The sequence below is a fragment of the Nelumbo nucifera genome, chromosome 1 (assembly GCF_055504915.1).
Source record: "Nelumbo nucifera cultivar China Antique chromosome 1, China Antique-T2T, whole genome shotgun sequence".
Taxonomy (NCBI): Eukaryota; Viridiplantae; Streptophyta; class Magnoliopsida; order Proteales; family Nelumbonaceae; genus Nelumbo; species Nelumbo nucifera.
The window spans coordinates 116,398,190-116,542,368 of NC_142649.1; the positions used below are offsets into that span (position 1 = coordinate 116,398,190).

At 40.8% G+C, this 144,179-nt stretch overlaps 4 protein-coding genes, 1 long non-coding RNA gene and 1 pseudogene across 11 annotated transcripts; 3 read left to right on the plus strand and 3 right to left on the minus strand.

Annotated features, from left to right (window-relative positions):
* Positions 1 to 8,168: 8,168 nt before the first annotated feature.
* Positions 8,169 to 18,675, plus strand: LOC104601825 (GTP-binding protein Era-like protein). Of its 2 annotated transcripts, XM_010265307.3 has the most exons (9): positions 8,169 to 8,547; positions 9,002 to 9,147; positions 11,155 to 11,295; positions 11,372 to 11,485; positions 12,322 to 12,447; positions 13,664 to 13,762; positions 13,898 to 13,999; positions 15,797 to 15,877; positions 18,153 to 18,675. In XM_010265307.3, exons 1-9 carry the CDS (start codon positions 8,172 to 8,174, stop codon positions 18,237 to 18,239), a joined length of 1,272 nt encoding a protein of 423 aa, XP_010263609.2. In that variant the 5' UTR covers positions 8,169 to 8,171; the 3' UTR covers positions 18,240 to 18,675. The 2 variants fall into 2 exon arrangements, with proteins under 2 accessions (XP_010263609.2, XP_088749690.1); XM_088893564.1 differs by lacking the exon at positions 15,797 to 15,877.
* A 1,897-nt stretch (positions 18,676 to 20,572) lies between these two features.
* LOC104601824 (mannan endo-1,4-beta-mannosidase 7-like) lies at positions 20,573 to 24,906 on the plus strand. Its single transcript, XM_010265306.3, has 5 exons — positions 20,573 to 21,772; positions 21,872 to 22,066; positions 22,461 to 22,583; positions 23,268 to 23,470; positions 24,173 to 24,906. The coding sequence occupies exons 1-5, from the start codon at positions 21,395 to 21,397 to the stop codon at positions 24,627 to 24,629; spliced, it is 1,356 nt and encodes a 451-aa protein (XP_010263608.1). The 5' UTR covers positions 20,573 to 21,394; the 3' UTR covers positions 24,630 to 24,906.
* Positions 24,907 to 25,028: 122 nt separating this feature from the next.
* Positions 25,029 to 56,591, minus strand: LOC104601823 (glucose-1-phosphate adenylyltransferase large subunit 1-like). Of its 2 annotated transcripts, XM_010265304.3 has the most exons (14): positions 55,929 to 56,591; positions 55,481 to 55,609; positions 55,052 to 55,225; positions 54,653 to 54,742; positions 54,447 to 54,530; positions 54,299 to 54,354; positions 28,529 to 28,622; positions 27,372 to 27,557; positions 26,658 to 26,738; positions 26,426 to 26,512; positions 26,237 to 26,341; positions 25,852 to 25,958; positions 25,662 to 25,722; positions 25,029 to 25,509 (listed from the first exon to the last, which is right to left on the minus strand). In XM_010265304.3, the coding sequence occupies exons 1-14, from the start codon at positions 56,157 to 56,159 to the stop codon at positions 25,408 to 25,410; spliced, it is 1,587 nt and encodes a 528-aa protein (XP_010263606.1). In that variant the 5' UTR covers positions 56,160 to 56,591; the 3' UTR covers positions 25,029 to 25,407. The 2 variants fall into 2 exon arrangements, with proteins under 2 accessions (XP_010263606.1, XP_088749676.1); XM_088893550.1 differs by lacking the exons at positions 26,237 to 26,341; positions 26,426 to 26,512 and having other exon boundaries at positions 25,187 to 25,509; positions 55,929 to 56,586.
* A 29,250-nt stretch (positions 56,592 to 85,841) lies between these two features.
* Positions 85,842 to 89,289, minus strand: LOC104601822 (small ribosomal subunit protein eS25y). 3 transcript variants are annotated; one of them, XR_016079615.1, is made up of 5 exons: positions 89,133 to 89,289; positions 88,947 to 89,021; positions 88,511 to 88,645; positions 86,775 to 86,944; positions 85,842 to 86,179 (listed from the first exon to the last, which is right to left on the minus strand). XR_016079615.1 is itself a non-coding variant. In XM_010265303.3 (5 exons), the coding sequence occupies exons 1-4, from the start codon at positions 89,133 to 89,135 to the stop codon at positions 86,831 to 86,833; spliced, it is 327 nt and encodes a 108-aa protein (XP_010263605.1). In that variant the 5' UTR covers positions 89,136 to 89,289; the 3' UTR covers positions 85,842 to 86,512. The 3 variants fall into 3 exon arrangements, 2 of the variants coding, with proteins under 2 accessions (XP_010263605.1, XP_010263604.1); XM_010265303.3 differs by having other exon boundaries at positions 85,842 to 86,512; positions 86,831 to 86,944; XM_010265302.3 differs by having other exon boundaries at positions 85,842 to 86,523; positions 86,831 to 86,944.
* A 17,121-nt stretch (positions 89,290 to 106,410) lies between these two features.
* Positions 106,411 to 125,962, minus strand: LOC104601913 (lipid phosphate phosphatase epsilon 2, chloroplastic-like; annotated as a pseudogene). Its single transcript, XR_016079617.1, has 4 exons — positions 125,561 to 125,962; positions 117,039 to 117,264; positions 108,985 to 109,058; positions 106,411 to 107,806 (listed from the first exon to the last, which is right to left on the minus strand). The product of XR_016079617.1 is annotated as a lipid phosphate phosphatase epsilon 2, chloroplastic-like (transcript).
* Positions 125,963 to 136,017: 10,055 nt separating this feature from the next.
* LOC104601820 (uncharacterized) lies at positions 136,018 to 137,976 on the plus strand. Of its 2 annotated transcripts, none has more exons than XR_016081443.1 (3): positions 136,018 to 136,724; positions 136,820 to 137,412; positions 137,631 to 137,976. It is a non-coding gene; the product is annotated as an uncharacterized LOC104601820 (long non-coding RNA). The 2 variants fall into 2 exon arrangements; XR_016081444.1 differs by having other exon boundaries at positions 136,820 to 137,180; positions 137,317 to 137,976.
* Positions 137,977 to 144,179: the final 6,203 nt, after the last annotated feature.

A 144,179-nucleotide genomic window follows, 5' to 3' on the forward strand; every position in this document is an offset into this window, starting at 1 on the left:
CAGGCGGAGGAGGAGCCTGACTCCCTGGAGGATGATGATGAGGTGGAGGAGGTGGACCCTTGAGGCTGGCGGCTCTTCTATTTTTTTTTCTTCTGACTGAATTCTAGTGGTTCCCGGGTGTCAGAACCCAGTTTTCAAAATCTCTTTCTTGGGCGGTTGTGCCCTATTTACTTTTGTTGAACTCTCTCCAGGCTGTTAAGCCTGGTTTTTATTTATGAATTAGTAATGAAAATTTTCTTTTTCTGCTAAGTATGGTGTGCTCTTTATTTTCTGCCGAAGCGGTTTCATCACTCGGGCTGTTAGAGCTACATACCCGAAGTAGGATTTTTCGGTAGTTGTTACCCCGAGCTATCCCTTAATGCTTGAGGTATTTTTATAGTATACCCCGAAGTAATTACCATGTATGCCCGAACTGTATGTTCGTAGGTTGTTCCTTGTCAGGTTCAGCCAATATACTAAGGCGAGCTATGCTTCATAGGGTTCAGACCCAAGCTGCTTGCGCCTCTGATACTTAATACTTTGCCTTTACCGGTGAAGCGGCTAAGTCTTCCATCATGCCAAGGTCTTAGTTAGCTCGGTGTTTTAGCCCTTAGGTTGAGGGAGTGACTTATAGTCCACTCTTGGAGTTCGCCCATGCCATGGAGGCGACTGGGTTTCATTGCACCGAGGTCGTGTTAGCTCGGCATTTTGGCCCTTAGGCTCTGAGAGTGACTCGTGGTCTACTCAGTAGTTTGCCCATGCCATAGAGGCGACTAGGTCTTGTCGCACCGAGGTCTTTGTTAGCTCGACATTTTTGGCCCTTAGGCTCTGAGAGTGACTCATGGTCTACTCAGTAGTTACAGGTAATACTGCCTTAAGTTGACAATATTTCATGCCCGAGGTATTTGTTTCCCTTCAAGGGTTTTGAGCTCGTATGTTCCTTCCCCGAGCACCCGTTTCACTCAGTAGGGTCCTTCCCAATTCGGTCCGAGCTTGCCAACGCCGGGCTCAGGTACCATAACTTTACGAAGGACTAGGTCGCCGACGCGAAGGTTCTGCTTCTTGACCCTAGCGTTATAGTACTGAGCTACTCTTTGCTGGTAAGTTGCGGTCTTGATATATGCGAGGTCCCTTACTTCGTTGAGTAGGTCGAGGTTGGTACGTAGCTCGTCTTCATTTGCCTTCTCATCATACGCTTCTGGTCGTAGCGAGGGAACCTCGATCTCAGCTGGGATGACCGCTTCGGTGCTGTAGGTGAGGTTGAAGGGGGTCTCTTCTATGGCGGTCTTCTCTATGGTTCGGTAAGTCCATAGGACATTGGGTAGCTCGTCTTCCCATAGTCCTTTAGCTCGGTCTAACCGTGCCTTCAGTCGACATAGGATAGATCTATTCGTGACTTCTGCTTGACCGTTTGCTTGAGGGTGTGCAACTGAAGTGAAGTTCTGTCGGATCCCCATGTCTTGGCACCAGTTCTGGAATTTAATGTCCTTGAACTGCTTACCGTTATCAGAAATCAGTACCCGAGGTAATCCGAAGCGGCACACTATGTTCTTCCAAAAGAAGTTCTGGACGTTTCGAGTTGTGATCGTCACGAGAGGTTCAACTTCTACTCACTTGGTGAAATAATCCACTGCTACCACTAGGAACTTCCTCTGGCCTATCGCTGGTGGAAACGGTCTGAGTATATCGATGCCCCATTGTGCGAAAGGCCATGGGCTGGTGAGGTACTTGAGGTCAGCAGCGGGCTAATGATGGATATTGGCGTGCTTCTAGCACTTGTCACACTTTCTGACGAGCTTAATAACATTTGCTTACATTGTTGGCCAGTAGTACCCCTGTCGTAGCGCTTTTTGGGCGAGGGCTCTACCCCGCAAGTGTCCGCCGCACAGGCCCTCATGAGTGTCGCGGAGCACAAGCTCAGCTTCAGAAGGTCGCAAGCAACGCAGGTAGGGGAGCGTGTAGGATCTTTGGTACAGCCGTTCATCTATCATGACGTATTTGGCCATCTGACACTCTACCTTTTTGGCGGCATTGCGGTTTGTAGGGAGGGTCCCGTGTAGTAGGAAGCTCGCAAGCGGATCGATCCAGCTTGGCTCTGCTTGCACGACAGGAGCGACCTCCTCTGCCCCCCGAGAATGCTAGGCCGAGGCAGGTTCTCTATGTACACGGTTCTCATGGTATTATCACTGGTGCTGGCTAACCGGGACAGGGCGTCGGCCTCAGCGTTCTCTGACCTCGGGATTTGCCTGATGAAGTGTGATTGAAGTTAAGCAGAGCCTCTCTTACTTTAGCTAAGTAGGCAATCATAGTTGGTTCGTGAGCTTCGTATTCGCCTGTGACTTGATTGACCACGAGCTGGGATTCGCTGCAGATGACGATATGCTTGGATTTCACTTCTTTGGCTAGAGCCAGCCCGGCTATCAATGCTTCGTACTCCGCTTCATTGTTGGATGCCACGAACTCGAAGCGTAGTGCATACTCCAAGTTTGTGCCACTTGGGCCGTACAGAACGATTCCGACTCCGCTGCCCTACTGGTTCAAGGAGCCATCTACGTGAAGGATCCAGGGCTCCTCATCCCAGTTCGCGCTTGGCCTCACTAGGAGAGATGCTGCACTGGCTGCTACCTCACGGTGCTCAGACTCAACCGGCCTGGGAGCTTCGAGCTCGCCCGAACTGGGGGCCTCGTGCTCAACCGACCTGGGAACTTCGGAGCTGAAAGTGCATTTCGCGACAAAGTCTGCTAAGGCTTGGGCCTTGATAGCAGTTCGCGGCTTGTATTGGAGGTTGTACTCGCTGAGCTCAACGGCCCACTTCGTCAGTCGACCAGAGACCTCGGGTTTGAGCAGAACTTGCCTCAGAGGTTTGTTGGTGAGGACGACAACAGTATGAGCTTGGAAGTACGGACGGAGCTTTCAGGCTGCAATAACCAGTGCGTAGGCCAACTTCTCTATCTCTGGATATCTCGTCTCTACTCCCTGCAACACTTTACTAACATAGTAGATAGGTCATTGGACCCGATCTACCTCTTTTATTAGTACCGAGCTGACCACTTCATCACTTGCTGAGAGGTACAGCTCTAAAACGTCGCCCTGCTCGAGCCGGGTTAAAACCGGTATGCTAGCGAGGTACTTTTTGAGTTCGTCGAACGCGAGCTGGCAATCTTGGGTCCATTCAAACCCTTTACTTTTAATTGCCTTAAAGAAAGGTAGGCAACGGTCTGCCGACTTGGACACGAAGCGGCTCAGAGCGGCTATTCGACCATTCAGCCTCTAAACCTCCTTCATTTTTTGGGGTGGTCTCATGTCTAGGATGGCCTTTATTTTGTCCGGGTTGGCTTCAATGCCGCATCGGTTAACAATGTATCCCAGGAATTTGCCCGAGGTGACACCAAAGACACTTATTCGGATTCAACTTCATATTAAATCTACGCAGAATTTCAAAAACTAAATGCAAGTCTTGTATTAAGTCGCATGAAAACTAGGTTTTGACGACCATGTCGTCTACATAACACTCTATTTTTTGGCCAATCAATGGCTCAAACAACTTATTTACAAGTCTTTGAAAGGTTGCCCCGGCATTTTTTAGCCCAAAGGGCATGACCTTGTAGCAGTACAGGCCAAGCTCGGTTATGAAGGCAGTCTTTTCTTCATCTGTCAGGTCCATCCTGATCTGGTTGTAGCCCGAGTAGGCATCTAGAAAGCTCAGCAACTCATGCCTGGAGGTCGTGTCCACCAGACGGTCAATCCTGGGAAGTGGGAAGCAGTTTTTTGGGCAAGCTCGGTTCAGGTCGGTGTAGCCGACGCACATGCGCCATTTACCGTTAGCCTTTTTCACCAGAACGGGGTTGGCCACCCAGCTCGGGTAATGGACTTCCCTGATAAAATCGGCTGCAAGGAGCTTCCCGACCTCCTCATTGACTGCCCTCCATCACTCTGGGGCTAGGTTGCATTTCTTTTGTCTAACGGGCCTAACTACAGGATCAGTATTAAGCTTATGAGTTATAATACTAGGGTTTATGCCGGGCATTTCTGCTGCGGGCCATGCAAAAACATATAAATTTTCAAGTAAAAAGTGTACCAATTTAGATCGCAGAGGCTCCTCAATGGAAACACCGATCTGGAGTGTTCGGACTGGGTTCTCCGTCGAGGCTGGGATGGAGACGGTCTCTTCTGTGGGCGCAGCTCGCTCCTCGCTTTGCTCTGTAGGTTGGTCCAGCTCGAGGTCGTCGACCACCTTGGCTTTCCCTTTAAGGGCAGCGACGTAGCATTTGCGAGACTCAAGCTGGTCACCTTGCGCTATCCCGATTCCGAAGTCCGTGGGGAACTTCATGGCCAAGTAGTAAGTGGACACCACAGCCCGTAAGGCATGGGTAATCGGCTGACCTACTATTGCGTTATACGGGGAGGGGGTTGCGACCACTAAGAAATCGTGGCTGAGCCTCACTATGCTAGGCCAAGTGCCGACATCCACAGGTACTGTGATACTTCCCAGGGGCCTGACTTCCTCTCCACTGAAGCCTACCAGGGGAGTGTTCGCGGGCTTCAAGTCGCTCTCTTGGAGTTGAAGTTGATCGAAGGTTGCTTTGAAGAGGATGTCTGCTGAGCTGTCTGAGTCGACGAGGACGCGCCTGACTTCAAAGTCATTGATCTTCATCTTTATGACGAGCGCGCCATCATGGGGGTAGTGGACCCCGCATGCGTCATCTTCTGTGAAGAAGATTGGGTCTTCCGTCCTTGGCCACTTCGGGGGGTTCTATTCCTCCCTGGCAGCCTCACGAGCTGATGTCCGAGCTGCGGCTGAGGTGCAACTCGCTACAATCGATCCTCCGACTATCACGTGGATGGTCCCCCGAACTGGTCTCTCTTCAGGGGGCTGCTTCTGCGACTGCTCTGCCTGCCTGCTGGACTCGGGAGCATCTCTACTCTGCTCCCCCTGCCGACCTGCTTTATTATTACTATTATTATTTGGTACAAAATTTCTCAGATACCTGCAACGGATGAGCTCCTCTATCTCATCGCGGAGGTTTTTACTGTTCTCGGTGCTGTGACCGTGGTCTTTATGAAATCTACAATACAAATTTTTATTTCTAACATTAGGGTCCGCCTTCAGCCGAGGTGGCCACTTCACATACGGGGCGCCCTTGATCGCCATGACAATCTCGGCCCGTTTTGCGTTGAGGGGCGTGTAGTCCCTTTCTGCTGCTGGAGCTTGGAAAGGCTGATTTGGCTTTGCCCCCCGAGCTTGGTCATTCTTCTTCTTGTTGTTGCCCTGAGTTGGGGGCTCTGGTTCCCTCTTTCTTTTCTCAAGGGCTTGCTCGCCCTTCTGGTTGATCTCTTCCTCCATCCCTATGAACCAATCTGCGAGCTTGAGGAACTCGGTCACGGTCTTGGGCTGATTGACGACCACTTTACACTTGAACTCTTTGTGGGTAATACCTCGCTTGGCTACGGTGAGGCGAACTGCGGGTCCAGATCGGGTATCTGTAGACAAGCGTCATTAAACCGCTTGACGTAACTCCGAATTGACTCCCCTTCCTTTTGAACTATGCAGAGGAGGCTTTCTTGAGTCCTTGGGCACCTCTTGCTGGTGACAAAGTGGGAGGTGAAAAATTGCACGAACTGTGCCCAACTTCTTATCGAACCGAGCGCGAAGTTTCGGTACCATGTGCGGGCTACCCCTTTGAAGGTGGTAGAGAAGGCCACACACATGCAGGATTCACTGGCCCTTGCCAGGTGCATCTGGGACTGAAAGGCATCCACATGATCATTCAGATCGAATGATCCATCATACTTGTTTAGTGGAGGGAGCTTGAAGTCTCTTGGCATGGGGATAGCAAGAAGTTCTGGAGACAGTGGGGAAGGAACTGAGAGGAGAGGAGTAGCTTTTACTTCACCTGAGCTCACCTCCTCTTTACCTTTGAGCTCGGACGAGACATGGGTAGCAGTTCGACGAGCTCATTGGCGTCTTTGCTGCTGCTTTGCCGGCTCAGCGTTGGTGCTGCTTGCTTCTGTGTTACCGAGCTCAATGGGCTCGGACTACTGGTGGTAGCTCTGGACCGAAGAGCCCTACCTGGTGTCTGCAGCTAGGACCTCAAACGGATTTTCTGCGAGTGGGAGCTCGAACTGCGAGTGCTGGGGCGATATGGGCTTGGCTGGCTGGAAGGCTCCCGACCTGCCCATAGGTTGCGAGGCGGGGGTGACTGGCCTTTCCTTTCTACCATGGGAAGAGGCTTGGCTCTTGGAGAGATCCTGGGCCTGAGAGGCTTCTCCCCGGCGAGGTCGTTCGCTCCGGTGGGAGGGGTTGGTCTGCTTCGAGGCCGGGTGCCTAGGAGGGAGTGGCTGCTGGGCCTGAGGCAAGGAAGGGAACTGCTGCTGATACTGGTACTGAGAGACCTGATGCAACACTGTTGCTGGTAGAGTTGGAACTGCTGAAATTGCTGCATTTGATCTTGCATGGCTCGCATTCACTACACTAAGTCTTCCAACTGATTCTGGTTGGTTATTGGGGGCACAACCGAAGGTTCAGCAAAGGTCGCTCCAACTGTGGAAGGGAGTGGAGCGTTCACGGGTGCCACTGTGAGAGGCAAGTTCAGGCTGGGGATCCCGTCCACAGAGAGGGGAATGGTGAACTGTCCGATACAGACAATGGAAAGCTGGGGTTGCTCTCCAGAAGCGTTCTAGTTGGCACCACGCTCGGCGTTGCTGGACGAGGCCATGAATGCTAAGTTCTCGAAAGGAAAATGTAGAAACTTAGAGGAAGGCTTTTTTTGAAGCGTTTCCCACAGACGGCGCCAAATGATACTGCGCAATCCGGGCACTCCTAGCTGGCAGCTGACTGGCTCCTCTCTGGCGGCGGACAGTACCTGAGAAGAAGACGATGAAGGATTCCCAGGGGACTTGCCTGGTGGGAATACTCCGATGCTTCAGTTAGAACGTTGGAGAAAATAGTAAAGAGTGCAAAGAAGGCTAAGAGTGTGGGTTGTACTAGATCACTGAGTTAGCTCGAGAGAAAGTTCGAGTAAGTTCAAGATGAGATATCAGATATTCGATAGTGCCCTTCCCTTCAACTAGGGGGCTCTTATATATGAGCGTTCTTGTCAAATCGGATGTAACTGCCACTGGACCTCTGTCGCAGCCGTTATCTGCCAGGGCTGCGCAGGTAACCGTTGCAGTGTACTACCCAATCGGATGAGTGACACGTCCCGGAAGGACAGACACACCACCACCTGTCAAGAGACGTGGGCACAGACTTGTCGGGCTGGCAAGGACTGCGCCGTCGATCAGGAGACGCGGCGCAGTCTGACGGGTACGGTCTTGTCAGATAGAAGCTTCCTGAAAACATCGCGTCGCTTAGTAGCGAGCTGCCCTGTAGCGAGCTATCCTGTCGCGAGCTACCTTGTAGCGAGCTCCTGAGGGTATTGCGAGGTGATTCCTCTTGAAGTGGCCCTTGAGGCAGTTTTTCTGCCTAAGTATTGGGGCGAGCTAGTTATCCTAGCTCACGAACTGGGGTAGACTTTTCTTGGAGTATTCCCTTTTAGTACATCGGGGGTCCTCGAGCTCGCGCCATAGCGAGCTCACCCTATGGCGAGCTGTTCTGTGGGCTCGTTACTTAGTCGCGGTGAGGCTGTTGTGCTGAGTCATTACTTGTGTTGAGTCATGTCCATGTGTCATTGTCTCAAGGGGTCGGGTCAAATCACCCTCCATCAACTACAATTCAGTTACTTCACCTCAGCAATTGGCCACAGATATGTGCATTGGGGAAGCCATTTTCCATCGGCAATAAAGATTGTCTCTCTCTCTAGCGGGACTCGATTGCTTCTTGGGTTGTCATAAACGCAGGGCATGGGGTTGGAATTTGGAGATAAAGAGAGAAGGGGGAGGGTGGCATTTTTTTTAAATGTGATTTAAATAGTTGTTTTTGAAACTGGTTACTTGGGATAATCCATATTCATCGAAACAAAAAGTTGAATGTTGATTGGTCCATCTCATTTGATATGATATGAAATCATAGATTTTCCCTTTCAAGACATAACTATTATCCGCTTAATGACAGAAACCAATTTTAAAGTTATGGTGCATGCTACCCAAACTTTATTAAAATTGAGAGAAAGTTTAAGGTAATAAAGTGAATTTTCCCTTATTTTTTTTTCTAATAAAATTGAGAGAAAGTTTATTAAAATTCGACCAGATAAATGATAAGAAACGATATGAGCTATCTTTCGCGCTCTCCAATGGAACTCGCTCTCAACTTCTCTGCATCTCTTCATGGAGAGAGAATTCCTCTCTTCTCTTCTCATTTTACCCCCAACAAGACACCTTTCCCGCGATATACGAGATTTCCATTTCGAGAATCCCTGTTTCAGGTCCGGAGTCGAGAGTTTGTGTTGGAGAAACAGCTCCTAAGTGGCGGAAATGAAAGAGAAGAAGAGGAGAGCCGAGCAAGAATGAGTTCTTTTGACGATCTTTCTTTCCTTTCTTTAAGTGAAAAGCCAGACAGGAACTCGGCCTTGCTTGACGAGTACGAGATGGAAGAGCTCGACTTCGAGGCCAATCCAAACCATCGAAGTGGTTAGCCTTTCTTTCTTTTAATGTTCTTCTATGTAGTTTCTCCTTTAATTTTGTCCTTTTAAAAGAATAAGAAATATGCATTTTTGCATATATCAGTTTGATGTTTAATGAATCTTAAGAAAATTAAAAGGGCCATGCTTTCTTTGGCTTTTCCCTTTCTCCTTAGAGTCTTTTACTTGCACCAATTCACTGTTTTTCTTATACGGTTATACCTAGTGTCTTGTGTATTAATTTCTTTGGATGTAAGCTTTGTTAAGTAAAAAATTCAACATAGAAGGAAGAATTAAAAGGAATAGAGGATGGAGGGATGATCTTTAAACCAAATGAACGTAGTTTGTTATAGAGCATTTGTTGCATCTCTCTGACACATAACACATTATGGAATTTAATGCTTTTACAATATTGTGGTGAAACCTCCTCGATGGTTATCTTAATTTGGATGATATAAATGCAGGATATGTTGCTGTACTAGGCAAGCCAAATGTTGGGAAGAGTACACTCTCAAACCAAATGATAGGTCAAAAGCTCTCAATTGTTACCCACAAACCTCAAACTACAAGGCATCGGATCCTTGGTATTTGTTCTGGCCCTGAGTATCAGGTACAATGCATACTTCCAGAACCTTTCTTGTTTGCTTACCTTGCTAGAGTGTTTAACTACTTTAAAACATAACAATTGGGATAAAGCTTGGATGATGATGATGATGGATTGGGAAAAGGAATCTAGGATTTGGCTTGTAATTGGCATATATTAATATCTTCAAATTGAGTGTAACTTTTTCACAAGTTCCAAGTCAAACTAGCGCATTTATAGGACAAATAGGTCTCTTATGTTGTTCCTTTTTAGTATTGTTAATGGCTACTCTACCTCAAGAAGAGGCTGCTATGGGGTTCAAATGCTCCATCCAAGGAGAGTGCACTTCATATGATCCTCAGAGTTAACGATTTCATTAACAGAAGAATGCATTTTCTCCGAGTGCTTGTTGTGCCTTGCAAGCTGAAAATGATTAACCGTTTTCCAGTGCATTGTGCCTGTGCTTGGGGGTTTGGAGCTACTTTTTCTTCTCATGCGGGGTTCTTTGATCATGCCCAAGCCATGGAGCTCCTTATTGGTTGGTGCCAGGGCCTGTCTAATAATAGGTTGGATCCTTTTGGGAATGGTCCCATTATCATAGTGAGCATCTGGAATTAAAGGAACCGAAAAGCCTTTGGGATCCATTCTAGGCTATCTGACGTGCTGAGTTCAAATTTGTGGGGAAATTTAACTTTGTTCTGTATAGCTGTTTAACCATTGGATTTGTATTTGTTCTATTTATGAGGTTTTAACTTGTCAAAAAATTAAGAAAACAAAAGATCCTGAAAATACCTCACTCTGAGAGAAAGATTTCCTTCCCTTTTTTGATATTGCCTATGATATAGATGCTGTGGTGGAAGATTATTTCAATCAGGTTAATGAGGAATTTATTTGGGGCCCAACTTTTAGCGGGAATCTAAATGACTGGGAAGTGGACCCTATGGATGAATTGTTGAACCATCTTAAAAACTTCAATCCTAACCCTCATTTGGAGGATGAAAGAGTCTGGTCCTTTGAATATTCTAGTGAGTTCTCAATCGGATCTTTCTACGGCTCTCTCTCCTTACAGCAAGATAGTCAGATTCTTGGTTTCCCATGGGACAAAATTTGGTGCTCCCATATTCCCTCAAAAGTGGTTTTTTTGGTTTGGACAGCGGCCCATGGAAGATCCCTAACAATAGACAGGTTATTAAGAAGAGGTTTGCCTCTGCCGAGATCTCTTTTGCTCTCTATGCAATGCTGCTCCAGAATCCATAAACCACCTTTTCAGCCATTGCAACTTCTCTCAGACTCAGCAGCTGTGGACAATGGCACCATCCTGCTTCGGTATTCTTTTTTGCTTCCGAGAATCTGTTATTCAGCTTTTGCAAGGCTGGGCAGCTAGGGGTCTGAACAGGAGAGGTAAACTTTTGTGGAATACCCTCCTAGCTGCTATCTTTTGGCTAATTTGGAAGGAAAGAAATCGTTGAATCTTTGACCATAAAGTTTCAAGCATAGAGGAAATTAAAAACAATCTTATAGGTTTACTATGTTCTTGGTTGGGTGTACATGGTTTATTTAAGGATGTCCAACTAATCTCTTTTTTGCAATTTGGCATACCACTACATGCTTGGCATGCCTGTGTTGACATAATATGATATCAGTACTGACACTAAATACTGCATTGACACTAGCAATGCATTCTTTACTGCATGTTTACTTATAAAAGATGGTGATTTTAGCAAACCATATATATATATATATATAAGGTATTGAGAATAAATACTTGGCTTAATGCAGCTAAGAATTTGAGCATCGTTTTAGCATTATCAAAAAAGGAAAAAAAGAGTTATAGTCCTGTTCCTCATGCCTGTAAGCATGAGTATCACTCACTAGGGTTTGTGTTCATATATGCATATGTATATGCATGTGGCTGAGCTAGGATTTAAAATCTATGGTGGTGGGTGTCACAGGGTTATTTGTTTTACTAGCACCACATGATGGCACCAAGCCCATCATGTAAAATTATTCATTGAGTTATGTCTTAGTTTGCAGATGATACTCTATGATACACCTGGTGTTATTGAGAAGAAAATGCACAAATTGGATTCTATGATGATGAGAAATGTCCGCAATGCAGCTATTAACGCAGACTGTGTCCTGGTTGTTGTTGATGCATGTAAGGTGCCTCAAAAGGTATGCTTTTTTTGAGAAGTTCTTTTCAGAGTTCTGATTTTCCTTTTCTAAATTGATTTTCTTTTTCTGCTTCTAGATTGATGAAGTGTTGGAAGAAGGAGTGGGGAGTCTTAAAGATAAGTTACCTACTTTGCTTGTGCTGAATAAGAAAGACCTTATTAAGCCTGGAGAAATTGCAAAAAGACTTGAGGTTACTATCTGGTTGTTTCTCTGTTTTTTATTTTTTGTTCTTTTTGTTTTGTTTTTTTTTTTTTTTTTTTTGACAAGGAAGGTGATTGTATTAGTGATTGAAAGAGAAATAGAGGATGAGATGAGCCCTGTATGCAAGGTCTGCAATGATCAGAATTTAAGATGCATATACAAAAAATACACATGTTATTTGTTATACACACCACAAATTTGAAGATGACTGACTCTGAATGACCACTACAATGGTCAAAGTTGAAACTTCTAAACTCCAGCAAGGTGGATGGCCCAAAAACAATCCATTCCTCATGTGAACGGTTAAGTTTCATTATTCAAATGACCTTGCTTCACTCTGTTAGTTGTTTTTTGGGTCTCAGTTGTTTTGTTCCATTTGGGTGATGCCTTATCACTGGTTGTATTCTTTTCTTTCTTCTTAGTTAATATTTTTTTTTTCCTTTATAATTCCTATCCTGTTGTGGACTGGTTTACTATTTTCAACTTCTGACTACTGACTTCTGAAATGGCCAAAGTCGAACCTGAAAACTCTGGTAAGTGGATGACCAAAAAAACTGACATGAACAGTGAAGTTTCATCTTTGAAAGCATCCATTCTGTCATGAACCTTTGTTGAGATGAAATCCTGGAGTATATTAATGATTGTTGGTCTAACTATGTAAGCTTGATGCTTGTTCAGACAATCAGATAAAAGTATGATCCCATTCCCATACACTGCTGGCATAATGCCTTTAGTCTCCTTGGTCAATGTGTAAACTTCCTTTTCCTCTATTTTTCTTCAAGTACTTTTGGTGGTTATTAATAGCTAATTGCATCTTCATTACAGTGGTATGAGAAATTTACTGATGTTGATGAAGTCATTCCTGTGAGTGCCAAATATGGTCATGGAGTTGATGATGTCAAGGAATGGATACTATCAAAACTTCCCCTTGGACCTGCTTACTATCCGAAGGTATGTAAACACCCATTCTTCTCTAGAGCATCTAACTTTACATTCTTCCAGCTTAGTTATTTGACTCATTTCTTAAATGAAATGACTTTTTTTTCTTCTGATGACATATCCAAACATGAAGGACATTGTCTATAATCTCAAAATTCAAATAAAACTCAGTTGGCTTTAAGCAGTAATTTTCTACTTTTAAATCCACAAGACCTCAAAGGACTCCTAGCAGGGAAGTCAATCTCAACCTGGATAGCAACAGAACTTTTGGATTGATTTTGGGATTCCAAAAATATTGCAAAAAAGTTCTAAATTCCAACAAGAAGAAGAAATCTTTCTATATCTTTCTTTTTTTTCTGCTCCTAACTATTATGTAGCTTTTCTTTATCTTTCTTATTCATTCTCTATTTAAACAGGTAGTATACATTTTATTATTTATAGATCTGAAATATCAGAATCTTTTTGAAATTTAAATAGTGTTAACAAGAGAATTTTATAGACATTTGACGTTCAGCTCTTCATTTTTTTAATTGATCACTTGAAATTCAGACCACAGCAAAGGCCTTTTGAGTCTTGTTTAGGGGAGGAGGGGTTCAGTTTTCATGGTGTCAACTTAAAGTTCTCAGATATAATTATTAATTTCATGGTTATAAGTTTTTTTTCGATAATGCTATAAATTTGTAGTTTTATATATATATATATATATATTTATTTATATCTTTGACTAATGCTCAACATGAGAAAGGAGAAATATCCCTATCTTATGTGCAAACAAATGAAAAAAAAAAATTATACAAGTAAAAAAGAGCTAAGCTTCTTTATAATTAAAGGAAACAGTCCTTGGCTTATCAAACAAAAAAAAATAATTGTTATAGGCTTTGAGAATCCAAAACAGATCTTCTAACTACAGCTGTGTCATGTTGTCCTGGGCATTGGTAGAATCATGTCAAATGATTAGCCATGCATCTTTTCTCATTTCTCAAAATTTTCCAAGGTAAGGCTTTCTGAATACTAACACCACATTCTTGTTGGGAGTAAAAAATGCCCAGCACATGTCTTAGAGTTTGATTATTAGGCCAAGTCGATTTTATCAGACTTCCACACTTTTTATCATATTATAACATTATGAATTGTAATTTGGGATTTTTTTCCCTTGCATGTAGAATTTATACTTTATTTTGGGGATTGCCTCAGGAATCGTTATTCCTTTGTTACCATGTATTTTCAGGACATTGCCAGTGAGCACCCGGAAAGATTCTTTGTAGCTGAAATTGTTAGAGAGAAAATATTTATGCAATATCAAAATGAGGTTCCTTATGCATGTCAGGTATATCCATATTTTCCCATAAACTCAAAATACCTGTGAAGCACAGGTCTCTTCCATGGAGTGCCCCTTAGAACAAGATGATATGAAAATTAGAAGTAATACTGAAGGTGAGTCTCTTTCTCTTCATTTATTCAGGTTAATGTGGTTAATTATAAAGCTAGGCCAACCTCAAAGGACTTTATTCAAGTTGAAATTGTTGTCGAGAAGAATTCACAAAAGATCATCCTCATTGGGAAGGTATATAGATCCTAGTATAGTTTTTTTATAGCTCTTTCTTTTGGCAAATGGCTATTCTGCTACTTATCCGAATTTTCTGTGGTAAGTCAGATTTTCTTATGCATATACTTTTAGAAATATCAACTTTGGCAAACTAGGATCTTTTATTAGCTTTAACTATTTCTACTTGATTGGTATCACCAAACAATTCAGACTACCAGCTAACCAACAAATTACATTATAATGATATATTGTTCACTAAGATATTGGATAGTTTCTTTTCCAGCATTTCTGTTCTGATATGTATGAGATGCACTAATAAAAGAAAATGGCCTAAATGAATTAATTGTTGTCTTGAAGTCTTTTAGCGCACTTCACCCAGTCTGTCATCTTGAGGAGATTCTTTCACCCAAGTATGCTTTTTTTTTTTTTTTTTGATAAGTTCTTTCACCTAAGTATGTTTTGGGCTCCACATTCTATAAGAGGGAATGAAAAGAGATTCTAGAGTTTAAAGTTGATAGTAAAACCAGATGGTGCACTGGGGATATTTCTCACTATTTATTGCATAATTTTATGATTTCTATCAGCTTTATTCTTCACTCCTTTGTTCAGATAAAAATTTCATTATTTTATTGTTTTTTATCAATAACAGAGATTTCGTTAGATGATTAAGAAAAGGAATACATAGAAGGGGAGCTAAAATATCTTGACTCCCCACAACTGTCACCCAAAATACAACAGCAATTACAATTGAGCCCAAAAAATAGAATTCCTATTCACCCCTTATCTAGCTAATCCATCTGCAAAAGAATTAGCACTTCTCTTTATCCATGTGCATCAAACTTCTGTCCTTGGTCAGCCATTTATATTTCCTCTTTTCATTGCTGTAGCTCCAGAGTCTTGAGTTGTCTTCTTTTAACCACATATATCAAGAAAGAATGGGTTCCTGCTCCCATCCCCACATGTAGTTATGAATATAATACATAGCTTTTCTCAAAAAAAAAAAAAGGAAGGAAAGAAAGAAAAAAAAGTAACATGAATCTGTAGCCTTTGAAAGTGGATAATTCTTTTATTTGCACAAAGCTCAACTCTACTGATGTGCTTTAGAGAAGGAGATTGTTTTTCATCTGATCTGTACCAAAGGGACAGGAAGAACCATGGGGAGTATGCTCTTATATCTGAGATGATGTATGGAAAGGATGACAACTGGTTGCTCATCTTATTCTTTTATTTTGAAGTGGTAAATCTTAGTTGATCTCATGGAGAATTTGAACAGAGGAGGATCTTTCAATTCTGGAGTTGTCTCAACAAAGCCTTGTCCTGTCTATGACAAATCCTAATTTTTCAATCCAAAAAATTAGGTGATAATTCCTATAATGAGTTTGAAATGTCAATTTAGCGTTCGTGGATGAAGCCATCATTTATCTGGGAAATTAATGAAAGGCACTAGATGCTGGTTGGGTTAATTGGATCTTTCTCCCCGCACCAAGTAATGAAGTAGTACCTATTTATAAACTTAAAAAAGAATAGTTAGAGGAATAGCTGACATGATTTTAGGAAGGCCACTAGAATTTCCATGACAGTTATACTAGCCTGATAGAGATAGAAACTGTTAATTTTCATTGTTTCTCCTATATACTCGTTAGATTGTTTAGAGTATTGGTTGTCTTGTTATCCTTATACTTTGTGTAAACCACGATATGTTGAGCTATGATCACCAGTCCAAAGATTTTGTGTTTGATAAACAATAGTGCATTGTGGCATTGGAACTCATTTACGTCTTATTCCATCTTACATTGCTTCTCTTGCTAAGTGCAGGAAGGGAAAGCATTAAAGTTATTGGCAACTTCTGCAAGACTAGATATTGAGGACTTCTTGCAAAAAAAAGTCTACCTTGAGGTGAAACTCTTTGTCTATAGTCATGATATCTACATAATAAGTAGTCAAGTACCTGTACAAAAAACTACCTTGGTCAATTTTACTTGAATGTGTTTATATCTTTGGCCCCTATTTTTTTCCCCTTATTGTCTTGGTTTTTGAGTTACATTTCAGAGATCTTAGGGAGGGGGGAATTACTAATATGTATGATATTGTTTTCCAAAACAAGTACTGTACAGCTGCAACATCAGCAAAGTCATATTGTTTTTATTTTGAGAAACAATATCATATGGTAAATACCTCCTAAGTGTGCATTTCTTTATCTGGATTTTTTTCTTTTTTGTTTTTCAGTTTTGCTTTTTTGAAATTTATTTTATGCTACAATTATATTCTGACTGGACATAGAACTGTTTTGGTTGGATCAAATGGTCTGACCGCTGGGTTGACAGGTGACGACACACTTGAATATAAATAAAATTTTGTGATTTTGACATGTGCTTAACTTGTAGTCCAATGGTTAAGGTCTTTGTTGTCATGTGTGTGGGCTGTGTTCAAGTCACCTCATTGCATTTTAATAACAAAAAAAAAAAAGTTATCATCATCATCTAAGCCTTGTCCCAACTATATGGGGTCAGCTACATGAATCCTGTTTTGCCATTCTGTTCTGTTCAGTGCCATATCCATCATTAAATTATGGGTGCTTAAATAATTTCTTATTACTTCCACCCAAGTCCTTTTCAGTTTGCCCCTTCAACTTGTAACAGATCACTTTTTCTATACTTTTACAACAGAAAAAAGCATAGATGACCTAGTACAATGTGCAGTTAGTAAACTGATTTCCTGGATCTCTGTAAAATCTGAGTTCAAAAACCTGAATGTGCCTGAGTTGTTAAGATCCCAATCTCTTTGGAGTCTGTAACCTGATCTGCTGTCCTAGCTAATCTCAGTGTGGCTAGGGAGCTGTGGTACTATTTTGAAAATTTTATCTTATCTTTCAAAAAACAAGCATAGATGATTTTTTGGTAGAATGGAGAAAGGCTACACAGCATCCCGGGGGGGGTAGCACATCCCTAGAAATCACATAAAGTTGTATAACTTATTGACCACTTCATAATTTTGACTAATAATTTTATGCAATCTACCAACGTTAGCTAACCAATTAGCCGCTCAGTTCACTTCCCTGAAAGTATGGGCACAAATAACCCTTAAACATTCATTTCTAACAACATTTGCAGTCCTCGATCAATCAACAAACTTTCCAAGGCACTTCTATCTTCTCCTTGAGGCATTGCATCACGACCTTCGAATCTCCCTCGACCTCAATCCTGTGGTGTTTGAACTTTGTAGCCATCATGGCCTTCTATTATTTCAAAATCAAACAAGAACCAACCTGAAGAGATAGTATGTCTAAAACTTCACCCATACAATTTCTTGCTATGCAACCAGATGCACAGAACCCATTCTCTTTTCTGGATGCATCAAAATATATTTTATAGATGTTTAACATACATAATTTGTGGAAGCATTTTTACACACAAACAGGTTTGTGGCATAGTGTTCTGTGCCTTGACTAACAAAGAGAACACTCGGGTCTTTATGATAACATTTTTGAACTAATTCGCGATGTTGACCTGGGGAGTTCTTTGAAAACTGAACAATAAAATCGTCCAGTTTTCAGAGAACCATTCAATTCCCTAGTGATTCAAATGGTTATTTAGAATATTGAAAATCCAGGCTTTATAAAACCTGGAATTATTACTGAGCCTCAGTCTAAAGAGGGCAACCATCTATTCTACTCCAAGTCTGGCAACATCGGTTTAGTGTTCAGAAGGATGTTGCTCTAGTTAGTTTTTTCCTTTTCAATTTCTTTTTCATATTTTATTCTTTTGTCAAATTATACTTGTATAGATTTATTGTTGCAGCTAATGTTAATGTTACCTTGGAGTTTATTTTACAACTAAACCATAGTTTTCTTCTTCCTTTTCTTTTGGCCTAGTCCATGATCTCCGACTTCTTGTCTTTCATTTTAATATAGATGGGTGTTAAAATCATTTATATTTATTTATTTACTCAATTTTTATGGGGATAAGGTCTGTGGAGCATATTATGTCCCTCCCTATTAGAACGTGCAGATGAGGATGTTCTGTTACAGAACATTGAAACCATCCTCTTTCTTAGTTGCTCTGTAAGATGTTGAAAGTGATTTAGGGATGCTATGGTTTTTGAGTAGCAAAAAGCCTGTGTAAATTAGTTTTTGCATTGTAACTCCATGGTAATCTGTTGGCTGATCAAGCAGATTGAAGTTAAGGTGAAAGAGAATTGGCGGCAAGACGAAGATCTTCTGAAGCATTATGGATATGGTGGCCAAATTCGAGCTTTATAATGCAAAAAACATGAACCATATACTATATATTGACCCCAAGTCTATGCATGGATGGAACTTCACTAGAAAATCGTTGCCTCAGTAATGATCAGGTGCTGTCTGCTGATAGTATAAAATGTTTTCCCACTGGTAAGTTTTGGGAATTAGGAAGTCTTGCACCGATCACTCAGTAACTAGAGATGGATGGATGATCTTCCGATGTTATTGCATTGGATGTCTCTGAAGAGACGATGTTGTGATGCTGCTGCTCCTAATATTCAAGTTACTTTCTCGAGGTTAAATTAAAGGAAAGTGATAGCTGAATTGATTCGTTGAACATAAAGAGATCTTAGCAGTGACTATTTGATTGGGACCTGCCTAGTACATGTACATGTAACTTGAATCTTTCTCTGAATGTATCCGGAAGCATTTCCAGAAATGAATCATTTTTTATCAACATTGTAGGGTTTAAAATGACAGGTTAGAGATGATATTAGTAATCCTAGATTGCAATTACTCCTAACCTCAGGAGTTAGGAGAGTTCTCACTGTCACAGGCTATCGTCGGCAAACTGGGCACATGTGACATGAGTGGGCCAGTGGGCCTCAACTCTTTTTCTTTCTTATATTTTTTAGTTTTTTCATTAGGTCCACATACTTTTTTTTTTTTTTGCGGGTCTTGTTGAACTTGTATTCCTCTTTGCTTCTGGTTCTGGGGAATCTTATGTCGTATCCTCCTTCGGCAGTCGGCTGCCGGCACCGGTGAGCGGTGACCGGACTGGGTGTGTGTAGATCACGCCATTCATAATTAGGACCCCCTTCATATGAGTGGCGAATAGCTAGCTAGTGAATGGATATGGATGTGATGTGAACGAGCCCCATCCCGTGGGATGTAGTAGTGTACGCATCATTGTCCGGGAATTTTCGATGGGTCCCGTAGCATTAGAGATCAGCGATAGATGATGTGAAATCTGCGTGTATCTATCTGCCTGTTGGCGCGATGTAACATTAGCCGATTAGCGTTGCGGTGCGGACCAACACCAGTGGGCCGATAATAGTAATATAATTATAAGCCTATCATAATTCATACCTTATCTTCTCTAAGTTTCTTTCCCGTAAACAAAAAAAAAAAAAAAAAAAGAAAAAGTAGAAAAGAAAATGCTATCCTTCCTCGACCTCCCATAAGTGAAGGGATGGAAAACAACAGGTGCACGTGAGTGGGGACAGTGCGCATGGGGGGGTTGGATATCTAACACATGCACCATGCAGGCATGCACCCTCTCAACAGTACAGGACCATAAATACGTGGCCCACAATTAAACACAAAAAAACGAGAGAAGAGGGGCGAGGCTTCCTACAACATGCGTAATCTCCCAAAGATTCACGGCGACAGTTACGGATCACATGAATACATAATGGGGCTGTATCAAAACGTCAGTTCCGTGCCACGTGGGATGGATTGGATTTATTTATTATTAGTCATGTTACTTCACTTGTGCCGGTGAGGGAGGGACTGAGGAAAGGGGGCACCGCCCCGCCGCACCGGCCCTCCAGTCTCGTCTCTCCACTACGACGACAATAATATTAATATCCCTTGTAGTTGTCTGATCGGTCTCGGCTACGTTTTGTAACTAAATTGTAAAATGTAGGGAGGGCCTCTTCTAGTTTTATTACGTTTAGTTGATTTGCTCATTTGTCAGTTGTGTGATATGGTATATGTGGTAAAGGTTACTAGTAATCTTATAATTAGGTTCCCATTCCAATTCCCCAATGAGGCAAAGCTCTAGCCTCTACGCATGTCAAGTTGGATTATATCCTTGATTTGGTATCTTCTATTCCTAGCCTATGCCCTGGAGAATAGGGTAACACCGACTTAATAATCAAACGAGAGTCATCACGTTATTGGTTTAGGGTGGCGAAGTACAACAAGTACTCCCTCCCCTCTAAAGGAAAGGGGAGGTGGGGCCACAATCCTAACTCCTATAATAATAATATTTTTGGATGGTCCACAAATATACTTGAGAAGCTATATGAATGCGATAACTGTAATGCTTGTTTCTTTCTTTTCCTTCTTCATGATCATTGGCCAATGGCCATTCCCCATCATCCTCATCACTCTCTTCCTTCTTCTTTTTATTTATAATTTAAATATTAAATAAACAAGTGAAAACAAAAACTAGTCGGTGGTGTGGGGAAGCGGAATATATTCCAGATTTCCTGTACGACATGGGATTTGAGAAATGGAAGCAAAGCATCTCAGATCTTAGATCTCACTGTAGCTTCTTTCATCATTCACCGATTTTTTATGTCTTCTGCAAGTTTTAAAAGTGGGGCAATTACTTGGGAGTTGGGACTAAGGAAGCTTTTGTCCTTATCCATCAATTCGGTGTTGATATATAATAATATTGCTGGGGCCTGGGCCGTCTCATTAGCCGCGCGTCAGATTAAATAGACAGAGAGAAGCGTGGGAAAGCAGTAGAGAATGGAGATGGCCAGATGGGGAAAGGAAAACGGGGCGGAGGTGTCTTCAACAATTCAACTGTCGATCTTCATCTGCTCTCCCCATGACTGACTCCTTGAACTTGTTCTCATTCCTCACGTGGAAGGTTCCTCCAAAATCTTGACATGATTTGATTCCATGACAATGATGATGTTAACCACTCTTTAATTATTATTTCTACTTCTTTCTTTAGCAAAAAAACAGTGCCCTCTCTCCACTGTTTACGGTTTGTTATCAACCACGAACCACCCCGTAAGGAAGCTTAAATTAAAAAAAAACAGGATCCATATATGATGACGACGGGCTTCGGAGAACTGCTCGATGGGTCCCGGAATCGTCAATCACTCAATCGTCGATAACCACCTCCCACGTTGCTGTCGGTGGTTAAATGAGTTACGAGCAGTTGGTGGACGTGGACCCACCCTCTTTTGTGTCCTTGGGTCTTGGGTCTATAGTCTGTCTATACGAGAGACACCCAATATTTTCCTCGTACATGATTAGTTTTAAGTTTTACATTAAACCGGCGGGTAAATGAAACGAAATCTATTATGATTTATGATACCCAAAAAGAGCTTTGACTAAAACGGAAAACAACCTATAGCTGTTTTATGTTTTAAAGACTACCCTGTTTTGCATAAATTCAGCCTCAGAGTCCCATACGAAGCAACCATCCATTTATGCCCTCCTCCTCTCCTGCATTTCTTATTACCGAACTAGCAGGAGGAAGAGAGATGAAGAACTGGTGTCTGGTTTTGTTTGTTGTGCTGTGCATTCTACAGCAGAGTTTCCTTATCCAAGTTGAAGCACAGAGTGGTTTCGTAAGAACCAGTGGACCGCATTTTGTGCTGAATGGCAGCCCTTACTATGCAAATGGGTTCAATGCCTACTGGTTGATGTATATGGCATCAGACCCATCTCAGAGAAGCAAAGTCTCTTCCGCCTTCCAGGAGGCTTCAACCCATGGCCTTACAGTCGCAAGAACTTGGGCTTTCAGTGATGGTGGCTACAAACCTCTGCAATACTCTCCTGGCTCTTACAATGAGCAGATGTTCAGAGTATGTATGACGATATCATCCATCCGTTGCTTATATTGTGGCCTCTTTTAACATGTATCTTATGCATATTGTGGCTTTGATTTCCGATTTGTTTAAAAGGGATTGGATTTTGTAATTGCTGAGGCGAGAAGGTATGGTATTAAGCTTATATTGAGCTTGGCAAATAACTATGAAAACTTCGGAGGGAAGAAGCAGTATGTGGAATGGGCTAGAAATCAAGGGCAGTACCTGACAAGTGACGATGATTTCTTCAGAAACCCGGTTGTGAAGGGATACTACAAGAATCATATTAAGGTAATTCAAAAATAATGTTTGGTTTATATTCTTGCAACTAGTTTCACCTGCGCCTTACATATGAATACAAGAACAGGGGAAAGATAAAGAAGAATCATGACCTCAGTTTTAATAACAGATCTATTGATCTGGATTTATTTCTTGAATCTTGAAATGAGTTTCCTTTAAATTTAGTATCCATTGAACTTGTCTTCTTTTCTTCTTTTCTTTTTTTCTCCTTTATCCAGTTTGGATAATTCTTTCAAGGAATGATTTTTTGTGGCTCATCAAATGGGGATTGTTGTGGTTTTCTTTTCTCTTTTTATTTTTTTCAAGAATTGCTAAGCCATTTTGTTTTTAAATTTGTACCTATTGAATCTCGCTCGTCCCTTACATTTATACCTTATTGTTGTAGACTGTTCTTACAAGACATAACAGCATTACTGGAGTTGCCTACAAAGATGATCCTACAATCATGGCATGGGAGCTCATGAATGAACCAAGATGCACATCGGATCTATCAGGAAGGACCATTCAGGTTAAAATACCTTCTTTATTATTATTATTATTATTATTATTATTATTATTATCATGATGATGATGATGATGATAATGATGATGACATGATCCTGATCATCATCATCATACAAGCTTCACTGTTGGAAGTTTATTTAGTCACTTTTCAGGCGTTTGAAAGTCCAATGGAGGGAAACCATTTCATTCTGGTCGTTGGTAGCATTTGAAGACATACCATTTTATTACCTCCACAGAGTCATCACTCAATAATACTCATTTTAGAAGTTTAAAGAAGTTATTTTTTCTTTTTACTTTTTCGGTAATATTCTGCAGAAGGATGATGACACAATGTCTTACAAATGTTATATAAGAAAAAGGAAGGAATATATAAGCATGATAGACGACCTTAAATGATTGTGTTTAACTTAAAAGTAGGACCTCAATCTCTATATCATGTACCCTAGTCCCTCAATGATCTCTGCACTCAAGGTTACTCATGTGCCACCTGTACTCCCGAATTGAGATTATCTTGTGTTACTTGTACAACACATAGATCCTCATCAAGAGGAATGCATTAAGTGGTTGAAGCATGTAAATACCTATATACACATACTGGCACAGGACAACACACTCCTGTAATCCTGTCTAAAAGGCTCTAGTTTAGCGTGCTTTAATCTGATTATTGTGGTTTATGCTTCTCTGACAGGCTTGGATTACAGAGATGGCATCTTATGTTAAATCCATAGACAGAAATCACTTGCTAGAAGCTGGTTTGGAAGGATTTTATGGGGAATCATCAGCTCAGAGGAAGCAATTCAACCCAGGTTTTCAAGTTGGAACGGACTTTATTGCGAATAATCAGATCCCTGGCATTGACTTTGCTACAGTTCACTCGTATCCAGATCAATGGTAATGATAAACAAATACATAGGAAGATAAACACAACAGGTCTCACATAAAGTCATAAACAATTCAATTTCTGTTTCCTTCTGCCTAAAATAAAACAATCAAAGCATTACCTAAGATCACTACTGTGGTGTGACACTGCCCATACAGGCTTTATTGATGGCAGGAGCCTGTTTAATAACCATTTCCTTGAGGTTGATTCTAGGGGTCATTACTTGGTGCAATGTTAATATCTCAGCCTTCTATATACAATGCAGGCTTTGTTGATGACAGGGACCTGTTTAATAACCATTTCCGGAGGAGGGGCCATTGCTTGGTGCAATGGTAATATCTCGGGCTGACAAGCATGACAATGCAGTTCAAGTCTGAGAGCAGAGCAGCTAGTTCGTGCAAAATGCTGTAATTAAGCCCCTAATCCAATCAAACCCCACCCAAGACCCTGGATGGACAAGGACCAACACTGCCATTTTTTCATGAGGTTGAATTTCATGGTAGTCAATCTTCTGATTTAATCAGATAGATTTGCTCGTCTTATAATGGCATGCATTGCGTGGGTTTTCATGGCTCACAAGGTGTTCTTGGTTGCATGTTAACTGCACACGAGTCATCTATCTATCTGGAAAGATTAAACTAGCTGTGGTGTCTAGTGTTGTGCGGTTTCTTTTTCTCTTTATTGACTTTATTTTAACTGTGTTCTATAAACAGGTTCTCAAGCTCAAATGATCAGGCACAGCTTTCTTTCTTGAGCAACTGGCTCGACATTCACATCCAAGATGCACAGAACATCCTTCGGAAGCCATTACTCCTTGCTGAGTTTGGAAAATCATCAAAAGACCCTGGTTTCAACACCTATGAGAGGGACATGCTGTTCAATACCGTCTACTCGAAGATTTATTCATCAGCTAGAAGTGGAGGGGCAGCGGCTGCTGGACTCTTCTGGCAACTTTTAACAGAAGGAATGGACTCTTTCCGAGATGGGTATGAAATAGTATTAAGTGAGAGCCCCTCGACAGCAAATGTGATTGCTCAACAATCTCGCAAACTTTATCAAATTCGGAAGATGTATGCCAGACTCAGAAATATCGAGAAGTGGAAGAGGGCAAGGGCCATTAGGAGGGCTCAGTGGTTGGCTAGAAACAAGGGGCGGAATATAGGAAACTAAAGAAATGCCAGACCTAACATGAAAAGTTGGAGACATCAGGTTCAGATGTGCATAGTTAAATACTTGAATGTAATTTCATGTCGTTGGGGCTTTTGCCAAGGTTTTGGTAAGTGCATTTCTCCTAGAGATGGGTGTTAGCTCATCCAGGAGATTAAGCAATTATAACTTTGTGAGTTTATATATATCTAAGTAAATTGTAAACCAAGACTCTCATATTGCTTGATCCTAGTCAGCAGAAAGAATACAAAAAAAGAAAGCTTCAGCTTACTTTTTTTCATTCATGGTGCTTAGCTTTTGATAGAACGTGTTTCCATATCTTGAAAAATGAAAGCTAGCCATATTGTGAGATCATTACAGGTCTCCTCATTGGTAATTAGATTGTAAGTCGATGGCTGAATCTTGCCTAACTAATTATTCATTTGCTGTGAATTAATACAGATGTCATACATTGCCAATGGCCGCATTATTACTTGTAACTAATCCAAAACTCAGTGATTCAGCTCTGTACCCACTGAATGGACTCCCATACAAACCAGACAACCTTATAGCCTGTTCACTTATTTAGGAGCATTTCTCAACTAGCAAACTCTATTGGCTCTAGCAGAAGAAAAAGGAGCTAATTTACATACACGAGCAAAGGCAGTACATACTTGTTATTATGAACAAGGAAACGCCTACAGCCCCGCCAGCCCCCACGATCTCAGCTTCTCCAGTAACCACAGAATCAGTATTTCTTGCAATCCATCCAAAGCTCTTTGTCCCACGGATGTATTTAATACTATATGATGGTTCCGTCTTTAATTGTTGCATTCTTCAGTATAACTACGATTCCAGACCTAATGTAAAATCCTTCATCTGGTCGGTCTGCTTCTTGAACATTCTAAGAAATCAGAGATTCAGAGTATTTAGATGGTGCGCCAACCACAGATAAAACAAGCATAACTTAAATGATTTGGATTGACAATTCATTCTACAAAAAGTTTTTAAACAGGAAATAAAATACTTGAGCATGGAAAGCAGCTATATACTTACATCTTTATTTTCTATTACCACATCTCTTCCTATCTTCGCATTCTTGTCAATTATGCAGTTCCTTAAATAATAGGAAATATCGTTAGAAAGTTGTAGAAAATTGGCAATTATTCTCTCACACACACAATCAATGAAACATGCGTATCTACATGTGCATTTCTCTGAGTGTTCAGTAAAGGCTGAATCACACCTGATTTTGGTATTTTGTCCGACACCAATTGGAACTTTCCCCTCAGCCAGCAGGGATGCGATTTCAGATTCAGTTTGATAATAGTCTGCACCCATCATCATAGTATCCTGAAAAGACAATAACAAATTCTGAATACAACCTATGGTTGTTGTCATCAAGAATAAAACCTGCTAAGCACACAAAAGCAATCAATGTGGAATTGGTTATTTTAAAGTCTTGTTATGCTTAGATTCAACTAACAGTCATTATCCCTGTGCACGTCTAAGGAAGCCTTCTTTTCTTGTTGGATTCAAACTTTCATCAAAGAGAAAGAAGTAGCTTAGTCTTGTTTAGGCACCTTTTTCTTTTACTAGAAGAAATTTGCACATTAACTGTGGTTACTCACCATAAGCTCGACACCATACTCCAAACGTGATCGCACACCCACTACGGAGTGTTGAACACTACATTCCCGCAAGAAGCACCCATGTGAAATTATTGCATTAACAATCTGCACGAATTGGTTGAATTATGATTCCGGAGATGCAAGAAGCAAAAGATGAAGCAACAGACTTATCTAGTTTATCGAGCATACCCGGCATTTGTCAACTTTGGTAGGTGGTAAGAATCTAGGAGACGTAAAGAATAGTGTTTTGGGGTCATAGAACTCAAACTTGGGTGGCTGAATTACAGATAAATTAGTAGTTAGTTTGCAGAATACAGTAAATGTGTACCACCAGTATAACTTGCAAATGTTTTGAACACTTCAATGGCTTAAATTTGCAAATAGACAATAATCAATAGTGCATTATCTAATAATACTTCACCTGTTCGGTCAAGGCTAAATTAGCATCAAAGAAAGACTTGATTGTTCCAATGTCCTCCCAGTAGTCATTAAACAGATACGCCTATCAAAATATGAAAAAATAAAGACATTTAAAACACAATAATGCAGAATAAGCATTAAAGACAACAATGCAGTTTCATGCCTAGCCTAAGCTTGGTCTCCTATTTGAAGAGAGGATGTGGATGTGATGTAGGACTGCCTACGCTAATACAAAATTAATGTAGGATTGGATGCTTTAATATCAAATAGATGTAAGATGGCTATGACCCAAGGGTGAGTGTAGGAAGGAATTGATTGAAATCTAAGGTTGGACACCACAAACATGTAAAATGACTAAAATACCATTTGCCATCATATGATCGCATTTCCCTTTTATCTCCTATTGCCTTATTTAACATAAATGAACAGATAATGTACAAGATGAATGCTATTTTTCATATCAAATGTTACATAGTAAAAAGACAAATATTTTAGACCTTTATTTGTATTAATATGGTTAGAATTCATAAAGAAAAACATAAAATATTTTGATAGTATGTACTTTTCTGTAGATTGTGTCCACAAGTCCATGCTTTCTCCTCTTGCCAAGTCAGACTCTTAGAAACATGTTAGAGTTCTACTTCAATGCCCATGTCCAATACAAACTCGCTTATGCATTAGAATGAGGAACTCAAGTTTAGGGTTTATTTCTTACCTGGACATTGTGCTCCTTCACAGCAGCTGGAATGATTTCAGATCCAAAGTCATTGCATGTGGGATACCTCCACCTTAGAAGCTTTAGCAAAACCTCTGTTCTGAATACATAAACTCCCATTGATGCAATGTAAGGATATTTGATGGATTCTTCTTGAGACAACCCAAGAAAAGCGGTATCGACTTGCTGTAGAGACCAAGAACAGTTCTTAGATTAGGTAAAATCTTGTGTATGAATCATGGTAATGCTATGTGTCTGAAAATATGACTTTAGCACAAAAATGAATGAAGCACAGAGAGTAATGAACCCAAAAGGTTAATGGTCTTAAATTTAGTAGTAAAAATAGTATATGATGGAGTAGATTTCCCATTAAATAGAACAACCAGGAAACATACAAGGAAATTAGGAAATACAGAAGGAGACATATAGAAATAGTTGGAAAAAACTTGGTTATTAATTCAGTTTATCTTTTTTCTATTGAAGCTTGGCAGAAAGAGGAGATGAAAGTCTGGACCTAAACCACCAATCCTCATAGTTTTTTCAGGTTTATGGCTTGCTAGTTAATTCTCAGTTTATATGTAGAAAATTTTTGGGAATTGAGAAATTCCAAACCTACTGTGAGATGATATTTCTTTTTTTTTTTTTTGTTTAATACAAAAGAACTAAGATAGTATCCAGCCAATTAGTATTTGAACATACTGGTATAACTTGATGAAATCAAATCCAAGCCATCCTTTTGCAGCCTTACCCATTTCCATTGGGATTTCTCATATGTCCCCATTCTTTTATCTTTCAAAAATTTTACAGCCATTTGTGTTTCAAGAAGAATTTCTCAATTCACTTGGTATCAAATGCAATAACAAAGATGATCTTAGTCTGTTGCAAGAGGTTTTTGTATTCAACATAAAAGATTGGCAACCCGTAAGAAAAAAGGGTAACACTCTTGACATCTTTAAATGGACATAGGTTTCTTCTTTCTTTATTTTTGATAGAAGCGAATGGTATTGAAATTCCTCGACTTGAAAGGATACTTGTATATTAATTTGCTTATGGGACTCTACAATAAAACAGTAATCTCCTCACTTTCTTTTCATCAACAAAATATGTTAACTATCAGGAAAAGATGATGAAACGCAGAGGGGATAAGATAGGCCTACCATTGCTTTAAGGTCAATACCCTTTGGTTTCTCAGAAAAATGGATGATGTGGCCTGTCTTGTCGATCTTCATCAATCCATAATCCGATGCACGGCTTCCAAATAATAGATCAAATTAAGATGAAGTTCAACAGCCATAAGATAAAGGAGTAATTCTACACAATTGACATAACAAAACATGTGCAAATGGTTTTGTGTAAGATAAATAGACTAATGAGTTCTAAGCATGCCTTCCATTCTATATTTTCCAGGTAATTACAATTCTAGACTCCAGAAACTATAAAATAGGGCACAGCTTCTATCTATCCTGTTGAGCTATCTTCCTAATTTAGGATAACATCAGCTTACATGGACTCATTTAAACTGGACAAGCTGACTATATTGGTTCTTAACATTACATGTTAATGACAGTTGTGAGTTTCAAAGCAGCACAGTGGTATGGAATCCTTGCTTCAGAAGATGTCTTAGATGAATAAAAACATATTGAAATGATATTCTAAGGTGCTGTTATCAGTAGAAGGAAGAAGAATGGTGTACACGAATGAATGAAAAGGGTGTGACAGCCCTAGAGGTCGGCCCACCCATTTGAATGAATTCTGACTTCAACCTTCTTTAGTAACATAAGACAGCAGCATATATCTATGTATTTTTACTAGAAGAAATTCTAATGATTAGGAAGTAGAACCCATGGAAAATATATTGCAGAAATTTCAAAAAGTAACACAATGTCTAGACCAACAATATGTAAGGGTTTGGAAATAGGATTGCTCAGGTTCTTCTCAGTTAGATCCTTTTACAAGATGTAAAGTTCTCAACCCTGTTACAATTTCCCAAGCTCCAAAATAGGGCTTTCTATTGTACCATCAAAAGTGGTCCTTCTGGTATGGATAACAACGTCAGAGAAATGATTAACAGCTGACAAAGTTACAAGAAGGGGATGTAATGGAAAGTAATGACTGTGCCCTGTGCAGCCGAGGCTGAGACTGCAAACTGTCGATTTTTACATATTATAGTAAGACAAAATTTTATTAACATAAATAAAAAAAAGAAGTAGAACTGAACTAAGGTACCAAGGTAAAACTTTGTTACATCTTAGCTATAAATACTCAAAAGATACAAAATTTGCATTTTCAATAGTTTCCCAAAACCTATCCGCAACACATGATCTGCTTGTTTGAGCAAAATCTGGTAGAACCATCACCCAATACATAACCATTTTGCCTATATCAGCCACAGTTCCTTCAATCCATCTAGATTTATTTTCCAGCAATCTCCTATTTCTTTCCTTCCATATTCCCAACATAATGCAAAAAGGATACAACTTCAGAAGATTTTGGTTTGTTTTTGCTTCCTTGAATTCTTAGCCACTTGGGGAAAAAAATCTCTTCTTGATCATTGGGCTGGAAACACCACATTGAAAAAATAAAAACACAAATAGAAATACCATATGAAGCCAGCCAGGCAGCCACCTTACAAGAAATGAATGTCTCCCATTCTCTTCTTTAAGACACATGACATCTACCAGCGATGCTACTCATTAAATGATCTTCTGTCAGTATAGCATCCATTGTCACTAGCAATGCAAATGCCCCAACTCCTTTAATAGATCAAGTCTCCATCTGGTTCCTGTAATTGCATGTAACAAGGCTTGACTGGGAACCTGCCATTCTTACACTCTGTCTTCCACAATTCATCTCTCTATGCAGTAGAGACCCTCACCTCCTAAAGAACATGAAACATTCTTTCATGTCTCTATTAAGGGTCTCCTAAACTTCAGGCACCACACCAACTGTTCTCCTCTCAACTCATAACATTGATTGATCTCAATATATCCAAACTCAGCCTATATAAAATTGGACATAGATCACAAAACTTCCCCACTTCAATAAATGTTGTAAATGCTTGAAACTTTGATGAAACGCATAAGGCTTTTCCATACACATCAATGTTGTAATACTCAGACTGGACACAAAACTGGAATCCTTGTCAGGTTGTGGGCCAAACAGTTCGACCGCACGTCAAATTTGAATGTGGTGGTTAGATGGTTGGTTCCTTAACTTTTATGCAAATGACTAGGGTTCAAGTGTTACAACTCACATTTTCAACAGAATAGGTTTATTGGTGCGTGGGTGTGTGTATGTGTGTGTGTAAAAATTCCCGATTAGTACCCTGTACTTTGGGCCTAGTGCCACTTTGGTCCCCAAACTTTAAAACACGACAATTCAGTACCCGAACTTTCAAAACGTGCCAACCCAATACCTGCCGTTAACTATCCATTAACCAGCCGTTAAGTGGCATTTGAAAAGACACAAATACCCTTCGAGTGTCATCTAATTTTCTTTATTAACCATCCATACGCTGACAAAAAATGAACAGTCCCAAATCCTTTTCTCTTCTATTCAAGAAAGTTGGGGTCACATCTCAGTGGGCATTCTGGTGAACCCAACTTTCTTGAATAGAAGAGAAGGATTTGGGACTGTTCATTTTTTGTCAACGTTTGGATGGTTAATAAAGAAAATTAGATGACACTTGAAGGGCATTTGTGTCTTTACAAATGCCACTTAATGGCTGGTTAACAGCTAGTTAATGGCAGGTACTGGATTGGCATGTTTTGAAATTTCGGATACTGAATTGTCACGTTTTAAAGGACGGGGACCAAAGTGGCACTAGGCCCAAAGTACAGGGTACTAATCGGGAATTTTCCCTATATATAATTGTTTTGTGCCTAGTCTGAGTCTTACAACATTGATGTGTATGGAAGGGCATCATGTTGTTTCATCAAAGTTTCAAGAATTTTACAATGTTTATTGTGGCATATAGTTCTTATGGAGGAAAATTATGGACACTCTTCCAAGTTTCAGCAAAGGGCTAAGTCCTAAATTGGGAAACGGTGATAGGTTGGCATCTTGGAAAGACCCTTGGTGTGGCAGCAGCCCTCTCTCAGAACTATTTCCACAATTATTCCAGTTAGCTGAGAAACAGGATGCAGCTATGGCAGATTGTTTTGAGCTAATGGCAGCTCTGTTTTTTGGTGTCCATTTTGAAGAAACTTTCAGGATTGGGAGATTGCAAAATTTGCTGAGTTGCTTGAGCTGATCTCTCTCCAGTCTCTGGACTTGAACAAAGAAGATAGTTGGAGCTGGAATTGGAGTGCTGATGGACAGTTTTCAGTCAAAAGACAAAACCTTTGCCCTCAAACTTTCAGACCGGTTTTAACGACCCACCAGCCTCAAGATTTGAACTCATAATCTGTCATTTAGTTAAGTTAGCTTATTACCATTAACCCTGATGAATTTTGGGCTGATATAACTTGTTTTTTATTTACATAGCATAGTTAGGGAGTTATTGGGCCTTAGGCCCATTAGTTTATGTTTTAAGTCAAGAGTGTTTTTTAAGTTCTCACAAGTAGCCAACTTACTAAGGGCATACTTGTCTTTGTACTCTCTTTTATTTATGAGTATATAATCCAATGAAAGGGGCAGCCAGACCTAATTCTGTGCTTCTCCCATTCTCTTATCTCTCTTCTCTCTCTTTCTCAGCTGAAACCTTTTTCTTCTCTTTCTTTTCTTCTTTCTTTTTCAGTTTTTATATCAAAACAGGTTGTCCAAGCTTTTCTACTTGGTATTAGAGCAAATTTAAAGATTTCTTTAGCTGCTCCATCATGCAGCCCTAGATCGGCCGACTGCATGATAAGGCAAAGGGCTGATCGAAGACTTTAGGTAAGCCCCATTTTTGGATATTTTGGTGGAATTGCAATCCCTTGTAGCTAGCTAGGGCTTTACACCAAAATCAGGAAGAACCGAAGAAAGGGGGAGAGTCCTAATTTAGGACTCTTCAATTTTGACCTAGAAAGTGGTGCTCTAGTTTTCTAGGTAGGGGTGGCCATGAGCCGAGCTTCTCGCGAGCTATTCGAGCTCGGCTCGGCTCAGTTTAAACCGAGTTTCGAGCCGAGCTCGAGCCCAATGAAGCTTGACTCGTGAGCCTAGTATAATAAATAAATAATTTTTTATTATATACATATATACATATACATATACATAAATATATATATAATAAATAATTTTTATTATATATAATAATATTTTATATATAGTATTCTTATTTTTTATGTATAATAGTAAATAGTTTTTATAATTCTTATTTTTTTGTATGTAAAATAAAAACGTTTTTATATGTATATTTTTTTATTTTTATATGTATAATAATAAATAATATTTATAATTCTTAATTTTTTGTATGTAAAATAAAAAAATATTTTTATATGTTAATTTTTTATTTTTTAGAAAAAAAATATGGCTTGCAGTCGAGCTCGAACTTGTGAGCTTTGAACCGAGTCGAGCTCGAGCTCAAGTCTCTAGCTCGAATCGAGCTCAAGCTCGAATAGCCAAGTATCCGGCTCGGCTCGGCTCAAATCCACCCCTATTTCTAGGGTTCCTTGAGATTTTCTAAAGGGGGCAGTTCATGTCCCAACCTTATTGGAGGTCTCTAGAGGGAGTGGCAGTCTCCTCTCTCTTCTCCCGCTCACACGGAAAAGGGGATCTTTGGAGGGAGGGGCTTTTAGGGCTCCAAGAGGGTGTTTGAGGTTTCTAAAGGAGCTAAATACCTTTCTTTTCATCTCAAATTGACTTCCTAATCTATTGTGGGAGTTATGGAGGGTTGTGGAGTTGAAAACAAATTTAAAGGAGAAATGGGATCAGGGGGAGGAGGTGCTGGAGACCTCTTCGGAAGTTAAAGTATTTCTTGGGTATAGAAGTTGTCAGGTTGAAATAAGGTGTGAATTTGTGCCAAAGAAAATATGTTCTTGATCTGTTGGATGAAACATGACTGTTAGGTGCAAAACTACCTAAAACACCCATGGAACCGAATGTTAAGTTGAGCAATGATGCAGGTGAAATATTTGATGACCCTGGAAGATATAGACGGTTAGTGGGAAAGTTGAACTACTTGACCATCACAAGACCAGACATCTCCTTTATTGTTAGTGTGGTGAGTCAATTTATGCAAAATCCCCGAGTACCTCACTAGGATGTAGTCCTTAGAATTGTAAGGTACCTAAAGAGAGGTTCAGGCCATGGATTATTGTACAAACCAGGAGGAAAACTTGAGATAGTTGGGTATACATATGCAGATTGGGCAGGCTTAGTGTCTATAAGAGATCTACTATAGGTTATTGCACATTTCTTGGAGGAAATCTGGTGACCTAGAAGAGTAAGAGCAAACTGTTGTGGTAGGGAGTAGTGTTGAGGCCGAATACAGAGCCATGGCACACACTACATGTGAGTTAGTGTACTATGACAACCAAGCTACAATCCACATCTCATCTAATCCAATCTTCCATGAGAGAACAAAACACATAGAGGTTGATTGCCATTTTGTGAGGGAGAAAGTTCTTACTGGAGAGATAATCACAGAACACGTGAGTTCAAGTGATCAATGGGCATATTTGTTTACAAAAGGTTTGAGTTCAGGGAGAGTGAACTATATATGTAACAAGTTGGGATTATATGACATTCTCCCGCTTGAGGGGGAGTGTTAGAGTTGGTTGAGTAAGGGTACATTAGTCATTTCATTATGGTTTAAGTTATATGATGATGTGGCAATTCTGTTTTGACTTTTGTTTCACTTGTCCCATACTTAAGTAGGGGCAGTTTTGACATTGTACTCTAATTACATTATAATACAGATTATGGTTGACTAATAGGGTTTAATCTCTCTAGTTCAACAGCTTCCTCTCCTTCTTTCTTGTAGAGAAGATGGGCCGAATGGCCCATAGGCTGTTTATCCTTTTTTATCTTTTACGTTCTTTGCTGTAATGGGCCTTAATCTAGGCCTATTCTTTCTTATGTTATGTCTTTTTAATTTTCTGCCCAACTAAGGGCTTCTCTGTAAATTACCAAGTTTAACTTAATAAAATAGAATTAAGGGTGTAAGAGAAGAGATTATGTTCGAAAATCTCTCTCTGAACCTAAGTTGCCACCACCTTCTTCTTCATCTTCTCCGCTCTTGAACTCTGATTTCTGCTACTTTTTTTTGATTTTTTGCATCTTTTTAAACAGTCCTTTCTTCTCAAAAGGCTGTTTTTCTTCTTTTCTTTCTTTCTCTCATAACAGGACTGGTTCGGACCCCTAAAACACTTCTGTATGTAGGAAATCAGAAGGGGTACCATTGTTATGATCCAATCTCTGGGAGTTAGTATGTTACCATGGATGTCACCTTTTATAAGTCCATACCTTTTTTTCTCGGGGGGGGGGGGGGGGTTCTTCTAATGGGGAGTGTTTTGGAGGAAGTGAGAAATCTATAACATTTCTTGTTCCAACTCCTTTTTTTGATGAATAATAATAAGTTTATTGATTCAGAAGCAACTTTAGAGTGAGTTCATACATCATCCCAACGAGAGGCACGAGCTGCAGCCCCTCCTTGAATCTTACAAGTAAACTAGGAAAGAAAAACAAGAATCACAACCGAGCCCAAAATAATTCTTCCCTATTTACCCCTTGCTTAGCTAACACATCTGACAAAGTATTTGCTGATCTCCCCACCCACTATACAGTGACCAACATATTCCTTGTCAACCAACTAAATTTCTTCATTTCATTCTTGTATCGCCACAGTCTCTTCAGAATTTTTCAACCAACCCACCACCACTTTGGAATCCCCCTCGATTATTAGGTGTTGTACCCCCAGCTGGTTTGCAAATTGCACCCCTTGTACAACAGCTAAAAGTTCTGCCCTGATGAAGTTCCCAATTCCCAAGGGACTTGAGTAGAGCAACAAAATCTCTCCCTTCTCATTTCTCAAAGCACCCCCCACTCCGGATAATCCTGGATTACCCATGCTGCTTCCATCAAAGTTCAACTTTATTGAGCCTTCGGGTGGAGGAGACCAGCTTGTAATTGATTTGTCCTTTAAAGATGAGCACCTTGCTACTGCTAACCAATTTCTCCAAAGGTCATTAAAGGAGAATTGATGGAAGATTTCCAAGGTCTTCAGCCAATGTATTGCCCTGTTTAACACACACAGTCTTTCAAATCTTGGCTGTTCCTTTCCTTGTCTTGAAAAATTCTGAGATTCCTTTCTTCCCAAAGAGTCCAAGTCAAAGCAGCACGAGCACATCTCCACATAATTCTCCCTATTTTTGTAGGCCAATAAAAGGTAGAATGGTTGAAGAGCATGTGAACTTCTGCTGGTAGACTCCAACTACCCCCAAACAACGAAAGTAGCCAAGCCCAAAGGTCTGCAGAAAAGGGACAAGATACTAGTAGATGGTAACAATCCTCACTGTGAGCTCTACAGAGGATACACCAATTAGGAGAAATACAGAGAAAAGGTCTTCTCTTTTGTAGATTGTCTAAAGTGTTTACTTTCCCATGGAATACTTCCTAACAAAAAGCCAAAATTTTTAGGGGGATTGGCCTACACCAAATTTCTTTTGACGGAAAGGGTTGGTGAGTAGAAAGTTGAGAGATGGACTTGAAGAAAGAAGCACAAGAGAAGGTTCCATTGGGTCTAGGAGTCCAAACTCTCTTATCTAGATTGGAGGGATCCAAACAAACCTGATTAAGACAACCAAGCAAAATAGAAAGAGACTCAATTTCAGCATCCCTAAGTCCTCTACGAAACCCAAAATCCCAAGTAGGATCTAAGGGTGTCCCCAAAGGTGAAACAAATTTTGAGACCACCTCTTTTCTGTACAAAGAAATAGAAAAAAGCGAAGGGAACAAGTCCTTTAACGGTGAGTCTCCTACCCAAATATCCTCCCAAAAAAGAACAGAGTTGCCAGAACAAACTTCATACCTGATAAAATTGAGGAATTGAGGAAGGGTGTTGTGAATAGCCTTCCACGGTGTTGCTAGGTTAGCTTGCCTCGATACACCAGCATCCCATCCGTTCTCTGACCTCCCATGAATGCTTCCCACCACCTCATGCCACAATCTCTCTCTTTCCAAAGGCCATCTCCACAACCATTTCCCTAACAGAGCTTGATTCTTTCTAATTACCCTCCCAATTCCCAAGCCCCCCTCTTCTTTACTTCTGCACACAATTTCCCAATTAACCAAGTGATCCTTTTTTTCTTGTCCCGGCTCCCATAAGAAGTCTCTCATCAACTTCTCCAGTTTCCTAGCTTCCCTAACTGGTATCCTAAAGAAAAACAAATAATAGGTAGGTAAGTTAGCCAAGGTAGCTCTTATTAGGGTAATTCTCCCTCCTAAAGAGATATAGTTCCTCTTCCATGAGGCTAATCTCTTCTCAAACTTTTCTATCACTGGGGTCCAAAATCTACTCTCCCTAGGATTTACCCCTAAAGAAAGCCCTAAATATGACATAGGCCAAGCAGAGGTGGAACACTCCGCAATAGCCTCGACCTCCTCTACCTCCAAATTTATACCCGCTATGCAGCTCTTTTCCAGATTTATTCTCAAATTAGAGACACTTTCAAATCCTTTTATTATCTCCGTTAGGTTTGCTACCTTTTCACTAAAACCTCCTTCACAAAAATTCATTAGGTCATCTGCAAACTGAAGGTGGGTGACGGGGACTTGGTGTCTCCCTATTCTCCAACCCCTAATGGCATCTTCGCTGTCAGCCTTAGTAATGATCCTACTAATCACATCAGCTACTAAGGTAAAAAGGAAGGGTGAAAGTGGATCCCCTTGCCTGACACCCCTGCAAGCTGGAAAAAAGTCTCTCACCGTACCATTTACCAGAATAGAGTAGTGACAAGTACTGATACACCCAAAGATCCAACTACACCACTTGTCCCCAAGTCCACAGTTTTGCATAACCTCCAATAGAAACTTCCAGTCCACCAAATCATAGGCCTTTTCAAGATCCAATTTACAAATGAATCCTCTCTTACTAGACCTTTTCATTTCCTCCACACACACAATCGCAATTAAGATCTGATCTGTTATTTGTCGCCCTTGAATGAAAGCCCCCTGGGTTTCACTAATGATGGTAGGGAGGACTGTTTTGATCCTCAATGAGAGCACTTTAGCCAGAATTTTATAGATGCTTGTCACCAGACTAATAGGCCTATAATCTTTTGGGTGGTTGGCATCATTCTTCTTAGGTATCAAGGCCAAAAAGGTGGCATTAGTTCCAGGGCTTATAGTGTAATTGTCTGCAAATTCCTTAAAGACTTCAACTAGATCCTCTTTCAACACCTCCCAACAGTCTTGATAAAAACCCATTGTAAAGCCATCTGGACCCGGAGCCTTGGATCTATCCATTAGAAAGACAGCTTTCTTAATCTCTTCTTCCTTGAAATCCCTTTCCAGCCACCTTGCCACTCCTTCATCAATTCTTGGCCAATCCACCCTTTCCATGACTGTCCTCTCTCTCAAAGGCCTTCTATAAATCGATTTGAAGTGGTCCACAAATTTTCTGGCTATGTCATCCTGGTTGGTAAACACCTCCTCTCCTATCTCTAGCTTGGTCACAAAATTCTTTCTTCGTCTCCCATTTGCCAAATCATGGAAGAATCTAGTGTTCCCATCACCTTCCTTAATCCACTTGTGTCTAGATTTTTGTCTCCAACTGATTTTTTCCCTCAATAACACCTCTTCCAAATCCTTTTTTAATTGTCTCCTTAACACTCTGTCCTCCTCGGTCAACCCATTGTGAGATTCCTTTACACCCAAGTTCTCTATTCGAGAGATTAGGCCAAATTTTTGCTCCTCAATTCTACCAAACTGATCTCTATTCCACTCTTTTATTTTGGCTCTCAACCTTTTTAATTTCTTGTGAAACTTGATCCCCTTCCATCTTACCCCCCTCTCCTCCTCACCCCACCACTCGTTCACTTTTTTCACAAAATCTGGATGGGTAAGCCACATATTTTCAAATCTAAAAGGTTTGGGTCCTATAGGAAAAGACTCAGTACCTATTTGGATAGGACAGTGATCGGAGGTGACCCTAGGTAACGCCCTAGCAACCAAGTTTTCCAAACTATTCTCCCAGGCAAGGTTAAATAAGAATCTATCCAACTTCGAGCACAAAGGGGTTTCCTGAAGGTTGGACCAAGTGTAACTGGCTTGCAGCAGAGGTATTTCCTTCATATCACAATCTTCAATAAAACCATTAAATTTCCTCATGCTTGTTGAGATTACCTGTTGGGGATTACTGGTTTCATCAGAGACTCTAATGACATTAAAATCCCCACCCAGGCACCAAGGACCATCCCATAGCCCCTTGATTGCATATAGTTCCTCCCACATCTCATTCCTCTGTCTATAGGAATTAGGGCCATAAACATTGGTTAAAACCCATACACACCCATTCTCTACATTCTTGCACTTAATGGAAACTGAGAATCTGCCCATCAATTCTTCCACTACTTCCACCACATCCTCCCTCCACAGTGTTACAATCCCCCCCGAGGCTCCCCAGGAAGGAGACGAGCTCCAACCTAAACCTCTAGACCTCCAAAAACTCCTCACCCATCTAATTCCATCAACTTGGATTCTTGTAACAGCACAATATCAGGTTTTACCCTTCGGAGTAGGTCTTTGATCACCCTTCTCTTCCTTGCACTCCCTAACCCTCTTACATTCCAGCTAATAATTTTCATCGAGACAAAGTAGCAAAAGAACCCAAGAAGAGGCCATATTCTCCTTATTTTAGGCCCTTCCTCCTATCCCCTCTACCACTGAATTCTAAATCCCCCTCAATGTCTGAAATTAGCCTTTCCACTTCAGATCTTTTTTTCTTATTTGTTCCTCCCCCCCCCCTTCCTAATACAGCAATCATCCTCTTTCTTTTCTCCATCCTTTCCAGCCAATGTCTGAGGAAAAATTTTACCCTGCTCACACTTATTTTGGCTACAACTTTCTCCGAGTCCTTCCTTTTTATTTTGTTCCTCCATCATTGTACAGATCAACTCCCAAATTCTGTCCGCCTCCCACTTACTACTTCCTTCCAACACCCTCTCTCCTCCTTCCACTATCACCCTCTCTCTTGCATCAGAACCTCTAGGATGGGAAGCTGGGATATCTGTTACAGGCAGAGCAAACAAGTCAGTACCTAAAACAGAATTGACACCCATACCTAATAGAACGGGGGTAGGACTAGAATCACTGGAAATGACTTGCTGATAGGTGGCAATTGGTTTTAAAGCCTTTCCCCTTTTTGGACAAGGTTGTGAAGTAAACATGGTGAAAGAATCACTTCCTGACGACCTACCCACTTGGAAGACCTTTCTCTGTGTTTCCGACACTGGAATACCCGCATCCATCCTCACAGCTGATTCTTGTCCCTCTCCACCAACATCCTGTAGTTCATTAGACTCAGGGTCAGCTCCCTCAACGAAGGGAGGAGAAGTTTTCACAGCTTTAGAACCATTTTCTTCACCATTTCTAGTCTTCTCGCCACCTGCCTCTTCAGTCTCTTCCTCTAAAAACAATAGCTCCTTTGCCTACGACAGCACAAGGAGGTTGATTCCACAACAGAGGAACCCACATCACTCCCTATCGGCTCATCACAGATTCTAGGTTCTACTGACATAGACCCAGGTATCCCTCTTGTTTCCCCTGATGGTTTAGTTCCTAGTGATACTACCATACCTAGTCCTAACACCATTGCAGATGACCTTGAATTCCCTATTGCCCTCAAAAAAGGGAAGAGTAAGTGTACTGCTCATTGCATCTCACACTATCTTTCCTATAGTGGATTATCCCCTTCCTACTGAGCCTTCCTTTACTCCCTTGACACTGTGTCTATACCCAAGAGTGTTAATGAGGCTCTCTCCAAACCTGAGTGGGAGACAGCTATGTAGGAGGAAACTAAAGCAGTGATTAAAAATAAAAAATGGGAGATTGTGGATTTGTTTGATGGCAAGGAGACAGTTGGATGCAGATAGGTTTATATAGTGAAGTACAAGGTTGATGGAAGCATAGAAAGATACAAGGTGAGGTTGGTTGCAAAAGGGTATACTCAGACTTATGGCATAGATTACTTGGAAACTTTTGCATCAGTAGCAAAGATGAGTTCAGTTTGGATTCTTCTAATCACTAGCAGCTACATACTCTTGGTCACTCTTCCAACTTGATGTAAAGAATGTCTTTCTCAATGGGGACTTGCAAAAGGAGGTGTATATGGATCTTCCAGCTAGCTTCTACAATAATGTGGAAAAAGGAAAGGTATGCAGGTTGAATAAGTCTCTATATGGTTTAAAGCAATCACCCAGAGCTTGGTTTGACAGGTTTAGAAGTGCATTGGTTGAATTTGGCTATACTCAAATTCAATCTAATCATACTCTTTTTGTGAAGAGGAGGGGGTCATTGGTGTCGGTTTTGATAGTGTATGCAGATGACATTGTAGTCATAGGAAATGATCTGAGTGAGATTGATACCCTGAAGAAGAATCTGCACAAAGAATTTGAGATTAAGGATCTTGGGGAGCTAAAGTACTTTATGGGCATTGAAGTGGCAAGGTCCAAGTATGGGATCTTCATCTCATAGAGGAAGTATGCTCTAGATCTACTACAGGAGACAGGAAAACTTGGGGCAAAGGCAGTTAATACACCTATTTATCAGAACCACAAGATAAATGCTTCAGAGGGTGAACTAGTGAAGGATGTCGGAAGATATCTGAGGTTAGTGGGGCGGTTGCTGTATGACACGACTAAACATCTCTTATGTAGTGAGTGTGGTGAGTCAATACATGCATGCCTCACGAGTTCAGCATTGGGAGGGGATACTTTCCTATTTGAAGGAACACCTAGGTAGAGGCTTATATAGATGCTGATTGGGCAGGTGTCTAGATGATAGGAGATCTACATCAGGAATTTGCACTCTTGTTGGAGGTAATTTAGTTTCATGGAAGAGTAAGAAACAGACAGTTTGGGCTGATATAACTTGTTTTTTATTTACATAGCATAGTTAGAGAGTTATTGGGCCTTAGGCCCATTACTTTATGTTTTAAGTTCTCACAAGTAACCGACTTACTAAGGGCATACTTGTCTTTGTACTCTCTTTTATTTATGAGTATATAATCTAATGAAAGGGGTGGCTAGAACTAATTTTGTGCTTCTCCCATTCTCTTTTGTCTCTCTTCTCTCTCTTTCTCAGTTGAAACCTTTTTCTTCTCTTTCTTTTCTTCTTTCTTTTTAAGTTTTTATACCAAAACAGGTTGTCCAAGCTTTTCTACTAACCCATCCTGTTAGTTGTGCTTGAATGTGTGTTCCTAATATATATTTTATTAAATATATGTATATTCACATAGAATGTAAACGGCAAGACTTGAACCCTAGATAATTGACCATTACGCCCATGCATAAGATGTGTTATATTTTACAAAAAAGTTTTAAATGTATTAAATATGCAGATCATGGTCACATATATTTTATTAATATATGTATATTCACATGAATGTAAACGGCAAGACTTGAACCCTAGATAATTGACCATCACGCCCATGCATAAGATGTGTTATATTAAATATGCAGATCATGGTCAAACCATTTGACCAGTGACCCAGAAAGCATTCCAGTTTTGTGCCCGGTCCAAGTCTAAAAACATTGGTGTGGATTTCTATCCCGGCTACAGTGATAAGCACCATTTGTACAGAAAGGAATAGAAGGTTGTTCCAGAATGCTTCCAAAGAACTGGATGACCTTATTTCTCTTTCATTTGGAAAGCTGGTTTCATGAGTTTCAGCTGCAAAGGGGCTTAGACTTCAGGCCTAGGGACTCTGTTGAGGTCTACGAGTTTATGGCAGTTGTATGTTGTTTAGTGGTGGTTGATCCCTGTCCAAGGTGTTTACCTTAGGGGGTCTGTTGTACTCTTTTTGTGTTAATAAAATTACTTTACCTTTTCTCAAAAAAAAAATGTGGGGGATGGTTCTAGAATCAAATTTTGAGAAGATGAATGGTGTGGACTGGGCAGGTTTCATGATCTATATATGTATGTTTGTGTGTATAATAATGATAAGATGGATTAATGGTAACAAGACAACATACATAAATTTGAAAATCACCTGGGTTGTTGAAACCTGGATGGTTTTCAACAGTCTTCCAGATTTTGACCAATTCTACTGGTCTTTCAAAAAATTGAAAACCGGGACTTTAAAAAAATAGAATGCCTTCCGGTTTTGGGTTGACTGGTTGAACCATCTGATCCAATCCAAGTCATACAACACTTATACACATACCCCATATGAAGATGAGACCTCCCTAGGGTCCCACTCAAATCTAACTGCTCCATTTTTTTTTTTGAGAAAAAGAGTAACTTTATATAAATAAGAAGAGAAAAAAGAGAGTATATGAAATGATGAACAAAAGGCTAGTTGCACATAGGTTACAACAGCATTATGCTATTACTATTGTAGAGAACACTGACGTGGGCCCCACGGCTGTGGTCCCCACTGTGTTCGTATGACAGCACATGTAATCTTTGATTAGTTTGTCAGTGTTAGTTGGTAGTTATCTTAGACAGCTTGTTATCTCAGTTATTTATTTGTTTTATTTGCCATGTAAGCATTAAGGGCAATTATGTCCTTTCCTACATTTAGTGAACATAAACTATAAATATTGAGAGAGTGGCGGCGGCAGATTCATTCGATCTGTCCCTCCTTTCAAAACCCTTGTGTACTTCTGCTTCTTCTCCTTTCTTCTCCCTCTTTCTTCTACTTTTCTCTACTTTTCTCAATCCGAAATCTGTTGGAATTCAAGACTGACTGTAGTCTTGATCGACTACTTGGTATCAGAGCCTATCTAGGGTTTCTCATGCGAGTCTAGTCCAGCCGACCACATGAGAACTGTCTAGGGCTGGAAGCTTGCAAAGGACTGTTCGTTGGCTGATTCTTGGAGGTTACCAGAAAAGTTTAGCAGCTGTTCGAAGACTTGTCGAGGCTTGCAGAGTGTTTTGGTAATCAGGAAGAATCAAAGAAGGTTAGGGTTCAGGCCACGATTGAAGGTAGCGATCAGAGTTCTCTGGGTAAGTCTTTATTTTTCCCTTGAGATTGTTGTCAGTCAAGATAGGTTGGACCTATCTAGGAGGAGCGGCCGAACTCTCCTATTTTCTCTCAGAGGTGATCAGTTTTTTTTAGGGTTTGTCATTAACCCTACGGCTAGACTTGACTGTGAATTATTTTGGAAAGTGCGGCTGAGCACTGCTTATGTTCTCACAAAGGTCTTCCTAACCCTACGAATAAAACCCTAATTCTACTTCAGCATTACAGATTGCTTTCTAAGAGGGTCTCAGACCTGTTTCTGGCTTCCGAGCCTGTTTTGGGGGTGAGAACTGTTATCGGACTGCATATATTCTGATTGCCAATTGGTTTCAGATAAGATCTGAACTGATTTCATACAGATTTCTGATTGTGATCGATTGTTTAAGTGCTGTTTTCAATTGTAGTAACCCTGATAGTTCTTAACTACTGATTCTTGACCAAGAATGGAGTTCAAAAATCAGGGAGAAGGTGTTTTTGGGAACAGCAGTTCTGGTAGTATGTCTGAGACTGCGTTTCAGATTACAACTGTGAGATTTGACGGATCCAATTATTTGGAATGGGCCCAATCAGCCATGATAGCTATTGGGGGAAGGGGAAAACTTAGCTACCTATTGGGAGATGTGAAAGAACCTTCCAAGGAGGACCCAATGTATACCAAGTGGGTTCAGGAGAACTACTTGGTTATGACATGGCTGTGCAACTCTATGCAGCCACATATCAGCCGAAATTACTTGTGGGCAAAAACAGCCAAGGAGATATGGGATGTCATGAAAGAGACCTACTCCCAACCCCTTAATGTTGCTAGAGCCTATGAACTGAAGTGTGAGGTGAATAATCTTAAACAAGGAGAGAAACCAGTCTCTGTTTATTTCTCTACCTTGAAATCCCTGTGGCATGAAATTGACCATCTGGAGACTCTTGAGTGGAAAAGTCCAAAAGATGCACAGACCCATAGAAAGCAAGTCGAGACCAATAGCGTGTTTGAATTTCTGGTTGGCCTGAATTCAGATTATGACATTGTGAGACAGCAGATACTGACAAGAGACAGTGTGACCCTCTCTCAAGCATACTCCCTGGTGCATAGTGAAGAGACCAGGAGGAAGGTTATGATGCAACATCAGCCCTTTCCCCCAGCCCTGGCAGCAGTTAAACCAAAGTCTGGGGGTGATACAGAAAGGGACATGAAGAAGGAAGATAAACGGGATCTGGTATGTGAACATTGCAAGAAACCCAAGCATACAAAAGATACATGTTGGAAGCTCCACCCTCATTTAGTCCCAGCAAAACTGAGGAATAAAAGGGGTAATGCTCATATGGCTATGAATACTGATTCTGCATCCTCGTCAGGCACAAAAAGCACGCCCCTAGATACCTTAGCTGCTGTTTGGGCTGCCCTAATACAGTTGGAAAAGAAGGTTGGGAATTCAGCTCAGTCATCTCAGTCACCACCAGCCCCTGCCACATCTGCATTTGCTCATTCAGGTACTCGGGCCTCAGCCTACCATGCTTCAGCTCTAGGTAACACTGAACACTGTTGGGTAATAGACTCAGGTGCATCTGACCATATGACTAGCTTGCCATCATTATTCACTACTTATCACTTATCTTCTGGTAGAGATAAAGTATCCATTGCTAATGGCTCTCTTGTTCCCATTTCTGGCAAGGGTGACATCAAGTTATCTGATACTATCTCTTTATCCTTAGTCTTGCATGTTCCTAAACTTGATACTAATTTGCTTTCAGTCAGTAGTATTACCAAACATCAGAACTGTTCAATAACCTTTTTCCCTGACCGATGTGTTTTTCAGGACTTGGAGACGAGGAAGGTGATTGGGACTGCCGTGAGACGAATGGGATCTATCTGCTTGGAGAGAGTTCTCATTGGAAAGAGCCAATGGATAAGAAGTCTTTGGTTTCTCAATTTGTGAGTCCGGTTATGCTTTGGCATAATCGATTAGGTCATTTATCTTTTTGGTCTTTGAAAAGTCTGTTTCCTACTTTATTTGAGTCTATTGAGATGTCAAATTTGAGATGTGAGAGTTGTGAGCTTGCCAAACATTGTAGAACATCTTATTCCTTGAGTAATAAAAGAAGTAATAATTCTTTTGGTATTGTGCATACCGATGTTTGGGGGCCATATCACATCCCTTCTATGGGTGGGTACAGATATTTTCTATTGTTTGTTGATGACCATACCCGTTTTTCTTAGGTCTACCTTATGCGTTCTCGAGATGAGGTTCCCGCTTTGACCCAGAACTTTCATCAGATGATTTTAACGGTCAAAATCAAAGTCTTCGGATCTGATAATACAAAAGAATACTTTGCTAAGCCGCTGGTCTCTTATCTACTTGATCATGGGGTTATTCACCAGAGCACTTGTCCTCATACACCACAGTAGAATGGGGTTGCCGAGAGGAAGAATAGGCACATTTTGGAGGTGGCTAGACGCATCATGTTTACCTCCAATGTGCTTATCTGTTTCTGGGGTGATGCTATCCTCACGGCAGTGTATCTCATTAATCGGGTTCCTTCCCGGGTTCTTGATATGAAGCCTCCGTTTACCCTTCTATACCCAGACGAGGAGTTGTTTACTGTCCCTCTTAAAACCTTTGGTTGTACCTGTTTTGTTCAGCTTCTTGGACCTCATCATTCCAAATTTGACCCTAAGGCCTCCAAATGCATTTTTCTCGGTTATGCTCAAACTCAAAAGGGTTATTGCTGCTATGATCCTGTTTCAGGGAGGAGATTTGTCTCGATGGATGTCACCTTCTTTGAGGAGGCACCCTATTATCCTAGGGTTTCTCCTCAGGGGGAGAGTAGTGAGAATTTGGGTCTTTTTCCTCAGGGGGAGCATAGTGAGAGTGGGGTTAACTCATCTGAGGTTGTTCTTCCTTTACCCATTCCATTGAGTGATGAAGGCTGTAATGGTGAGGATTGTCAGAGGGATCAGGAGTTGAAAGTCTATCACAGGCGATGCAGGCAGGTTGATCTCGATCATCGGCAGTCCAGGCTAGCTCCAGTTCCTTCTGTAGATCCAGATCCAGGTACTACAGTCCCAGGGCCCACTGAGATACCTTTCACTGTTGCTACTTCCCCCCCCCCCTTCTTCAGATGACCTTGACCTCCCTATTGCGGTCCATAAAGGGAAACGGCGTTGCACCACATCCACAACTCACTGCATTTCCCAGTTTCTATCCTATGATCGCCTGTCTCCCTCTTACAAGTCCTATCTCACTTCCATTGCTAATATCCCTATCCCCAGAACAGTGCAAGAAGCCTTATCAGTTCCAGAGTGGAAAGATGCAATGAAAGTTGAGATGGATGCCCTTTTGAAAAATAATACTTGGGAGCTAGTTGACCTACCCAGAGGAAAGAAACCGGTTGGATGTAGATGGGTATTTACTGTAAAACATAATGATGATGGCTCCATTGAAAGGTACAAAGCCCGGTTGGTTGCAAAAGGGTTTACTCAAACTTATGGTATAGACTACTTGGAGACTTTTGCTCCAGTAGCAAAGATGACCACTATTTGAGTTCTATTAGCCCTTGCAGCAAGTTACTCGTGGCCCTTGTTCCAGATGGACGTTAAAAATGCCTTTCTGAATGGAGACTTACAGGAAGAGGTCTACATGCAGTTGCCCCCTGGATTCTATGATACAGAGACAGGTAAGAAGGTTTGCCGACTGAATAAGGCATTGTATGGATTAAAGCAATCCCCTAGAGCTTGGTTTGATAGATTCAGACTAGCCCTTGGAAAATTCGGCTATGTACAGGCCCAGTTAGATCATACACTGTTCGTTAAAAGAGTGAACTCTTCTTTGACCTTGCTTGCTGTATATGTGGATGATATTGTAGTGAGAGGGAATAATAATAGTGAGATTGAGCCCCTCAAATAGCTCCTTCATCAAGAGTTTGAGGTGAAAGATCTTGGTGCACTGCGATATTTTTTGGGTATTGAGGTTGCTAGATCTAAACAGAGGATCTTTATTTCTTAAAGGAAGTATGTTCTAGATCTGTTGGAGGAAACTGGAAAGTTAGGTGTCAAGCCTGCCAATACACCCATTGAACAGAATCACAAGATCAGTGCAGAGGGTGGAGAGCCTCTCGAAGACGAAGTTATGTTCCAACGGTTGGTTGAAAAGCTCCTATATCTTTGCCTCACACGGCCAGACATCAGTTATGCAGTCAATGTTGTCAGCCAGTACATGCATTCCCCTAGGACTACACATCTTCTTGCAGCTGAGAGAATATTAGCATACTTGAAGAGATGCCCATGTAGAGGTATACTGTTCAAGAACAATAATCACATGAAGGTGGAGGTCTATACAGATGTTGATTGGGCTGGGAGTGCTGATGACAGGAGGTCTACCTCTGGATATTGTGCCCTTGTAGGAGGTAACCTTGTCTCTTGGAGGAGTAAGAAACAAAGTGTTGTTTCCCGCTCTAGTGCCGAAGCTGAATACAGGTCAATGGCTAACGAAGTGGCTGAAATCCTATGGCTGAAGTCACTACTTGAAGAGTTGGGTATTGATTATGAGAAGCCCTTGATGTTGTATTGTGATAATCAGGCGGCTATTAATATAGCTCACAATCCGGTGCAGCATGACAGAACTAAATATATCGAAGTTGATCGACACTTTGTCAGAGAAAGGGTTTCATCACAAGAAGTGTGTCTCCCGTATATTACCTCCAACATGCAGCTCGCAGATCTTCTCACCAAGGCCGTTCCAAGGAAGAAGTTGGAGGCAGACCTATTCAAGTTGGGAATGATAAATATCTATTCCCAACTTGAGGGGGAGTGTAGAGAACACTGATGTGGGCCCCACGGCTGTGGTCCCCACTGTGTTCGTATGACAGCACATGTAATCTTTGATTAGTTTGTCAGTGTTAGTTGGTAGTTATCTTAGACAGCTTGTCATCTCAGTTATTTATTTGTTTTGTTTGCCATGTAAGCATTAAGGGCAATTCTGTCATTTCCTACATTTAGTGAACATAAACTATAAATATTGAGAGAGTGGCGGTGGCAGATTCATTCGATCTGTCCCTCCTTTCAAAACCCTTGTGTACTTCTGCTTCTTCTCCTTTCTTCTCCCTCTTTCTTCTACTTTTCTCAATCCGAAATCTGTTGGAATTCAAAACTGACTGTAGTCTTGATCGACTACTAATAAAAGTTTTCCCTCTGAGCACCTGACTTGGCTAAATTATCTGATACAGAGTTTAAATTCCTGGGAATCCAGATTAAAGATGCATTCAAGTGATGTAGTCAAGGTAGTGAGCCAGTCTCCAAGGTCCTCCTTCCATCTCCCCCAGCCACTTTATTGTGTTGCTAGAATCACCTTTGACCACCAGATTGGTCAGGCATAGTCTTCTTATGATACGGAGGCCATTTAGCACTGCTACGACTTCAACCGTTGTAGAGTCTACAGTCCCTAATGGTCCACTAGAGAACCACAGAGGACTACCATCCCTCCTCAGAAACACACCCCCACAACCAGCTGGACCTGGGTTCCCTAGAGCACTTCCATTAAAGTACAAGGTCACCTCCTCCTCTTTGGATCTTCCCTTGATTTAGGAAGGTCAGTGGCTATTTTAGCAAGAGGCCAATAGCTGAAGAGAACAACAGCTCCACCAGGTTTTGCTGAAGCGTGTTTAGAGAGAAGTATTTGTACATCTCTGAATTCAACACCCACAAATTGAAAAGGTGAGAGGTATGAGAGTTTAGGTCTTCCAAAGTTCTAGCTTTTTTGTTAAAAATGTGGTTGTTTCGTACTTCCCAAACACCCCACATGACTGCTTGTGCTACTGTGTTCCAGTAGAGTTTACCCCTTTGAACTAGCCCTCTCCTTGCCATTGCCACAAAAAGTCTTCGATATTTTCAGGAAAAAACCCAGTTGTAACCGATCAGATTTAGGACCCGGTTCCAAACTTTCCTAGTTTCTGAACAGTGAAGAAAGAGGTGCTCGGTTGACTCTCCATTGTTAAGACAAAGAACATAGACATGGGGGGAAATGCACAATCTACCAGAGTGCTTTCTTTTGTAAAAGATCACAAGTATTTATCCTCTCCAAACAGACTTCCCAAACAAAGAAGGAAACTTTGGGAGGGACGTGACCAATCAAAAATTTCTGAAACGGGAACCCAGAATTTGAATCTTCTGACACCAAGGCCCTAAAAAAGGAATTGGTTGAAAATTTCCCAGAAGGAAGGAGTTTACAGATTCTTGTGTCTTGTTTTGAGGGGGAAATGTAGACCTCCCTTAAGGAATGTGTCAGATATGCTAACTCAACAATCTCTACATCCCTTAAGGGTCTTCTTAAACTTAAATTCCAGCTTAAAGAAGGAGAAAATTCTGAAAGGCAAGAAGCTATGGTACCCGCTTGGTTTTAGGAAAGGCTAAACAAACAAGGGAAAGAAGAAGCTAATGTATTTTCTCCCCACCACAGATCAGTCCAGAAATTAATTTTAGATCCATTCCCTACTCTATATCTGATAAAAGGGATAAAAGAAGAATAGGTAGAACTGATACCTTTCCAAAGATTGTTGGCTTTCACTCGATTCAAGTGGACCTTGCTATCCCACCCGTTGGCATGCTTTCCATATTTTCTGCTAACAACTGAAGCCCATAGAGTACCTGCTTCTAGAGGGAAGCGCCATAGCCATTTTCCCAAGAGAGCTACATTTCTTTCCTTGATTCGACCTATTCCAAGTCCCCCCTGCTTCCCTTGATTTACACACTTTGTCCTAACTGACTAGGTGGTTCTTCTTTTCTCCACTCCCAAAGAAATCCCGTTGTGCCTTTTCAATTCTATTTTTGACCTTGGAAGGAATTTGAAACATCGAGAGAAAGTACATTGGGAGATTAGCCAAAGAGGCTTTAATTAAAGTAAGTCTACCCCCTTTTGAGAGGTACCCTTTCCTTCCAAGTGGCTAATTTCTTTTCACACTTTTCCACCACTGGATCCCAGAAGCTTTGACTTCTTGGATTCCCTCCAAGGGGCATCCCCAAATAAGAAATGGGGAAGCTCTCGACTTTACACCCTAGAATCTCCTTAAAGTTATGCAGCAAGTTTTACTTGTATTTATTCCCAAAATGCTACTCTTGGAATAATTTACATGGAGGCCTGACACCATCTCAAAACAAGTAATTACCTTTTTTAGATTGATGATGTTTTCCAAATCCGTCTCCAAGAATAGGATAATATCATTAGCAAATAGCAAATGAGCCAAGTGAATGGCTTCCCTCCCAATTGTAAAACCTCTCAATAGCCTAAGACCTTTTGCTTTCTCAGTAAAGTAGCTGATAATGTCTACAACCAAAGTGAAAAGGAGGGGGGATAAGGGGCAGCCTTGCATTAGGCCCCTGCTTGCCTGAAAGTAACCTTTGGGCTCTCCATTTACTAGTACCAAGAACCAAGCTGTACTAAAGCACCCTTTCATCCACTGCACCCATCTTCTTCCAAAGCCTCTTAACTCCAAGATGTTTAGGATCCCGTCCCAGTCAACTTTATCATAGGCTTTTTCCAAATCTAGTTTTACGACCACCCCGGAATTACTACTTTGTCTTCAATCTTTCTTCTACACATTAATTGGCCACTAATATGCTATCTATGATCTGCCTTCCTTTTATAAAGGCAAACTGGTTGCTGGAAATCAACTCTCCCAACACTTCCCTTAACTTGTCTACCTATACTTTGGCTACAATCTTGTAGATGCTACCCACTAGACTGATTGGCCTGAAATCTTTTACTTCCAGAGTACCTTTTTTTTTGGGATTAGGGCTTTGAAAGTTGAGTTGTTTCCTTTATTTATTATGGCTGAAGTGCTGGACTTCTTTAAGAAGTCTTTGAAGACTTCCAACAAATCTGATTTTATGGTATCCCAACAGAGCTGGTAGAAGCACAACGGAAAACCGTCTGGCCCTGGAGCCCTATCTCCATCCATACTAAAAACCACCTCCTTGATTTCATCCTCCTCGAACTCCCTTTCCAACCAAACCTTCTTATCCTCCGATAAAAGTCCACCTTCCCAGCTAGCCAATGAAAAAGGTCTACTTGTAGATCCTTGAAGAAGGATAGAATCTTTTCCTCGATCTCCTCTTCATCCTCCACCACTCTCTGATCCACTTCCAGCTTGGAAATATGGTTTTTTCTTCTCCTTCCTGCTGCATGGCTATGAAAAAATATGGTGTTGTTGTATCCCTCCTTCAGCCATCTTATTCTAGATCTTTGCCTCCAATACACTTCTTCCCTCCTAACTACCTTCTCCCAGTCTTTCCGCACCTCCACTCTTTTCTTCTCCATCATCGTCCAAAGTCCTGTTTTGCTCCTCCTCATCTAGCTCTTCCAAAACCTTGATCAGTTTGCTTTTTTCCACAAAGAAAGCTTTGAATTCCTCTTTTCCCCAACTTTGTAACTTCCTCTTAAGAAACTTCAACTTCTGTAAGAAACGGAACCCAGCCCACCCTTCAACTTTACATTCCTCCCACCAAGAAGCCACATTAGACTTAAAGTCCTTATGTAATGTCCAAACTTTCTCTAGCCTGAATGGGGACTTCCATCTTCTTAAAATTTCAGATTATAACACAACCGCCAATGATCTGAAGTGCATCTGGGTCTGATCCCCTGTAGAAGGTTTGGGAAGTATTCCTCCCAGTCTGCAGTCATCAGAAATCTATCTAGTCTACAGCTCACTGCATTCTCCTACATGTTTGACCAAGTAAATCTCCCATTGCAAAGAGGGATATCTCGCAGATGATGCCTTGCTATGAAACTAGAAAAATCTCTAATGTTTCTGGTTATCTGTTTACCATTCGACTTCTCATGACTATATCTGGTGACGTTGAAGTCTCCCCCAATGCACCAAGGAAATTCCTCAAACTCGCGGATAGAGTCTAGTTCTTCCCATAATCTTGCTCTTTCGGAGGGAGAGTTATGCCCATAAACCCCTGTTAAAATCCAGCAGAAACCATCTGAGGTGTTTGTGAATAAAACAGAAATGGAAAATTCCCCTACGTCCACTTCTATTCCTGAAACTAACTCTTCTTACCAAGCAATTGTGATTCCTCCTGCAGTCCCTGTTGCTGGTAAGGTTGTCCACTTCTTTCCCCTTCCACCCCAAATAGCTTTTAATAATTTTCTGTCCACCATCTCTCTTTTCATTTCTTGGAGCACGACAATGTCCAGTTTTCCCTCTTAAGAGTTTCCTTTACTAGGCTTATTTTCAGTTCTCCTCCCAAACCCCTAACTTTCCAGCTCAGAATCTTCATCACTCCTCTACTACATTCTTTCCCTTACTGGCTCTACTTCCCACACCATAATGAGTATCCAGCCTCTGGTTTGTCAATCCCCATTGGAGTCTTTTCAATTCCCTATTCATCCCTAGTTTCTTTCTCGCATCCATCTTGGACGAGATCCCCTTATTGTCGTTCCTTCTAGTATCTTTTTCTTCTGGTCTAACTTCCCTTTCTTCAATCCAATCTGCCAAACCTAGGCTTCTTACCAAAGCTAAGTCTGTCTTGCCCATGGGAATTTCCTTCGCTGCCACTGCTTCCCCTCTTGAACTTTGCAGGCCATCTACTTCCTTGTTACTAATGAGCAAGGAAGGCATTGAAGACTATTGGGATAGCAAGACGCTTGAACCTTCTGAACTAACAATAACCATCCTCCATATTTACCAATAACCACTCCATATTTACCAACAATAACCTTCCTCCAAAGAGATTACGTCTCCTTCTCTAAACCAAACCTCCATAACCATTTTCCAACAAAGCTTTGTTGAAAAGTTCTTTGGGTCTAAAACCTTTCCCCGTTAACTAAATGAATTTTCTTTCCCCACCCATCTCCACCCCAAGGGAAGTCTTTTCGAAGTTTCTATGTTCCATCTACTATAGAAGCTGGAATTTTTAAGATGGATAAATAATATATGGACAGATTAGACAACACACTTTTAACCAATGATAATTCTTCTCCCAAAAGACAAGTATCTCCCCTTCTAGCCTGCCAACTTTTTATCAATTCTTTCCAAAATGGGTTGCCATGTAGTTGTTGCTGATGTCTTAACCCCAATTGGCAGCCCCAAATAGGTAAAAGGGAATTATCCAATTCCAAAATCAAAAAAGGCAGCACAATCTTCCAGAAAATCATCCTCCAACTCACCCAACCTATCATAACACTTTTCAATAGGTTGACCTTTAATCCAATTAATAGCTCAAAACTCTTCAAAATAGTCCATGGATTAAGAACCTGTCTAACTGATGCGTCAAGGAAAATGAGAGTGTCATCTTCATATTAAAGATGAGATATCAACGGGCCATCCAACCCCACTTTAAAACCACTAATCAGTCTCAAGTGCCATCTATTTTTACATTGTCACTTTACTAGGGCAATAGCTTTAAGCTCATTTGGATGGAGAGGATGCCTCCCAGCGGCAATTGAAAATTTCTTCCATTACTGCCATATACAAGGTTTAAACAAGAAAGGAAAAGTAGTGGGGGAAACAATGCCCTTTGCTTTCTTCTGGTGCATTTGGGCTGGAAGAAATTCCTGAATATTTGAGAACAAATCTAGCATGGAGGATGTACAGAGAAGCCAAAGGCACCATGTGTTCTTGGTTGTCAATACACAAGGCACTTAGGGAGTTCCTTAAAGACAACATTTTGAACAGGATACTCTGTTTATAACACGATCACAAACCAAACACTCTTTGTTCATTCCCATTGTACAGATCCTTGCGTACATGGACTACAAGAGTGAAATGCCAACAACTATAAGAGAGAAATGCCTCAAAGCACCTATAATAAGGAAAGAAAGTCCACTTAACATACCTATCATCCATTGGTACACATGAGACTGTAATATCAGCATTTGTATCAACATGCTTCTGCAAATACACAGCAAATTTGTAACCAAATTTGCAAACTTGCCAAGAAAGTTGATTAAAGAATTCTATGGTTATTGGGAGTCAATAGAGACCTGAACAAAGTCCATGTAGTCCATCCGATAAAGATGATCACCAGATAGGATCAATATATTTTCAATATGCTTGTTCTTAGCATCCTACAGGAATCAATCAAGAGTCATCAAGCATGCATCTAATGACTAAATAAAATAACTTGAATCCTATCTAATATTTATCAGGGAAAATATCACGGGAGTAATTTAAAATTCCAAAAACACACCTCAAAGACCCATGTGAATTGCCTCACAGCATCAGCTGTTCCTTGGAACCACCTCATTCCTGTTTCTGGTGTTTGAGTGGCCGCCAGAACCTGTGCTTGTGAAAATTTAATTTTAAGTTAAAATCTTGCACTAGAACTTTAAAGAACAAAGTAAATAGATTAAAACAATTTAAATTCTTTATAAACTATTAGTATGTACCCCAGTTTCTCAAAGATAACTTTGAGTGTAATAAGCACATCCAGGTACAAGCCTTAAAGATAGATTCCTTTTGACAATGCCCAAGACTCCAAGCATTACCATTGTAAGCTTGACTTGAATACATCTTAAATTTAAAGTGAGATGGCCATCAGGTACTAGATTTTCTGGTTTGAAGAATAGAGAACTCCAATGAATCATACCTCTACAAAACCATCTCCAAAATTCACACCATTTCCAAAATTATATGTGCGAGCAAGGTGCCGGTTGAGAGAAGCAGAGTTAAACTGGGTCATTATGAATATCTTGTCTAAGCCACTATTAATGCAATTGCTCGTGGGAACATCAATAAGCCTGTAACAACCTCCAATAGGAACCTACAGGAAACATCAAATATCTTAAAAGGAAATCCCAAGTTTCAATAATTCAAAATTGCATAAAAATCAATATAATCTAGAATATGAAATTACATATGTTGGAAGAATCTGTAATTCAAGAGAAGCATTCCCTTGTAAACTACTATTAATTAAACAAAAATCAGAGCCACAGATCGCTCATCTCATTTTCAAGCAACCAAGCCCACGAGATCTAAATATTATCAGAGACAGAAATATCTTGCAGTAATTTCTTACAGCGGGCTTTGCTCTTCTGCTGGTCAAAGGAAAGAGGCGAGTTCCAGCACCTCCACCCAATATGATTGAAGCGACATTCTTTGGGTCTGCTATCTGCCTCCCAAGTAGTGGTGCTTGGATGGTCTCAGTCTGAACACAAAACATAAATGAAAGGGTGAGAGCATATTCAGAGAAGATAATCTGAGTGGAAAGGAACCTTTAATTTGATCACTTTATTTTTGGCAATTTGATCATATAGTATCACAAACAATTGCAACCCAGAAAAAGGATTCATGAAAATTAATACCAATTCTTTCTTCAACTTGGGCATATAAAATGAAGGATTTAGCTATTCTAGAATTTGAAAGTGGCCTATTTTTCTGTGTAATAGTGATTAATATGAACAAAATAAACACGTATTTAATTAGTTTATTGAAGAAGGAAATGAGCTATGTACTGCATTACTTACCACAGTGTCGTTATTGACATCTGTAAGAACAGAGAAAGCAACACCAGTTTTGATTTTTCCGCCTCCGTTATCAGCTCTCAAACTCTTCGCCAACTTGGTACGCATTACCCCGTTCTTCAGACTCCCCCTGAGTCTCTCGCCCCAAAAAGCATTATTTCCATCCGTAATAAGCCCTTTTCTAACTTGTACGGGATGGGCATTGGGATTCAAGGTCGCACAACAACAATCCATTATAGTAGTAGCTTCACTGCTACTTCAACTCTACAAGGCTACAAAACAATTACTCCAGATGAAGGAATCAATTTGATAAAGCTCAAAGAAAGAGCACTGAGTCCATATCCCAGGAAAATGGAATCCCGACACAAACAACAGAAGGTATCGAGTAGCAATTGAAACACCAGAAGATCTTAAGAGAACCGGAGTCTTAAATAATACAAAACTTGAAAAACCCAGATAAAAAATAATAAATAAGTGAAAGACTGAGATATGTAGATATTCGAAGACAAAATTGTAGAAGTCTAATCACCAAACTTTAGGAGAAGAGAAATGGGTATTTAGGAAACATGATCAGTTTGCTTTTAGTATGCAGAAAAGGCAGATAAAGAAGGACAAGATGCGAGAATGATGGTAGGAGAGGTTGGTTTTATTGGGCTGAGTCGTCACGAGAATTCCTGCAATAGTTTATATATATATATATAAATGTAATTGCACGATTGATCTTCTCTCTGTCTCTGTGTGACTCCACCGCTGTTGGTAACTGAAGAATGTTGCTCCCTCTCTCTGGGTTCCACAATACCTATATGGCATCTGGGGATCTCATTTAAAGCCCAACACCTGTCTATTTCGACCAAGATTTTTTAAAGAAAAAAGACATAAAAAAAGGGGAAAAAAAAAACATACAGAGAATTGAACTAATTTCTTTTCGTCAAATATAGTTTTCAGATTTTGGAAAAAGTCGTAGGGACTGCCATCCCAAGAGTATATATCTCATGTACGAGAGAAAGGAGAGATCCGACCGTTGTATATTCAAAGCCTTTCTGCTCTCAAATTGACGGTTGAGATATGCGTATTTCCCGCCACGAAACATGTCGCATATTAACTGCTGGTGACCCAGAACTGATCTTTTATTCTGGATTCGGCAGGATAGAGACTTGTGTTAAGGCCAAGTTTGGGAGTGTTTATTTGAAAAATAAGTGTTTAATAAATAAGTTATTAAAAACAATTGCTTATTCTAAAAGCATTTGTTTTAAAGAGGGGTAGTATAGGTATTTTTGTGCTTATTTAAAAAATAAGTACTTATGAACGATTGATGAAAAAACATTTATTTTAAATAGGGGTAATATAGGTAATTTTAAAAATGATGTGGTGTGCCAAGATAGACAAGAAAGGTAATAAGCACTTATTGAATAAGCATTTAAAAGTAAATCCAAAATTTGGGATTCTCAAATAAGCATTTATTTTCAGAATAATCACTTATTTTGGGCTTATTTTTTAAATGCAAATAAGTACTTATTAGTATGGCCCCGGCTCAAAATAAGTGCTTATTTGAATAAGCACTCCCAAACTTAGCCTAAAATTTATAACTCGCTAGCTGAAAATTCTACAAAACACCATGCATATAAACTATAGTCTTTTTTTTTTGGAAATAACCATAGATATAAAATCAATATATACAATTATCTATCTATCTATATATTTTGTAAGACGGGTCCACGTCACCTTACTTCTCCTTTCTCCATTACCCTAACCCTGCATTCTCCTTGACATTCCTCTCTCTCTCCCAATCTGCCATCTTAGCTCTCTCTCTCTCTCTCCATTCCTCTCCCTTCCTATTGGATTCTTTCTCTCCACTTTCCCATAAAAATAGGGCCATAAATTATTAAGATTTGGTTTTCCAAATCAAACAATATTTATATCTATAATCGTGATTTGAAGCAAAGAGAGGGGAATTCGATGTTTCCTATATATTCATGACATATTTCATTAGTGTTTAACAACCCATTAGTTATGAGAATTATTAAAAATTTCTAAAAGGTATACTACCAAAAATTATGAAATAATTATTTCAAAAATAATCCATTATTTAACAAATATAAATAATTTAATAATCTACCAAAAATTAATAAATAATTCAGTATTTAATAATTTTTGGTTATTAATAAATGTTCAAAATTTCAATGTTTAGTGTAATTTACACTGATCATTGTAATTTAATAAACTTTCATTAACTTTTACACTAATAATTTATTGATAAAAGATATTACTAATTAGCACAATTTACTAATTTCTATAAAATCAGTCAATAATTATAGTTAAACAATTACCAAATAATTTAGGAAATTTCTTTAACTAATAATCCAAAATTATTTTTTAATTAAGTAATTAAAAAATTAAGAAATTAATCTATGAAAAAAATATTCTCCAAAACTATTTAAATAATAATCCATTATTATTATTCAACTAAATAATTATTAAAAATTTTAGGAAAGTTAAATTAGTAAATTAATCTATTAGAAATTGTTTCATAATTATTTAAATAACAATCTATTATTATTTCAATAAATAATTATTAAATAATTTAGGAAAATTATTAAGTCTATCCACACCGATCTAGACCACTTGGTTGACTTCGATCATACCTGGTTTTACATTAATTAACAACAAATGGTTTACTTTTAATTAAAAATAATGTAATTTACCATAATTACATTAATTTACTATAATTCCATTTACATTGATTAATAGTAAATAATTTAGACTTAAAAAGTAAATAATTTACATTAACTTATTGTTATTATAAATAATCAATTTACTATACATTACTACTAATCAATAGCAATTTCAATATTTTTTTGGAAATTATCATAAAATATTGCAATTTTTTGTTATTTAATTTACTGTTAGTTAATTAGTTATAGAAAATTATTAGAATTGTATGGATGGAAATTTTTCCTGTAAAATCGGGTCCCTACCCTACCCCACCCCGGACATGGCAAGTTTTCTCAAATCTTAAACGATGATGGGGTAGAGATGGGGTGGGGACAAGGAAAACATTTTTGCCCCAAGTTAGGGATGGGGTTTGCATATAATTCCCCAAACCCGATGGTAAATTATTAAAATATCTGTAGATTTAATATTGATTTTTAAAATATCTCTAAGTTTTCCTTATATTCTTATAATCTTAAGATCCCATAATTTCATTTATAAAATACCCCAAATTGTCATAATCCAATTCCTAAAATACCTCCAAATGCCCATAATCCTATTTGTAAATATACATAAATTATATTTTTTTAGATGGTTGCCTCAAGATGGGAAAAATTTGGGGATTCCCCAACTCGATGGGGAATGGGTGCCTTGCCCCGAACCCACCCTAGCACTAGGGTCGGGGTGGGGGTAGAGTAGCGTGTCTTGACTTATGGGGTGAGAAACAAGGAGGGATGCCCCATCCTGTGCATTGTATGGGCCCCCAGTAGTAGTATGTATATAGCATAATATCGTAGAAAAAAGTTGGTTAGATGGGTCATTGTTGGGTCATTGTCTTTTAGTGAGCTTCTCCATATGACTTGGCAATGTTTGATGTGGCAAGATGATTGGTTTAAGGCTTAAGAAATCCTGCCTCTTAGCTGGAATTTTTGAATGGATGATCTGCTTGGGATTGAACTAGTCAATTTATCATCTAATGTGATTACATAAAAATATTGGCTCAATCAACAATTTAGGTAGTGTTTGATACTATGCCAACTTTTCATTTTGTTTGGTTTTGGAATGCATCGCAATAAATATGTATTCTTTTAAGCTAGGACATATTTTGGATTTCTTGATTTTAGTTTTAAAATACAAAATATTGTAGATTTTGAAATACACCAAAATCTCATGTTTTACAAGACACTCATAAATATTGATTTAATATATTTTGACAAAAATATTTATATTTCAAATATCGATCAATGCTTTGGAACACATTACACTATCAGAATATTACCAAATGTGTGGTGAGTTTTACAAACTATCATTTAAAACACAGGGCTAGCTTGAGACACATCACACTGTTTCTTTTTATTTTTTTTCCTTTTGCATTTTAGCCATTTTCATTAATAATAAAAATTCTATTATACCACTTATTTTTGTTTAATATATGATGAATATATAATACTAGAAATGTATCTAATTTTTTCTATAATTTTATGTATTTTATATTTTATTATATAAAATATAATAAATATTTTGTGTATTTTATTATATAAAATATAATTTTATACCCAAATGATTGAATCACTAAACTATCATCCATGCCAAATGCAATTATAAAAAACATTAGTTGAAAGTTAAAACCCCCTTGATTGATTATATACATGGTACCTTGGTGTTATACGCTAGGGTCATAAATTTATTTTCACTTGAACATGATGGACAGATGTATAACTATTTTCCTTGTTGCTCAAAGGTTCCTAAATTATGCTTGGAGGGAGCTTTGCCACACTACCCTTGTGTTGGAGCCTTGAATTACAGTCGCATGTAGGACTACTTATAGGTCCTAGTTTCGGTGAACTCTAGACTCACAAATTTGTTTCTTGTGGGGGTGACTTGGTTTAGGATTTTCTTATATAAGTAGCCTTGTACCTTGCAAGAAAATTATATTGTATATTATAACGCCTTAAGGACCAAGAAAGAGAAGAAGAGAGTATGAAAAAAAAAAAAAAAAGTGTGAACTTGAGAGTTAAGGTTTTGGTGAACAGCTATGAACAACTGCCAATCATATATTTTGCCATTGGTTTCTTTTTTTTTTTTAGAAATACCGAAGAAGAACAAGGTCTGGTACAATAATATATGAGCCAGGAAATCAGGTATTACCGACCAAGGGTGTACCCTACACTACTGACCAATCCAAATTCTTAGCATTTTTAATAAATATAATAAATGGTGATCATTAGAAAATTTAATATTTTAATATTAAACTAATAAATAATTATGATTTTGGGTTCAATAATAACAAAGGTATACCATCATTTGAGCCTCAAACTAATTTTCCACGTGGAAGATTATAATATTTGTCCTTCAACTTCGTATGGCACCGCTAGCAATTCTTGCCTCTTGGTTTTTTTGAATGACTATTATAAACTCGTGGTTTATTCAATATATTAATTAATACTTTTGATTCTTTATTTTGAAAAAAAAAATTGTATTAAGTTGTGGTTTTATGAAAAAAAAGATTTATTTTTTTTATTTTTGAAAATAACTTTATTAAATATAATGCTCTCAAAATACAAAAAAAAAAAAAAAAACTGCAGTATATTATGCATCCTCATACTATTAAGGGAAAATTCCCTATCAGTACTCTGTACTTTGGCTTGAGTGACGATTTTGGTCCTCAAACTTTAAAATGCGACAATCTAGTACTCGAACTTTCGAAATGCAACAATCTAGTACCTGTCGTTAATGGGCCATCAGTTATGTATATCACTTGACTTCATGTACGATTTAAGACTTTTGAAAATATCAAAATTACCCTTGAAAATAAAACACATTGTATCATCTTTTTCCTCAATAAATGAAATAGAGCCCAAGCTCTCTGTCACCAAGAAAGAAAAGATCAATTTACATAAAAAGTTGTGAAGTGCAAGGCACGATTGGACTTTGTACAATCTGCTTGAAAGTTGAAACCCTTTTGGAGCCAACTTTGTTTCATAGTATTACAACTAATAACTACCTGGCATTAGTTATCAAGACTGTTATCAAGAATAGACCATGTATCCAAGAACACTCCTCTTGTATCTATTTAAATGGATTGAATAAACAGTCTTTTGAGTTGGTTATCTTTTAGATGGTATCAGAGCGCAGGTGCTCTGCATCTGATCTTCTTTTCCCATTTCTTCTCAAGTTTTCTTGAAAGCTTCTGTATCTGCTTCAATGGCATCCAATCTTGTCTCCAGCAAAATGCAAACTCCTCCACAGATCTGACATCGACTTATTATCTTCATCCTTCAGACAATCCTAGAGTTGTTTGCATGGTGATTTGCCAACAAGGATGTTTTTGTGCATGGGCATAAGTTGTGAGCTCAATGGGAATGTTGGTGTTTAGGGAAGAGTAGTTAGAGATGGAGTAGCAAATGGTGGGACAAATAAAGTTAGATAGGTGGACTAGGACCCGACGTGCTCTAGTGGGTCGGGTGATAGGTTGGGGGTTAAGAGTTGATTCACCAATCATGAATGCTGTTGGTAGATGATCTCTGGGTTCAAAACTCTCAAGAGATGATTCAAGTGCTGTTACAGGCCCATTATTAGGCTCATCTGCACTTGTTGACTAGTGGAGAGTTATGTTATGAGTTATGGTCCCGAGCAAGTGTTGGCTCAAGTATGTTTGAGGTTGGTAATGATATATAACTGGTCCTTGGTTCAGATTATTTCCAATGGCTAATTGGAAGGGAAACTTGTCCTCAAAGAAAACCACATCTCTAGAAGCAAAAAACTGTTTAGTTTCCAAATTATACAGCCAATATCCTTTTTGCCCATGTGAGTAACCAATGAACACACATTTGACAAATCTTGGAGAGAATTTATCTCGTCCTCGAAGAGTGGTGTGCGCATAACAAAGGCACCCAAAGACACAAAAATGTTCATAATTGGGCAATCTCTGAAATAGTACTCCATATAGTGTTTTTCCCTCAAGGACATGTGTGGGCAAATAATTAATATTGAGTTGTTGCTAAAATGCTTTCACCCAAAAAATGATTGGTAAGTTAGATTGAAAACGGAGAGTTCTTACTACTTCAAGAAGATGTCTGTGTTTCCTCTCGACTACTCCATTCTATTGGGGGATCTCAACACAAGATCTTTGATGTTCTATTCCATGTTGATGTAAGTATGACAACATCAGACCAAACAAATTTGATCCATTATCAGCGCATACATTTAATTGTTGTACAAAATTGATTCTGGACAAGAACTAAGAACATAACAAAACATGACAGTGCTTCTGATTTATGCTTGAGCAAAAATACCCAAGTTGCTCGAGAGAAATCATCCACTATTGTAAGGAAATAGTGAGCTCCACTATGTGATGGTGTGTGGTACCCACCCCATATAAACTATTTCAAACAAAGAATTAGTACATACATTACTGATGGGAAAAGGATGCCTTGTCTATTTGGCTCTAAAACAAGTATCACAACAATTGTCAAAAGGTGGAACAATATCCAAACTAGATATCTTGGACAACCAAGTGTACGAGGCATGTCCTAGTCTTGAATGCCAAGTCTATGAATTAATTGAAGTGGTAGAGTGAAGGGCCACAGTTGCCGGAGAAGATGGTGAAACGAAATGATAAAGTCCATCACGCATGGTACCCACCCCAATCAGTTTCTTGGTGACTAGGTCCTGCAAAATGCAGAAGGTGGGGAAAAACACAACAGCACATTGTAATTATGCAGTGAGTTTGCTTATTGAAATTAAGTTGCATTTGAAGTCTGGTATGCGTAAAACATTAGTCAAGGTCAAATTGGGAGACAAGGGCACCTCAATTTTGGAACTAATAGGCAAGAGCATACCATTGGATAGTTGGACTGGATTGATAACAATATTAGGGCTATTGGACTTTCCATTACAGTAAGTCATATGGTCTGATGCTCCACTATCAAGGAGCCATGACTGTGATTCAGTATCTTTAGAGGAATCAATGATCTTACATGCAAAATTTGCAGCAGTTGGCTGACAATTGTTTTGAAGAAAGTTGACCAATTGATGATATTGTTCAATCGTCAACCCAAGAATGGGAGAAGATTTCTCTGTTCCAAACGCAACAACTTGATTTGATGAAGCGGTGAGAGATGGTTTTTTTTAGAGATATTTTTATTTCCATATTTGCCTTTGACTTCCCAATCAAAAGGGTATCCAATAAGTTTATAACAATGAGCCTTAGTATGTCCCAGTTTCTTGCAATATTCACACTTAGGACATGATTTGTCTTTCTATTGGTAAGAGGTTCTAGTCTTTGGATTCGGTCCATTTACGTGGAATGTTGCACTCTCAATGATAGGAGATCAACTATTGCTTAAAGAGAGATGTTTCTCTTCTTGGGAAATAAGAGCATATACCTTGTTGACATTTGGCAATGGCTCCATGGTTAAAATACTTGATCTTATGGCATTGAATCGTTCATTGAGGCCTAAAAGAAACTGATAGACCCACTCCCTTTCTCTTTCAATCAAAAATTCCTTTGCAGCACCATCACAAGAACATGTTAGAGTTGCTGTGTATACCGAAATTGCATCCCAGAGGCTCTTCATTTTCGTGTAATACACTGCAACAAGCAAGTTCTCCTATCGGAGTAATGAAATATCACGCTTTAATTCAAACAGCCAAGGGGCATTGCCTTGTGAATAGCAATCTTCTAAGTCCTTCCAAATTTCACGAGTTGTGTCCACACAGGCAACACTCTCATGGAGATCTCTGGTAAGGGCGTGGAAGATCCATGAGATTACCATTAAATTACACTTGGACCAGGCAAGAAGCTCCATTGGTTTGGAATGATCGGGCTTTGGAATTGATCCATCCACAAACCCAATCTTGTGCTTTGCATTGAGTGCATTCAGCATTGCTCTTCTCCAGGTTGGATAATTATCTCCAATCAACGAGCAGGACACAAGAACATCCTTGTTGGCAAATCACCATGCAAAATGAACTTGCTGCTCTTAATGACACTAATACGTGGACTCTCACCACACTACCTCTAGGCAAACAGGCTATTGGGTGTAAATGGGTCTACAAAACCAAACTGAAACCTGATGGCTCTTTTGACAAGTTTAAAGGCTCATTTAGTAGCAAAAAGATATGCACAAGCTGAAGGAGTAGACTATATAGAAACTTATGCCCCAGTGGCCAAGTTGGTAATTGTTCGATGTATCCTATCATTGGTTGCAATCCAAAATTGGGAAGTACACCAAATGGATGTCAACAATGCATTTTTGCATGGAGAGCTTCATGAAAAAATATATATTCTTCCTCCCCTAGGACTTCTCTCTCCTAATGATCCCCGGGTTTGTCGTCTCAACAAATCAATATATGGGCTTAAACAAGCCTCCAGAAATTGGTTTTTCACATTGACTTGGGCACTTAAGCAATATGGTTTTACTCAACCGAAAGCTAATAACACTCTCTTTACATCAATCATTCATGGATCTACTCTTGTTGTTCTAGCATATATTGATGATCTTTTCATTGTGGGCAATGATCCCACCCAAATTTCAGCACTTAAACAATACCTCCAATGGTGTTTTCCCATCAAGGATCTTGGCCCATTAAAATATTTTCTAGGTATTGAAGTGTCTCGCACGAATGAAGGTCTGTTTTTGTGTCAAAAGAAATATACTCTTGATATTCTCAGAGATGTTGGCATGTTAGGATGTAAGCCTGCCTCTTCTCCCATGGAGCAACAACATTATCTTGGGCTAGATGATACCAACTGAGATCTAGAATGCTATAGGCAACTAGTTAGGCGTCTCATCTACTTAACCATCACTCATCCAGAGATCACATACTCGGTACATATACTCATCCAATTCACAAACAAGCCCCGTCAAGCACATAACACTCTCTTTACATCAATCATTCATGGATCTACTCTTGTTGTTCTAGCATATGTTGATGATCTTTTCATTGTGGGCAATGATCCCACCCAAATTTCAGCACTTAAGCAATACCTCCAATGGTGTTTTCCCATCAAGGATCTTGGCCCATTAAAATATTTTCTAGGTATTGAAGTGTCTCGCACGAATGAAGGTCTGTTTTTGTGTCAAAAAAAATATATTCTTGATATTCTCAGAGATGTTGGCATGTTAGGATGTAAGCCTGCCTCTTCTCCCATGGAGCAACAACATTATCTTGGGCCAGATGATACCAACTGAGATCTGGAATGCTATAGGCAACTAGTTAGGTGTCTCATCTACTTAACCATCACTCATCTAGAGATCACATACTCGGTACATATACTCATCCAATTCACAAACAAGCCCCGTCAAGCACATATGGAAGTTGCCTATCGAGTACTTCGATATCTAAGATCCTACCCAGATCATGGCACTAAATTCTCTACTAACAGTGATTTGGTACTATGGGCCTACTATGACTCTGATTGGATAGGTTGCCCATTCACTCATCATTCCACCACTAGATATTTCACCACCCTTGGACACTCACCTCTCTCTCGGAAAACAAAGAAGCAATCCACAATGTTTCAATCCCCAACAGAAATAGAATATCACTCTATAGTTGCAGCTACTTGTGAACTCCTCTGGCTTCAATGTCTCTTTCATGATTTGGGCCTCCATCATCTACAATCTATGGAATTTTACTATGACAACAAAGCAGCTCTTCACATCGCAACAAACACAGTGTTTCATGAGCGCATCAAACATATCAAAATAGATTATCATTTCATTCATCAACACCTTTAATCAGGCCACATTGTTGCTACTCATCTCCCTACAAAGCTGCAACCAGCTGACATCTTCACCAAAGCTCTTGGCCATGATCAATTTGTTACACTCCTATCCAAGTTGGGCATTGTTAATCCACATGCTCCAACTTGAGGGGGCATATTACAATTAATAACCACCTGGCATTAGTTATCAAGACTGCTATCAAGAATAGACCATGTGTGCAAGAACAGCCCTCTTGTATCTATTTAAATGGATTGAATAAACTGTGTTTTTGAGTCCATTATCTTTTAGACCTAGGGCTAGATCGAACCATGAGCAGGACACAGGAAATGGGTTCAGTTTTTTAGACTGCCTTTGACATGGCCGAGGTGAGGTGCCGTGCCAGGCTAGGCCACCCAAGTAAAAACAAACAACAAATAGCCAAACCTTCGACTCACCAACTGGTCAGTCCATGGGGCTGGACTACTCACACCGGCCCTTAAATTCTAACAATTAACAACCCGGCCCGTGATACGGTGGCTCTGCCAGTCCCCATTCTCTCAATACCATTTTCATTTTTTTTAAGGTTTTAATTCCTAACATTCATTTCATATTCAAACTCTTTGCTTTCATTAATTAATTTACGCAATGCCTAATAAAAACAAAACAACAATGCTTTAATTTATAACAACCTGCCAGTCATTGTTTGCTGAGGATCGAGGAAAAGTTGCAACAAGCAAAGAAAGAGAAAAAAAGAGAGCAAGCCAAATTCTTCTTCCTTTGCACTAGGCAGCCATCCACAGTGTTTTTCTCCTGTAGGCCAAAACAATTAATTTATCCATAATTCTCATTTCTCTCAACCACAGTGGGTGGCTCTTTTCTGTGGTTGATTCGATCTTGGAGTCTTCCTTTACGCACAAAAAAAAAATTAATGATTGGTTTAATTTTTAGCATACGATTGATAAAGAAAATTAAATAATATTTGAAAAACATTTATATCTTTTCATATATTATTTAACAATTGATTAATAACAAATACCGAATTATGATATTTTGAAAATTCATATACTAAATTATCACATTTTAAATTTCAGAACTAAATTATCGTTCGAGCCAATATTACTAATCGGGAATTTTCCCTACATGATAATTAATTCACAATGTATACGTGTTTTGCATTACTTTGGGCCTTTTGCCTCGAGACCATTATTAATGTTATTTCATCAAAATCCATGTCAGATTGTCAATTACCTAAGTTAACATAAATGTGAATCAGAGAAAAGATAATTATATGATGCGGCACCCATAGATGTTAGTACTGCATGGCCTTGTTACACTCTTCAAGTTGCAGTTAGAGGATCATAATTCAGACACGAAATTTCTGATGTGACACCCATACAGCATGGCACGGACAGTTATTCTGGTGGATTTGTGGGGCTACTAAGGAAAAAAACAAAAAAAGAATAGATAAATAAAGGTCTCTCACATTAGTGGTCGGCTGGTCGCTTTCAATTTTGATTTCTGATATATGGTGTAAATGCACCAGCCAATTTAGATTGTTTCTGGCCCTTATCACGTGGACGGTTTATATTTGTTCTGGTGGATAGCAGCCACGTGGAGCTCAGGTGTCTTCATATATATACATATATAAACACGTCAGTGAGTTGATGATAGTTATGATATGATTTGGTTTATTAAATCTATTTTATAGTTTTTATTTTAATAAAATACCCTATAATTTGCAACCTATTAATTTAATCGGTATATCATTAAGAAGTTTTATTATGTCATGTTAAAGTATTAATATTCTAAACTGAATGGAAAATGTTTAATAGCATGGATCATAATTGTTTATTTCAAAATTATCCCTAATATACATAATACTAGTTGCTTAATCACAAGATTTTTCTGATACAATGTCTTATTGGTATCATAATCAAACCCTTTTATTTTTGTTTTCTTTTGATTAAGTTTATCTACATAGATATTATGATCAAAATTATCATTTTTTAAGGTCGATTAAGTAAATGAATTATAAACAATAAAAAGTATTTTAATAAAATACAAACTATAGAATAGGTTTTAATAAATTTATAAAACTATAAAGGATGTTTTAGTGAATGATCTTTTTGATTTCAACCAATTAAAGTGAATATAAAACTATGGTTTTACTACCTACATTTCTTTTTCATTAAATGTTTGATACGTACTCTGCCTGCTGGTCCGTTGTTTGCAAATCTAAACTGAATATAAACTTTACACCCTGCATTCATTTGTTTACAATTGCATTCACATTTCATATATTTTTGTCTCATTATCATTAAGCCATTAACCATTCAAGTGCCAGAGTATACAAAGATCAATTTTCTCTCATATAAAGCAGAGACCACATCATCTTGTCACCTCATTCCCAAACAAATAAAGCTAATATTACCTCCATTCTACTTTATATAAAATGGGTTTTATTTATTTTGCACTCCGATGTATTTAAACCAATGCAAATGAAATTCGCACTAGCTTCAATCAATTGCTATTCCATGACTGAGGTCTTTGACACGACGCATGAATCTGAGTGGGTAAGATTGGATGACATGGCGGATCGCTATGAAGATGAAGGGTTCCAATCAACGGCTCCACGGCTCAAATTAGAAAGCCCCTTTTTGAAATTACATCCCTTATAATACATTTGTGTCTTTTATTCCCAGTAGTATGATTCGGATCACAAATTCATATCAGGTTGTGTCCATTCGTATCAGGTTGGCTAAAGACTTCACAATCACAATTCACATAGATTTTGAATAATGAGCATAATAAAACTGCAATATAATCCATTATATATATGGTGTCGACCCAAGTTGGGATATCTATCAAAATGGGGCCATCTTCAATCCCTTTCTTCAATGTTGGAAAAATGGTTATGGTGGAGTAGTAGATGATGGATTAATTCTTAAGTTACAGAATAGATTAGATGGAATTAATATTACTAATTACTGCGTGGGTGCAAGGTGGAAACCTCTTTTTTGGTAGAAAAGGATATCTAATAACATTCAAGAGAATGCAGACAGGAAGGTCTAAGAGACCAAACAAACTAAGCACTGAGCTGCTTCATCAAGATACCACCTTAAATAGAAGCATTGGCATTTGGGAGAATTAAAATGGTGTGTTAGTTCAATCAAGTTCTCATAAGGCTACGTTTGGGTTTGGATACAATGCAAATAAGTGTGAATGCAAATATGTAGAGTGTAAAATGGTTCATATAAATTGTAAAGTTGGGCTAGTTTTGCATTGACAAATTTATTTTCTTACCAAACAGACTTTTAGCCGCAATGTACCAGTGGCAATTGGGCGGGTTGAGTTGGGTTTGGTTTGGGTTGAGCTTCAACCCAATCCATCCAATCCGCCAATCCATTAATGACCTAGTTATATAAAATTAAATGGGTTGGATTCAACCCAAACCCACTTTAATCCAATCCAACCCGCCCAAACCCATTAATCTTATATTTATTGACTTAAAAAAAAAAAAACTAACTCTCTCTTAACAAATAAGTTGGTCATAGCTTGGTGGTAATAGTAGTTATTATTTATACAAGTGGTGAAGGTTTAATTCACATTACATGCATGTTTTTTTTACACAAGCGACGAAGATATTTGACTATGTTCGGATTTCGGGTTTGACCGAACCACTTAGGTTTAAACCGATCATACCAACTTAAACCATCTAATTGGATTATCTTCGAGTTAATCACATCAAGGGTGGTTGAACCTTTTAGATCTAGATCAGTCCGATCGGACCAGACAAGACTGATTCAGTCAATAGTGGACTGACTTGGACCAGCCCATATCAGGTTTGTGCACGGGTTTGGGACCGAACCGACTGGCCCAAAGCGGGTCAACGAAAGTAAATTAGGTCGGACCATATTTGGGTCGGGTTATGTGGATATTGGGCAGAACGAACGGTCCAAACCGGGAAAAGTGCACAAACACCGAACCATCCTGCCCGGAACCGTTTCATATTCAGCTCGAACCGGATCAACCTATATCGGGTCGGGTCGGGCTGTGTGAATATTGGTTGGACTAGATGCCCCAAACTGGGCAAAGCAAGCGGCACCGAATCATCCCACCCGGGGGCTATTTTGGATTTGGGTCGACCCTGATCGGCTTGTACCGAGTTAGGTCGGGCTGTGTGAATACTAGTTAGACCAGACGACCCAAAATAGGCAAAGCAAGCAGTACCGAACCATCCCGCCTAGGATCTATTTCGGATTCGGGTCGACCCAAATCGGGTCGGACTGCGTTGAACTAGTCTGGACTTGGGTCAAATTGATTTGGATTTATGTTGGGTGAAGTGTGTTGATTCAAGACAACTAAATTTAGTCAATAATTAATACAAAATTAATGCATTAATTATAAATTATTTAATTCAAATGAAAAAAAATAAAATTATTTAATTCAAATGAAGAAAAATTAAAAAAATAAGGTTAAGGAATTAATACTTATGTTTGTAATTGTTAACCCAATGGTTATCCACAACCCAGCCCAACCCATTTAAATGGGCAGGTTGGGTGATGGGTTGATCACACAACACGCCAAGTAAATGGGCGGGTTGGGTGGGTTCAGCAGGTTGGGTGAAAAATTGCCACCCCTACTGTAATGGATGCAAACATGAATTTCAATAAAGCATATGCTTTTTTTTATCAAAAGGCCACTTGAATGCAAATTTACTTCTTTTTATATTGATATACTTTTACATCTTATTATCAATGTAAATATGCATTGGTGTGTCATTTGTCAATGCATAAATATAATATTGCCAAATATAGGCAAAAGTGAATCAGAGTGCAAATTTACCCTGAACCGGGATTTACACTCCATTTGCATCGTTTTCAAATGCAGCTCAAAGGAATCAAATACCTTTTGGTATATTTCTTTCTTTCTGAGTTCAGAATCTTCAGAATCTGAGAAGTTTAGAATCACAAGATAAGAAGAGAGAGAAAATTTTAACAAATAATATCACTAAATGTGGTATTGGCAGGAAAAAAAGCACTAAATGTGAAATTTAATTTGATAAATATGTAGATCTTGAAAAGTTACCCAAAATAAAAAAAATAAAAAAAAAACCATCCTAATAGAACAACTAATCATAAAATTATAACCACCAAAAATTTGCATTTTCATTTATAAAAAGATGGTTTTCTGAAATCAGGACCGGGTTGCAACCGGGTAGAAACTGGCCAGAAGCACTCAATTTGAAAGGGATCCATGACCTTCCGAAGAATCACGTCAACCTAACCTGGGTGTAATAAGTACAATTCAATTACAGAATATGGATAAAATCCTTTTACTGCTGCGAATTCTAATGATAATACCAGTCCCAATAATATCATCATTGGGAGATGTTCCCAATACATGGCAGGGATGTGCTGTGAGACGTTGTAGGGTGGCCCCTTGTCAGTGGAAGATGTGATCTCCATTGCTGCAAAGATCGGAAGAAAGAAGTAAAAATAGAAATAGAAACAACTATTGAGGCACCCAAAAAACACAAAAATGAGAAATTTTATTGCTTTAGTTTTATAGGTTGAATCGAATAACCCACCAAATAGAAGTGACCCAAAGGAATTAAACTTAAAAGAAATTCATAAAAGCCAAAAATGATAGGGACTTAATACTCATGGTTTTCAAAATCGGATCGGACTGGACAGTTGGAGCGGAAAAACCGGTAACCGTTCAGCCCCCGGGTCCGGTTATACCATAAACCGTTAAAGCCTAAATAACCATTAAAAAGGTAAAAAAACTGCTGACCCTGGCAGTCGAACCACTAAACCGTTCGACCCGGGCAGTGGTTCGTGGGTTACGAAATTAATTTTCGTTAGATTAAAAAATAAATAAAAAACAAAAAAAGGACACTCATGTCCCCGATTCCCAAGTCTTACGAGTTAGGGTTAGAAGTTTAGAATGAAAGTTCATTTTTGTTCCAACTTCTAAACCTTCCTTGAGTTCCTTCCTCTCAGACGATCTGCAACAACCACGACCGACGGCGATCGACTGTGAATCACGACAACCAGCGATTACGGTGAGCTTCATCTACAATGGATTTCTTTTTCTAATCAGCAGGAGCAACAAGAAGCAACGGCAGCAAGCGATTTTGCAATGGCGGCCGGCGGTGAGTTTGGTAGCATACCACTTTTTCCTATTCACTTTTGTTTTTTATTCTTCCTTCCTTTTTGTTTTGCATGGACACTTCTCTGTTGCCTCCTTCTAGTTTCGTCAAGGTTGATGAATAACTTCTTCTTCCGTTTCCTCGTTCAATTGATTTTGAGGACTGTCTGAGTACTCTCTCTTCTCTTATCTTTCTCTCAACCATTGTTGTTGATGTAGCGCGATCTGACTATTCCCTGCTGGAGGGTGATCTGGCTTCCAGTCGGACGGCGAGCTAGGTAAATCTGCAGAACAAGATCCGAGAACCCGGGGTGGCTAGCCCGGCGAGGTCGCTTCGATGCTTAAGTTAGTAAGCTGTTGCAAGCTGAATAGTTTTAAGAATGTAGAGAGCTAGAGAGCTAGAGAGCAGAGAAATCACGCGTACCTTGTGCCATCTGGGTTGGAGCCTTTATATAGTTGAGTCCTCGCAGGTTTTGCGGATCGGTTTTGGGATCTTTTTCACGATGGGATCCGTTTCCGCTTTAATTGGGAGATAACGCTATCAATTGAAAAAGCTTATCAATTCCTCCCGAACCGGGCGGGGAGGAGATAAGGCTTGCCGTTATGCGACATGATCCCGCGAGGTTCAGGGTCTGTTGGAGAGATTTTCGGGATCGTCACGTAGTGGTCTGGGTCGGTATCCCCGAGCTGATACTTTTTAGTTTCGAACTGGATTGAATGCCGAAGTGCCTTGGGGCCAAGGTGATCCTGTTGCGACCTTGTACCGAGGTGACCTTGTCCCGAGGTGATCTGTACTGAGGTGGTTGAATATCCGAGCTCAATCTGTTGCGGACTAAGCATGTCAGGCTGAGCTGTCATCTCTTAGTCAGGTCATGTCCACGTGCCCCCTTATTACTAGGTCAGGCCAAATCACCCTTCATCAATTGCCCCCCCACTCCCCGAGCTAGGGGTTTCGACCCGGTGCGGGGAGTTCATGACGAGTTCAGGTGGATTTGGCACGAGGTCCAAGCGGCTTGTCGGGTGAACCGTTGGTCGGACCTGTTCGGTCGCCTGACTCAACCAGGAATAACCTAGGTCGCGTCTAGTCTACGTGCGGACGTCACGCCATCTATAAACTTTGCGGACGTCAAAACACGCGCTAAACCGATTTCAACCTCGGGGGTTGCGCAGCCGATTTTCCTAGGAGTCGTTGGATCACTTCGATCTCGACCGTTGATTCTCGGACACAGCGGCTATAAATAGGAGGCCTGAGACTCATTTGCTTTGCCATAAATTCGCTAGCCTTCGGTCTAAGGTCGTGATCAAGTTCTTTAGCTCGGTGTCTCTTCAGTTCGGTGTTCTTTCGAGATCGTCTTCCTCTCCTCGGTCTTTCATTTGGCGAGTCTTCCCTAGCTCTCTTTTCTGATTCTGTGTCTTTCCATGTCTAGTTTCAGTTTCGATAGCCTTTTAGACGGGAGCGGTGAATCCGCTGGAGCCGAGTTGGGTACCTTGGCTCAAGCTGATCTTCGTCCTGCCGAGGAGGTTACTTCGGGTCAGGATGTGGTCCGCGGTCCTCCCGAGTCCCAAGGTGAACTCACCCCGGGGGAACGAGAGGCCTCTGGTGGCCTGGCTTTCACCTCGCATCGAGGTCGGGTACCAGACAACTTTGGCCTGTCAACGATGGCGGTGGACAAGCTTCTGTACCTAGTAGTCCGATACAAGGTTCCAAACAACTTGGTCTATAGCATCCCCCTAGGAAACTTTCCTTGGGAGCACGGTCACGACAAGATCGTGATCTTCGAGGAACAGCTTGTAGTTGGTCTTCGTCTTCCACTTCACCCCTTAACAGTTGAGGTCATAAAGCTTTTTAACATTATCATAGATCAGGTGCACCCGAACTCCATCCGTAATGTAGTAGGAATGATCTCCCTTTTCCACAACTATAACCTACTCTCGACCTTGATATCTTCTCTTCCATTCTTTCTATAAAGAAGAACTCGTCCTATGTTCTGCCCGAACACAAGCGAACTTACTACTTGTCCCCACGTCTGGGTTACAAACTCTTGCACAAGCTCCCAAACAAGGTCTCGGCCTGGAAAAGGCGTTACTTTGTGGTCCGTAACACTGAGGGGTGGCCTTTCCTGATCCACTGAAGGGCGGCCATCCAAGACCCCGGTGTCAGGTTGGACCTGAAGACAAGGGAAGTGCTCCGATCTTGGGCGGAGCTCGGCTTGAAGTTCGAGGACTATGTGATCGAGGACAAGCTCATGCAGGTCGGTCTAAGTTCTGGTAGGTCGCCACTTGTTGTGTTGTCTTTGTTTTATTTCGGTGTTGTTTCTGACAGTTTGCTTTTGTTGCAGCAACCATGAAAATCCCTGCGACTGAACTCTTCGGTAGCATGAAGAAGGGGAAGAAGAAACGAGCTGCCAAAAGAGCTCGCATTGAATCTCCACCAGCTGCCGATCCAAAGCCCGAGCAGACAACATCCGCCAAGCAACCTCCTGTGATTGACTTGGTCAAGGAGGAATTCGGGAAGCTCTCCCCGCCCCGCGCGCCTGAGGAGGCGATGTCTTCGAAGCCCACCCCTGCAGCTGCCACTTCTTCAGGCAGCGATGACGCAGATTGGAGCATTCTAACTCCGAGATACAACCTACTCAAGAGAAAAAGCGCAGTGTACGCCGAGGAGGTTGCTGGCTGGGCTGAACTGCCGGTTGCTCAGCTCGGAGCATGAACGGCTATCCACTGCATGGTGGTAAGTTTCTAACTTGTCTTTTTTGATCTTGTACTTGGTTTTTCATGTACTAACGCTTGTTCTCTTCTCTTGGCAGGTGAACTCCGTTATCCACACCTTGACTTACCAGTCCGAGGTGCATCTGAAGCGGGCCCTTGCAGCCAAGGAATCTTCCCATGAGGCTCACACCGAGTTTAACTTAGCCCGCATTGAAGTAAACCAGCTGAATAAGGATGCACAGGCTAAAAGGGAGTTGATCACGCTGCTGATGTCTGAGAAGGAGGAGCTCGCGGAGCAGAAGGCAGCGCTGAAGAGGGAGGTGGAAAACCTCGAGGCCCACGTAAAAGAGCGGACTGAGATACTCCTTCAAGCAGTGGAGGAGGCCAAGGTCAAGGCCATCGAGGAATACAAGGCCTCGGAGGAGTACTGGAGAGAAATGATCGAGGTGGGGACGGAGAGCTACCGCAAACGCTTCAAGCTTAGTAGGTGGTTGACACGGCGTGAGTTCCCTCAGCTTGATCTCAGTACTATTACCACCTCGAGGATTACGAAGGAGATGGCGGCCAAAGCTATTGAGGATCCAGACTCTGAAGCGGAAAGCGACAGCGACCTGCTCGATGACATTGAGGCCGGTGCTAATGAGTGTATGGACCCTCCTACTGAAGCCTCGAACAAGGGCGAGGAGCCCCGAGATGAATAGAGGCCTCCTTATCTCCTATATTGTATACCTCGGGCCTCCGAGCTCGGTTTATAGTGAATTTCTTCTTTTTCCTCCTGTACTCAAAATTTTATATCAATGAAATGCAAACATTTTGACTTATCTTTGTGCAAAAATGTTCTAAGTTAAATAATTCCTGAACTGGCAAATTAAACTAAGTAGGAGTAGAAATGTGTAGGTTACCCCAAACTGTCGAGCTACCAAGCTGGACTACAAGTAGGGATAACCGAAATAAAATTTTTCCAAGTGTAGGTTACCTCGAACTGCCGAGCTAACGAGCTAGACTAGGAGTAGGGGTAACTTCGCATAATGTACACCGAGGTGAGCGGATATTGTAGGGTATATACCTGACCTGTCTGCGCATGGGCTACTCGCTTAGATGTCGGTTGTCCCTTAGAGCTAGTGGAATCAACTTGTTATTATATGCTGAGGTGGGCTAGACGTCGTAGGGTCTATACCCGAACTGTCTATGCCTTAAGCATGAGGGCTGATTTTCCTATGACGAAGAGGCGACTAGGACTTATCTGCTTATGCTGAAGAGACGACTAGGACTTGTTTGCCCATGCCGAAGAGGCGACTGGGACTTATTCGTAGTGCCGAGGTCATATGTCAGCTCGGCATCATGGCCCTTGGACTTCTGAGAGTGACTCGCAGTCCTCTCTCCAATTCAGCGATCACAAGTAGTATCTTCTCAAGTTGCCGATGTTCCACGTTCGAGGTACTTGCTTCCCTTCCAAGGTCTCGAGCTCGTACATACCTTCCCTGAATACCCGTCTTACTCGGTACGGACCTTCCCAGTTCGGTCTGAGCTTACCAACACCGGGCTCAGGTACCATAACCTTTTGCAAACGGAAGTGTCGCTTCTTGACCCGAGCGTTATAGTACCAAGCTACTCTCTGCTGGTAAGCTGCAGTCCAGATGTAAGCCAGGTCTCGTACTTCTTCCACCAGGTCTAGGTTGGTGCAGAGCTCGTCATTGTTTGTCTCCTCATCATAGGCCTCCAAGCGTAGCGTAGGCACCTCGATTTTTGCTGTGATCACCGCTTCCATACCGTAAGTGAGATTGAAGGGAGTCTCACCTGTGGCAGTCTTGATAGTGGTCCGATAGGCCCATAGCACACTGGACAGTTCGTTTACCCACAGTCCTTTGGCTCGAGCTAAGCAAGCTTTCAGTCCACGGAGTATGGCTCCGTTGGTAACTTCCGTTTGGCCATTTTCTTGAGGGTGCACCACTGAGGTGAAGTTTTGTTGTATTCCCATCTCGGCACACCAATTTTGAAACTTGATGTCCTCGAATTGCTTCCCGTTGTCAGAGATGAGTACCCGAGGTAGCCCGAATTGACATACTATGTTCCTCTAAAAGAAGTTTTGTATGTTACGGGCTGTGATCATTGTTAGGGGTTCCGCTTCCACCCACTTCATAAAATAGTCTACTGCTACGACCAGAAACCTCCTTTGTCCTGTCACAAGCGGGAATGGGCCAAGTATGTCGATTCCCCACTGTGCGAAGGGCCATGGGCTAGTGAGGTATTTGAGGTCGGCAGCAGGTCGGTGGTGGATGTTTGCATGCCTCTGACACTTGTCACACTTCTTGACGAGCTCGAGTGCGTCTGCCTTCATCGTGGGCTAGTAATAACCTTGTCATAGTGCCTTTTGGGTGAGAGCCCTGCCCCTAAGTGTCCACCGCACAAACCTTCATGGGTATCACGGAGAACGATCTCGGCCTCTGAGGGTCGCAAGCAGCGCAAGTAGGGGAGCGTGAAAGATCTCCTGTACAATTGTCCATCTATGATGACGTACTTAGCCGACTGGCGCTCTACCCTTCGGGCCGCATTGCATTCTGCAAAGAGGGTCCCGTGAAACAGATAACTCACAAGCGGGTCAATCCAGCTCGGCTCTGCTTGTGCTACAAGAGCGACCTCTCCTGCCCCCCCCCCCTCCGAGAATGTTAGGCCGAGGTAAGTCCTCTATGTACATTGTCCGCATGGTGTTACTGCTTGTGCTAGCTAACCAAGACATGGCGTCGGCCTCAGTGTTCTCGGATCTTGGGATTTACTTGATGAAATAAGAGGTGAAGCCGCGTAGTATCTCCCTGAATTTGGCTAAATAGGCTACCATGGTGGGGTCGCGGGCTTCATATTCACCGCTAACTTGGTTGACCACGAGCTGGGAATCGCTGCATATGACAAGTTGCTTGGCCTTCACTTCCTTTGCTAGAGTGAGCTTGGTGACTAATGCTTCATACTCTGCTTCGTTGTTGGATGTTGCGAACCCAAACTGGAGCGCGTATTCCAGCTTTACCCCACTTGGACCATACAGAATTATTCCTACGCTGCTTCCTTATTGGTTGGACGAGCCGTCAACGTGGAGGATCCAGGGCTCCTCGTCCCAGGTCGGACCTGCTCTAACCGGGATTGGTGTCGCACTGGTTGAAGTTTCCTTCGTGTGCTCAAGATCGACCAGCTTGGGGGTTGCGGTGTTGAACGTACATTCTGCCACGAAATCGGTCATGGCTTGGGCTTTAATTGCCGTTTGAAGTTCATACTGGATATCATACTCGCTGAGTTCGATAGCCCATTTTGTCAACCTGTCAAACACCTCGGGCTTGAGCAGGATCTGCCTCAGAGGCCTGTTGGTGAGGACGACGACGGTGTGGGCTTGGAAGTACAGATGAAGCTTCCGAGCTGCTATGACTAGAGTGTACGCCAGTTTCTCGATCTCCGGATACCTTGTTTCAGCATCCTACAAAGCCTTGGTAACATAGTAGATGGGTCGTTGGACCCGATCTACCTCTTTTATCAGTATCGAGCTGACCACCTCATCACTCGCGGAGAGGTACAGCTTTAAAATATCCCCTTCCTCGGGCCGGGTCAGAACCGGGGTAATAGCTAAGTATCTTTTTAGCTCGTCGAAGGCGAGCTGACACTCCGTGGTCTACTCGAAGTCTTTACTCTTCTTTATAGCTTTAAAGAAAGGCAGGCAGCGATCTGCCGACTTAGATATAAAACGGCTCAGAGCGGCTATTCGGCCATTCAGCCTCTGAACCTCTTTCAATTTGCGAGGTGGTCTCATATCTAAGATTGCCTTTATTTTTTCTGGGTTGGCTTTGATGCCACGTCGGTTGACTATGTAGCCCAAGAATTTACCCGAGGTGACTCCGAAGACACACTTGTTGGGATTTAATTTCATGTTGTACTTTCGTAAAATTTTGAAAACATTTTGCAAATCATATAATAAAAATTTTGAAAATTGAGTCTTAACGACCATATCATATACATAACATTCGACTTTATTGCCGATTAACGGCTCAAAAATCTTGTTTACAAGTCTTTGAAAGGTTGCCCCGGCATTTTTTAGTCCGAAGGGCATAACCTTATAGCAGTACAATCCGAGCTCAGTTATAAAGGTCGTATTTTCTTCATCGGCAGGGTCCATCCTAATCTGGTTCTAACCAGAATATGCATCCAGAAAACTCAGCAACTCGTGCCCTGAGGTCACGTCCACTAGGCAGTCGATCTTGGGTAGCGGGAAGCAGTCCTTTGGGCAGGCTCTATTCAGATCGGTATAATCAATGCACATGTGCCATTTATCGTTGGCCTTTTTCACCAGAACTGGGTTAGCTACCCAGCTCAGGTAACGAACTTTTCTGGTGAAGTCTGCCGCTAAGAGCTTCCCGACCTCTTCATCGACTATCATCCAGCGTTCCGGGGTGAGGTTGCGCTTTTTCTATCTAACTGGCATGACTAAGGGATCGGTGTTTAACATATGAGTTAAGATTTTAGAGTATATTCCGGGCATTTCTGCCATGGACCAAGCAAATACATCTAAATTTTGAAGTAAAAAACTTACCAACTGAGAGCGAAGTGGCTCTTCGATCGAAGCGCCAATCTGGAGGGTCTTAGCTGGATCATCTGTCGAGACCGGGATGTGACTTGTCTCCTCTGTCGGTGTAGCTCGCTCCTCGGCATACTCCATAGGTCATTCGAGCTCGATGTCAGCCGCTAGTTTGGTTTTCCCCTTAAGGGTGGCTACGTAGCATTTGTGAGATTCGAGCTGATCTCCTCGTGCAACCCGTATTCCATAATCCGTAGGGAACTTCATTGCCAGATAGTAGGTGGATACTACCGCACGTAGGGCGTGCGTAATGAGCTGACCTACTATGGCATTGTAGGGAGATGGGGTTGCGACTACTAGAAATGTGTGCTCGAACCTCGCTATGTTCGGCCACATGCCGACCTCCACAGGTATTGAAACTCGCCCTAGGGGTCTGACTTCCTCGCCGTTGAAGCCTACCAAGGGGGTATCCGTCGGCTTTAGGTCGCTTTCCTGGAGCTGGAGCTTGTCGAAGACGTCCTTGTATAGTATGTCGGCCGAGCTACCTGAGTCCACTAGGACGCACTTGACTTCGAAGTCATTGAGCCTTAGCTTTATCACCAAGGCGTCATCGTGCGAATGCTGGACCCCGCGTGCATCATCCTCCGTGAAATAGATTGGCTCTTCGATTCTAGGTCGCTTCGGTGGGTTTTGCTCTTCTTTTTATTTCACGGACTGAAGTTCGTCCTATTGCCGAAGTGCACCCTGCGATGATGGACCCGCCAGTAATCATATTGATGACTCTGCGGATCGGCCTTTCCTCAAGCAACTGTCGTGGCGGCTGCTCGCTTTGTCTACTGCTGGACTCGGGAGCATTCTTTCTCTGGTCCCCCTGCCAGTCTGGTTGGTAGTCTGCCTGGCTTCTTCCTTCTTGTTGTATGAAGTTCTTCAAATACCCGCGACGGATGAGCTCCTCTATCTCATTGCGGAGGTTTCTACAATTCTTCGTACTGTGTCCGTGGTCTCTGTGAAAGTGACAGTAGACGTTCCGATTTTTGGTTGCAGGATCTCCCCTTAACCTAGGTGGCCACTTGACAAAGGAGGAGTCTTTGATGGCCCTCAGGATTTCGCCTCACTTAGCATTGAGGGGTGTGTAGGTCATCGTTTCAACAGGTGGGGTTCTGGAGCGCTGACCTGACTTGTGAGATCACGAAGGAGATTGGCTCCCAGACTTGTTTCCTCCCCTGCTCGGAGACTTGCTCTTTCTTCTCTTACGACTGTCATTACCGGTATTGTCACCATCTCTTTTTATTTTCTCAACTGGATTGTCGGTCTTCGGATTCATCTCTTCCTCGGTTCCGATGAACTAGTCGGCGAGCTTGAGGAATTCCGTGATGTCTTTTGGCTTGTTGGCCACCACATGCCATTTGAATTCCCTGTGAGTTATGCCCTTCTTTGCTGCCGTGAGCCTCATCGCTAGGTCTAGATCTGGGATCTGCAAGCAGGTGTCATTAAAGCGCTTGATGTAGCTTCTAATGGACTCCCCTTGTCTTTGAACTACATTAAGGAGGCTCTCTTGGGACCTCGAGCACTTCTTGCTGGTGATCAAGTGCGAGGTGAATAACTCCACGAATTGTGCCCAACTCTTGATTGATCCTGGTGCGAGGTTTCGGTACCATGTGCGAGCTACTCCTTCGAATGTGGTGGAGAAATCCACGCACATGCAGGACACATCAGCCCCAGCTAGATGCATCTGGGACTGGAAGGAGTCCATGTGGTCGTTAGGGGATCTTTGTAGCGATCCCCGGAGAGTAGAGGAGCGATCTTTGTAGCGACCAAGCTCGCCTCTTCTTTACCTTTAATCTGTTCTTGCTGGTTTGGCCTCGCGAGCTGGCTGTTCTGAGCTGAAGTTCGGCGTGCCTTGCAACGCTTTCGTTGCTGCTTCTTCATCGGCTCTACATTGGTGCTACTAACCTCTGTATGGTCTGGTACTGCTCTGCTACGAGGTAGCTCTTGGTTCCTTTGGTTTTGAGGCTGACTGTCGCGGATAGAAGGGCCTTGCCTTGAGTTCGCGGCCAGAACCTCGAACCGGTTACCTACGAGCGATCCACCTTCTTGATGCGAACGCCGAGGAAGAGTAGCTCTATTGGGTTGAGTGTCCTCGGACCTGTTTCCGATGTTGCCTTGTGAAGCAGGAGGGGTGATCTGTTCGTCTCTCCTCCCACGAGGTGAGACTTGGCTCCCGAGAGGAAGTGGAACCTAGGAAGTCTCCTCGCCTCGATGGGGAGATTGAGTGATGTTTTGCGGGCGAGGTTGGTTCTGCTGAGTTGCAGGGCGCCGGGTGGAACCGGCTGCTGACTTTGCGGTAGTGGAGGGAATTGCTGCTGGTAGTATTGGTAAAACACATGTTGTTGGTATGGCTGGAATTGTTGGACCTATTGCATTTGGACATGAATGATTCGCACGTAGTGTACCAGGTCGTTAAATTGGGATTTCCCGACTCTGGGGGGAACCATAGACGGTTCAGCGAAGGTTGCGCCCACCACTGGAGGGAGCGGGGTGTTTACCTGTGTAGTAGCTTGCGGTATAGCCAGTGTTGGGACCCCAGCCGCAGTGAGCGGTATGGTGAACTGACCAATGCAGACTGATGGAAACTGAGGTTGCCCCCCAAAGATGTTCATTTCAGTGCTCTGTTCGGTGTGACTAGAAGATGCCATTGATTTCAGATGGGCTGTTGATTGTGAAGAAGGCTTTTTCGATGGTCTTCCCACAAATGACGCCAATTGATGTAGCGTGATCTAACTGCTCCCTGCTGGAGGGTGATCTAGCTTCCTGTCGGACAACGAGTTAGGTAAATTTGCAGAACAAGATCAGAGAACCCGGGGTGGCTAGCCCGGTGAGGTCGCTCCGATGCTTAAGTTAGTAAGCTATTGCGAACTGAATAGTTTTAAGAATGTAGAGAGCTAGAGAGCTAGAGAGCAGAGAAATCACGCGTACCTTGTGCCATCGGGGTTGGAGCCTTTATATAGTTGAGTCATCGTGGGTTTTGCAGATCGGTTCCGAGATCTTCGTCACGATGGGATCCGTTTCCTCTTTAATTGGGAAATAACGCTATCAACTGATAAAGCTTATCAATTCCTCCCGAACCGGGCGGGGAGGAGATAAGGCTTGCCGTTATGCAACGTGATCCCGCGAGGTTCGGGGTCTGTTGGAGAGATTTTCGAGATCGTCACGTAGTGGTCTGAGTCAGTATCCCCGAGCTGATACTTTTTAGTTCTGAACTGGATTGAATGCCGAAGTGCCTTGGGGCCGAGGTGATCCTGTTGCGACCTTGTACCAAGGTGTCCTCGTCCCAAGATGACCTTGTCCTGAGGTGATCCGTACCGAGGTGGTTGAATATCCCGAGCTCGATCTATTGCGGACTAGGCATGTTAGGCTGAGCTATCATCTCTTAGTCAGGTCGTGTCCATGTGTCCCCTTATTACTAGGTCGGGCCAAATCACCCTTCATCAGTTGTCTAAGGTTTATTAGTTCAATTTTTATTCAGCCGGTGAAGTGTTTCTTTTTCTCTTTGTAATGTAATCATTCATTTCTGCTATGCTTTTTTGGGGGGGTAAAGTTTCTGCTCTTCTCTATTTCTACTAAGGAATCCTTTTTTTAGTTCATTAGTTTTTTTTGCCTCTTTTTATGTTTTCATCTGTTCGTGTTGTGAACCGAAGAACTTGTTATATAGTGTTTGAGGAATATTGGCTTGAGCAGGGTAACGTGTTTCTATATTAACTTCTTGTGCTGGCTGAATCGCACCCATAAACCAACACCATCTACCTAGCACCCTCAACATGCACCATAGCTGTAGAATTTTTCTATTTCTTGTATTTTTTGTGTTTTTTCTGTATTTTTTAGAATTTTTTGTATTTTATTCTTATACTTTTTATGTGTTTTATACTATATTATTTTTGTATTTAGATAGTTTTATTTTCTGTATTTTTTCTGTATTTTATTATTATTATGCTATTTTTTATTATTTATTAATATAATTTTTATTTTTAATTTATTTATGACATCACGGGTCAAATTGTTCAACCCATACGGTTGAACTACCCATCTTTTTTTTTTTTTGATAACAAGTAAATTCAAGTAAATTGGTCAGAAGGGAGGTGAAAAAGACCCAAATTCTACAAATTATTCTGTATCCTTGCTCTAGTTTAATTTATTAATCTTATGCAATATCCAAATCCGTAGGACATAAGTTTCAAGTTAAATCAAATCTGAATAGTTTTACTACTAAGTAAATAATTACGGGGAAGCGTTGGCGGAGTATGGATCCAAAAGTGTTTGTGTCACTATTATCATTAATCAATGCGCCCGAGTCTAAGCGTCTTCTCTTCTGTCAAGAACAAGGTTTTTAAAACCGAATTAGATAATGAATCGGTTAGGGTCCGGTATTCAGGTCGAACAGTTTGACCATTTGAATCAAATAGATGGTTTGTTCTGACAAAATAATTAAAATTAAAAAAAAAAAAATTAAATCGGTAAAAAGTAAATCGGCCAAATCATTGAACAGTTCAACTGCCTAAGTCAGTGGTTTACTGATCAAATCAACAGTTTTTGAGAAAATAACGGTTCTAGGGTAAAATGGAACTAATCACCTGACTGATTTCCGGTTTTTCCAGTCTGACCGTCTGGTCTGATCCGATTTTAAAAACCGTGGTCAAGAATGCATAATCCGAACATAGGCCCTGGATGTAGATGTGTGGATTTACAGAATTAGGAATCAATGCAACCAAATAGGTTTACTCAACTAATCCTAAAAGAGATACTGCACTCCTAGATCTCAAAATTCAAATAATAATAATAATAATAGATCCAGGAGCAGGAGTATCTTATGAATTCGATGTTCGGGTTTCTCATTTCGAAGCTTCTAAGATTTTCGTCCTCTTTAATCTACCAACCAAGGCCAAGGGTAACAGAGGATTCTTCTTAACAAAAGCTGTAACGATGAAGCGTTCCATCCAATACATAGTGACGTCCTTGGTAGGTTTGATTTTGCACCTGGATCGGCCCCCAATATACAAAAAGAAAATATATTTAAATTAACAGGCCCAAAGCCCGGCCCGGCCAAGCCCAAGCCGCTATGCCACAACTAAAATCCGGACAGGTAATTATTCCTCATTCTTTCGGTTCCAATAGACCGGCAAAATCCAAAAAGGAAGGCTGATGTTATGCATGGAGCTGCGGATTTTTTTTTTTTTTGTACACAGCTCTTTCCTATCTAATCATCATGCTGCAGAAGGCTTTGTTATATTGACTTCCAATCACAATTTGTTGCAGCAATAGGAAAACAATATACAGTTCAAGGCCCAAAGCAAGCAGAGGAATGGGCCATGCTGAACACGTTACAGTGGGTTTTAAATTCTGGTTTAAAATAGGTTCGATTAGTCTCAGAATCAAATAATCCTGTATCATAGATATCTCTATAAAACTGCAAAGAGATTGGATGGATCAAGCCTTGCTAGAGCAGCATGAAACTCTTTGAGAGTTGCAATCAAGGTTTAAAGTATCAATACATCGTTCCGGGACCTCTCCGATACACCCCTATAGTGGATGTATCAGGGGTCTGTCCGGTTCAGGGGGTGGGGCCCTAAACCGACCCCCCTGAACCAGTTTCATAAAAATAAAAAAGTAAATAAAAAACAGTAAACCTTGGTTGTAACCTCTCAAGTAAGAAGATAATGCCATGTACTTGCTTATAAAGTAGCACATCAATCTAGACAAGGAGACTTCAAAATTCACAGTTTCCCCACCCAGCTGGTGGGAATACTTTGCCCAAGATCAGGAGATGTAATTTCGGCTCTAGTGTTTTTATTCTTCCGCCAAAAAATAAGAATAGAAAAAAAAAAGGAAAGGATACGATCACAAGTGCTGTAATTTCATTTTCACCGCAAGCGCAACTGAAAATGCTGCGCTCATACAAGTCTTACATTGGTAATTCAAACGGATCCATATATATTATTTTTGGACGAATAGATCAAAACAAGAAAAGTCAGTCTTGCATATTGAACCAATAGCTTTTTAGGGTTTATAAGGCTGCATTTGGCATTCTTTATTTTAAAGATTTATTTCCTTTTTGCAATTAAAACTTAATTGTTCGTAAGAACATTGTAATTGCAAAAAAGAGATCAAAATAAGGAAATAAATTGCAGAATGTAATAACAGTGGGCGTTCATTAAGTCTAACCACAGTTAGGGCCCTACATTGAGTTGCATTATCATAAATATCCCTACCTCCTTGGATATCTGAACTTAACACTCTCAAGACTGTCCCTTGCAAGATGGCCCGGATTAGCTACGTGGTTAATTGCTCATAGAGACTGCATGAACTAACACTGCACAGTACAGATAAACAGGAGTTTGCAAGTTGGCCGAAGCATATCCCTATTCCTTACCAACCCCATGTCCTATCCCTTTGTCCAAGCACACAGTATTCAAGGTCCAACAATTGCTTAACACATCAACATTGGTACAGTCCCCCTTTGACATATAAGCAACGCCTCCCACGGACTAGAAAGGGCAAACGAGAACTCTGGGCCTGCACACGAGGTCATGATCAAATGCCACTGACCTTGGTATAGCCATTCATCGAGCCCTGTGCAACAGGCCAACACAGCAACGGGTAATCTTTCCACTGCACAATCTTACTCCGTGACAACATGGCTTTCATGTAAATGGCCCACATCTAATGTCGCCCCAGGAAAGTAGCCTCAGATGTTTCTCCTGTAAATGAGCTTGTTATGGCCCAATAAAGCCGTTAGTGTGAACCATGAATTTTCCATAAACCACGCAGGACTGGAGAATATCATGATAACCACCCTACGTTACATAAATCATTCAGCATTCTAATTAAACATAAAACCACCAAAACAGCATTTCTGGAGACCTTGTAATGAAACCAAATAATGATATTTGTGAACAACTCAAAATTCACAACATAATTCTAAGAAAAATAAAGGTACTTCTTTCCAACTCAACACTAAACAAAGACGTTAAACTAACATAAAAGTAATATTTAAAACATAAAACAATGCAAAACACCTAAGTATTGGTCGCCCTGGTGTAAATTTGCTGGCTTGCATGGGCAGATACCATCCTGATCAAACCTCTTGCCATTAATTCCCTAATTGCCCTCCTTGCAAGTGATCCATTAATCTGTGAAGCCATCAAAATAAACAAAAGATGAAAACAGTAACAATAACACACTACACGGGAATTCAATCAATTTCATGTTAATCCAGAGTCCAGACCTAAATGAAAATATAATTTTTTTATGGTCCAATCTCTGCAGTTATCACTTAAGCTAGCTCCATATTTTCTTTGATAAATCTTAAATTAGCTAAATATAATAAACACTTGGAAATGTTGAAAATACACTTTAACTTAACATAAACACAGTCGTGTGCATTACTGAAGGATGACTTGTTCCTGGAAGTCCACATCAAAATGAATCTATGATGCGGACACGAGTGCCATTTTCAACATTGAGATAAATTGTTGGGTATAGAAAGCCCACATATTCCATTTGTGTCCAACATTTCTTCATAAAGCCACACGGGTTCCAAGTCAAAAAATGTCTGACAGCAGAAATTTATAAGGACTAGTTTCTTATGTATAACATGTCAAATCAATAATACAATAGTGATGACAATTAATCAATTATGTCAGAGAAAACAAGAACTTAACAAAGCATTGTCCCAACCTTATGGAATCAGATAAATAAAGCCTATTTGGACATTACAACAAGTCCTCAACCCATATCTAGCTACCGCAACCTATGTTCTTCTTGGCCTGCCCCCAAACTCTTCTGGACCATTCAACTTGCATTAGATGAATGGTAACTGATTAAACGGTTTACAAGTTCAGATGACCGATTACATGAGGCTTTATCTCGACCACACATTTTACGTTACAAGCAGTAACTATTTTAGACGAGGTCTTTTTCCTATTTTACGTTAACTAGATATCAGTAAAATGAACTGAATGTCATTTTAACCACCACCTTATTGAAGATTCATAGACCTTCCCAGGAAAGAAAAAAGAAGAGGATGAATCAAGGCTCTGTTATCATAAATACAGTCTCAAATTACCAAGTATCTAATAGTACAACAGTACAAGTAAATTACCAAGTATCAAGGATCTATTATCACAAAGAGCATGAACTATCGATTACCTAATTGTCTCAAATTGTCTATTCTTCAATAATAAGCTACAATATCTAGCCATATGGTACCAACCATGATCTTGAATGCTGTATAATAATGAAAAGTTTTGCAAAGGCTATGGCAACAAAGTGGTTCAAATTGCCAGTGAAAAGTTTTGGGTGATGAAAGTATCTGTTCAAATTAAAAGACAGTTGCATATCATGTTTCTTGTACACAAACAATTTATAGTAAAAGAATTTTTCTAATTTGTAACTTTCATGAACTTAAATGAATTGAATTTTAATGCCACACTCGTTTACTCTAATTCATAAGTGTTCTTTTACATTGTCATTATTTTTTTGTTCAGAACTCGTTGCAGCAGAAAACCACTCAATAAGAAGACGTACAAGGAATGCCCATGGACCCATTAAGGTGAAACCAGTAACCAAAATCGCAATTTACCAAGACTAATGGTTAAAAGAATGGGAGCTTAAGCCAACAAGTTTTTTTTTAAAGGTCAATGAAATTTACCCACAATCTGTCAACAAGTTTTTTTTTAAAGGTCAATGAAATTTACCCTCAATCTGTCAGATAGAATGGAAGGAGTGATGAGCTTGTATTTAGGGGCCTCAGAGAGGAGCTTGTCGTAGGTAGCCTGGTCAAACAACACCATGTTGTTCACCTTCTCCTTCTGCTTTCCCTTGCTCCACTTCTGCATTGTCGACAGAACAAAATTCCAGTATAAAAGATCTAATAAAAAAAACAAAGATCCAGTTCGTAAATGAACGAATCAATACAGAAAGTTGCCGAAGGACATAATGAAGAAAATAAAATTAGCGAAGTGGTATCAAAATGGAAAAGTAAAATGGAGACTGCAAAAAATATCGAAAATTTTAACTTTTAATGTCCAAACATCAGAGGAACAAAAAAAACAGAGAAGCAGAGATAAAAAAAAAAAAGAGCATCGTGTGTAAACAAAAGATGGATAGATATAGGATTTCATTCTATCAAACCTTCTTCTTCTGTTTACCACCGCCAGACTTGGCAGGCTTGGAAGATGGAGGAGGAGCCTTCTCCTTCTTTGGGGCCTGGAAAAGCAAAATAGTAAGTTTTCTTCGGTGTCAGTCTCGTTCTCATTCAGCTAAAATGTAGAAGAATGAGTCAATTCATAGAATGGAGTGTGAGAGTAGAGTACGCACCATCGAATCTGAAGAGGAGGGAGTTGCCGAGGGCAAAGATTCGAGTTGCTGCGAGTGGAGAAGGAGCTTCCGCCGTAGAAGGATGAAGAAAAACCCTAAAGTTCTAATTAGGTGCTTTTATACCGCATGTATACGGGACGAAAACAATTCAGCTTTTTAGGGCAAGCAATAGACTGGGTCGTGGGCCGCGTGAGTAGATAAACAATAGGCTGGCCCACTTCGAAGCAGGAGACGTAGTAGAACTGTAGAAGTAGGACTAGGGAGGCGTTCGCCGTTCGGGGCTTCGGGTCGGGCGTCTATGAAATTTTTATTTTTTTCGGTCGACCAAACTTTCGTTACGGATTGTATCAGCCGATATGTATCGTATCGGTTGGTAAGGATTTTTTTACCATTTGTTTTAAATGTTAAATAACCTTAGGATTCATTTGGTTCGTGGACAGAATCACCTATTCTTTACGCCTGTTTGGTTCAATCAGGAGGAATCAGAATTGGATTTTGATTGCTATTGTTTGGTTCATTGGAAGTTGGAATCGGAATCAACTGAAATTTTTAATTTTGTATTAATCTATTTAATATTTTATTACTAATATTTTATGAATATATAATTATTATTTTATTGGTACTTAATAATTAATATCTTAGTATTTATCATTTATTTATGCATATTTTATTAACATATCATTATATTATTATTACTTTACTAATATTTATATAATTATACTTTATTAATAATTTATTATTTTCTTATTATCTTATTAATATTCTATTGTTTTTTATTATTTTAAAATTAATTTATAATTATTTAATAAATAAAATGTTACTATTTTATTATTATGTTAATATAATATATTAATAATTTATTTTTACTTAAAATAATATCTTCACTTTTATTATTAATTTTTAATGTTTTATTATAGTTTTATTATTTTTATGAATATTTTACTAATATTTTAATTATTAGTATACTCTTATTTAATTACTATTATTATTATTATTATTACATTCATAATATTTTATTATTTAATTATTAGTTTTTACTATTATTATTATTATGTTATTACTTTACTTATGTTGTATCAATATTTTCTTTGTACTTTATTTTTTATTTAATAACTAATATCTTTGTTTGTTATTATTATTTTATTAATATTAGGATTAGGGTCTTTTGTCATGAGTTATTAATAATAGGATTTAAGGCTCCGTTTGGTTTGTGGGAAATTTTGGATGGGATGGGATGAAAAAGTGTGCAAATTTCACTTTTCCATTATTTGGTTATACAAGGGAAAATAATGGAAAATTCATTTTCCCATGTTTGTTTTGCAACCTTCTGTGTTTTTCCCCCTAGTTTTGCCTTGTTGTTTTAAGATTTCCATGCTTACAAAACTCTTTCTCTCTATTTACATAATCATCTTTGCCATATGCCAAATTGACTATGTGTAATTAGCATAGCCTACTTGGCCTTAATAAACTTTTTCAGAAGTTGGGTTTGGCATTTGGCTCTCTCTCTCTCTCTGGTTAGTATCTTTAGTTCAAGGTTATGGTTTCAGTTAGCATGAGCCCATTGTTGTATGGGCTTGTCCAACTTTATATGTAATTAAAAAAGAATAAAACTGGTTAAAAATAAAGTTCTTAGGCATTACTTAACTAAAATGATAAAAGGCCAAGTACGAATGAGAGAAGTTTTGTCTTCTAGTTGTAAAGTTCTCATTAGCTTAATTAACTATTTTTCAAGGACATTTCAAGATGCTACCAAGTAACTACATAGACCTGACCCTTCCTATACACCAAATTTATTGCAGATAAATTTGCAGATGTAATTTCAATTTCTTGCATTAAAAAATATGCACCCATGTCCATATTGTTTACATGATATTTAGCTTTCTAGATTGTTGGATGACTGTAGGGTGGTTCATCATTTTACAAGTCTGAAAACATCCAACAAATGCAGGGTGGTCCATACTGTTCACATGATATTTAACTTGAAGTTCTGGAAGAAACGGTGGACGACTTATCAACCTTAATCCTCATACATGCACTGGAAACTATATAGAAATACTCATGCCAAACAGGGCTTGGCCACATAAGGCAACATATGTAAACACACAAGAATTGATACAACTCACCCACAGACCTGTTTTTGATGGACAAGATTGGCTATTGTTACTATCAACTTAGAAATTTGGGGCTCAACATCTTCAAAAATACATCCCAAAACCTACTAAGAAGAGTACATAATCTTGTTTGAGAGAAAGAAATAAACACTTAGGCCCAAATGAGAAAATTTGAATTCAAGTAATCAACACATAGTCCATGAATTTGTTGCAGGTTTATCATAGATTTCTACTACAAGTTTGCAACCTCTCCATTGCTCTATAATGCCAAGTCTTCTTCTAACACAGGAACTTTGCTCTCTCAACTTTGATTCAAATAATCTCTTCTTCTTGTGCATATTCTTTTTATGCTCATGGTTTTTTCTCTCAGGTGCCTTTGTTGTTGAAGTTTAATGTTTAAGCCCTTAAAACATGATTACATAGGTTTATCAGAGATTTCTTCCATGGAAGGCTTTGAGAAGATTTCTTCTTCCTCTTCCACAGTTTCTACCGAGGAGGAGAAGAAAAATGCATTTAACCTCAAAAAGATTGAGCTCAAACTTGGGTTGCCTGGTTCTGAGTCTCCCGAGAGGAAGGCTAATGTTGGGGTTGGAGTTTTCCCTCTTGGGAAGGACTATAGAGGATAAGAATGACTACTCACTTGGCATATTGAAAAATTTTGTTTCTGGGGCTAAGAGGGGATTCTCTAACACTATTGATGGTTTTGGGAAATGGGTTTTCTCTAGGGCTAGTGGATTTAAGGTTGATTTGGGGAAAAGAGCTGTATTATTCTCTCTGATAGGTGGAAATGGTGGCAGGTCTCTTGTTGTTTTGGAAAATAGTAACTAGTAATCAGCTTCACTCAAAGATACTTATAAAAAAATAATAACATAGGAAAAATAAAAAAAAAATGCAAGTCTCAACTGCACAAGGAGAATGGAGTTTCTCCTTGTTGGAACTAGTGAGGAAGATGACAAGAGGTTTGATTAATGCAGAGACTTCTGCAAATAATGGGTACGGGTGGATTCGAGCTGAGTCGAGCCAAATACTTGGCTATTTGAGCTCAGCTCATAGAAATAGTGTTAGGCTCGAGCTCAAGCTCGATACGAGCTAGAGACTTGAGCTCGAGGTCGGCTCGATTCAAAAGCTCGCAAGTTGGAGCTGAGCTCGACTCGAGTTTGATTGCAAGCCAAGTTTTTTCTAAAAAATAAAAATAATTTTTTATTTTACATACAAAAATTAAGAATTATAAAAATTATTTATTATTATAAATAAAAAAATATTATTATATATAATAAATATTATTATATGTATATGTATATGTATATGTATATATATATAATAAAAGTTATTTATTTATTATACTAGGCTCGCGAGCCTATCTTTACTGGGCTCGAGCTCAGCTCGATTAGCAAATGAGCCTATACAATGGGCTTGTGCTCAACTTGAAGCTCAGTTTAAACCAAGTAGAGCCAAGCTTGAATAACTCATGAGAAGCATAGCGTGGCTACCCCTAACAATGGGGAATACCTTCATATGCATCAAAATATATAAAAGAATAGTGAAAATGGCTTGCCATCGCAAGAGGATTACAGATCTGGTCTCACCTTTTCTCGAGATCACTGGAAAAGCCGTCGGAGATACAATTGTTGGGACACTAGGTTGAAGGAAGAAGAAACACTCAAATTCCAAGTCTAACAAAACTTGATAATCTTTTTCATACGTGTCTCACTTTTTTCCTTTCTCACCGGGCCACCCTATTCTGGTGGGATCCCACTCACTCATTTTTTGGGATCTCGCATCTCACTCTTTTCTCATCCCAAACCACTGTATCCCAACAATTAAACATGTGAAAAAGGAATCATTTAAGAATATTCCTCTTTTCCCATCCCCATCCCGCAAATCAAACGAAGCCTAAGGGGGTCTGGATTCTAGAATGGCCAATTCTCCCAATAATGTGAATCAAAATCCCATTCCTACCAAACAAATAGTAAGAATTGGAATGGGGCATTCCGATTCTAATTCCAAGCACCTATTCCTGAAAACAAAATGAACCCTTATTTCCCAGTTCCTCTAAAATTTTGAAAAGAAAAAACTAAAAAAAAATGTGCTAGGGTGTATCAATATTTTGAACCTTGATCATATGTCTTAAGACACGGGGCAATACTTTTGTTTTGTTTTTTTTTTTTTTGTATTTAACGCAACCCATTAATGATTCTTTGAGGTAGGTGGTAATAGTGGGACTTGAATCCGCACATCCACTAGGACTACCCAGCTACTAATTGAGCCACCTAGTTCGTAGATATTGATTCATATAATGGTAAGATGAAAACGTTCAACCACCTTACTAAAGCCTAAGCCCCTAAGGGCTTTTTGGTTTTTTGGATTTTAAGAGGGGGGGGAGTTGGTCAATGGGATTCTGGTTTCCATTGACCAAGATACTATTATTCTTTTTTTTTAGATTTATGTGGGCCCCATGGAAAGTTTACTAGTGTTTAGAAAACTAGACTGAATTGACCAATTGGACCGGTTGAACAATGACATGGGCCCTTGGCGGCTTGGCCAATCTGGTCATACTCCCAAAACTGCATTGGATAAAAAATTGCCAAAACCTGTGACCGAATAGTTGAACCAGAAAACCAGTGACTCGGTCCCAGTTTTTGACATTTCTTTTGCACATAAATACAAAATTCTAAAGGCCATAACTTTGTGCTTGGGTGTCCAATTGGGGTTATCTCTCTTTTTTTTTTGGGTAATTTCTTGAGATCTACATGCTCCTAAGTAGCCAAAAGCGCCTTGCCCTGAAATTTTTATTAAAAAACACTTTTTTTTTAGATTTGTAGTTCAAACGACTTAAAAGGTATTTTAATTTTTAAAAGCCTAAACCTAAACTTGTGAGTTGATAATTGAGATCTCAAAAAAAACAAAGTGGAAAGTTTTGTTTCACTTCCACCATTTTGCATTGCTTATTGTACACTGCAAGAGAGTCCTTAAATTAAATGACAAAACCTGAACAGTAATTCTATGCAAATAGAGAATGAAGGGATGAGAGATCCATCATATGAATGGCTGAACCCTACAGAGAGGTTGGGTGAAATTTCAAAAATTTCTCTCTCTCCCATGTGGGAATCACATTCCCTATTTTAGAAAACTACATTCTTAATGATCAATCTTGAAACCAAATCGGACCAGATTTGAAACCAAAAGGGAGGAGAGGGATATACCTGATACGGAGTAATAGTAACTCCCAATGAAGGTGTTCACGCCCAAGGAGAAATCTAAAGACTTCTTCCACCGAAGATGACATGGTGTAGGATGAAACAGAATCAGCAGTACAACTCTTCGACAAGAACTGAATTCTTCAGCAAGAATGTGATGGAGGGCTGGTGAGCACGACTTCAGATTACCTTTTCTAGCAAAAGGCAATATCAAGAACCTTTCTTGATCACTCCCATAGGTGGAGATCGAACTGATAGGGGTGGCAAGAGTAGGAAAGAGCAGAAGACAGGAACAGTCAAACTGCATATTCTTCTCTCTGTGATTTGTGAACTGAGAACTCTTGTTCTGTTTTCTTGTTGTATTTTGAGGGTTCGCCCTGCTCCTCTATTTATAGTATTTAAAGAGAGGATCTCCTAATCCCATTAGGAGTTTCCTAATCCAAATCTTGTATTTGGATCTGGACGCTCTTTAAGAGATAAGGATAATCCCTTATCATATCTACAAATAAAGATCAGCCTTCCAAATCAAATTAGGAGTTTCCTGATCCAAACCTTTATTTGGATCTAAACTCTTTGAGTGGATAGGGATAATCCCTTATCCTATCTGTTGATCTAAATCACAAAATCACTCTTATTTAATTAATCTTATTAAGCCAGTTCGAATTGGGCTTTAGGCCCATTAAGTCTATGTGCTCACTTAACCTCCTAATCTGCTACCCAGTTGGCTATCCTTGTATGGCGTGGAACCCAAACATTGATCTACACATCAGCCACATGGGTTCAGCCCAACCTTTGTTACAAGGTCTGGCCGAATTCACTATAGGAGATAGTGAACCCTTGAGTCCATCACCATTGGCTCTTAATGGGCCCAACATTTACACTAAATAGTCTTTGGGTCAAGCCACCTTATACAAAACCAAGGATTGTGGGCAGATGCAAGATTGACCCATTAAGTATTACCCTCAATGGTCTTACACTTAACCTCTCAGCCCATAATGATCAAACACTGTCCGACAAGAGAGGATCTCTCCCTTGGCTGCAAGGAACAGTGTTGCACTCTCTACTTACATGGATCCTGGGAATTAAAACATTTTGCAGACATTTTGAAACCATAATATATATGTATATCTCTATATAAATATATTTTGCAAAAAAACAAATTTCAACGGTTGAAATCGACTACCGGCAGTTTAGGTTTTCATCAGAGAGAGTGCATCCCCGATTATTCACTTTGTCCGACAAAGGGGCTGATCTCGTCACTATGATCACTCACTTAGATGAATTCTCGGACTGTCCCAACATGCCCAGGTTTTGACCCCCTCTAAGGATCTCACTGATTGACATATTAAAGACAGTCAAATCCGACACCTAGTGTAGTATTATAATCGAGTCTAGGGGTCAGGTGTAACATTCTAGTTTTGCCCATCTATCTCCAAGGTCCAGGGTAATACTGAAATTCTGGTCCGGTTCAAGGTTCCAAGAAAACCCACACTGTATGCACCTCAGGTCTGACCCTGGTAGCTAAGATAAGCCACCCCAACCAACTTGGCGGCACACCAATGTCAGCCTTGGCAGGATAAATCTCCCTAGATCTATCCAACGGTTATGAAGATTCTAAACTAACACGAGTCTCATATGTGTCCAGTTTAAGGGTATTACACAGAAACAAATATGTACTTTATTCATTTACAGTAAATGTCATAATGTACATCATTCTGATTGGAGCTAAGGGCATACATTGTTTAACAGCTCCCACTTGCACTTAGGTTCAATCGGGTATAAGTCGGAGTCCCATACTTTCCAAATGTTTCTCAAGCACTTTCTGTGTCAGTGGCTTAGTCAATGGGTCTGCTACATTTTCTGCTGATGCTACCTTCTGAATCAGGACGTCCCCTCTTCCAACTATCTCCCGTAGTACATGGTACTTCCTCTCGATGTGCTTCGACTTCGAGTGGGCTCATGGCTCCTTAGCCTAAGCAATTGCTCCAGTGTTGTCACACAACAATGGAATGGGTGATGTGCTGGATGGAACTACTCCTAATTCCTGGATGAACTTCTTCATCCAAATGGCTTCTTTGGCAGCTTCACTTGCAACAATGTATTCGGCTTCGGTTGTGGAATCCGCTGTGGACCCCTGTTTGCTGCTTTTCTAACAAACAACACACGATCCTATCGTGAAAATCTATCCAGATGTAAACTTTTTATCATCTGGATTTGACTGTAAATCGACATCAGTATACCCTTGGATCTGTAGTAAACTACCATCGAATACTAGACAAAACTCTTTTGTCCTTCGAAGGTATTTTAGTATGTTTTTCACAGCAGTCCAACACTCCTGCCCTGGGTTAGATTGGTATCTGCTTACCACACTAACTGCCTAAGAAATGTCAGGATGAGTGCATAGCATGGCATACATGATGCTCCCTACGGCTGAGGCATAGGGAACCTCTTTCATGCCCTCAATCTCTTCGGGAGTCTTGGGAGACATACCCTTGGAGAGAGTGACTCCATGCCTGAAAGGAACGTTTCCTTTCTTGGAGTTTACATACCATGTGTTCCTGACCTGCAGCTATGAAACCTTGCGGTTGCTGTATATAGATATCTTCAGTAAGATCTCCATTCAAGAACGTAGTTTTGACATCCATTTGCCAAATCTCGTAGTCATGGTATGCTGCTACAGCTAGCAGGATCATAGTGGATTTAAGCATGGCCACGGGCGAAAAGGTTTCCTCATAATCGATTCCTTCTTTCTAAATGTACCATTTCACCACAAGACGAGCCTTGTAGGTCACAACCTTACCATCGGGGCCCTTCTTCCACTTATAGATCCATTTGCAATCAATTGCTTTTACCCCAGGGGCGGATCTACTAGAGTCTAGATTCCATTGGTCTCCATTGAGTCCACCTCTGCTCTAGCCCAGATCCAAGAGCATCCAGTTCATTGATGTACCCCATCATCTTAAGACAATGGTCATGAACTAGCTGGTTCTTAGATATTTGTGCGGTCATGAACTGTTTCAGTACCTTCTGACGAGTATAATGATTCTGCTCCTCATACATTGTCCTTAGACTATCCAAGATATCCTTGGACAATTCGATGATCGAATTGTCGCTGTATCTGATTATCTAAGGAGGCTATGATATAGCACCGGGCAAGAGAATTTTTCTCTTCCCATTCTTGATACTCCCTCCTGTGGGCCTCAGAAGCCCTATCACCAAGACGATCCGGAGCAGGGTTTTTAACTACCTTGTCCAATTTCTCGGACGTCAGGACCATCATAAGGTTATGATATCAGTCAACGTAGTTTGGGCCCTTAAACTTGTTGTCATCCAACAGTTTAGCGAATTGCCCATTTGCCATTTCTGATAAAGGGCAAAACAAGTATTAGTCCACAACCTTATTTGATTCATGTTATTTGCATAGGTATGACTTTTAATCTATGTTCCATTTCCATTTATTCATCTCTGAGATTTGCCTCCTATCTCAGTGACGAAGTCTACGAATTATGTCTCTGAAAATGTGGGAAATCACATAGGGTGCATGGATCCAACTGTTTCAGCTGCATAACCCCACCACCTTTTGTGAAAGATCACATCTACTCATCTTATGAGCTTTCCCTTTGGCCTCTGTCAAACAAGGTTCATTGCCATTTTAGGTTAAACTTTTTTGTCCAGTGAGTGTTCACCCATCATATTCGTGAACGCCAAGGTACCATGAGAGAGTCTTCCATTTTAGGATAGGCCCCTCCCACATCGGTCTATGATGCCCCTATCATCTTATGAAACATTCCAATAGATCCAACAGCAAATGGATAACCCAATTTTATGGTATGTTTCCTCATTACTAAAGGACTCATCTTCATGTTAATGATGGAAGGCCTTTAGAGAGTTCATCATATGAATCTCCCTATCACATGCACTCATATTTCAGTGGAGGGAACGAAATATTACGCCATAGTTTTATTTAGGTCAAACCAAAGTGGCTCCCACTGACTTTCTCAAAGCCAGATTTAGATGGGCCCTAAACAGCTAGGGATCCGCACGGTTCCTCTTGGGGAGGAAATTGTTGTGGGGCCCACCACGAAGGGAGATCATCCAATGATCTTAAGGACACCATGGCAATGATGTGCATTCAGCCATGGTGTGTGTAAGAGCTACTTATCGAATCAACATGGGCCAAGTGCTTATGGCCCATGAACGTAGCACATCTCACATCCATACATCACATGCATGAAATCCATAATTGATCCAATCAATTAAATACCTATAAAACCCATAATTAAAGCCCAGATATTATCATAGTATTACCATTAATATTATCTAAGTATATGGGCTGAACTGCAAAGAGTAGTTTGGCCCATATAGCTTTTGTGCTGAATTGGGCTTAAAGTAGTTTTAACAAATTAAAATTGGGTTTTGCAGCAGTGGGCCGAATTGCATCTTGCAATTAATCATCAATTCCTGGATCCATGTAGAAAAATTTAGGGCTGAGAACAACCCCATCGAACCATAGATTTGGTCCAACCAGTTTGGTCAAATATGGTTTGAATGGGTCTAGGATTTGATGTTTAATTTCAAGATTTAATTCAAGATCATGATCTGAAATTAAATTACTGATACAAGACAATCAAGAATCAGTAGGAGGGCTGTTTGTAAGTCTGCTGCCTTGCAAAACAGAGGTTCGTTCGCAGTATGCTGTTTCCAAAACTGCAAATCGCAGATGGTTGAACCCAAATCTGCGAAATTCTCTTCTCTGCGCTTTCTACTTCATCTTCGAATGAAATAAAATAGAAAACCTAATTTTCTATTAATATTACATCAGATTTAAATTCCTATACATTCTATTTAAAAATTAAAAATAATTAATTACAGACCAAGAATGAATAGAACAGCAGGTGCGCAAATTTCTTGCACCATTAAAGAATTCGATCTCCACCATACGAACAACCCAAAATTCAAGAAAAATATATAGAACAATTCTAAACATTAATCAGATTAATAAAGATTTAATTTTAGATCAATCACCGCAAAACTGGGAACCAATTTCCCAGAAAAACGTTATCTGTGCAAATCGGGTAGAATGCCTTCTACCCATTTACGTAGATCCAGATCTGGTTTAATTTGGTTCAAGATTTGAACCTGGCTCTGATACCACTGAAGGGATGAGAGATTCATCATATGGATGGACGAACCCTGCAGGAAGGTTGGGCGAAATTTCAAAAATTTCTCTCTCCCATGTGGGAATCGCATTCTCTATTTTAGAAAATTGCATTTTCAAGGATCAATCTTGAAACCAAACCGGACCAGATCTGAAACCAAAAGGGAGGAGTGGGATATACCTGATACGGAGTAACAGTAACTCCCAATGAAGGTGTTCACGCCCAAGGAGAAATCCAAAGACTTCTTCCACTGAAGATGACACGGTGTAGGATGAAACAGAATCAGTAGGACAACTCTTCAACAAGAACTGAATTCTTCAGCAAGAATGTGATGAAGGGCTGGTGAGCACGACTTTAGATTACCTTTTCTAGCAAAAGGCAATATCAAGAACCTTTCTTGATCACTCCCATAGGTGGAGATCGAACTGATAGGGGCGGGAAGAGTAGGAAAGAGCATAAGACAGGAACAGTCAAATTGCAGATTCTTCTCTCTGTGAATGAGAACTCTTGTTCTGTTTTCTTGTTGCATTTTGGGGGTTCGCTCTGCTCCTCTATTTATAGCCTTTAAAGAGAGGATCTCCTAATCCCATTAGGAGTTTGATAGACTTTTCTTTTGAGGCAAGAAAATAGCCTGTGGTTTTATTGAAAATTTCCTCCTCCCTAGTTCTGTATAACCCAGGTTTAAATACAAGAAGTCACTCAACCAATTCTCCTAAACTCCAGCAACCATCTAACCTATACTTTAGCAATATTCTTAGCCTAGTCAACAGCAACTGACGCAACCAATAGTGAGATATTCCCTCACTCGTTTATTTGATTCCTACTCATTTATTTGACTCATTCTTAAGCCTAACAGCTAGCAGATATGCATGGCCACGCGTCCTGCCCTTCATGCAACGTAGTCCTGATAATGTGGATTCTTGGCATGGTTCCTTGCTGACCTTCTCCACGTATCATCCCCCCCCCCCTTGAAGTGGAGATTAATGAACTGACTTTTTAACTACTGCGTATTCTCCCAGGTTGCCTCTTCCCTTGGAAGATTCTTCCATTGCACCAAGCTTTCTTCCACGAAGCCCGACCCTTTTCGAACCCAGCATGTATCCAGTATAGCCTCTGGTACCGCTATTACCTCACCTTCATCATTCGTTGGTGGTAAGTCAAATCCAACAGAGGTGTCTTCTCCCACAAATTTCTTGAGCATTGACACGTGGAAGACAAGATGGATACGGGCACCCTCCGGCAGCTCGAGCTTGTATGCAACGCTCTCAATCTTCTCCTTCACTCGGTATGGGCCGAAGTACTTGCTAGCGAGTTTGTGGTGGACTCTTTTATAAGCAGTGTGCTGGCGATATGGCTGGAGCTTAAGCAATACAAAATCACCTTCTTGATAAACAACCTCCCTTCTCTTTGAGTCCGCTATTTGCTTCATGCGATTAATAGCCGCCTGTAGGTGAGACTTTAGTTGTTTGAGAATGTTGTCCCTTGTCTCCAATGCATTTTCGACCTCATGGACAGGTGATGTGCCGGTTGAGTAATGCGTAATTGCCGGTGGAATCCTCCCATATAGTGCTTGGAAGGGAGTCATGCCGATTGAGCTATGGTACGTAGTGTTGTACCAGAATTCGGCCCACGGCAGGTAATTGCTTCATCTCTTCTGTTGCTGGGATACAAAGCAGCGCAAGTACTGCTCCAAACAGCGGTTGACCACTTCGGATTGTCCATCCATTTGGGGGTGGTAGGACGTACTCATATGCAGCTTGGACCCTGACAGCTTGAAAAACTCATGCCAAAAATGGCTAACAAAGATGGGATCTCTATCACTGATAATAGATTTTGGCATCCCGTGAAGTTTAACCACTCCTTCTATAAATCTGTCAGCAACTGTTTTGGCCGTGTGTGGGTGAGATAGAGGCAAGAAATGAGTGAACTTGCTTAGGCGATCTACGACGACCATGATTGTGCTTTTCCCTTGTGAGGGTGGAAGTCCCTCCACGAAGTCCATGGTTATGTCGTCCCATACCTGACATGGAATGGGTAGTGGTTGCATGAGTCCGGCTAGGGAGAGGGTCTCTGATTTATTTTTCTGGCACACTGCACAAGCGGCGACATATTTTTGAATTGATTGGTGCATAGACGACCAATAGAACTGTTGCGCCAATCACTTGTACGTCCGTAGTACCCCAGAGTGACCTCCATAGGGAGTGTCGTGGAATTCATGGAGGAGTTTTGGTACGATTGGAGAATCCGACGGAACAACTACCCTATTCTTATAGTAGATCAGCCCGTTGCGCCAACTGTATGGAGCTCCAGGTTTGTTTGTAGCTTGCTAACCGATCCGTACCATATATGGGTGATGTTGCGTATCTCTCTTGATCTCGTCCCATAGAGAGGCATGAGAAGTATATAATGTATGGAGGCTAGGACTTCCTAACCTCCTTGACAAAGCATCTGCGGCTGAGTTCTCTTTCCCCGGTTTGTACGAGATTTCATAATCATATCCTAGCAGCTTGGAAACCCATTTTTGTTGTTCAGGCGTGGTGATGCGCTGTTCCAGCAAGTACTTAAGGCTTCGCTGATCTGTTTGGATATAAAATTTGCGTCCCAGAAGGTATGCTCGCCATGTTTTGATTGCTTGTACGATGGCTAACATTTCCTTAGCGTAAATGGACCAAGCCTGCTTTGCAACTCCTAAGGCTTGGCTCATATAGGCTATGGGCTTCCCTTGTTGGTTAAGGACTGCTCCGATGCCTTCCCCTGATGCATCCGTCTCTATGACAAATGGTTCGTCAAAGTTGGGCATGGCCAAGGTTGGGGTCGACGACATGGCTTGTTTTAAGGCTTCAAATGCATCTTTGGCCTCCTTGCCCCATGCGAACTGGCCTTTCTTGAGCAGATTGGTGAGAGGCCGGGCTATCATTCCGTAGTTTCTTACGAACTTTCGGTAGTAGCCTGTGAGACCTAGGAAACCACGCAGTTCAGACACATTAGTAGGTTTAGGCCATTCTATCATAGCTCTTACCTTTCCAGGATCCATGTGCACCCCTTGTATAGAGACAATGTGACCCAAGTATTCGATCTCTTGTTGACCAAAGGCACACTTGCAAAGTTTAACAAAAAATTGGTGGTGTCTCAACACTTCGAAAACTTTTCGAACATGCATAAGATGCGTTTCCCAATTGATAGACTTTTCTTTTGAGGCAAGAAAATAGCCAGTGGTTTTATTGAAAAATTCCTCCTGTGTGCTCACAACCTCGGTCACTTGATGAAGATCCGCTTCGCTCAGTGACTTGGTTAAACTTAGGCTCTAGTTGTATCACAGCCGCTTCCGTGAGATTGCTGATTGCAGCCTCCAGTCGTTGCAGCTTCTCGCCAAATCCCAGCTCCAGGCGGTTGAAACTTTCCTGCAAACTACCCACACTGGTCTCCAGACTCTCTATACGCTCTTTGTGGCTTCCCATCGTCAACCTCGCTCTGATACCAATTGATAGACTTTTCTTTTGCGGCAAGAAAATAGCCTGTGGTTTTATTGAAAATTTCCTCCTCCCTGGTTCTGTATAACCCATGTTTAAATACAAGAAGTCACTCAACCAATTCTCCTAAACTCCAGCAACCGTCTATCCTATACTTTAGCAATATTCTTAGCCTAGTCAACAACAACTGACACAACCAATAGTGAGATATTCCCTCACTCGTTTATTTGATTCCTACTCATTTATTTGACTATTCTTAAGCCTAACAGCTAGCAGATATGCATGGCCACGCGTCCTGCCCTTCATGCAACGTAGTCCTGATAACGTGGATTCTTGGCATGGTTCCTTACTGACTTTCTCCACGTATCAGAGTTTCCTAATCCAAATCTTGTATTTAGATCTGGACTCTCTTTAAGAGATAAGGATAATCCCTTATCATATCTACAAATAAAAATCAGCCTTCCTAATCAAATTAGGAGTTTCTTGATCCAAATCTTTATTTGGATTTAAACTCTTTGAGTGGATAGGGATAATCCCTTATCCTATCTATTGATCTAAATCACAAAATCACCCCTATTTAATTAATCTTATTAAGCCAGTTCGAATTGGGCTTTAGGCCCATTAAGTCTATGTGCTCACTTAACCTCCTAATTTGCTACCCAGTTGGCTATCCTTGTATGGTGTGGGACCCAAACATTGATCTACACATCAGCCACATGGGTTCAGCCCAGCCTTTGTTACAAGGCCTGGCCGAATTCACTATAGGAGACAGTGAACCCTTGAGTCCATCACCATGGGCTCTTAATGGGCCCAACATTTACACTAAATGGTCCTTGGGTCAAGCCACCTTATACAAATCCAAGGACTATGGGCTGATGCAAGATTGACCCATTAGGTATTACCCTCAATGGTCTTACACTTAACCTCTCAGCCCATAATGATCAAACACTGCCCGACAAGAGAGGATCTCTCCCTCGGCTGCAAGGAACAGTGTTGCACTCTCTACTTACATGGATCCCGGGAATTAAAACCTTTTGCAAACATTTTGAAATCATAATATATATATATATATATGTATATGTATGTATATATATGTATCTCTATATAAATATATTTTGCAAAAAAACAAATTTCAACGATTGAAATTGACTATCGACAGTTTAGGTTTCCATCAAGGAGAGTGCATCCCCGATCATTCACTTTGTCCGACAAAGGGGTCCAACAAAGGAGTTGATCCTGTCACTATGATCACTCACTTAGATGAATTCTCGGACTATCCCAACATACCCAGGTTTTGACCCTCTCTAAGGATCTCACTGATTGGCATATCAAAGACAAATCAATCCGACACCTAGTGTAGTATCATAATCGAGTCTAAGGGTTAGGTGTAACATTCCAGTTTTGCCTATCTATCACCAAGGTCTAGGGCAATACCAGAATTCTGGTCCAGTTTAGGGTTCAAGAAAACCCACACTGCATGCACCTCAAGTCTCACCCTTGCAGCTAAGACAAGCCACCCCAACCAACTTGGCAGTACACCTGTGCCAGACTTAGAAGGGTAAATCTCCCCTGATCTATCCAACAACTGTGAAGATTCTAAACTAACACGAGTATCATATGTGTCCAGTTTAAGGGTATTACACAAAAACATACCATAATAACATGAAACAAATATGTACTTTATTCATTTACAATAAATGTCATAATGCACATCCTTCTGATTGGAGCTAAGGGCATACACTGTCTAACAGGGAACATCTTAAGTGATTCAAGGGATCCATTGATGGAATGCATACAATACCATGATGATAGTACTGCTCAAAAGAAATTTTAAGAAGATTCAACCATACATATAATTATGGGAGAACATTTGCGTTTGCTAATTGATTCATACTCATTGTGAATCCACTCATTAGAGGTGAGCATGGGTTGGTTCAATTCAGTTTCATGGTAGAACCTAGAACTTACCCTATAGGGTCGGTTCTAGGTTTTTGAAAGTAGAACCTACCCTGTAAAGGTCGATTCTGGGGCCAGTTCTATCCTTGGTGGTTTTGGGGCCGGTTCTGGCCTTGGTACTTCCAGGGTCGGTTCTAGGGTCCACTCATGGAACCTATTGTTTCTTCACTCTCCCCTTCAAAAATTAAAAAAAGAAGCATGTTCTTTAAAAACTTGATTTTCAATAAATATAATATATAGTTTGAAACTTATCTTTATTACCAATTGAGGGGTAGTCCATTTGGTGCGTTGGATGAATTATCCCAGTGGTGGTGTGGTTTCGGATCCCACTATTATAATCTTTGTAAGAAAAGAGTTCTTGATGTGATGTTGTACTATTCACTTAAAAGAGTAACAACCCCTAAGCGGGTGTAAATAAGTGACTAATACCAAAAAAAACTTATCTTTATTGATTAAATTGAGTAACTTTATATGTAGGTTATCATTATATGGTTCAAAACTTATAATTTAAATTTAAATTTTGTAAATATTAACTTTTACATTGCTTATTGTACATATTCAAATATTAAAATGAAAATAAATTATCAAATCACTTAAGTAACCCAATGGTCAAGTGAGAACATATGGCACTTGTAACCATGAGTGCATGGATTCAAATCTTCACATCCCCAAAAGTATTTTCAGTTCTAAGGCAGGTTCCACTAAGGGCAACCAAGGCTGGTTCATCAGATCGGTTCAGGTAGAGTAAACCCTAGACCTTGAAACTGACCTGAGTGGGGGCCAGTTCCAAGAAATTGGAACCAGATCCTACCTTGTAACAAATTGGATAGGATCGGTTCATGGATGGTTCAAGATTGGTTCCAAGTAGAACCTACCCATTTGCTCACTCCTACTACTCTAGTGGGCCAACCCCTACAATATGCTTCCAGTGGCCGCTTCTTGCCTCCGACCGACAATGTGTACAATATAACTAGCAACTTGTATTACGGGTGACAGTGGCAGTGGCACAAAACTATATATAATGTGCTATACCTAAGATTGTTTTGTTACTGGAAAGTATGGATTCCATGACCATGAGCTTGTCCACCAACTAGCCAACTTACCCCCTCTATTTCTAGTCGCTTGGAAGGGAATTTAAAGCATCTGTCATCTAAACACCCTAGCAATTGTAGACCACTGGAGCTTTTCCAATATTGCAGCATTTATATGCATGCATTCAAGCTTTCAAGGAGAGACATTATATAGAAACTTTGATTTGATGATATGCCATGCTATTTATCGACTTCTAGAGAGAGAGGATAAACATTTCCTGAGAAAGAATGAGTTATATCTCTCTCTAGGTATTTAACTTATGATGGCTTGCCTTGATCACCACAATTCAGAGCTAAGTTGTTAGATGGTTACCATACAACAAAAGAATTTCATACCAAAGCTTAATGAATTATCTTTGGGTTTCTAGCAGATAAGGGCAACTTTTTGCCTTGAATATGAATAAAAGATGATATGTTTATAAAATAACAAAAATAAGATAACTTTTTATGAAAAATATCAAAAAAGGGCTAGACATTGTTCATCGTCTTCCTCTGCCTCTTATTCATCCGAATACACTGTTCATGCGAGAGGTGGAGCAGGGCACAGGCAGTGTTCTCCTTTACAGTTGCTGTTTTGGTCTTGAAGCTGAGAACAGGTTCAGAATTGCAATGACACCGTTCTCTTGAATCTGAGCATCGCATCGGGTTTGAGGTTTTCTCTCTCTTTTCGTTTCTCCCGGGATTTGATGCTGTTGTAGAGGGGAAGATTGAAGAGAAAAAATGGAGCTTCAACTTCTCGAGCGGGTCTCCGTCTCTCATGGTGTCGCTCATACCAGGCGTGTTGCTGAATCTCTTACAGCATGCGAGTGACAAAGAGGTGAAGGTCGTTGGTGAGCACCGCTCGACGCTCTTGCAGGTAATTGAGATCATGGCAAAGTAGAGGATTCTTCTTGAAGGTTTCAGATTCATTGCATTCGGCTTACATTTCGATCTCAGATGAGGACGTCGATTTGATCTTCAACGATAAGATCTAGCTCGGGCAGTTTGTTCACATTTCTCGGCTCGACTCTGGATCGCCCGTTCCATTGCTTCGTGGTGTTAAGTCTGTGCCGAAGAGGCTCTTGAAGCCGAGCATCAGAAGAGGAGATAAGAGAGATAAGAGGCCTTACAGCCCCAGCACGAGCAATCTTGAGGCGGTTTTCTTGCTTGTTCTTGGCGAGGAGTCTAAGATCCATGGTCACCTAGTGCGAGAGAGCAAAGAACGAAGGGGGAACTGTTCATCGTCTTCTACCTCTGTATTCATCCGAATACACTGGATTTGAAGCTTCAGTGATATTTTTCAAAACAATCATAAAGGCAGAGGAAGAAGAAGATGATGAGCAGTGAAATTGCCATTCCTTGATCTTTTTTTCGAAAAAAAAGTTATTTTATTTTTATTATTTTATAAAAATATTATCTTTTATTGATATTCAGGGCAAAAAGTTGCCCTTATCTGCTAGAAACCCATTATCATTTCCAAAGTTTACTCTTCATCCATAGGCTAGTTTCGAATTACATACAACAGAAAATTCACACAACATCCAATAGCCCCCAGAACAACAAGAACCCGAACCCAAAGAGATGAAATAAATGCTTTCAGCACAATTGCATTCCATGACCAAAACCACAAGATGGAGAAAATGGACCCCAAGACAGCCCCCACTATGACTTGGCTGAGTGTATGGAGTTGTTGCGAGACCCTTAGCCATGACTGCCAACAAGATAAAATACAAATGTTATATCAATCCATTACTTTCTTACCACATACACTTCTCAATATTCCCCAATACTATTAAAATACATCCCAACTTATATACTTAGAATGAGGAAAATACATGAGCTAGGAGTGATCCAATTGACTTCACAATTTTGTGAAAAAGGAAAAGGTTGCAACAGTAAGAATTCCTAAGAAGTCATTAATCAAAGTGCATTAAATGCGTTTTAAATGAAATTGTATCTTTCCTTGGTACTTCAAATCTTTAAGCAACTTTTTCCCTCCATTGCTGAAACCTGCCCTGAAGTTTCTGGTCATTGCTGAAACTTCCCTTGAAGTTTGGTAATTGCAATCACCTCTCCTAAACTTTTTGACATAGTTGCAAGTAGATCCCCTTTGTTAGATTCCTCTAAAAAGAGGCATGAAAATGTCCAAAAATACCCATGCAATTACTTTTGATTAAAATGTTTATTTTCCAAATTTTCTCTTCATATGAATCACTAGTCCAAACCCTTCCAATCTCTTTTCTGAAATTGATTTATTTTTCAAATTTGCCCTTCATATCAATCACTCAAAGGTAAAGCTGCAACTTTAAATTCTATTTGTTTTTATGTTGTTTATAAAGTTTGTAGTGTTTTTTCTGTAGAAACCAACCTCTTTAGTAACTGCATGGGTATTTTGGACATTTTCATGCCTCTTGTTAGAGGATTCTAAAAGAGGGGGTCTACTTGCAACTTAGTCATAAAGTTCAGGGGAGGTTTCAGCAATTTACCCCAACCTTTTCCCTTAAAACTGTCCCTTAGCAGTTCTCTATTTATAAAAAGATACTGCTTCTAGGCTGCATTTGGCATTCCTTATTTTAAGGACTTATCTCCTTTTTGTAGTTAAAAACTTTCTGTTCATAAGGGCATTTTAACTGCAAAGAGGTGATAAGTCCTTAAAATAAGGAATGCCAAATGATGCCCTAGTAAGTTTAGGTATCATTTCTGCCTTGTCTTGTCTAAGTTTACTCCTATACATGTTTATGTTACAAAGGAGATAGTTTAGTTGTGAAAAGGTTGTACAATTCTCTTTTAGTGATTCCATGGTAAGAAGTAACATTGCTAACAGACCAAACAAAAGTGAGAAAGTAATAAACTTGTTTATAGTAAGAACTCAAATGCAATGATACTTACAAAGTATGAGCCACAAGCCAAGACAAACACCCCGACAATTATGGTGAATCCATTGATCCCTAGCCACTCAACCACTAACACAGGAAAAAAAAAAGGAAAGGTAAATAAACAAGTATAATATGTAAGAAAAGAAAATGCACAATATGCACTATATGTCCTATTACTTTCTCAATAAAAGGACATTTAGTTAACGTTAACAACAGCAACCTAGCCTTCACCAAGTAACCATTGTAATGCAAATTCTATGGTACAGAAACATGTTGTGTGGTAACTGGTATCAATTCCCTTAAATTAATGTAGAATATACACCTAGACTGTAAATATTGCACCTCAATTTCACAAACAGTAATGTAGTTTGGCACACTATGTACAATTCTCTCAGGAAGCAATATTTATAGCCCAAAATGTTTTCAAGCACTGATAAGAAATTTAACTGGACCAAGGCCTGTCTGAACTATGAGTCAGCAAACTAATTATCTTGGAAAGAACCCAAACTTCTGGATGTTGGGGTTCCCTTCTTATGAGGTGGGACCCACTAATAAAGGCAAGAAAAAGGAAAGAAAGAAAAAGACAAAAAAAAAGGAATTGGAAGGTCAAGGGACTTTTTGCATTGGCTTGCAAGGCAAGCCAACATGTCCTTGGCTAACCAACGAATTGGAGAGAGCACTCTCTCTACTCTCTCAACTCTAATAGTTCTTTAGGAAATATCAGAGAACAGAAAAAGGGTTTTGAGAAGAAGGTTTTGGGAAGAAGAAGAAGAGTTATAAGGGCTGAAACTGTTAGACAGTTTTGTATGCCCTTAGCTTCAATCCGACTTGATGTACTTTTGTTATTTAGTGGAAATAAATAAAGTGCATGTTTGATTCATGTTGTTTGGTTTAATTCTGTGTAAGACCCTAAAACTGGACACTTATAGAGACTCGTGTTAGTTTTAAATAATCACAGCCGTTAGATAAGTCTGGGGAAGTTTATCCTGCCAAGGCTGATACTGGTGTGCCACCAAGTGTTGGCATGGCTTGTCTCAGCCACCATGGTAAGACCCAAGGCACATACAGTATGGGATTACTTGAATCCTTGAACCGGACCAGATTTCCAGTATTGCCCTGGACCTTGGAGACAGATGGACAAAATTGGAAAGTTACACCTGACCCCTAGACTCGATTATGACATTTCACTAGGTGTCGGATCGGGCTGTCTTTAATATGCCAATCAGTGAGATCCTTAGATGGGGATCAAAACCTGGGTATGTTGGGACAGTCTGAGAATTCATCTGAGTGGGTGATCATAGTGACAGGATCAGCCCCTTTGTCGGACAAAGGGTAATGATTGGGAATGCACTCTCCCTGATGGAAACCAAACTGCCGGCAATTGATTTCAATCGTTGGAATTTTGTTTTGCAAAATTAATATATTTATATATATATATATGTACGGTTTCGAATTGTTTGCAAATGGTTTTAATTCCCGGGATCCATGTGAGTGGAGAGTGCGGCACTGTTCTTTGCAGCCGAGGGAGAGGTCCTCTCTTGTCGGGCAGTGCTTGATCATTAAGGGCTGAGAGGTTAAGTGTAAGACCATTTAGGGTAGTACCTGATGGGCTAATCTTGCACCTGCCCACAGTCCCTGGGTTTTTATAAGATGGCTTGGCCCATGGACCACTTAATGTAAGTGTTGGGCCCATAGGGTCCATATGATGGGCTCAGGGGTTTACTGAATCTTTCAGTGAATTCGGCTGGGCCTTGTATTAAAGGCTGGGCCGAATCCATGTGGCTGGTGTGTAGATCAATGCTTGGGTCCCACGCCATACAAAGAAGCCCAATTGGGCAGCAGATTGGAAACTAGTTAAACACTGAACATATAATGGGCCAAAAGCCCATTTTGAGTTGGGCTGATATGATCACCCATCTATGGGGCGAATCTGAGATTAATGTTAGTAAAAGGATTGGGCCTTTAACCTTATCCACTCCAGGAGACCAAATTCAAATTAGATTTGAATCTGGTAACCTCCTGATAAGATCAGGAGTAAACTAACTTAATCTGCAGATAGGATTAAGATAATCCCCTATCCAAATATAGATTTGGATTGGGATAACTCCTAATTAGGAGGTTTCTTAATCAAGAAGAAAGGAGGAGAAAAACAAGAAAAATACATCAGAATTCGAACTAGGGTCTTTTGTGAAAAAAAAACTCCCTGCGAATTGAGATTAGATCTCATTCATACTCCAGAGAGAAGAAAAGCAGTTCAGCCATCTTCGTCCCTGGAGTTCTCCTCCTGCCACTGCCATTCACTATTGCAAGACTCAATCTTTGCAACAATAGGAAGTCAAGATATTAGTTCTTGACATCAGTCTTGCAAGAAAGACTGAAGAAGATTCGGTGTTCAGAGTTTCTAGAGGATTCTTGCGTAGGGTCCAGTGTGTAGGACGCACCCTGCTGGTTCTGTTCCATCCACAGTTGTGTCATCTTTAGCAGGAACGGATCTTGGTGCATTCTTTGGGCGTGAACACCAATTTTGGGAGATACTACTTCTCCGGATCAGGTATATTCCTCCCTTTTATCTTTTGGTTCAGATCTGGTTTGATTATGGTTCAAGTAGGATTCTTGAATATTGTATTCTAAATTTAGGGAATATGATTCCCAGTTGTGAGAAGGTAGGAAAATTTTTGAAATTCGCCCACCCATTCCACAACCTTTATGGCATCCATTAGATGGATCCTACCATTCTTTCAAAAACAAAGAAGACCAATCTATTTTCAGCAACTCCTCTTGCTTCAATTGTTGTGCTTCCACCTTTGGTGAGAAATTACTTGTTTGTTATCCATTTTAATGATGGTTTCTTTTATTGGTATCCAAGAATTTTCTTGAGGTTCATCATCTAATTATAACTAGATAGAAAAACATTGTACCTCATTACTATTTTTGATAGTGGATGATTTGGACTTTGGTCTCATGGTTTTTACCCTCACATTGAGGGGTTTTCCATGTAAAAACTCGGTGTCCATTATTGTTGTTTGCTCTGGTTTGGTTATTTGTTCTATTGCTGCTGCATACTTGTTTATTGGTTCAGATATCCCTAATTTTCACAAGGAAAAATATTGGGTTTATTCCCAACAAACTGGTACCAGAGCATTTGGTTCTTGTGTAAATCATGGAAGGAGGTTCGGTTAGAATGATTTTATTAAATGGAAGAAATTGATCTCTTTGGAAACCAAAAATGAAGGATTTGTTGTCTCTAGAGATTTGTATGCACCTATGAGAAGTGATAATGGCAAGCCAAAAGACGTGTCAAATGAGAATTGGGAACTCCTTGACTTAAAAGCAATTGCTTTTATTAGACAATGGTTGGATGATAGCGTCTATCACCTTGTAGCAAATGAAACCTCAACTATTCCACTTTAGAACAAGTTGGAAGAATTGTATGAGAAGAAAACTATCGACAATAAGGCTTTCCTAATTAGAAAGCTTGTAAATTTGAAGTACAAGGAAGGTACATCCATCACCGAACACCTGAATCAAAAGCAAGATATTGTAAATCAATTAGCTTCAATGAAGATGGTGTTGGATGATGAGCTTCAAGCTCTATTATTACTTAGTTCATTGCCGGAAAGTTGGGAAACACTTGTAGTATCTCTCAATAACTCTGCACCTGATGGAATAGTGACAACAAGCATGGTAAGAAGCAGTTTGCTCAATGAAGAAATTAGAAGAAAATCTATTGACCCAAAATCATATGCTCTTCTTACAAAAAGCTGGGGTAAAAGCCAAAGAAGGGGTCCACATAACTGTAACAAGTCTAGAGGCAATTCCAAGTCAAGGAAAGACATCACATGTTTTCATTGCAAGAAACAATGCCATTAATAATCAATTCGGCAATGGAAAATGGAGACTATCCAAGGGGTCTCTAGTGGTAGCAAAAGGCAATAGGTGCTGCACTCTCTACCGTACACAAGGATGTGCTTGCAAAGGTGAAATGAACATCATGGAGAAGGAAATCTCTGCCGAATTGTGGCATAGACGATTGGGTCACATGAGCGAAAAGGGAATGCAAATTCTTGCCAAGAAAAATCTGTTAACCGGCATGAAAGGTACGCATTTTAATACTTGCGTTCATTGCTTAGCTGGTAAACAAAATAGAGTTTCATTTCAAAGCTCTCCTCATAGAAGAAAGCATGTTTTAGAATTGATTCATTTTGATGTTTGTGGGCTTATGAAAGTCAAAGCTCTTGGTGGTGCATCTTATTTTGTTATTTTCATAGATGATGCTAATAGAAAAGTATGGGCTTATGCTTTGAAATCTAAAGACCAAGTACTAGATGACTTTAAAGTTTTTCATGCTATGGCTGAAAGAAATACAGGTAGACCTCTCAAGTGTATTTGTACTGACAATAGTGGCGAGTATGAATGTCCATTTCAGAATTATTGTAAAAACCATGGCATTCGACATGAGCAATCAATCCCTAAGACCCCACAACAAAATGGTATAGCTGAGAGAATGAACCACACCATTTTAGAGAGATTAGATGAATGCTATCACAAGCAAAGTTGCCAAGTTATTGGGGAGAAGCAATGCGTACAATTGTGTACTTGATTAATTTGTCTCCTACAATTCCTTTGAATGGTGATGTTGTTGAAAGGGTATGGAAAGGAAAATATATTTCCTATGATCATATCGGGGTATTTGGTTGTAGGGCCTTTGTGCATATACCCAAGGATGAACGGTCTATGCTTGATGACAAAACCAAGTAGTGTGTTTCCTTGGGATATGTAGATGAAAAGTTTGGCTACAGGCTATGGATCCAATGGGAAAGAAAATCATCAAAAGTAGAGATGTAGTATTTCTTAAAACCAAACAATTGAAGACATTGAAAAAGTTGAGAAGCCTCAAGCAAATGATGGTGAACTTGTAGACTTGGATCCAATGTCTCCTCCCTTGGTGCACAGAAATGATGGAGGAGATGTGCAACAAGAAAATGTGAACTCAAAAATTAATGAGAATGTTCTCGATGAATATGTTGACGGTGATGATGAACAAGGGGAGCAACCCCCCCAAGAGCCACCAACTGAATTAAGATCAACTAGGGAATGCCAACCATTGAGCAAATATCCACCAAATGAGTACATAATGTTTTTAAATGCAGGTGAACCCGAAAACTATCATGAGCCTCAAGAAAGAATGGTTCAAGGCTATGCAAGAGGAAATGGACTCTTTGCATAAGATTCATACCTATGATTTGGTGGAACTACCCAAGGGTAAGAAGGCACTCAAGAACAAATGGGTGTACAGGTTGAAGCATGAAGATAAGAGCTCACAACCAAGGTACAAGGCAAGATTGGTTGTAAAGGGATTTGGACAAAAAAATGGCATCGATTTTGATGAAATTTTCTCTCCAATGGTAAAAATGTCATCAATACGTATTGTATTGGGCTTGACTGCAAGTATGGATTTGGAGGTTGAACAATTAGATGCCAAAATAGTTTTTCTCCATGGTGTCTTGGAAGAAGACATCTACATGGAACAACCAGAAGGATTTGAAGTCAAAGGAAAAGAACATATGGTTTGCAAACTAAGGAAGAACTTTTATCGTTTGAAACAAGCTCCAAGGCAATGGTACCAAAAGTTTGAATCTTTCATGACAGAGCATGGGTAAGGTAAAACAACTTCAGATCATTGTGTTTTCACTATGTATTTTTCTAGTGATGTTTTTATCATTCTTTTGCTATATGTTGATGACATGTTGATTATTGGAAAAGATAAGACAAAGATTGACTAGTTAAAGAAGCAATTAAGCGAGTCATTCTCCATGAAAGATATAGGTTCAGCTCAACAAATCTTGGGTATGAAAATCTCATGTGATAGGAAATCAAAGAGATTGTGGTTGTCACAAGAAAGATACATAGAAAAGGTGTTTGAGAGATTTTGCATGGATAAAGCAAAGCCAGTTAGTATTCCATTGGCAAATCATTTCAGATTGTTTGGTGATCAAAGCCTAAAGAATGAGGAAGAAATGGGAGAAATGAAGAACATTCCCTATGCCTCTGTAATAGGAAGTCTTATGTATGCTATGGTTTGTATTAGGCCGAACATAGCACATGTAGTTGGTGTGGTTAGTAGATTTCTTTCTAATCCAGGAAAAGAGCATTGACTTGTAGTGAAATGGATCCTCAAGTATTTAAAAGGTACATCCAAAGTATGTTTGTGTTTTGGTGGTGGTAAACCTATACTTGAAGGGTTTACAAATGCTGATATGGTAGCTGGCATTGACTCTAGAAAGTCTACATCAGGTTTCTTGTTCACTTTTGCTGGGGTAGTATTGTCATGGCAATCCAAGTTGCAAAAATGTGTAGCCTCGTCAACTACAGAGGTTGAATACATAGCTGTCATAGAGGCTTGCAAAGAGATATTGTAGATGAAGAGGTTCTTAAATGAACTTGGTTTGAAACAAGAAAAATTTACAATTCATTGTGATAATCAGAGTGTCATTCACTTATGTAGGAATCCAAGCTCTCATTCTAAGTCCAAGCATATTGATGTGAGGTATCACTAGATTCCGAATGTTCTTGAAGAAATGGAAGGAAATTTGAGAAAATTCACACTAACAAGAATGGGTCAAACATGATGACCAAGGCCTTACCGAAAGAAAAGTTTGAATATTGTAGAAGCATTGCAAGTTTGGGCATGGTGCAGCCCTCCTCATAAGTCGAGAGGGGGAGATTGTTGGGGTTCCCTCCTTATGAGCAGGGACCCACTAATAAAGGCAAGAAAAAGGAAAGAAAGAAAAAGACAAAAAAAGAAGGAATTGCAAAGTCAATGAACTTTTTGCATTGGCTTGCCTTGCAAGCCAACACATCCTTGGCTAACCAACGAATTGGAGAGAGCACTTTCTCTACTCTCTCAACTCTAATAGCTCTCTAGGAAATATCAGAAAATAGAAAAAAGGGTTTTGAGAAGAAGGTTTTGGGAAGAAGAAGAAGAGTTACAAGGGCTGAAATGAAGAAGACAAATCCGTTTTCAGCAACTCCTCTTACTTCCATTGTTGTGCTTCCACCTTTGGTGAGAAATTATTTGTTTGTTATCCATTTTAATGATGATTTCTATTATTGGTATCCAAGAGTTTTCTTGAGGTTCATCATCTAATTATAACTAGATAGAAAAACAATATACCCCATTACTATTGCAGATAGTGGATGACTTGGACTTCGGTCCCGTGGTTTTTACTCTCACATTGAGGGGTTTTCCACGTAAAAATTTGGTGTCCATTACTGTTGTTTGCTCTGGTTTGGTTATTTGTTTTATTGCTGCTGCATACTTATTGTTTATTGGTTCAGATATCCCTAATTTTCACAAGGAAAAATATTGGGTTTATTCCCAATACTAGATTCATCATGTTGTTTCTCTCAAAATTCCCAATTCCTACCAAGCATTGCTGAAAACAATCACTGATCAAACTTATCTTTATTGAGTTCGCAAACTGGGTAATATAGAACAAGTTAACGTGCATGTATCATTTATATAAAATAGGCATAACTGAATAATTATCTGTTTTTTTGCCTAACCCATGCAGTGAAGGAAAAAAAAGGAAGCCTCAAATTAGAACAGAAAGATTGAGTGTTGGAATCCAGCACGTGCCTTATGTAGGAATTTTACTCATTTAGAAGAATCCATCTTAAATGGGCCTTACTAGAAAATTTTATAAAATAGTATAAGGCATAGTGATGGGGAATCAAGAAACAACATATCTAATGAATGGGAAAACTATAAAGGATATGATCAGAAATGAACTTATTCAAAGGAGCCTAGGAGCAGCTCCAAAGGGTGATAAAATGAGGAAAAGTACACTAAGATGGTTTGGGAATGTACAAAGAAGACCATCTGTAGCATCAATAAGAAGTGATCTATTACAAGTTGAAGGGGCTAGAAGAGCAAGGGGCAGAGCAAAAAGGGCATAGGTTGAAATATCTAAAAATGATTTAAGGGCCATTAGTATATGGCACTGAATACAGAATAGCAGAACAGGATTCATGCTTACTATATAGTCTCAAAGAACAAAAACTTACATGATAGAATTGCAAAAATGACAGTAAAGAAGATTGTCTGTGCATGTGAAGATGGCATCCCAGTGTCAGACCTCAAGGTGGAAACAGGTCGCTCTTGATTGAGTATCCGCTTTTTGGTAATTGAAAGCCATGCATTTATGTCAAACCCCATTGCAGCCCATAAAGCTTCAGTATCATGCCTCAAAAGAATGAAAGCCCCAAAAAGTGCAAATACTAGCCACTTGCTCTGCAACCAACAAAAGAGGCATGAATATATCCATCCTGGTAACTTTGTAAATAAAAAGATCTAGAAGCATGTGCATTCTCCTGCAACTTTTATCAGGTCTATTTGTGGACTTGAGCTGCATGTAAGACTTGATGTACTAAAATAGAAAGGACTTATTATTCAAGGTGGAGACTAGACCCAGATAGTTCCACATAACTTGTGAGTGGGATATTCAGGTATCTATATGATAATATTTCAATATCAGGGCCAGGTATTGCATACTTTCCTTGTAAAGACTGTAAATACTAGAAATTGTGCTACAAATGCATCACTTTTTTTTTTCTGATTAATAGCTTGCTAAATTGCCAGCATCAATTTAACAAAACTGTCGGTACTAATGCAGTACAAACAAATCAAATTCCAAAAGTATTGACCACCTAAATGGATGACCGTGTAAGTTCAGTTCAGAAACTCTAGTTATTAAATGAACTATGGCCAGATACAGTTATAAACATAGAGGAAGTATGTATTAAACTCTGATGTTCTTAGGTTGAATACAATGATACAGATACAGAGTTTGAACTATAGTTCAATTATCTGACACTCTGTCCTGCAATGTCATGGTTACAAATCTGGTTGCAGCTCACACACCTAATAGGATATTAGTCTGAGCTTCATCTCAGATATAGTTAATGGCTATGAAGCTAAATACTTGGGATGGAGAGTTGGACAAATTGCTGACACCTGACACTTGGTAAGTTGGTATGGCATCCCCCAAACATTTGTGAGACTTCTCAGATATATGCTCTTCAAGTTGAGGCCAGGCATGATGTTACTCCAGAACTTTATGCTTTGTTTCCCATCCTTATACAAAATCTGGTTGCAAAAGGAGCTATCATATAGGATTACTATAACTATAAGGCCTTGGCTTATCAGGTTATATCGAGCCAATGCTAGCCCTTGTTGCTCATTTAGAAACTCCAACTCTCTCAGTTAAGGACTCTTGGGTATAAAGCAAAAAAGCTGATGTCTGCTTCATGTTTGGTTATTTTTCAGAGGCTTGGCCAATTGGGTAAAAACCCAATTCTTCATGTTAGCTTATCTTGATAACATTGACTGTGAACCACTTGATTGCATAACTGTTTGATTTCTCAGAATTGCATAACTGTTTGGACGTCCATTTTCACTCTATTCTTACACTAGAAAAACGGACATGCTTATATGACAGACTGGTATTACTATGCCTCTGGAAATCAAGGCCAGGTCCTGAAGCGGGTGCTGCCATTTGCATTACCTTGGAGATTTTGGAAAGAAAAAATATAATGCCAAGTTTTTAATAACAAATGCGTGACCCTTCTTAAAAGTAGTGAACTCGTTAGGGGTTTTTTGTTCCATTGCTGCAGGGATTTAAAGGATTTTAAGGGTTTTTGTTTTCTGGTTTCATCCTTAAAGGGATGAACTGCTCTTCTTCCTCCCTTCACTTATCAGTTATCACATTTTAGATAGTTTATAAAGCTTTAATAGCTCGGCTGTATAGGAAGAAAGTAATTCTGACTTAACCAAAACGATTGGCCGTGGAAAAGGTAAGATGATTTCTAAATGGTCGCTACAGAAACTTTAGTATTTATTTGCAAAAAGCTTAGAAATCTCACATATGGAACAAGGTCCAATTCATCAAAAACCATATAAAATTATAAGTTTTTTAACAAGCTTCAATTCAACAGAAAAAAAAATAGTCTACATATTTCATCTGGGAACAGTCTTGTGCATATAAATTGCCCAACTGAATTACACATAACAAAAAAAAGCAATAGAATTTCCGCAATTTTGATGTTTAGGGCTCTCGGGACTAATGTGAAGTATTTGGTTGTTCCATACAAGTGAGCAAGACAACCAGTGATGTGAGGGCGGATTTGGTCCTCTAATAACATTGTGACACATGGTATCTTGGAACAACTGGGTGACACCCAGAACCACTTAAGTATCAACTTGCCTTAGCCAAGATGATGGTGTCCTAGCAGGCGACCTGGCGACCTGCGTATATGCCGACCTAGCGACTTCAACCACAACTCAGGTCGGCTAGAAGCACCTCGTCACTGGCCGAAGTGACCTCGATGCAAGGAGCAACCTCCCTCGAGGGCGTGCTGGCCTGACTGAGGTCCAGGTGGTGACCTGCGAGAGGTGCTTGCCGACAAATTCAACATGCATATCCCAATACTCCCACGAACATTTCGAAGGATAGTCAACGTGCATGGCGGTTGCCTCTGTTATGGTCCCGCACGTAGGATCCCGTCACGGGTCGGTCCACGGTGTGAAAGCCCTGCTTCCCCTTGCACCTTCCCTTGCTTGCAGACCCGATTACGGAAACTGAATGGGTGATTTGTCCAAGAGACCACCCGAACTCTCCTAAGAGGGTGTTTGTCCAAGAGACCACCCAAACTCTCCTTACTCTTTTCTTGACTGGAAAACTAAATGCTCTATTTCAATTCGTAGCTCCTTAAATAGGAGATTACAGAAGGGAATTCCTAATTAAACTCAAACTCCAATTTGAACTCAAACTCCTAATTGCCTATTCCTAATGGTAACTCACTCTTACTTAAGATAAAGATAAAGATAAAGGTTAAGATAAGGAAGGCTGGTGGCGAGTTCTCTTTGATGTGTCCTGATAAGGGTGGGCCCACCCCTATGAGCTGTCATGTGGGCCCCGCTCTGCTGTTGCTGCCCGGGTGCGTGCGCGTGGCTCATGGTGCTGCCGCCGCGCGGTGCATGTGCGCGGTGCCGTTGCCGCGCAGTGCGTGCGCGCGGCTCATGGTGCCGCTGCCATGCGGTGCCGGCTGTGTGCGCGGTGGGTGCTGCCGTGCGGTGCGCACTGCTGCCTCTGTTGCTGCCGGGCGGTGCGTGCGGCTGGGCGGCCCGCTGTGCGTGCTGCTGCCTATGACTACGTGTTGCTGCCTCTGCTGCTGCCGTGTGGTGCGGTGTGCGCTGCCGGGCGGTGGCCCATAACAGGTGCGTGTTGCACGCTGCCAGGCGGTGCGTGCGGCTGGGCGGCCCGCTGTGCGTGCTATTGCCTTATGACTGCGCCGCAGTGTGCTCAGTGTGCTTCCGGCTGGCATGCCCATAACATTACACCCCTCCCGGATTATGAGCTTGTTCTCAAGCTCGAATTCTGGATTCATGGCTTGGAACTCTGCGAATGGATCAAACGGCTGCCCACTATTTCTCAGTCCACCAATAGTACGAACAATGGGGACTGCCCCGTAGCTCAGTGCATAAAGCTGGATTATTTGACGCAGACCCCAGCCCCCTTCTTTAGTTTCCCGCTCCCAGGCGTAACCATGGCTTACGGTGACTATACGATCTGCTGTTCTCAGGCCAGCCGCAAGGATATTGAAGTGTTTCCCACCTCCTGGGTCATATAGTTTGAAGTAGTTTTGAGGAAGATCCACGTAACAAAAATCGCGTACTGGACCACGGCCCCGATGTGTTATGTTGTGGATCATAGGAATGCACCGGGTATACTTACAGAAGGGAACCTCAAGAGCTGCCTTACCGAAGAGAACCATGCGTTTTAAAATATCCTCTCGGCCTCTCCCATATATATTTCCCTCAATATTACAAAACATAGGACTGTCCATGAACACAAAATCTATGTCATCAATATAAGCTTGGAAGATTACCTCTATATCCTGCCCCTCCACCTTACATCTCTTGCGCACTCCTGTTTCTTGGATTTCTGTATAGTTACCATACGGTGGTGCCACAACCATAACTTTATGTCCACGCTGAGCCAAGGCCTTCGGTAAAGCCCCAGCAACATTGCCAAGCCTACCTGCCTTCGTCAAAGGAGCGCATTCAGCAGGTTCTACTATAATGTTCGTGTCATCGTCCCTGGCCAAAAGAGGAGACTTTACAGTTTCATCCTCCGTGCGCTGATCCTTGGAATTAACTACAGCTGTTGGGGCAGCGATCTGTTGTTCGCTGCATGCCTCTACCCAGTCCGGACGGCGACTGTTTGTGTTGGCGATTCCCACAGAACTCCTTTCCTTGTTGGAGAGGAATGCTTCCAGTAGGCGTCGCATCTCCCGGACGTCTTCCCTGACTTCACGAACCTCCATGCTGGTTTCTGCAAGTTGGTGTTCCAGTTCGTGGACCTTGGAAGACAACTTCTCCATATCGCCCATGACGTTTGGCTCTGATACCAATTGTTATGGTCCCACACGTAGGATCCCGTCACGGGTCGGTCCACGGTGTGAAAGCCCTGCTTCCCCTTGCGCCTTCCCTTGCTTGCAGACCCGATTACGGAAACTGAATGGGTGATTTGTCCAAGAGACCACCCGAACTCTCCTAAGAGGGTGTTTGTCCAAGAGACCACCCAAACTCTCCTTACTCTTTTCTTGACTGGAAAATTGAATGCTCTATTTCAATTCGTAGCTCCTTAAATAGGAGATTACAGAAGGGAATTCCTAATTAAACTCAAACTCCAATTTGAACTCAAACTCCTAATTGCCTATTCCTAATGGTAACTCACTCTTACTTAAGATAAAGATAAAGATAAGATAAGATAAAGATAAACATAAAGATAAGATAAGATAAAGATAAAGGTTAAGATAAGGAAGGCTGGTGGCGAGTTCTCTTTGATGTGTCCTGATAAGGGTGGGCCCACCCCTATGAGCTGTCATGTGGACCCCGCTCTGCTGTTGCTGCCCGGGTGCGTGCACGCGGCTCATGGTGCTGCCGCCGCGCGGTGTGTGTGCGCGGTGCCGTTGCCGCGCAGCGCGTGCACGCGGCTCATGGTGCCGCTGCCATGCGGTGCCGGCTGTGTGCGCGGTGGGTGCTGCCGTGCGGTGCGCGCTGCTGCCTCTGTTGCTGCCGTGTGGTGTGGTGCACGTTGCCGGGCGGTGCGTGCGGCTGGGCGGCCCGCTGTGCGTGCTGCTGCCTATGACTACGTGCTGCTGCCTCTGCTGCTGCCGTGTGGTGCGGTGTGCGCTGCCGGGCGGTGGCCCATAACAGGTGCGTGTTGCACGCTGCCAGGCGGTGCGTGCGGCTGGGCAGCCCGCGGTGCGTGCTATTGCCTTATGACTGCGCTGCAATGTGCTCAGTGTGCTTCCGGCTGGCATGCCCATAACAGCCTCCAGGAATCTCGGACCACTTAGGTGACCTCTCGGAAATCTCGGATGCGGTGCGTGAAGCCCACGCCAAACAATGCCTATATAAAGGCACCAACCCCAATGACACAAGGTACGCATGATTTTTCTACTCTCTAGCTCTCTAGCTCTCTAAGCTCTCAAAGCTTTTCAGCTCGCATCAATTTACTGACTTAAGCATCGGAGCGACCTCGCCGTGTTAGTCACCCCGGGTCCTCTGACATTGATTCCTTGCAGGTTTCTCTAAAGAACTACATAGTTCAACAATCAATCCAGCTCGTCACCATTCAGTCAGGCATCCGAGTCACCTCTCCAGCTCACCACTAGTCAGCTTGGCCTAGTTAGCTCGACACCTTATCTGCCCCCAACTCGGCCTAATCAGCTTGGCACCTGATTTGCCTCCAGCTCAGCCTAGTTAGCTCGGCATCCAGGTCCTCTTCCAGCAAAAGTTCTCCACTTCGGCCTCTGTGTCATCGACTACTTGGAAGCAGATCAAATGACGAGATACTCAGCAGAAAAAATTGATACATCAATTTGCGCTGTCTGTGGGAAACACAACAAGAAGCTAAGTTCTCATCTTCTGAAAGGCCAAGTCCTCTTCTTCCAGAAAGCTATGTTCTCACCTTTTACAAACTAAAGCTCTCACTTTCTAATTTCCATCTTTTATGAACTCAAAGGCACCTTTGACCAGTATCAATACTCATAACATATACCAATTATTAGGGGGAAAAAACATCAACACCCAGCTCGATGTATTCATGTCAATGCAGAACAGGTAGCAGCAGAATGACATTGTGACAACTAGCAGTCCGGCGACAGGCACCTCGGTGTAAGGCTGTCCTTGTAGGTTGAGCCAATCATAGTTCTTGCAGGAAGTTGATGGCCAACAGACTAAGCACCTCTGCCGACTTTATTTCAAGTTGGATAAAACCTCATCAATCCTCTTCGTGAGGTACCCTCTACAAGATGAGCTCTTCATGGCTTCCGCGGGAGTTGGCGGCCAACGGATTGCATGGATGCCCTTGCTGGTCAAGCCTTCCAAAGCTCCTATGCGAGCTGGTGACCTAAAGTCAATAGTGCTGCCCCCACTAGGTCGAGCTCCCAATAGCTTCTTGTAGGAGTAGGTGACCGGCGTCACTAACGAGGCTGATGCAGCACAACTGTAGCTCTAAGGTGCCGAGCTAGTAAAAGACCTCGACACCACATAAGACCCAGTTACCTCTTCGGCATGGGCAAAATCAAGGGTAAGGAGAGTGGATTGTGAGTCGCTCCCAGAGCCTAAGGGCTAAAGTGCCGAACTGGTAAAAGACCTCGGCGCCACATAAGACCCAATTGCCTCTTCGGCATGGGCAAAATCAAGGATAAGGAAAGTGGACTGCGAGTCGCTCCCAAGGCCTAAGGGCTAAGGTGCCGAGCTGATTAAAGACCTTGGCACCACGTGAGACCCAGTTGCCTCTTTTGCGTGGACGAAATATAAAGCAGTTCGCATTCAGCATGAGAAAACAAAGGAAAGACTAGTTCGCTCTCAGCACCATGATGGGTGCAAACTTGATTTCTTCATAGCCGACCTCCACCTCGTTTGCAGGCTCCACATCAAACTCACTGGTTGGGACCAGCTCGAAGGATGTTGCATCGAAGTCTATCTAGGTGGAGCAACCTGATAAAGCAGTCACACAGAACCCCCTCTTAAGGACGGCATGATGAGCTTCACTCTTGAGGTACTTAGCCAGATCGCAGAACCTCTTGATGGTCACATCCCTAATAAGGTAGATGTACTCGGGATACTTGCTCCACTTCTCCTTGAGCAGATGAATTCGCTCTCGGGCCCCGAAAATAAAGATGGCGAGGTCCTGTACAAGGCTGCAAACACTTGGACTCTTCCGACCTGAGAAGCAAATTGAATCAACACTTACGAGCTCATCGAATTAGTCATTCAAGGCCAAAAGGAGCAATCTACTCCCTTCGCTGAGTTACTTTCAGCTCGGGAGTGGGGGCAATTGATGAGGGCGGATTTAGCCCTCGAATAACATTGTGACACATGGCATCTCGGAACAACTGGGTGACACCCGGAACCACTTAGGCAACAACTTGCCTTAGCCAAGATGATGGTGTCCTAGCTGGCGACCTGGCATTGACGCCAACCTGGCGACTTGCCTTCACTGTCGACCTGGCGACCTGCCTTTATGCCGACCTAGCGACCTCAACCACAACTCAGGTCGGCTAGAAGCACCTCGTCTAGGGCCGACCTGCAACACCTTGTCACTGGCCGGAGTGACCTCGATGCAAGGAGCGACTTCCTTCGAGGGCGTGTCAGCCTGACTGAGGTCTAGGTGGTGACCTGCAAGACATTCTCGCCGACAAATTTGGCATGCATATCCCAACACTCCCACGAACATTCCGGAGGATGGTCAACGTGCATGGCGGTTGCCTCTGGGTGTCTCGGACCACATAGGCGACCTCTCGAAAATCTCGGATGCGTTGCGTGAAGCCCATGCCAAACAATGCCTATATAAAGGCACCAACCCCAATGACACAAGGTACGCGTGATTTTTCTACTCTCTAGTTCTCTAGCTCTCTAAGCTCTCAAAGCTTTTCAGCTCGCATTAGTTTACTGACTTAAGCATCGGAGCGATCTCGCTGGGTTAGTCACCGTGGGTCCTCTGACATTGATTCCTTGCAGGTTTCTCTAAAGAACTACATAGCTGAACAATCAATCCAGCTCATCACCATTCAGTCAGACATCAGAGTCACCTCTCCAGCTAGCTACCAGTCAGCTCGGCCTAGTTAGCTCAGCACCTAATCTGCCCCCAGCTCGGTCTAGTTAGCTCGACACTTGATCTGCCTCCAGCTCAGCCTAGTTAGATCAACATCCAGATCTTCATCCAGCAAAAATTCTCCACTTCTACCTCTGAGTAATCGACTACTTGGAAGTAGACCGAATGATGAGATACTTAGCACAAAAAATTGGTACATCAACCGGTAACATCAGTTGAAACTTCGAATGTCCGAAGGGTCCTATAAGCACTACATCGGAGGAATATCCAAAGAAAAACTCGAACCCCAAAGACATAAATATTCAGTTCCCAAGCCAAGTGTAAAATCGAATCAAAGCCTAAATGGAACAACTATGGAGTGAAGCCATAACATAGAACCCAAAAAAAAAGTAGACTAACCCATCGATTTAGAGTAGCTTCGAATCCACCAGATATGAAATTAGAACGAAACTCCGACAGTTCATTGCCCAAGATGGCTTCTTTTTTCCACGGAAAAGAAACCTTCATCACCATCATTGCTTCTGAAAGCTGATGTATTAACCAAATCCGTCATAATTCTTGGCCCTCTTCTATTATGGATAAATCCAACAAAATGGAATGGTTTTGCAGAGGAAAATTGGACGAGCGAAAAGGATTTTGAACATTTAGGACGACAAGGAAAATAAGGGGAGAATCTGAAAACGGGTCTGCATGAAATGGCACTCACAGACATTTTTCTGCACAAGTGGACTGACAAAGAAAACTGGGGAGAGGAACGAGGAAGAACAGGAGAAAAGCGAGAGTAGCATTTTGGTGATGGGGCAAAAGTCGATGCGTGGCAGGTCTAAAACCGTAAATCATTTTGCCTTGAAAGTATCGTTTTGGATGTATTATCCCACCACGACGTGGGGCCACAGCTAGCATATTGGACAGAATTTACTCCTCACATCAACCGCACAGCATACTAATGTGTTGTCCCACTATTCTCAAACAGGGCCTTAAGTCATATATCTGTACATACCTTACAGACACATCCCACCATATATCAGAACAACATCTCCCGTATTTATACGTGAATTGGCATTAATTCCAAACTGGAATGTACTCCATAATACTTTGAACCTATAAATTTTGACCCTAAGCTGATCAGTCATTTTCTCTATTATTATTCCCACATGGTGGGATGTGCTGTGAGGTCATTGTGAGTCGTGCTCTTTGTGAGGAGTACATTCGGCCTCAAAACATGGGTACTATGTACTGCATACCATCGTGTAAAAAAATGTTAGGAGAAGTATGGATTTATCCAATGCAGATTTCTAATTTACAATGCAGTGCTATAAACATTCAAAAGAACCATAACCCACATTCTATGCATAAATGCATTAGCATCAATTCCAAACTAATACCTACCCCAACAGTACTTTAAACCTACAAATTGCCACCAGCCACCAGCTAAAAAATAAAAACATGGGGGGGAGGGGAAGCTGACCATTTAGACATTGAATCACCTCAATGACGATTAGAGACTCCATGAAATTTGTTGCTAGATTATCATGCTGCACAAACTTTTGCATTTATTGTGGTGGTATCCAAAGAAAAGTCTATAGTCCAAAATTCTGCCAAGATGGTTTCTAGCTATTATCGCCACTGGGCACCAACACCATTCTTTGAACGGGAGGCGTCAAATTTGATTTCAACAACGCCCGAATCAGGGGTTGCTATCTAATGAGATTCCAATACTTATATAGGAGTGAACTTTTCTAAGTATAAGTTGCTGCCGAGCTAGTGAGCTTGACACTATTAAGAGCGATATAATTACCGTTGCATGTTAAGACGATTAAACACTATAGGGTACATACCCGAACTGTCTATGCCTAGGTCGCTTACTTGTCTAAGTGTTAGTTATCCCTAAGTGCCGAGCTAACGAGCTCAGCTCCATGCGGGATTAATCTTATGTTGTTGTACGCCGAGGTGACTTAGACACCGTAGGGTTTGTACCTGAGCTATCTATGCCTCATAGGCGACTAAGACTTGTCTACCTATGCCGAGGAGGTGACTAGGACTTGTCTGCCTATGTCGAGGAGGCGAATAGGACTTGTTTGCCTATGCCGAGGAGGCCACTAAGACTTGTCTCGGTGCCGAGGTCTTCTGTCAGCTCGGCACCGTAGCTCGTAGCCTTCTGGGAGTGACTCACAGTCCTCTCTCCAGTCCGTCATCTTTGGGTTGCAAGTTCACGAATAATACCTTCTTAGGTTATCAATGTTCCATGCTCGTGGTACCTACTTCCTTTCTAAGGTTTCAAGCTCATACGTACCTTCCCCGAATACCCGTTTGACTCGATACAGTCCTTTTCAGTTCGGTCCGAGCTTGCCAACGCCAGGCTCTGGTACCATAACCTTCCAAAAAACCAGGTCGACGACATGAAAGTGTCGTTTTCTGACCCGGGCGTTATAGTGTCGAGCTACTATTTGTTGGTAAGCTATGGTTCGAATGTAAGCCAGGTCTTGTATCTCTTCTATTAGGTCCAAGTTGGTACGGAGCTTGTCATCGTTTGTCTCCTTATCGTAAGCCTCCAACCGTAGTGTGGGTACCTCGATTTCCATCAGGATTACCGCTTCTGTGCCATACGTGAGGTTGAAAGGGGTTTCACCTATGGCGGTCTTAATGGTAGTTCGGTAGGCCCAAAGGACACTGGGTAGTTCATCCACACACAACCCCTTGGCTCGAGCTAAGCGAGCTTTCAGTCCGTGAAGTATCGCTCTGTTAGTGACCTCTGCTTGCCCATTCTGTTAGATCCCCATTTTGGAGCACCAGTTTTGGAATTTAATATCTTCAAATTGTTTCCCATTGTCGGATATCAACACTCGAGGTAGTCCGAAGTGACATACTATGTTTTTTCAAAAGAAGTTCTGTACATTGCGGGCCGTGATCGTCACCAAGGGTTAAGCTTCCACCCACTTCGTGAAGTAATCTACTACTACAACCAAGAACCTCCTCTGCCCTGTTGCTGGGGGGAAAGGGTCGAGGATGTCGATTCACCATTATGCAAAGGGCCATGGGCTAGTGAGGTATTTCAGATCGGCGGTAGGTTGATGGTGAACGTTGTCATGCCTCTGGCACCTATCACAATTTTTGACGAGCTTGAGTGCATCTGCCTTCATCGTGAGCTAGTAATAGCCTTGCCTTAATGCTTTCTGTATGAGAGCTCTACCCGCAAGTGTCTGCCGCACAAGCCTTCATGGATGTCACGAAGTACATGCTCAGCTTCTGGAGGTCGCAAGCAGCGCAGGTAAGGGAGCGTGAATAACCTCATGTACAATTGTCCGTCTACGAGGACGTACTTATTTGACTGGCGCTCCACCCTTCGGGCTGCGTTATGTTCTGCAGATAGGGTCCCGTGGAGTAGATAACTCATGAGCAGGTCAATCCAGCTCGGTTCCGCTTGTGATACGGGAGCGACCTCTCCTGCTCCCCCGAGAATGCTGAGCCGAGGTAGATCCTCTTTGTACACAATTCGCATAGATTTGCTGCTCATGCTGGCTAGTCGTGATAAGGCGTCAACCTCGGCATTCTTGGACCTCAGAATCTATCTGATAAAGTAGGAGATGGAGCTGCGCAGAATCTCTCTGATTTTGGCCAAATAGGTTGCCATAGTAGGGTCATGGACTTCGTACTAAGCAGTGACTTGGTTAACCACCAATTGTGAGTCACTGCACACAATGAGGTGCTTGGCCTTCATTTCTTTTGCTATGGTTAACCCGACGACCAACGCTTTGTATTCCGCCTCGTTGTTGGATGCCTCGAATCCGAACTGGAGAGCATATTCCAGTTTCACCCCGCTTGGGCCATATAGTATCAGTACTGCGTCACTCCCCTATTGATTGGACGAGCCGTTGATGTGGAGGATCCAGGGCTCCTCGTCCCAGGTCGGTTTTGCTCTGACCGAGACCGGTTCGCTGTGCTGGACGTGCATTTTGCTACAAAATCAGCCATGACTTGAGCTTTGATTGCTGGATGAAGCTCATATTGGATATCGTACTCGTTGAATTCGATGGTGAAGGGATGAGAGATCCATCATATGGATGGTCGAACCCTGTAGGAAGGTAGGGGGAAATTTCAAAAATTTCTCTCTCTCCCATGTGGGAATCACATTCCCTGTTTTAGAAAAATTGCATTTTTCAATGATCAATCTTGAACCAAGAACCGAACCAGATCTGAACCAAAAAGCAGGAGAGGGATATACCTAATACGAAGAAATAATATCTCTCAATGAAGGTGTTCACGCCCAAAGAAAATCTCCAAAGACTGCTCCCACTGAAGATGACACAGTGTAGGGTGGAGCAGAATCAACAGTGTTCTTCCCAAGAATCGAACCCTTCACAAGAATTCGATGGAGGCAGTGAGCACAACTTCGAATCAGTCTTTCTCCAAAGATTGATATCAAGATCTGATCTTGATCACTCCTAGAAAACTGGAGAACGAAGTGGCAGTATGGCGGCGGTAGGAGGAGAACGTAGGGAGAAGGCACAGTCACACTGTATTTGACTTCTCTCTGTGCTCTGAGATTTTTGGGATGGGATGAATGGTTCTTCCCCCTCCTCCTTTTATAGCCTTAAAGAAAGCTTCTAATCTCATTAGGAGTTTCTTATTCCAAATCTGTATTTGGATTAGGAGTCTTCTTTAAGAGATAAGGATAAGCCCTTATCTTATCTGCATATTAGATCAGCTCTCTCCTAATCTTATTAGGAGGTTTCCAGATCTGACTGGACTCTCTGAGTGGATAGGGTAAGACCCTATCCTATCTCCTGATTTAATCCTAGATCTGCCCCTTTATTTAACTGATCATATCAGCCCAGTTCGAAATGGGTTTTTAGGCCCATGAAGTCTAAGTGCTCGAACTGCTTCCAAATTGCTGCCCAGTTGGGCTTCTTTGTATGGCGTGGGACCCAAACATTGGTCTACACATCAGCCACATGGGTTCAGCCCAGCCTCTGTTACAAGGCCTGGCCAAATACACTGAAAAGACAGTGAACCCCCATGAAGCCCATCATATGGAATCCTAATGGGCCCAACACTTACACTAAGTAGTCCCTAGGCCAAGCCACCTTATAAAAACCCAGGGACTGTGGGCAGATGCAAGATTAGCCCATCAGGTATTACCCTCAATGGTCTTACACTTAACCTCTCAGCCCATAATGATCATACACTGCCCGACAAGAGAAGACATCTCCCTCGGCTGCAAGGAACAGTGTTGCACTCTCTACTCACATGGATCTCGGGAATTAAAACCTTTTGCAAACATTTGAAACCATATAATATATATATTTATATCCGTATATACAATATATTTTGCAAAACAAATTTCAACGATTGAAATCAGTTGCCGGCAGTCTTGGTTTCCATCAGAGAGAGTGCATCCCCGATCATTATCTTTGTCCGAAAAAGGGGCTGATCCTGTCACTATGATCACCCACTCAGATGAATTCTCGGACTGTCCCAACATACCTAGGTTTTGACCCCCGCTAAGGATCTCACCGATTGGCATATCAAAGACAGCCCGATCCGACACCTAGTGCAATATCATAATCGAGTCTAGGGGTCAGGTGTAACTTTCCAGTTTTGCCCACTAATCACCAAGGTCCAGGGCAATACTGGAAATATGGTCTGGTTCAGGGTTTCAAGTAAACCTACACTACATGTACCTCGGGTCTCACCCTGACAGCTGAGGCAGGCCACCCCAACACTTGGCGGCACAGCATTGTCAACCTTAGCAGGATAAATCTCCCCAGACTTATCCAACGGCTGTGAACATTCTAAACTAACACGAGTCTCATTATGTGTCTAGTTTAAGGGTATTACATAGAAATACACCACAATAACATGAATCAAATATGTATTTTATTCATTTAAAATAAATGTCATAATGTACATCAATCTGATTGGAGCTAAGGGCATACACTGTCTAACAGATGGACCACTTCGTCAATCTCCCAGCTACCTCGGGTTTGAGTAGGATCTGCCTCAGAGGTTTGTTGGTGAGAACGACAATAGTGTGGGCCTGGAAGTACGGGCAAAGTTTGTGAGTTGCTATAATCAGTGCATACACTAATTTCTCGATTTTCGAATACCTGGTTTCTGTGTCCTGCAAAATTTTACTAACATAGTAGATGGGTCGTTGGACCCGATCTGCTTCTTTAATGAGTACTGAGCTAACCACTTCATCGGTCATAGAGAAGTATAGTTTTAACACGTCCCCTTCTTCGGGTCGGGTTAAAGCTGGGGCGGTACTTAGGTATCCTTTTATCTCTTCAAAGGCGAGCTGGCATTCTTCAATCCATTCGAAGTCCTTACTCTTTTTTATCGCTTTAAAAAAGGGTAGGTAGCGATCTGCTGACTTGGAAAAGAAGCGGCTCAGGGTGGCTATCCGACCAGTCAACCTCTGAACCTCTTTTATTTTTTAGGGTGGTATCATATCTAAAATGATTTTTATTTTATCCGGGTTGGCCTCGATGCCACGTCGATTGACTATATAGCCTAGAAATTTGCTCGAGGTGACTCCGAAGATGCACTTATTTGGATTTAGCTTCATGTTATAGCTTCGCAAAATTTGCAAAACACTTTTTAAATCATTCAATAAAAAATTCGAAAGCTAGGTCTTCATGACCATGTCATCAACATAACACTCTATTTTATTGCCGATTAATGGCTCAAAAATCTTATTAACAAGGCGTTGAAAGGTTGCCCCAGCATTTTTCAATCCAAAGGGCATGACCTTGTAACAATATAACCCGAGCTCGGTTATGAAGGCGGTTTTCTCTTCGTCGGCTGGGTCCATCCTAATATGGTTGTAACCGGAATAGGCATCCAGGAAGCTCAGCAACTCATGCCCTGAGGTCGCATCCACTAGGCGGTCGATTTTGGGTAGCGGGAAGCAATCTTTTGGGCAGGCTCTATTCAGGTCGGTGTAATCGACGCACATTCGTCATTTGTCATTGGCCTTTTTTACCAAAATGGGATTGGCCACCCAGCTCGGGTAGTGGACTTCCCTGATGAAGTCTACCGCTAGGAGCTTCCCAACCTCCTCATCGACTACCCTCTAACGTTCAGGGGCAAGGTTGCACTTCTTCTGCCTTACTGGCCTGACTAAAGGGTTGGTGTTCAATTTGTGAGTTATAACTTTTGAATCAATGCCGGGCATTTCTGTCATGGGCCAAGCAAAAATATCTAAGTTTTCTAGTAAGAAACTTACTAGCTGGGAGCGGAGTGGTTCGTTGATCGAGGCACCGATCTGGAGAGTCTTTGCCGGTTCGTCAACAGATATCGGTATGTGGACCGTTTCCTCTATTGGGGTAGCTCGCCCATCGGTGTACTCCGTAGGTCACTCGAGCTCGACATCTTCTGCTAGTTTCGCCTTTCCTTTAAGAACAACTACATAGCATTTGCACGATTCGAGCTAATCACCTCGCACGACTCCCACCCCGTAATCAGTTGGCAACTTCATTGCTAAATAGTAGGTGGATACTACCGCGCGTAGAACATGCGTGATGGGCTGACTACTATGGCGTTATAGGGGGAGGGAGTCACAACTACCAGAAAGGTGTGCTTAAACCGCACGATATTTGGCCACGTGCCGGCCTTTATAGGTACTGTGACTCGTCCAAGAGGTCTAACCTCCTCGCCGTTGAACCCTACTAAAGGGGTGCATACTGGTTTCAAGTCGCTTTGCTGTAGCTATAATTTATCAAACGTTTCCTTGAAGAGTATGTCGAACGAGTTGCCCGATTCTACCAATATCCGCTTTACTTCAAAGTCATTGATCCGCAACTTTACTACTAAGGCATCATCATGAGGATACTGGATCTCGCGTGCATCATCCTCAGTGAAGTATATCGATCCTTCAAGCCAAGGTCATTTTGGCGGGTTTTCCTCTTTGTTTTCTAGTTCGCACACCGAGGTCCTCCCGGTTGCCGATGTACACCCCACGATGATGGACCCGCTGATAATCATGTTAATTACCCCGCGGATCGGTCTCCCTTCTGGCAATTGTCGTGGCGATTGCTCATTTTGCTTGCTGGCTTCTGGGGAATTCCTTCTTTGACCTCCCTATCGGTCTGCCTGCCGATCTGCCTACCTCCTTTCTTCGCATACGATGAAATTCTTCAGGTATCCGCGTCGGATGAGTTCCTCGATCTCATCGTGAAGGTTCCTGTAGTTCTCTGTACTATGCCCGTGATCTCGATGAAAGTGACAATAAACATTCAGGTTCCTTGCTGTTGGGTCTCCCCTTAACCTAGGAGGCCATTTGACGAAGGAGGAGTCCTTAATGGCCATTAGGATCTCTCCTCTTAGCATTCAAGGGTGTGTAGTTCATTCTCTCAACAGGAGGGGTCCTGGAGCGCCGACCTAATTTACGAGATTGTGAGGGGGATCGACTTCTAGAGTTGTTTATTCCCCTACTCGGGGACTTGTTTTTCTTCCTCTTCTGTCTGCCACTACTTGTTCCTTCACTTTCTCTCTTCCTCTTCTCCGGTGGTGGGTTATCGACCTTCTGATTGATCTCCTCCTCGGTGCCAATGAACTGATCTGCTAGCTTAAGGAACTCGGAAATGTCCTTCGGTTTGTTTGCTACAACATAACATTTAAACTCCTTGTGGGTAATTCCCTTCTTGGCTGCAGTGAGTCTCACTGCCAGGTCAAGGTTCGGTATCTACAAGCAAGTGTCATTGAAGCGTTTGATATAGCTCCTAATCGATTCTCCTTCCCTCTGAACCACATTGAGAAGTCTTTCCTGGGACTTCGGACACTTTTTGCTGGTGATGAAATGTGTAGTGAACAAGTCAGTGAACTGCAACCAGTTTTTGATTGAGCCCGATGCGAGGTTCTGGTACCAAGTTCGAACTACCCCTTTGAAGGTAGTAGAGAAGGCTACACACATGCAAGACTCATCAGCCCCAGCTAGGAGCATCTGGGACTAGAAAGAGTCCACATGGTCGTTAGTATCGAAGGACCCGTCGTATTTGTCTAATGGGGGCATCTTGAAGTCTTTTGACATCGGGGTCGCCAAGAGCTCGGGAGACAGAGGAGATGACCTGCAATGTAGTGGAGGTGCGGTCTTTGTAGCCACCGAGCTCACTTCTTCCTTCCCTTTGGTTTGCTATTCTCGTTGGCTTGGCTTTGTTGGCGGGTTGTTCTTAACCAAGGTACGGCGTGTCTTGCGACGTCTCCGCTGCTGTTTCTTTACCGGCTCGGTGTTGGTGCTACTGACTTCAGTTTGATCTAGTACTGTGGCCCTGTCGCGAGGCAGATCCTGTTTTCTTGAGGGATTCTAGGGCTGACTATCATGAGGGACGGAGAGGTCCTGTCTCGAGTTTGCACCTCGAACCCCGAACTGGTTATCTGCTCACAAGCCATCATTTTCTTGTTGTGAGTGCCGAGGCGGATTCAACCGACTATCCCCGGACCTATTTTTGAGATTTCCTGGCGAGGCTGGTGGAGTGTGTTGACTGTCTCTCCGCCCTCAGGGTGAGACCTGACTCCTGAGAGGAATCAGTGCTTGTGAGGTCTCTTCGCCCTGATGGGGGGATCGATTGATGTTCTGGTTAATCCCAAGGCGATTTGGGTTCTAACCGTGATGGGGCCTTGGGTGCCGAGGTGGGACCGACTGCTGGTTTGGCTGTAGTAGAGGGAACTGGCGTTGATATTGCTGGTAGAATTAATACTGTTGGTACTGCTGAAAATGCTGAACCTGCAACATTTGGATCTGAATGGCCCGGATGCACTGAACGAGGTCGTGGAACTAGGAACTTCCCACTCCAGGAGGAACCATGGAAGGCTTAGAGAAAGTTGCGCCTACCACTGGGGGAAGGGGGTGCTCACCTGTGCGGTGCTCGGTGGTGCAGTCAGCGATGAGACTCCAGACGCTGTGAGTGGAATGGTGAACTGTCCGATGCACACCGTAGGAGCTTGGGGAAAGGTTGGCTGCTGGGCTTGCCCCCCGGTGGTGTTCATCTCGACGCTTTTCCCGGTGTGGCTGGAGGATGGCATTGAAGTTAAAGTTGAGCTGAAGCTGCAAAGAGGTAGGAATGACCTTTCAATCGAATTCCCACAGACGACGCCAATTGATGGTGTGCGATTTGACCACTCCTAGCTGGAGGGCGATCCGGACTCCCGGTGGACGGCGAGCTGGATCGATCTGCAAAACAATCTATCAGAGAACCCGGGGTAGCTAACCCGACGAGGTCGCTCCGATGCTTAAGTCAGTAAGTATGCTGTAAATGCGAGCTAAATGCTTGAGAGCTTGAGTGCTAGAGAGTAGAGTGATTACACATACCTTTGCCTTGAGGTTTCGAGTCTTTATATACTAGAGTAGCCGTGGGCTTCATGAAAGAGCTCCGGGTTCCTCGGGCCGTAGAGATAAGGTTGGTTCCATTTTTGGAGGAGGGCGGTATGTGGATGAGGCGTATCGTCCACCTCCGATTCAGGCGAAACCGGGATGAGTTCTTATTGTGATTTCTGGAGATTCGGAATCTGTTAGCTCATCGTGACCCCAAGAGATTCGGGATCCGTTGGGGAGGCCTTCGGAGTTGGTTATACGACGCTTTGGCTCGTTAGATCCGAACTAGAATTTCGATTCTTTAGTCCCGAACTGGATTAGATACCCGAGGTGCCTCTACGCCGAAGCGGGTTTGGAGCCGAGGTGACTGCGAATGTAGCGGATTGGGCCAGCCCGGCTGAATTATCATCCTTCAATCAAATTGCGCGTAGATGTCCCCTTCCTGTTAGGTCGTGCCAAATCATCGTTGATCATCATTAATTTTTCTGACAATTGTTTAATAGCTCCCTTAAACTTTATTGTTCACTGCCGCATGAAACACCACGACCACCTCCTGCATGACGGAACACCACGATCACCTTGCGACCGTTTAACTAGTGCTGCCAAGCACGTCCACAATAACTCGGCTGAAAGGAGGCAAACCCATCTGCTGCTCTGGGCTCTGCTCTAGCTCTTAAGCAGAGGCTCCGGCGAAGACGACGCGCACCTCAGGGGTCTGGTCGCAGACTTCCAAACTTCACTTTCGCTGCTGTCTAGCTCCGTCTACCCATTTCCCGATAAATCTCTTCTTAACCAGAGGCTACGCCAAACCGCTAGCTCCATCTTTACCAACGGCGGCGATAGCCCCCTCCACCTCTGGCTCCCTCATTTCATTTGAAAGTTTTTGGAATCTTAGATCACTTCTCCCGCTTTTTTCTCCAAACCCACCAAATCTCTGTTACTTCCCTGACTCTCCTACCGGCGGCGAGGAAGGGCATCACCGGCGTCGATGCTAAGTATACAGCACCGGTAGCTTTCTGGCGTCGATGCTGAGTATACAGCACCGACAGTTTTCTGGCGTTCTTCGGCAGCGCTCCGGCGTCGGTGCTGAGTATACAGCATCAATTTGAATATACAGCACCAGCAGCTTTCTCGCGTTGTCCGGCATCGCTCCAGCCTCATCTTCGTCCCCTTTCGACGGCCAACCTGTCTCAGAGTGGGCAGTAGTGACGCTCATGTAATCTGCGTCACATAAACTCGTTTAAGCCAAAAGTAAATCTTCTCTGACTCTGAATCTCGAAAGCTGTTAATTGGGAAAGCTGTTTTCTTTTGCTAATTTGCTCTCTCCCTCTCTCTCTCTCTGGCAGGAATCTGGTTGAAGAGTAATTATCATTGCCGTCTTGCTGACATCAACGCGCTCTATTTTTTGCTATAAAACCAGTTTATTTGATCTTGTTGGATTAAATGCAGACTATTTCTGCTTTGCTTCTTAGACCCTTTTGGACTCGAGGGTAGTTGAGCTCAGATGAGCTTCTAGTTGAGCTCAACAATGGCGGAAAAGAACATTTCTATCTCCATTTCGATGGCTCTCTGTTCTTGCTCTTCTTTTGCTTCTCTGCATTGTCTTTACCCATTAATATTACGTATGACAGTCGTTCTTTTATCTTCGATGGCCAGAGAAAGCTCATCATTTCTTCTTCCATTCATTACCCTCGCAGTGTTCCTGGAGTGAGTTTCGTCCTTTCTTGCTCTGTTGGCCCTGAATTGAAGAAATTTCATTTACTTGTTTGGTTTTTGCTTATTTTCCTTTAGTTTTCTGGACATTATTCATAACCTTGATAATGGTAAATGTGGGTTGAAGTAGATGTGGCCGGAGCTCGTTAAAACTGCTAAAGAAGGAGGGGCTGATGCAATAGAGACTTATGTGTTCTGGAATGGACATGAGCTTTCCCCTGGCAATGTGAGTTAATCAGAGGATGTTTTATTGGATGCAACTAACTTTGGAATCAGCTCTGGTTCTCTGTTGTTTTGTTGTGTTTTGCTCAAGAGGAACTTAGATTTCTTTACTCTCAACCTTGTAGTATTATTTTAATAAGCGCTACAATCTGGTCAAGTTAGTGAAGATTGTTCTGCGAGCTGGGATGTATTTGATATTGATGATTGGACCATTTGTTGCAGCAGAGTGGAACTTTGGGTATGCCAGCGGCTGTTTTAGAATTTAGAATTTACTCTACTTTCCGGCGAATGCAAAGGGTGTCTAAGGGCGGGGAGAAAGCAGAAGAAACCCCTTATCTGAGACCAAAACAATTATTGAACAACCACCGATGGCCGCCCGATAGAGAAATGGTGAAGAAGAAGAGAGAGGGACGAAGGGTAAAATTGGGTCAAGCAAAGCTTTGAAAAATTGGAAAGCAGGGGTTTTTCATCAATTAGATTTTATTTTGAAAATTTGATAAATAATGAAGGATAAATTTGACATTTTATTTTCTTAAGAGTACCCTTTGGTTTCCATTTTTCACATGTACCAAAGAAAGTGCACACATTTCTCTTTTAATTTGTCCTGTCCAATCAAATTTATCTTGCTGCTGATCCTCACTCACCACTCAAACAAAGATGAGGCATGCTCATGAGGGCCTTCGATTAAGTGAGTAGGCATAGAAGCTACACCCTGGCTCAATATTATACCCTATAGATTTGAGGAAACTTTTTGATGGGAGCTTACTGTTCAATAGAAGAAAAAGAAAACACCCTCAGTTTTGGGGGCCATTAAATCTTCCAGACCATAGATAGATATCTACTTTAAATCATTTCCCCTACCAATCGTCATTCTGCACTTCAACTTATAGGCTGATTTCAACGAAAATTTTCCATCTAGGTTTATATCCTCTATTGGACTAGAAGGAATAAAAGTCGGTTTGATCTTGCTCCAAATTTCTATTGGAACCAGATTCCTCACTTTGTCTTCCAATCAAACCTTTCTCTCTTTCCTTAGAGGAGAAGGGGCAACATTAGCTATCAAAACTCATCCATCGGTCACTCCAAAATTTAGCATTCTTACCGTCACCAATTTCTCATCTAATACTATTATTAATGATATCTCAAGCTTCAAGAATTCCTTTCTAGGCCCAAAAAATAGCTCTTATGTAGCTGTTCTATCCGGTGGTTAACACGGTTAGCATTAACAAATTCAACTAAGTCTGAGCTGTCTATATAAACCAAAAGATGGAGAGATCGCCATTTGGAATCCGGTTAGAAGGGCTCGTATGAATTGTTCATTGGCTTGTTGGAGGATGATCCCATGTCTTACGTGACCTGTAACTGGATCAAAGAAACCATCAGTATACAAAATGGGCAGATTAGTACGAACCATCAGACGGCTTGTACTCCAAAGTCCAAACTGAAGGAACTCACTGCCTTTACCACCTGAACCGGATCCTGCCGATCATTCTAAAATATTCTTTTGTCTCTGGCTTCTCATAGGCAATAAATAATTAATGCAAACTTGCTGTGACTCATTAAAGCTTGTTGCTTTCCTAGGTTATGAGCCAGATAGTTATACCAATCTTGAACAATGATGTGGATGGGTGACTGCGAAATTGTAGAGGGGCATTATATTAGTGATTGAATTTAACAATGTAAGCTTTCTTGCGAGGGAGAGAGTATTTCTCTTCTTATTAATTTTTCCCCTTGGGAAAGTGTTCTTTGTTACCCTAGCATTGATTAGAGGCAGACCTAGCAATTGGGTTGGGTGGGTCTGGTTTGGGTTGGATCAAGACACTTCGGGTTGATTTTGGGTTGAATTATCAAATGCTAAACCTTAACCCTAAATATTCGGGTTAGGGTTGACTCATGGGCCATGGGTCAATTTGGGTCATCCCAAAAATACTGAAATTTAAAGAAAAACTACATGAAAAATGCTAAAATTAAAGGAATTAACATTTAAACTTACAAATATAAAATAAAAAAATTTAAACATTTAACAATTTAAAGAGTAAACAATAAAGAATACATACTAAATAAAAAAATTAAGAGTGGAAACTTCTAACAGTGCATAAATAGTCCCAATTAGACTTGACAATTGAGTCAGCGGGTTGACCCATGACCCAACCCAACCCAACCCAACCCAGTTTTTTTCAGGTTAGGTCGGGTCAAGTTATTCTCACATTTAGGTAGCTAAATATAAGACCCTAACCCTGTTTTTTCGGGTTTGATTGGATCAACTTTTTGCCAAATCTAATTAGAGGGGCCCCTACATAAGAATTGGAGTTTGTTTGGATTGAAATTTTCAGAATTTTTTTCTAAAACTTTTTGAAATCTATTAGGGGTGTTTTTTTTTTGAAAATTGAATGATTGACTTTTTGAAATGAGGACTTTTTCTCGAGGCCTTTTCCAATTCTGAGAGAATCTCTTTGAAATTATGACTCCTTTACTTTTATGTTAGTTATATTAATATTTTCATTTCTTTCCCTATAATTTAGTTCAATCCCCAATTTGGTGATTTCTCTATCAATAAATGCACCTATTTCACCGATTGTCTTATTACAGCATCGGTTTATGCCCCCAAAGTCAATTAGAAAGGAAAGGATATCGACTCAAGCAGAAGATTCTGTTGATGACGAGAAAGTCGATAGGAAACAACATATACAGGTTTGGAAGCATATCCATTTTCGCCAAGAAGGATAATGGTTTCTAAGATGCACATCCCGGTAATGGAAGTGACGACCTATTTAACATGTTTAGTGTCAGTCCCATCAATACCCTTTTACATTCGTAATTGCCTCCTTCAAGGTGTTATTGTATTAACTATTAAGTCTGTAGGTTTGTCAATGATATCCAAAAGTTTATAATCAGATTCAACATTCAATCCAATAATCTGGATTTGGATGATGTGTTCATATAATTAAATCAGCTTCAGATTTTACAATCTGCACCCAATTAATAATCGAATGGATTCACATTTGACTCCAACCAATCTGATTAAAATCCAAATTCAATTATATTATAATATTTATTGATTTTAATATATAAATTATATAATTATATTTAAAATTATAAAAAATATTTTTATATATTATATCATATATGAATTTATATATATAATAAATTCAATATGTTCATTTACATTAATTTATTATACATAAAAGTTGAAATGTAATTAGCCTTTTAATTTTTTTGTATTTTAAAAAATTAAAGCAAAACTGAAATAAATCCAAATCCATTCTGAATTTGTTAAGATTCGATTTCAAGTCCGAAGTCTTTAAATTTGAGTGGATTTCTGATCGGATTTGGATCGAATTTGACCCAGTTACAATCCTATAAATAAGAATGTAGCCTCGCAGCAAAAATAATAAATTTTGAATAGGTGCTTATAGTCCAGTAAAGGATTACCTTACTCCAGAATTCTGTCAGACTGCAATTGTAGCGAATACCCATGTTTTGCTATATCCTTTCAATTTTTCTTAAAAAGAAAAAGAAAAAACGAGGAATTAAGGCGAAGTAGGATCCACCTCTTATTGTATGCTTTTGAATGTTGATTCAATGCTACCGTCGTGAAACCACATAGCTAGTGGAGACATTTCCCACAAACCAGAACGGTTAGCAGTTAGCTATCATGATCGATCTCGGACTTCAACACCGAATAGTTCTATGCTCTAACGATTATGCAATGTTGACATCTGGGCAGAAAAAAGAGGGATCTGTATCCTTAGATTTCTCGTTTCAAAATAGTCATTGTAAATGGAAGCATTGCTGATGCAAGGGGATGTTGTTTGTGGCAGTAAAGGAGATTTCTTGTCTCATGATTCTCATAATTCCTATTTCTAAGGCTGTTCATGGGTTAAGTTGGGTTAGTTAGTTTTTTTTTTCAACCGATCCGACCTGCGGGTTATTTAAAGATTAAATCGAAACCGACCCTCTATTAAGTAAAACGATCTAATCGGTTTAGGTCGGTTTGGGTTTAAATATATACATTTCCAAAATATATATTTCAACTTTAAATATATACATTTAAATATATATATATATATATATATATATATATATATATATATTGGAAATATACATATTATATATAATATTTCAGAATATATTTTTTGGAAGTATATTTAAAACTGAAATATACATTTCAGAAATATATATATATATATATTTAAAACCAATATATATATAACCAAAATATATACATATATATTTAAAACTGAAATATACATATTATATATAACATTTCAGTAAGAATATATTTATTGAAAATACATTTGTAGATAACTCGGTTTGGTTTCAGTTCTCATGTGTGAAAATTGAAACTGGACCGAATTATCGGTTTATCCATCTTTCCAACACGAAACCGACCAATAGTGAAGAAAAACCAGCCAAATTTTCTATTTTCTGCCTTAGTTGTCAGCTCTCAACATTCTTGGTTTTGCCTCTTGGAACTCTTGTATCCATATTTTTATTCGAATTAGTTTTTTCATACTTTTTGTAAGTGTTAAGTTAATTTTTTTCTTTCATAATTCCTTCTTCCATTGTTATTTCTGTTGGTGAATCATGGGAGGTTATTATATTGACACAAATTCCCTTAGTGCCATCCCTTTGAATCTACTTTGGTTTTAGCATTGAAGTGATCATCTAAATATTTTCCACTTTTTTAATGGTTAATTTCCATTTTAACAAATGATAATTTGGACCATCTCGATTTTGGGTTTCTCAATTTGTTCCCCCAGTCATTAATTATTAAGTTTATTTTGAACTAAAACAACACATTTCATTTTGTCTAGATGGGTCGAAGCGATTTGCTTCTACCTTCTACTTTAAAGGTCAGTTTCTCAAACACCTTCTGCACATTTACTACTAATGTTTTTTTTCTTCCTCCAATCCGATTCGTTGTAGAGATTTCTTTATCTACATTTATATCCTTTTATTTTGTTAATTAATTGAACTTGCATAGCTTTTAGCTTTTTTTTTTCCTTTTCGTTTTTTCCTCTTGTTATCCTACTTCTAAGACTGATTTAGTTTTTTCCTTTCGCTCATCAAGGAAGGTTAGTGTCTGCAGAAGTAGTCTAGGGCCTCTAGGCTGGGTGTGCCTCTACTTCCATGGCTAAAAGGTCTAGCCTTTGCGTCAAGGAATTGCTGATGCAAGCCGGCTAAAGTTACAAGCAATGGCCATCTTGTCTCCAATCCCAATCCTAATTTATAGCATCACAACATTAGCAAATCAAACTATCCACCATTTGGCAGTCCACCTGAGGATGGGATTGAGATCGTTACTCTGTCGGAAGACCACCGTTGAATAGTTTTTTTTTTTCTTTTTTTCTTTTTTTTGCTTCAATTCTAATGAAATCCTTTTATACCAAAATAAAAATTTATTTATTTATTCAATAGCATCATATATACATGTTCCCTTCTGCTATTTGTTTCAAAAAACAATATATATTTTTGAAACCAATAAAATATTGGTTTTTTAAACAAAATCAAATTTTCTAATATAGAAATTATATCATTTGTTGAACACAATATTTGATTAATCAGATGAAAATATTTTTCAAAACCAGATTTAAGAACATGTTTTTGGTTATGAAAACAAAAAGCATATACTCAACCAAAAATATGTTTCTTGTGTTTTTATTTTAAGAAATAATCTATTTTCAAAAAGATGGTTTTGATTTGTTTTTAGAATCAGCAATAAGAAAAACAATTCACTTTGGACTTGTAGAACGCCCCCTAAGATTCTTAGTTCATTCTTTATGCTTTTGGGGTTGTTTGATATGGATGTGGTGTTCATGCCTTGCATTTATGCATTGGAAATTGGAAAAAAATTGTTGCTGGGCACAAAAATTCAATGCAACATTGTTAATCGTATTTTGATGTGGTGTCCATCTCTTACATTTAGCATTGGAAATTGGAAAAAATTGTTGATGGCAAAAAAAAGACGATGTAACATTGTTTATTGTGTTTTTATTACATTCAGTGCCAATAGGTTCTGTGTTTGCACTTGAATAAGATATAATTATAATAGCCTAATATGGCGATGCGTCATTGAAATGAAAACAAAATAGACACTGAATATAATACCTCAATGCCAAACACGTTCATTCATGGGGAAATATTCCCGATGCATTGTTTGAGATGGGTGTGATGAGGAATTCCGGATTCAGCAAAAGTAATTTTGTGATTTCATTTGCACAAGTCTAACAACAAGAGTGTAAATGATTTATTGTTGTTTTAACTTTTTAACTTTTATATTTATTATGTTTGTTTTCAATGTAGATGACATAAAATAAAATTTGAAACAAAAACTAAGGTAAAAGTTGAAGCAAAAGTTAATCACACAGGAGATGCCCTCTTCCCTTGCTTTAAGGATGGGCATGGCCATTGCCCTCTTATATGGTTTCCTTCAACTGTTGGTTGAATGTGATAACTCATATCTTATCCTTGATATTCTCTCTCCAGGTGGCCAGGCTAAGCGACTCTCTCCTTGCATTTTCCCATCATCAAGGATATCAGTAACGCGACCCCTCACTTATTGGAGATTAGCTTCTCTGGCTGATTACTTAACTAAAAGAGCTCTTTCTAATGGCTTTTATGGTTCCTCGGATCTTTTGCCTTCGTAGCTGTCTCAGGCAATCTCATTTCATGTCTCACAGTCAAGGTCAATAGTATAAAAAAAAGAAGATTTAAGGACATTAAAATAAGGAGGGAGTTTGAAATTTGAAGATGGGTGAAATGTCATTT

Coding starts and splice junctions, on each gene's coding strand:
- LOC104601823 (XM_010265304.3), bottom strand. CDS start 56,159: ATGGATTGTTGTTGTGCGACCTTGAATCCCAATGCCCATCCCGTACAA. Junction 26,739..27,371: donor TGAAGGAGCACAATGTCCAG/GTAAGAAATAAA, acceptor ATATTTTGATAG/GCGTATCTGTTTAATGACTA. Junction 25,723..25,851: donor GGACAAAATACCAAAATCAG/GTGTGATTCAGC, acceptor CTATTATTTAAG/GAACTGCATAATTGACAAGA.
- LOC104601822 (XM_010265303.3), bottom strand. Junction 88,646..88,946: donor GTGGTAAACAGAAGAAGAAG/GTTTGATAGAAT, acceptor TCGACAATGCAG/AAGTGGAGCAAGGGAAAGCA. Junction 86,945..88,510: donor TTCTATCTGACAGATTGAGG/GTAAATTTCATT, acceptor ATGGCTTCACAG/ATTAATGGATCACTTGCAAG.
- LOC104601824 (XM_010265306.3), top strand. CDS start 21,395: ATGCCCTCCTCCTCTCCTGCATTTCTTATTACCGAACTAGCAGGAGGA. Junction 22,067..22,460: donor ACTACAAGAATCATATTAAG/GTAATTCAAAAA, acceptor TTATTGTTGTAG/ACTGTTCTTACAAGACATAA. Junction 23,471..24,172: donor CACTCGTATCCAGATCAATG/GTAATGATAAAC, acceptor TTCTATAAACAG/GTTCTCAAGCTCAAATGATC.
- LOC104601825 (XM_010265307.3), top strand. CDS start 8,172: ATGATAAGAAACGATATGAGCTATCTTTCGCGCTCTCCAATGGAACTC. Junction 9,148..11,154: donor GTTCTGGCCCTGAGTATCAG/GTACAATGCATA, acceptor CTTAGTTTGCAG/ATGATACTCTATGATACACC. Junction 11,486..12,321: donor AAATTGCAAAAAGACTTGAG/GTTACTATCTGG, acceptor TCTTCATTACAG/TGGTATGAGAAATTTACTGA.